The 140,070-nt window shown below is 33.2% G+C and overlaps 7 protein-coding genes, 2 long non-coding RNA genes and 4 pseudogenes across 11 annotated transcripts; 6 read left to right on the forward strand and 7 right to left on the reverse strand.

Moving 5' to 3' along the window:
• Window positions 1-14,163: 14,163 nt before the first annotated feature.
• On the reverse strand, window positions 14,164-26,284 carry LOC120177402 (annotated as a pseudogene).
• LOC120177401 (tRNA (adenine(58)-N(1))-methyltransferase catalytic subunit TRMT61A-like) lies at window positions 22,166-34,127 on the forward strand. 2 transcript variants are annotated; one of them, XM_039183563.1, is made up of 4 exons: window positions 22,166-22,171; window positions 32,073-32,522; window positions 33,504-33,748; window positions 33,814-34,127. In XM_039183563.1, the coding sequence occupies exons 2-4, from the start codon at window positions 32,074-32,076 to the stop codon at window positions 34,050-34,052; spliced, it is 933 nt and encodes a 310-aa protein (XP_039039494.1). In that variant the 5' UTR covers window positions 22,166-22,171; window position 32,073; the 3' UTR covers window positions 34,053-34,127. The 2 variants fall into 2 exon arrangements, with proteins under 2 accessions (XP_039039494.1, XP_039039493.1); XM_039183562.1 differs by lacking the exon at window positions 22,166-22,171 and adding an exon at window positions 31,647-31,733.
• Window positions 26,662-28,817, forward strand: LOC120177403 (glutaredoxin-like). Its single transcript, XM_039183564.1, has 4 exons — window positions 26,662-26,785; window positions 26,871-26,959; window positions 28,407-28,505; window positions 28,603-28,817. The coding sequence occupies exons 1-4, from the start codon at window positions 26,730-26,732 to the stop codon at window positions 28,680-28,682; spliced, it is 324 nt and encodes a 107-aa protein (XP_039039495.1). The 5' UTR covers window positions 26,662-26,729; the 3' UTR covers window positions 28,683-28,817.
• On the reverse strand, window positions 29,238-29,686 carry LOC120177405. The gene is made up of 3 exons (XR_005521410.1): window positions 29,620-29,686; window positions 29,447-29,551; window positions 29,238-29,337 (listed from the first exon to the last, which is right to left on the reverse strand). It is a non-coding gene; the product is annotated as an uncharacterized LOC120177405 (long non-coding RNA).
• Window positions 34,128-35,206: 1,079 nt separating the features above from the next.
• On the reverse strand, window positions 35,207-39,174 carry LOC120177398 (DEAD-box ATP-dependent RNA helicase 46-like). The gene is made up of 9 exons (XM_039183561.1): window positions 38,836-39,174; window positions 38,363-38,515; window positions 38,140-38,208; window positions 37,315-37,584; window positions 36,806-37,156; window positions 36,398-36,675; window positions 35,926-36,303; window positions 35,654-35,785; window positions 35,207-35,491 (listed from the first exon to the last, which is right to left on the reverse strand). The coding sequence occupies exons 1-9, from the start codon at window positions 39,157-39,159 to the stop codon at window positions 35,395-35,397; spliced, it is 2,052 nt and encodes a 683-aa protein (XP_039039492.1). The 5' UTR covers window positions 39,160-39,174; the 3' UTR covers window positions 35,207-35,394.
• Window positions 39,175-41,627: 2,453 nt separating this feature from the next.
• LOC120177404 lies at window positions 41,628-46,869 on the reverse strand (annotated as a pseudogene).
• A 21,195-nt stretch (window positions 46,870-68,064) lies between these two features.
• Window positions 68,065-76,444, forward strand: LOC120177391 (MYB-like transcription factor EOBII). 2 transcript variants are annotated; one of them, XR_005521408.1, is made up of 4 exons: window positions 68,065-68,272; window positions 68,396-68,525; window positions 69,700-70,180; window positions 76,434-76,444. XR_005521408.1 is itself a non-coding variant. In XM_039183557.1 (3 exons), exons 1-3 carry the CDS (start codon window positions 68,137-68,139, stop codon window positions 70,064-70,066), a joined length of 633 nt encoding a protein of 210 aa, XP_039039488.1. In that variant the 5' UTR covers window positions 68,065-68,136; the 3' UTR covers window positions 70,067-70,264. The 2 variants fall into 2 exon arrangements, 1 of the variants encoding a protein (XP_039039488.1); XM_039183557.1 differs by lacking the exon at window positions 76,434-76,444 and having other exon boundaries at window positions 69,700-70,264.
• On the reverse strand, window positions 68,355-83,574 carry LOC120177392. Its single transcript, XR_005521409.1, has 3 exons — window positions 83,564-83,574; window positions 68,573-68,591; window positions 68,355-68,509 (listed from the first exon to the last, which is right to left on the reverse strand). It is a non-coding gene; the product is annotated as an uncharacterized LOC120177392 (long non-coding RNA).
• An 11,097-nt stretch (window positions 83,575-94,671) lies between these two features.
• On the forward strand, window positions 94,672-95,150 carry LOC120177396 (the record flags this gene model as incomplete). Its single annotated transcript, XM_039183559.1, has 1 exon — window positions 94,672-95,150. A coding segment is annotated over one exon (444 nt), but the record flags the coding sequence as incomplete, so codon positions are not given.
• Window positions 95,151-97,278: 2,128 nt separating this feature from the next.
• LOC120177394 (serine/threonine-protein kinase BLUS1-like) lies at window positions 97,279-105,227 on the reverse strand. The gene is made up of 22 exons (XM_039183558.1): window positions 105,072-105,227; window positions 104,328-104,391; window positions 103,968-104,179; window positions 103,583-103,837; window positions 102,970-103,094; window positions 102,802-102,846; window positions 102,626-102,707; window positions 102,452-102,520; window positions 102,196-102,366; window positions 102,034-102,099; window positions 101,706-101,774; window positions 101,453-101,593; window positions 101,262-101,335; window positions 100,692-100,940; window positions 100,284-100,369; window positions 100,113-100,183; window positions 99,362-99,487; window positions 99,236-99,278; window positions 99,068-99,114; window positions 98,686-98,747; window positions 98,563-98,614; window positions 97,279-97,703 (listed from the first exon to the last, which is right to left on the reverse strand). Exons 3-22 carry the CDS (start codon window positions 104,133-104,135, stop codon window positions 97,635-97,637), a joined length of 2,070 nt encoding a protein of 689 aa, XP_039039489.1. The 5' UTR covers window positions 104,136-104,179; window positions 104,328-104,391; window positions 105,072-105,227; the 3' UTR covers window positions 97,279-97,634.
• A 2,566-nt stretch (window positions 105,228-107,793) lies between these two features.
• On the reverse strand, window positions 107,794-117,273 carry LOC120177395 (annotated as a pseudogene).
• On the forward strand, window positions 113,125-115,543 carry LOC120177393 (annotated as a pseudogene).
• A 19,274-nt stretch (window positions 117,274-136,547) lies between the features above and the next one.
• On the forward strand, window positions 136,548-137,626 carry LOC120177397 (potassium transporter 8-like). Its single transcript, XM_039183560.1, has 3 exons — window positions 136,548-136,864; window positions 136,946-137,414; window positions 137,538-137,626. Exons 1-3 carry the CDS (start codon window positions 136,823-136,825, stop codon window positions 137,624-137,626), a joined length of 600 nt encoding a protein of 199 aa, XP_039039491.1. The 5' UTR covers window positions 136,548-136,822.
• The last annotated feature ends 2,444 nt before the right edge of the window (window positions 137,627-140,070 follow it).

Genomic DNA, 140,070 nt, shown 5'->3' on the forward strand with positions numbered 1-140,070 from the left:
ATAACCGATGTTATTGATTAGTAATTGGTGAATATATGTGAGGATATTGAATCAAATTCAAAAATTTCACTGAAGATAGGTAATGAGAAAGTACAATCTTTTGGGACAAGAAAACAAGTATATACAAAGGAAAAACAATGGACAAATATAGTGAATATCAAATGCTGAGTCCTTCTATTTCTTCACCCCAAATCTTTCTCGAAAGTTGACATGTGTTTCGAAGATTCAGATCGTACAAAGATGTGTGAGCATGAGAGTTTCCCTAAACTGTTAGGCTTCCGAGGGAATCCACCATTTCAATTTCTGATTATTCGAGCCGTCCATTACGGATTTTCAACTCGAAATCCTCCTTTGGTTTCAAGATGCCCATTTTGAGTTTTCATCTTGAACCCTCCTTTATTTATTTTCTTCTTTTTCCCATTTTTCTTCTTTTTTTTTTTAAGTGTAATATCGTTTGACCGAATCTGAATTCACGGGATTAGGCAAATCTTCCCCATCCATTTCTGTTAACACCAAAGCTCCTCCTGAGAATGCCTTTTTTACAACATAGGGACCTTCCCAGTTCGGCATCCACTTCCCTCGAAAGTCTTTTGCATAGGTAAATTTTTTAGTACCAAATCGCCTTCACGAAATTCTCGAAGTCTGACTTTCTTGTCATATGCTCGTATCATCCTTTTCTGGTACATTGGCCATGGCAGATAGCTCTCAGCCTTTTCTCCTCAATCAAATTTAATTGATCAAACCTACTTTGTACCAATCAGCCTCGTCCAGCTTCAACTCCATCAATACTCTCAAAGAAGGTATTTCCACCTCAACAGGTAAAACTGCTTCCATCCCATATACCAAAGAGAATGGTGTTGCCCAGTAGATGTACGAACGGACGTGCGATAAGCAAGCAATGCAAAGGTATTTTTCATGCCAGTCCTATATGTTTCAGTTGCTTTTGTGATGATCTTCTTGATGTTTTTATTCGCTGCCTCTACTGCCCCATTCATTTTGGGCGATAAGGAGCCGAATTGTGATGTTTGATCTTTACTTTGTGCAAACTTCCTTCATTAAATCGTTGTTCAAATTCAATGCATTATCTGTGATGATCCTTTCAGGTGTTCCATATCTACAAATGATTTCTCTTTTAGAAATCTGCACACTGCTCCTTTTGTGACATTAGCATAAGAGGCAGCTTCAACCCATTTGGTGAAGTAGTCTATAGCCACTAAGATAAAACGATGTCCATTTGAGGCCTTCGGTGAAATTGCCCCAATGACATCGATGCCCCACATTGAAAATGGCCAAGGTGCGTTCATTACATGGAGTGGTGAAGGAGGAACATGTATTTGGTTATCATGAATCTGGCATTTATGACATCTTCGAGCAAATCTGACACAATCTCCTTCCATAGTGGACCAATAGTACCCAAACCTCATGATTTTTATAACCATTGTGAATCCATTAGCATGTGTTCACAAACTCCTTCATGGACTTCCTCAAGTATTTTCTTGGCCTCGATTCTATCCACACATCTCAAAAGCACCTGATCCTTGCCCTTTTTATACAATATATCTCCATCAAGGATACCCCATTGCTAATCTTCTTAAGGTCCTTTTATCATTCTCAGCGGCCTCCGCCGGGTAAGCCGATACTTCACATATTGTAGAATATCATAATACCATGGAGACTATCATCCTCTTCTTCCTCTATGTTGCAACAATGAGCTGGCATTTCTCTTATACTCATCCGAATAGGCATCATTCGAGATTGATCATCGGCCTTAAACATAGCTGCCAACGTAGCCAAGGCATCTGCCATTTGATTTTCTTCACGAGGAAGATAAGCAAAAGAAATTTCTTCAAACTCTTTGATCAACTCCATCACTAAGTTCTTGTATTCTATCAACTTGGAGTCTCGAGTCATCCATTCCCCGCGAAGCTGATAAATAACCAGAGCAGAATCGCCGAATACTTCTAGGCTTTTAACTTTGCGCTCAATTGCAGCTTGAATACCCAAGATACATGCTTCATACTCTGCCATATTGTTAGTGCATTCAAAGGCGAGCCTACTAGTAAAGGATAATGATCTCCCTCAGGTGAAACTAGTATTGCCCCAATTCCATGTCCCACAGTATTAGAAGCGCCATCGAAGTTCATTTTTCATGCTTCATTTTTCGGAGTATCTTCTTCAGTAACAAATATACTCATTAAGTCCTCATTCGAAAATCAAATTTTACTGGCTCATAGTCTCTAATGCTCTGCTTGCCAGGAAATCTGCATAGCACTCCCTTTAACTGATTTCTGTTCATGTAGACTATATCGAATTCGGACAACAACATTTGCCATCTCGCCATCCTTCCAGTTAGAGCCGTTGATTCCATCAGGTACTTTAACGGATCCAGTCTTGATATCAACCAGGTAGTATGATACAACAAATACTGTCTCAGCCTCTTAGTAGTCCATACTAAAGCACAACACAGCTTTTCGATAGAGGAGTATCGAGTCTCACAGTCAGTGAATTTCTTACTGAGATAGTAAATAGCTCGTTCTCTTCTTCCAGTTTCGTCATGTGGGCCAACACACATCCCATTGACTTCTCAAGACAGTCAAATATAAAATCAATGGTTTGTTTGGGATTGGTGGCATCAAGACAGGAGCATTAATTAAGTAACCCTTAATTCTATCGAAGCATTCTTGGCAACTATCATCCCATTCTCCTGGGTTTCGCTTTCTCAGTAATCGGAATATTGGATCACATTTCTCGTCAACTAAGAGATGAATCTGGCAATATAATTTAACCTCCCCAGAAAACCTCGTACTTCTTTTTGCGTTCTAGGGGGAGGTAATTCCAAAATTGCTTTGACTTTATCAGGATCTATTTCTATCCCATTCTCACTGACTACAAATCCCAATAACTTCCCTGAAGTAGCTCCAAATGTGCACTTGGTTGGGTTAAGCTTGAGCTGGTATCTTCTTAGTCTCAAAAACAGCTTCCTTAAGACTTTTACATGTTCTTCTTCGGTTTGTGATTTAGCAATCATATCATCCACGTACACTTCTATCTCCTTGTGCATCATATCGTGGAACAACGTAACCATTGCTCTTTGATATGTTGCCCCGGCGTTCTTAAGTCCGAAGGGCATCACCTTGTAACAAAATGTACCCCACATTGTCACAAAAGTTGTCTTTTCCATGTCTTCTGGGTCCTCTTAATTTGATTGTAACCTGAGAAACCATCCATGAAAGAGAAAAGAGCATGACCAGCCGTATTGTCAACCAAAGTATCGATATGTGGGAGTGGAAAATTATCTTTGGGGCTCGCTCGATTGAGATCCCGGTAGTCAACACACATCCGAACTTTGCCATCTTTCTTTGGAACTGACACTATGTTTGCTACCCATTCAGGGTACTTGGCCACTTTAAAAATCCAGCATCGAATTGTTTCTTCACTTCTTCCTTGATTTTTAATAGCATATCTGGTCTCATTCTTCGAAGTTTTTGCTGAACAGGCTTGCATTCCGGCTTTATTGGTAGCTTGTGCATCACGATGTCAGTCTCCAACCCCGACATATCTTGATAAGACCAAGCAAACACATCCCTATATTCCCGAAGAAGGCTTATAAGACCATCTCTTATTTTTGGTGAGAGTGAAGTGCCAATTTTAACTTCCTTTATATCCTCTTCTGTTCCCAAATTTATTGTTTCAGTTGTCTCTTTGTGGGGCAATATTTGTCTATCTTCTGCTCCATCATTCTAACAAGCTCAGAGTTTAACTCACATTCCTCTTCATCTTCATAACCTCAGATTCTTCGAGACACATGTCATTTTCAAAATCAATTTGTGGTTCAAAAGTACCGTTACTCGAACAATTGATATCTGAGACCTGCGAATCAAAAAGGAGTATATTTGGCTGCGGACAAGAATTTTATCTAATATTTACCAGAGAATAATTATCAATAAAGAATAAAGAATACTCAAGAGATGAATAAAATACTTGCTAAGATTAGAATGAAAGAAGAACACTGTTTCATTAAAGCAATGGCAAATAACAATTTGTCCTTTTACAAAAGCCATATTATATTTGGGTCAAAAGGAGACAGATTTGTTATTATGCATTACTTTGAAAAGTGCTTATAGAACACAGGGAGTTCTTCAACAGTGTAATTGTTCAAAACATAGCCAGGAGGACACGGACGGATTGATGCTAATGAGCACTCTCCAGTAGAATCATCTGTGATAACGTTGATGCTCAGGCTTCCCAATAAATCTTCAACAAATCTTGTATCTTCAATATCCCATGACTGTTTCAGCGTGTCAATCACTAATCCTCCAGACACAAAAGATTTGGAGAGAGGCGGAATGACCATGGGTCCCCAAACAAGATCATCTCCCTTTACTCTTGCCTTCCTCTTTTCCTTAAGCTTTTGTGCATCCTTGACTTTATCATGGTACGTTGGTTTGTATCCGAGACCAAATAATTTCTTTAGGAACTGCAGCCGGCCCTTCAGTGATGCCTTGCAGTTTCTTTCCCAAGCCTTTCCCTACCTTGCTCCTCTAGCTAATGTCTCTTTTAATTGCATCTTTGTATTTTTGAAAGATGAGGAATGGGAATTCTTTTGCCTTCAGAGATAAAAGTAGCATTGACAAATTCCAAGGACTGGAAGGAGGACTCTAGTGCATTTTCATCTACCCCTACATATGGTGCATCTGTAGTGATAGAGGCAATGATGTCTTCTTCCGCTTTGATGGTCACCAGAGTCCCATCAACAATGAATCGGAGCTTTTGGTGGGAGGAAGGAACTGCCCCAGCCATGTGAATCCAGGGTCCCCTAGCAAGCAACTATAAGTCGGATGAATATCCATGACAACAAAATCTACTTCAAATGTTGTAGGGCCAATTCTGAGAGGGATAATCATCTTCCCCATTATCTTGCGTTCTGTCCCATCGAATGCCCTTACAGCATTGCCACAAACCCTCATTTGTGATACATCCACAGGAAGTCTATTTAGAGTGGCGAATGGTATAACATTCAAGGCCGATCCGTTGTCAATTAACACCCCTGAGACGATGACTCCTTTGCAATGAGCCGTAATGTGTAAAGCCTTGCCCCTGCCTTTTCCTTCTTCAGGTATTTCGTCATCATAAAAATAAATAAAATTATCTGCATTAATATGATTTACCATCCTGTCCACACGTTCCACTGGTATATCCTTCCCTACAAAAGTTTCATTCAGCACTTTGATCAGAGTATTTCGATGTACTTCCGAATACAACAGTAGAGATAACATTGAAATCCGCGCTGGGGTCTTATGAAGCTGTTCCACAATATTATACTCGCTGTGTTTCAGAAACTTTAAAAATTCCTGAGCCTCCTCAATCTTAACAGGCTCATTCAATTTATCATCAGGATCTTTAATAACCACATCTCTTGCTTTATCAGCCTTTCCAGGAGCATAGCATCTTCCACTCCTGGTGAAAAATCCAACTTCAGCAACCTCTTCCTCCTTACTCTCAGGAGTATTAATTTGGCATGTGTAGTCCCAGGGAACACTCTTGTTACTCTTGTAGGCAAAAGGCGCAGGGGTTTTGATCACCACCCTAGATGTTATACTTCCACTGCTGGCCTCGTAATTTGGTTTCGATATGACCAGGACAGGCTTTTTAAATTCTTTTCTGCTTCCCTTGAATTTTCTTCAGAAGCGCAGATATATCTTTCATTCTCACTCATTCTTTCTTCATAGAACTGCAACTCATGCTTGTTCATTAATTCTTGGACTATTTGCCTGAATTCTTGACAGTCCTGAATTTGATGACCATTTTCACCATGGTATTCACAAAAGTTTTCTGTCTTTTCCGTTGAGCATTCATTCTAGGGCTCAACAACCCTCTCTCCTTTATTGAGCATATACATATTTCAGTGGTGTTCTTATTTCTTCATTCTCCTCTTAATTCTCTGATTTTTCTCAATAGCGTTCACTCCCGGATTCTGATGATTTGGAAGCGGGTTTGCAGCAACACAGGGTGCTTCAGAATCATTAAAGGACACCACCTTTCTCTTGATCAGATCTTCAACCACTCTTTTGAAAGCGAGACACTTTTCAATGTTATGCCCTCTGAGATTTGCATGATATTCGCATGTCTCATTTTCGTTGAACCATTTTGGATAAGGTGGTTTAATTGGATCAATGAATTTTGGTGACACTACGTGAGCTTGGACTAATCCATGGAAGAGCTCACTGTAAGTCATTGGTATGGGAGTGAACGTCATCCTTTCATTGTTATGCTCGCGCTTAGTCTCTCCTTGGGATGAAGAAGAATTTCCCATTTTCGGCTTACTCACAGAGAAATTTACATTATTCACCTCTCCTTCTTTCCTTTTCACATAAGGTTTCTTTGCAGGAGTTTGGCTACCGACAATCTGCCCCTTCTTTAATGCTCTCTCGATCATCTCTCCACACATCACGATATCAGAGAAGCTCTTAGTTGCCATCCTAACATATGATCAATATAAGGAGATTTTAACGTATCTATAAACATGGTTATAAACTCCCTCTCAATAAGTGGTGGGTGCACTTGAGCAGCAATATCCCTCCAGCGCTGAGCGTATTGTCGGAAGGTCTCATTATGCTTCATCTCCATATTTTGGAGAGTAACACGATCAGGCATCATATCGGTAACGTGTTGATATTGTTCTTTAAACGCATTGGCCAAATCCTTCCAAGACCTTATTTTAGCTCGGGTTAATTGGTTATACCATCTGACAGCTGACCCCGTCAAGCTGGCCTGGAAACAGTGAATTAATAGCCCATCATCCTTCACAAATCCTGTCATTCTTCGACAAAACATGGTCAAGTGAGCAACAGGACAAGTTTTTCCATCATACTTTTCAAATTCCGGCATTTTGAACTTTGGTGGTAATACTAGGTCTGGCACAAGGCTCAATTCCTCTGCATTCATTCCGTCTTGAGAACCCTGCTTTCCCATTTCTTTAAAAAACCCTTTGCACCAGTCCTTTAAATGCTCTGGTACTTCCATTTTAGGTTTCTCCATTTCCTCAGGATCTACATCAATATACTCATAAGGACTGTTTTGAGGGTTAGTCGTGGCCATTTGAACCTTTACAGCTGAAGACCCTGCAGGATGTTCAACTAGCTTTTCAGGTGAGATAACTAGTCTCGGGGTAGACTCCTGCCTAGAAACTTCAACAGGGGCCGTGCTTGGTTCTTTAACTGTTTCAGTACGTATCCCAGACATCTTGGTTATCATCTCATTCATCATATTAGCCTGGCTTTGCAGGATTTGATCTATAATTGACTTTTGTGACTGATCCATCTTTGCCTGCCATTCTTGTTGTATTCTTAGTAAATCTTCTTGCATTTCTTTCTTTAATTGATCAAGCTTGGCCTCCATGGCTCTACTTCGCGTGTGATAAGGATTGGAGTTCTTACTTGCCAGAATCGTCTGTCACATAACCTTCGTAAATTAATTTTATTGTTCTTTTAAATTCGAATGCATATTATTGGTAATGTGCTATAAATGATACATTTTATTGGTGATGCATTATAAATGATGAATTTACTTATGCATAATGAATGATGCAAGTATGAAATGCAAATAAAAGGCGTTGACCCAAGCAGTAACCATTCGGAAATACTTTCATTGGATAAAAAGTTTCACTCATTACAAAGGAGTTCTATTACATATAAGGCCTAGCCCTCAGACTCAGCTCTACAATTTCATTCATAATGGCGATGATCTCCCTTGTATATTCAGAAACCGGATTTGTGCGCAGTTGGATGATCTCCGCTCTATTGGCTAATTCGTTCATGTACCGAGCCACTTCACCCATTTGAGCAATAGCTTCCCCCATCATGCGCTCGCGTTCTTCTACCAAGGATCGATAATGCTCATATGTATTTTCCCATCCTTTATTGATGCGCTTGATTTCTTTTTCTAGACTGGTAATATGAATTCGACATTTCTGGAGTTCACCTTTCAATTCTCTGATTTCCTTCTGGAAGGATTTGTTTTCTTCGAGAGCAGCTCTTAGGTCCACTGAAGCGGGAGGAACTTGCACTTGCAGAAGGGATTGCTCAAGGTTCAATACATGACTTTTGAGCTCATCATTCATAGCTCGAGATTGGTTCATCTTATGTTCGAATCTCATCTGTAATTCTCCCATTTCTCCCGTGAGCTCATCTACTTGCTGACTTTTTGTCGAGAATCTCTGCATCCACGATCCAATCTCTGCTGCTTTCTATCGAGGAATCGATTCCATCCCTGTCTCTCAGACCACATCTCTTCTTTCTTTCGCTTTCTTTCTTCTTCGAGCTCTAAAATTCTTCGATCTTTGTCCTCAAAGTCCTCAACTATACTGTTCATCTCAGTTTTTAACCCCTGGACTTGATTCTTTTGTTCTTCTAATTCTTTCAGGCTGACTTCTTTCCTTCATGGAGTTTTTGAGCTCTACGAGCCTCAGCTTTATACTGCTTGATCAATTCCTTTTTATCAGCCTCTAGCTCGCATACTTTTACTTTTCCAGCTTCTATCTTCTTGATCTGACACTTGTTCTTAATTTCCAAACTTTTGATTCGCCGTCTTGCAGCCGCTAATTCTCTGGATCCAAGTCTCTTTCTCGCTTGCTGCACCCTTTGATAATCTTTTTTTAAGTCTTCTAAATCAGCTTCCACCTCCTCTTTCCGTTCTCTCATCATTATAAACTGTCTGGCATGAAATTTAGCCTCGATAGTCAACATGAAGTTTTCCCTCTTCATCTCTTCTATTTTCTTGGAATCTTTAGCCTTTTCCATTTCAAACTCAATTCTTTGGATTTCCAAATTCGAAGGGATATTTCTGATTTGTTCTTCTATCGACCTTGATCCCTCTCCAGATGTTAAAGGTATCTTATCATTTACCCTCCTGATTCTCCAGGCTTCATAATCAGGCGTCAAGATAACATCCGCTCCAATTACTTTAGTCCTAAAAGTCATCCTCCAGGAATCAGCCACATCTTTGATTTTCTTTCTATAATTGCCTTCTTTATAATCAAATTCAGCACCAGTCAACCCATGAGTCACGGGAACAACTGTCGGGCACCGTACTGTCTCAATATCAACAAAGGAGCGTATCCCACTCCTCCCCACAGTCCCAGTAATATGATCCAATCCAAATCTCCACACTTGAACAAGATTTGTGTATGCATCAGCCATGGTGTTCGCCATGCTATGTTTTGATTTTGTAGATTCCGGAAGAAATCAATCCATTGATCTTTCTGAGATACTTCAGGCCACTCCTTCGTAAGGTACTCAGCAATAGGAGAATAATCTTTCAAAAAACGATTATAGTTGACTTTTTCTTCCTTCCAGAAATGGCTTCTGATCCACACAGTAAGCAATTGAGCACAACCCATAAAACGACCTCCCCCCAACCTTCTACATATATTCAAAGATTGGAAAGTTTCAGCAAGAATCGCATGGACTGGATTCACCTCTCTTCCTAACTTCTCAACCAATCGACTACTGCTAGCTCGATCAACCCCAAACATTTTGGAAAGATTACCAAACCATATATACCCAAAGCAAATACATCTCTACGCACGTTTTCATCTACGTGTGCTTCAGCTATCTTTTGTAAGTGAGACCACGGCACTCCCTCACTTTCTCCCTTGCGTTGCAAGCGATCATTTACCCATTTGTCGCTTGTGCCCGAGATCTTTGCAAGCTTTGACTTAAAAGAAGGCCCTTTTATCGATCGGGAGTAAACTTTATCTACTTTAACGCTTGGCAAATTCAACAGAAATTGGTATTCCTCGAGGGTTGGAGTCATGTCCTCTCGGTTGAATGTGAAACAACTATAGGCCGGATTCCAAAACTGTATTATGCTTCGTATGAGAACCGGGTCTACCTTCACATATATCAGATGAAATATATCCCCATAAGTCTGCTGAAAAGCTTGCCTCTCAATAAGATTCCAACTTTCCCAAATGGTTTTCAATCCCTGAAGCTCATTCTGTTTTAAAGAAGCTGGTGTATAATCAGACAGATCCGACACGTAGTTCTCTGATAGACTATCTCCCTGCTCTTTCTGCTTGGCTTCGGACCAGTTCCTTACATCTGCTGGATTCACTTCTTTGTTTAGGAAACTCCTTTCCATCGTGAAAGTCTTTCCACTTTATCGATACTCACAGATCAATCGCCTTTTCTAATGATATGTCTATGCAGTATGAAAAAAAAATAAATAAATAAACAAAACAAACAAAACAGTTAGTCAAACAATTGCATAAATTTAACATAAAAAGATAAGTAAAACGGGAAATAAATCTATTCTATTTATGTATTATCTACCCGAAAATATTCCTCAAAAAGGGTCCTACCCGAACATGCTCTCTACCCTCCTAAATTAATTAAATTCTAACTGCAGCTAAATTCTATTTCACATGCTTTAACAGAATAAATCTATTCTACACACTCAAAAATAAATAAATAAAATAAAATAAAAAGGTTAGAGGGTTTCTCCATTGTGTACGCCTATTTTGGGTACCTATTGACGGACAGAGGTTCAGTATGACTCTACCTAGTGTGATCGTTCTATGGTTCACTATATGCATGGTTTCAGCTCTAACAGGAAAAAAGGAACTCGAACTGTCCTTGATGTCAGTGCCCCCTTGGGCTACCAAACCCTCAATCCTCACCCATTACAGGTTTCAAACGGACCGAGTTCAATTCGAGGGGATTCACTGCCTTATACCCATACGAGGAATAAATTCCTACGAAGGTATAAGGTATGTATCCCATGGGTTATTTGCTAAAACTCATACGAAGAATAAATTCTTACGAGAGTAAAGCAATCACCCTAACTAATTTGGATCGAAACTCATGTCTAGAGCTCATGTTATGCTAATGAAAGTGATGTGTGTGAGGAGAAACAAACAAACCTTTGACTCAAAAACAGGGAAAATAAAAATAAAAAAAATAACACCCAACGAGAACTAAGAAATATCTGAAAAAATGAAAACAATTAAAATGTTAGTATATAAAATAAAGAGATAAAATAATACATAAAAATTCAATAATAAATCATAGTTTTACTAAAGATTCGAACTTATAATTTCCACCATAACGACCATATATAAGCGACCGACAGCCTGACTCTCTAAGTCCCCAGCAGAGTCGCCAAGCTGTCATAACCATTTTTTGTAAAACAATTAAATATTATTTTTAAAACAATTATGACTTTAATTTGGAAAATTTGGTGATTTTGAACGGATTTGAATAAAATTGAAAAGAGTCGCCATCGACCTTTGGATTAGGTAGGTCAAATACCTAAAAACGTCTTTTAAAAACAATTTTAAGAAAAATAATTTTATAAGACAAAATTTGGTCTACGTTACCAAAGATTCATTTAAAACAGGTTCGGGAGTCGGTTACGTGGGGGAAGGGTAAACACCCCCACAACGCCCAAAATTGGTACTGTGTAGCTTACACATCGTCGTAAATGGTGGAAATTACAATTTGAATATAAAACTAAAATATGATTCGATTATTGAGATTTAATTAATTTACTTCGAATTTTTATCAGAGAAAATTCTTTAATTTGAAAAGAAATCTTGAAATTAACAATCCTCCGTCGGGAAAGTTAACTCGTCTATTTCTTATCTTTTAAAGAACATTCCCTCCTCAATAATATTTAAAACGTGAATCGAACATAAAATGAAAATCGATCTTCGCGTAAAGTACGTCGCTATTTAGTAACACACATTGCATTGTTCAACTTAAAATAAAAGGAATTAATTAGCAAAAAAACAAATCAATTTTATTTCGAGTTCACGTTTGTTCGAATGTCGTATCGGATTGTATCACTTCGATCAAGTGGTACTTTCCACGCCCATTCTACGCTACGTGTTCTTGAAAATATAATCAAATATTTCATACATAAAAATATAATGAAAATAAATGTAATTGTAATATAAATAAAATCTTTACATTAATGAAACTAAAACATTATTTACATAATACAAATAACCATGTAATAATAAAATACTTTCATACATAAATAACTAGCATAATAAGTAAACATTACAAACCTAAATGAAATCATTAAAATGCAAATATTTACAAGAATAAAATAACATAAATTTGAAGGACAAAAAAATAGCACAAATTTAAACATAAAGGATTAAAATAATAAAAATAGAAATTAAAGGGATCAAAATGGATGAAATAAAAACTAAAGGGATTAAAATAGTAAAAATAGAAACTTATGAGTCTAAATAATAGTTACAATAAAATAGAACCCATATCACAAATGTTTAATAATATAGGCATTGGAAATAAAATAAAACTATAACTACCATTAAGGACTAAAATAAAATAACCATATACACAGAAGACTAAACAATAACTAAACCAAATATCCAGCAGTGACTAAAATAAAGGAATTACAAATGTCATGGCCAAATCAGGATATCAATGAAAATGAACAATACACTAAAATAGTGACTAAAATGGAATAACTAAAAATATCATTACCATATTCAAGTAATCACCGAAATATAAGATAAGTGACTAAAATAAAAGTATTACAAATATGATGACCCAATTCGAATATCGCAAAGATAATAATATACATGGAAACAATGATCAAATTGAAATATCTGAAAATATTGAAGCCGGAATCAAATATAGACGAAAATGATATAAAACATGAATAGTGACCAATATATAACAGTGAAAAGATAAAAGCTCAAACTCAAATAAAATGAAACTTCATTTAATGACTAAATAATATGGTTACAAAGCATCAAGGACCAAAGTGACATTAGACCCTAAAATTTAAAAACACGGGGGAGAACTATCAGAAGATAAGGGACTGAAACCAACAATATCCATTTTTTCTCAAAACACGCAGTCCCAACCCTGTTCAGAACGACGTCGCTCGGCGTTTGTATCATAACCCGCTTAAAGGGTTATTTGAAAACCCTAACCCATTTCAACCCTCAGCCGATCTCCCTTTCTCCTCACTCAAAACAGAGAGCCGAAAAGGCTCTCAACCTTTCTCCTTTATCCTCCGCCGTGGAGAAAAAACAGAGGTCACAAACGCCGTAAATCGGCGGTGAAAACCCTAGAGAACCCTAAACCCTTTAGTCTTCCTTCTCCTTCCAGAGACAGAGAGAAAAAAATGGTTCTCGACCCTCCTTTTCGCCTTCCTTCTCTCATCCTCAACTGAGGATTTAAACCCTAAACTCCCCGGCCACCGTAGATCGGTGGCCATGGGGAGTAACCTCATCTCTCTCTCACCTAAAAAAACCTAAAACCACTGCACTCCCATCCTAACTAACCTAGAAGAGGAAAAGGCTTTACCTTCAGATATGGGGCTAGCTGGGATCGGAGAAGGTCACAACGAGATTCACGGTGGTGGCTCGAGAAGGTAAAACTTTTCTTTCTTCTCCTCTTTTTTCTGTTTCGTATCTCTCTTTTTTTATTCTCTGTTTTTTTTTTTCACCCACCGTCCTCCATTTTCTCTTTTGTTGGTCTTTTATATTTGCTTGCATGTGGATTTCTGGTGAGATGATGATGATATCTAGGTAGAGCCTGGCTTTTTCTGATTTGGTGGGATAGAAATCCCGAATATTTAGGGATTTATTGGTATTTTAATTTGGAGTTTAGATTTGTGAGATTCGAACTGTATATGATATTTTCTTGATTGGTTTTGCTGTAGATGACAATAGTGAAACAGTTGGGGTCAGACCGGAACAGTGATGGTGGCGGCGTCTGGGAAGCTGAGAAGTCACACGGCGGCTGGAAGTCCAAACAGAAGCGGCGACTGAGTAGGGGATTAGGGTTTGAAACCCTAATATGTTTTAGGGTTTGAAACCCTAATCTGCTAGGTTGGGTCTGGGTTAGCAGTGGGCTTCTGGTCTCTGGGCCAATTGGGCTTCGGGTTGTTGTAATGGGTCAGCTGGGTCACTTTGTAATCAGGCCTTAATTTGGCCTGCAAAAATATATGTAATTAATTAATAATAATAACGATAATAATAATATAATAATAATAAAAAACCCGGACAAAAGCGGGTGTCTACAATATAAATATATTTTAAACTGAATAATAATTAATTTAATTGGTAAAGAAATCAAATATTAATAAAGAAATCATGTTTATTATTAGGGTAAACTACGATGAATGATGTTTGGTTAAGGCATCACGAACTCTGTTTTGTGGGCAGCGCGAGAATTGCACCTCGCTCTGTTAAGACTGTTATCGCAGGGCTCCACAGGCATTTGCAAAAGCTAAGGCTTCTCTTAACCGCATCTCGTCCTTTCAGAAAGATGAATTCTTTTATATGTTGCTCATGAAACAATGGTGTTATAGATTAGAACAATGAACCTCGAATCCCAGTTTTGAAGATCATTTACTCTACTTTATGTGAGAAATATGAGTAACTCAAACCAGGGATTTAAATAGCGGTTCACGACCGTGATAGTGCCCGTGATATAGCGTAGAGGTACCCTATGCGACCGTTATTATATGACTGCGACACCCGCAATCACCGCAATAACGCTCGCTATTCCCGCAATCGTGATAAACGCGACCGTGACCCCGATTTAAATCCCTGCCTCAAACAGATTTAAATCAGAAGCTAGGCTGCTCAGTAAGCCACCAACAAAAGCATCGCCAGCACCCGTAGTGTCAAAAGGTTTAATTTTGATGCCGGGAACCCTCCCCTTGAAAGTCTGCGGTGGATATAGGTCGATTGTTTATGAAAATTACATGTTAAGAACTATAAATGAAATTCTTAATAACCTTAAGATCTAGCTTACTTTGGTGTAATACCTACAACCTGCTGGCCCCTCGGTTAGGATTAAAAGCTTAAGATTAGGATGAAACAGGTTCTTCATCACCACGTTACATCGTAGGGGTCGCCACCTTCGGTTAATAAAGTAATCTCATCCTCACTTACCTGAATTGTCATAGATTAGCCTGTATTTTAATGGAGTAGTGAGATTCATTTACAAGTCTTATAATCAAATTCATACCTTAATAAGGTCTGCTTGATCCCATATGCTCATTATTCCTTTACGAGCTGCCTCTGGCCACAGTGGAAATCTTAAATTTGGATCATGAGAGAGGATGCTGCTGGACTTCTCGGAAATGTTTATTGCTCCAAGTTGAGCTGACTTGCATGGTTCCTCGATCAAACTAATCGAACCAAAATGAAAGATCTTCGCTTGTGAAGACACTAGTTTTTATTTCATTTGTTTTATTTATTATTATTATTTTGTTTTATTATTATATTATATTATTATTAAATAATTAATTAATTTTAATACATTGCAGGCCCAAAACCCGGAGCCCAATTACAAATCAATTCGGCCCAGTTTACATGCCCAGAATCGAGATTGATCCAGATAAAGTAAAAGTCATTCAAGATCTTCCACAACCCAATACAAAAAAAGAAGTTTGAGGCTTTTTGGGAAGATTAAATTATATATCTCGGTTCATTTCTCAATTAACTGACAAATGTGATCCAGTGTTCAAATTACTTCGAAAGAACAATCTTGAAGTCTGGAATGATGAATGTCAAGAAACTTTGGATATTATTAAGAAATATTTATCCAATGCCCCCATTTTAGTATCACCAATGCCTGATAGACCGTTAATTCTCTACTTGACAGTCTTTGAAAATTCGATGGGATGTGTACTGGGACAGCATGATGAATCTGGAAGAAAAGAAAAAGCCATTTATTATCTGAGCAAGAAATTTACTAATTGTGAAATTCGATATCCACCAATACAAAAATTATGTTATGCCTTGGTGTGGGCTACTCGAAGACTCAGACAATACATGTTATATCATACTACTTGGTTGATATCCAAACTTGATCCTTTGAAATTCTTAATGGAATCACCAGCTTTGACAGGCAGAATGGCTAGATGGCAGATGTTATTATCCAAGTTTGATATTGTATATGTCAACCAAAAAGCGATAAAAGGAAGTGTCATAGCTGATTTTCTGGCCAGTCGTGTATCAGATGATTATCAGCCTTTGAGTTTTAATTTTCCAGATGAAGATTTGTTATGCATATCCATGAATGAAGAAGTCATAACAAATGATGAATCTTGGAAGCTTTACTTTGATGAAGCATCCAACGCCTTGGGACGAGGAATCGGGGCAGTGTTAATTTCTCCAGAAAATATTTATTATCCCTTTACAAGCAGACTGGAGTTCTTTTGCACCAATAACATGGCGGAATATGAAGCTTGTGTCATGGGATTGAAAGCAGCCATGGAAAGAAAAATTAAATGTCTCAAGATATATGGAGATTCATCGTTAGTGGTGTATCAATTACGAGGTGATTGGGAAACAAAAGATCCCAAATTGTTGGAATACCGAAATTTTACCCTCGAATTAGTGAAAGAATTTGAGAGAGTCACATTCAATTATCTCCCTTGAGAAGAAAATCAAATGGCAGATGCTTTGGCTACATTAGCTGCTATGTTTCAGGCAACTAAGAAAGTTGATATAATGTCAATCGAAATGCAAGTATATGAAGTTCCTGCAAATTGCTACAGTGTGGAAGAAGAGGCAGATAACAAACCATGGTATTATGATATCTTGTAATATATCAAGTATCAAAGTTATCCACAAAATGCATCTGCAATTGATAAAAGAACATTGAGAAGAATGGCTGCTGGATACTTTCTTGATGGTGAGATTTTGTACAGAAGAAGCAATGATCAAATGCTATTGAGATGTGTAAATAACAACGAAGCCAGAAGCATCATTGAGGAAGTACACAGTGGAATAGTGGAACATGCAAATGGTCTTTCCATGGCTAGAAAAATAATGAGATATGGATATTATTGGGCTACCATGCACACAGATTGCATTGATTATGCAAGGAAATGTCATAAATGCCAAATATATGCAGATAAGATTCATGTACCCCCATCTCTTTACATGTAATGACAGCACCCTGGCCATTTTCTATGTGGGGAATAGACGTCATTGGGGCAATCACACCAAAAGCATCGAATGGACATTGTTTCATCCTTGTGGAAATTGACTATTTTACCAAGTGGGTTGAAGCTGCTTCATATGCCAATATTAAGAGGTCCACAGTCTGCAAATTCATAAAGAAAGAAATAATTTGCCGGTATGGCCTACCAGAAAGGATCATTACAGATAATGCTCTGAACCTGAACAACAAAATGATGACCAAACTTTGTGCACAATTTAAGATCAAACATGCAAACTTAGTGGCATATCGTCCAAAGATGAATGGGGCAGTTGAAGCAGCAAATAAGAACATCAAGAGAATCATTACAAAGACCACTGAAACTTACAAAGATTGGCACGAGAAGTTACCTTTTGCTTTATATACATACCGAACTACTGTTCGAACATCTACTGGGCAACGCCTTTTTCTTTAGTCTATGGGATGGAAGCAGTCTTACCAATTGAAGTCGAGATTCCATCGCTTCGAATTTTGAGAGAAGTAAAATTGGATGAATCTGAATGGATCCAAGCTCGATTTGATCAATTGAACCTTATTGAGGAGAAAAGATTGAAAGCTATTTGTCATGGACATATGTATCAAAAACGGATGATGAAGTCTCATGACAAGAAAGTACATCCAAGAGAATTCCAAGAGGGTGATCTAGTACTAAAAAAGATCTTGCCTATACATAAAGATTTCCGTGGGAAATGGATGCCTGAAGGGCCATACGTTGTAAAAAAGGCCTTTTCCGGAAGAGCGTTTATCTTGGCAGAAATGGATGGAAAAATTCTGAGAAACCCAATAAACTCAGATTCTGTCAAGAAATATTATGCTTAAAAAAATGAACAAAAGAAAATAAAAAAAGATGGTCAAGATGAAAACCTGCAAAGGGCGTCTTGCAACCAAAAGAAGGATTTGAGTTGAAAACCTGAAAGGGCATCTCAAATGCATGTTGATATTAGGCATCTGGCAATTGAACCCTTTTAAGATTTTGATAGTTTGGGAGGAACTTCACATCTACAAGCATTCTGACAACGTTTGAGATCTTCCAGACAAAAGCTTACATCACTCTAAATTATATCAATTTGATTAATTAGAAATACTTATACTAATAATTTGTTGAGTCATTTGAATTTTTATCATTCATATGCTTGCATAACTTTGAATACAATTCTATTTATTTATTAATAAATTCTAAGTTTAGTTTCTCTAAATTCAATTTTTTTTTTTAAGATTCAATTTATTTTCGAAATTCAATTTATTATTTTATTTTGTAAATGGATTAACATAATTTTGAAATAAGCTAAAGATTTCTGAATATCACTTTATGTTAATACTTTTAAGTGCATGGAATACAAAGTAAGTCTTATCAACGTTTGCAATCATTGTTGAAAAGCAAACAAATCATTACCATCATAGAGTTATTTGGAAGAAGAAATCTGTTCTCAATTGGCAGATTATGAATATAGCCCTTTTCCATACAGCAGTACAAAAATGCTTCAAATTTACAAATTCTAGCTCTACATCGTATAAGTACTATGATGTTTTGGTCCAAACACCAACTGAAGCAACCACCATGTTATCATAGTAGAAATAAGGAGACCCAATAGCATCTTCTGGAAGTGTTCTTTGAGTTATCTGATCTGGTTCGGTAGGAAATCCAAAACCAATCATCGGATTTAGAAGATGAATCGCATGATCGTTTTCATTAAGAAGCTTCTTTTTAAGCTTCTTCTGCTTCTTCCTTTTCCAAAAATCATAGCTCGAGTTTAGCCTTTTCTTGTAATTGGGATCATTGCATAATGGCTTCCTATATTCTACCAGAAGAAGTGTGTCAGCAGCCTTAGCCATTTGAGCAGCATATATGAAATCTGTCAACTTTGTAATTGATGAATTCAGACCACATCTCTCCATGGCTATTGAAGCCTCAACCTCTGAATATCCTATTTTGTCAAGTATAACAGTTTATTCTCCTCATCAGAATCAGAATTCAGGATTTCCTCGGTATCAGAAAGAACTATCAATATCTGTGAAATCATCCTGAAAGATCGCTTCATAATCAGATGAGTTGTTATGAGAATCAACATGTTGCATGGGTGTGGATTTTTGATGAGCATGTACCACTCTATATGTAATCTTGTTATTTCATCAGATTACTGTTCTCATAAATTGGTTTCTCTCCCACATAAAAGTATATTTCAGAGATGGCCTTCGCTGAAAGATGATAAGCCACTGTGTCAGCATGGAACGGATTACCAAGCTATTTTACTGCTCTGTTTGACTAAATCCCTCCAGATACAGAAAATGGTCACCTCATTCAGAAGACACATATCTCAGACGTTCTGTCAGAATGATTGAGTACTTCTTAAGTTTTGTGACAACATGAAGAGAATTCTCCAGTTACTTGACAGTACTACTGATTAGTGACACCAGAATAAGAGTATTCAAGATAAACAGATTTGGGGCATGAATAAAGCCACAAGTACCTACAACAGTTCATTGTCAAAATTGGACCTCGTGGGGATCATGACATTTCAGTCAAACAGACATTGAGAGTAAATCAGACAGATCTAGAGGGACATCTTGAGGGCCAATTTCAACCAAAAATATAATATTGGGGCATTTGAATGCTCACAACAATGATATTTGGGCATTCTTGGGGCTCATCTCAACAAGAAATAATGTTGAGCACTTTTAACATCTGTCAGCAAATGTTGGGGCATTTTAAAAGTTCTTTCAGACAGATCCTGTGGGACATTTTGAAGGCTCAAATTAACAAGAAGCGAATGTTGTGGCATGCTGAAAACCCTTTTCAATCAGAATCAGGAATATTAAAGTATTCTGAATATTTATATCAGCAAAATGTTGGGCATGTTGAAAGCCCCTTTCAATCAGAATCAGGACTGTTGATGCTTTTGAACACTTGTATTAGCCAATGTTAGGGCATGCTAAGGCCCATATCATCATGTGTCAAGATTATTGCCTTGAACAATATTTCCAATGAGACATAAAGATATGAAGAATGAAAATGCTGAAACAGTGACAGTCGAGCTGACTATACATAATTGCTTCGTTCATCAAGCAATTACATATTGATCATATTGTTGAACAAACATATACTCAGCAAGTATGGTTTCAAAAACCCAATCTTCTTAAACCATTTGTCACATGACAGTGTGTTAAACTACATCATGGATAAAGAGGTCCCTAGGCAGACTACTCGATCCAGGGTTCATTTCCTTAAGATCTCAGCTTTGAATTTTGTATTCTGTGTGTCAGTGATGATTGGAAATATTTCTTTGATTCCTGGCAGTTAGTTACAACCATACTGTTGGGATTACGAAGCTGTTTTTCACAATAGTTTTTCGATGACATTGGAAGGAGACTCGACTCACTTACATTACTGTTATTCCCGCTATTATTGGGTTATCATTGCCAGCCAGGCTGAACTGAATTTTTATCTATTTTGGGTTTTATCATGTGCGTTTCATCCCCAGCAGCAAGAATTCCACATATATCTTTCTGTACATGGATCCTATAGCTGAAGTGTTTCTACTCTCTACAATGCTCATTATAGAAGAAAACGTGATCAGTATTACACGTGCCCTTGCCCGAGATGATATCGAGATCAATTAATGTCTCTTATTCAGTTCGACACTAGCATATTTTGTGAATTTGATCAAGTTTTGGTCATGAAACACACCAACATCTCACTTGTATTCCCATTAAGTTTTGTTCTCAAGTGATCTTGTGACATCATACAAAAGCTTTGAACAATATGCAAAGAGTTTCAATGATTGAGAAATCTGGCAGAAACCACAAGAAAGGATGAATGTGTTGTCAAATGTTTTACATCTGAGTAGAAACCACAAGAATGATGAATGTGTTGTCAAATGTTTTTACGAACCAGTTATTCCGATGCTAAACCAATGTTGTTATCATATGGTTTTCCTTTATTGATATAAGATGAAGTCTGTCTTCTTCACCCCAAGATTAAAAGTGAGATATAATGAGATTCTTTCCACAGAAGGAGAGCTGAAATTTTAACAACAAGAAACTAGTGGCGCCAACTAAGGTTGAACGACAGGTTGTTGTTAAGCATCTCGACATGATATGGTCCAAGTTGCCTTATTCGAGATCTGATTATATGTGGAGACATGAAAGGAATTGGAATAAATCTTCCTTGTGATGTGTTTCAAGAGTTAAATTAGAACAGACTCTACTCTCCTAATTAATCCCTGCGGAGTCAGGCATATCTACATCTACCTTCAAAGATGATAGATTCTCTTTTCAAAGATGATAGATTCTCTTTTTAAAGATGATAGATTCTCTTTTCAAAGATGAAAGCTTTATTGGATTTCTACACAAGTCCAGACAAAGAAAGCCGGTGTTACCAAAGACAAAATGGGGCATCAGGGTAATAATTTTGACTACAGCAAGAGTTCCGCAAATGAAACATTTCTTCTGAGACTTTCATGAAGCAAAGAAAATGCAAAGATACAAGTTGAGCAAATGATTCTGCAGAAATGCAGCTTGATAGCATAATTTTCTACACTGATATCCAGAGGTAACCCTGGCAATAAATGATGAAGTGAAGAAGACCAAGTTCACCACTTTGAAGTCAAATAAAGATTGCATCAACATTCATGCATTCATAAGAATATCATTTACACAATAGACAATGCATTACATTGATACATATGATTGCATTCAAACATAAGGTTTTGCAGATCTTCATATGAAAAAGAAGATTCATGATGAACAATACCTTACAAAAAAATGTAGAATTCAAAACCTCGAATGCAAGAATCACCCAACATCTGAAGAATAATGGACGCAATCCACAAGAATGAACATTATCTTGAGATTGGGGCATGTTACCCAATCAACATGTTATTTCCAAAAAATAATAATGAGAAAATGATTTCCATAGCTTCTCATTTTATCTTTTCTAAAATGAAATTGTTAAAAAGTAAGAAAACGATTTCCTTAGTTTTTTACTTAGTAAACTATTTCCAACAGCCTTATCTTGAGATTGGGGCATGTTACCCATCACATGTTATTTTGAAAATAATGAGAAAATGATTTCATAGTTTCTCATACATCTTTTCTAAAAATGAAATTTTGAATAGTAAGAAAACGATTTTCATAGTTTCTTACTTAGTAACTATTTCTCACATTTGTAAGTCCTACAGTGCATGATGTTTCCAAAAAGCCTTCGGGAGCTTTTTGATGTTTTCAAGCCTTAGGGTCATCTGTAAGTCCTACAGTGCATGATGTTTCCAAAAAGCCTTCGGGAGCTTTTTGAGGGTCATCAGCATTTCCAGAAGAGTTCATAATGAGAAGAACTCATCTGAAGAAGGAAGAAGAAGTTCATAATGAGAAGAACTTGTTTAACCTTTTGCTTGAATTCATCATTCGATGGATCAGCATTACCAGGTAGAGTTCATAATGAGAAGAACTCATCTGAAGAAGGAATAAGAAGTTCATAATGAGAAGAACTTATTCAACCTTTCGCTTGAATTCATCATTCGATGGATCAGCATTACCGGTAGAGTTCATAATAAGAAGAACTCATCTGAGAGAAGAAGTTCATATGAGAAGAATTTATTCAACTTTTTGCTCGATTTCATCATTCGATGGATCAGTATTGCCAGGAAGAGTTCATAATAAGAAGAACTCATCTGAAGGAAGAAGAAGTTCATAATGAGAAGAGCTTGTTCAACCTTTGTTTGATGCTATCATAGAATGAGATAGATCAGTATCAATATTTCCAGAAGGAGTTCATAATGAGAAGAACTCATATGAAAAAGGAGGAGAATTTGTTCAACTTTTTGCTAGATTACATCACAAAAGGAGATAAATTGTCATCCCCAGTGGAAAAGTTCATAATGAGAAGAACTAATCCCAAAGAAGAAGAACTTGTTCAATATTTCCATCATAATAAAATGAAGTCAAATGAAAAAAAACTTATTGTCTTTTCGTCTTTGCCCTATTCTCGTTAGCACGAGAATGAACAAAGAGGGGCAATTGAAGACACTAGTTTTTATTTCATTTATTTTTTTTATTATTATTATTGTTTTATTATTTATATATTATTATTAAATAATTAATTAATTTTAATACATTGCAGGCCCAAAACTCGAGCCCAATTACAAAATTCGGCCCAGTTATGCCCAGGCCCATCAGATACAGCCCAACCCGGATCTAGCTAAACCTAAACCAAATTTAGTGTTTGTAACATCCCAGTCGCCTCGTGATTCCAGAAGGCCACACTGCTGTGCCGATGCTTCAACTGCTAGGCGTTGCTCCAACCGTTGCTGTAATGCCACGCCGCCCCCATCGAGCCTCCAGAAACGCCTCGTCATCGCCCCACGTCGAGTTCTATGGTGAGTCACCACCATAGCTATGGTGACTCACCGAGAAACCCTTCTGTGACCGGTCCGAGGAGTATTTCGTCGAGGCTATAAAAGCCTCGACTCACCTGCAAATAAAAGGAAAGAACTGAGAGGAAGAATCGGAGACGCCACGGAGAGCAAGAACAACGAGAGCTACGGCAGAGAAAAACAGAGAGCACCACCAAACAAGCAAAAACAACAACCAAATAAAAGAGGAGAGAGAAAATGAGACTTACCGAGGAAATCGCCGTCTTGAGAGCCTCCACGAGTCACCGGAGAATCGAAACGACGAAGGAAATTATCTCAGATCTACGACGTTTGGTAAGCTTTTAGGTTAAAATAACCTTAGATTGGGCTTTATGGTAAATAAAGCGTCGATTTGAGGGTATTTTATAATTTCCGACCACCAGATGTGGTGGCCGGTGGCGGATTTGGTGATGGCCGACCAGAGATCGTTTCCCTCCGGTGAGGGAAATTAAGAGAGAAGGGAGAGAGCTCTTCTTCTCTCATTTTTTAGAGAGAAGAAGAAGAGAAAATGAGGATGTTGGCCCTTCGGGCCAGCCGTTTAGGGTATTTATAATCCTTCCCAAACGACGCTGTTTTGGGAGGGGTATATCTATAATTTCGTGCATGGACAAACCCTTTCCGCAGCCATCCTAGTTTGTAATCCTTGCAATTTAGTCACTGAAAGCAATTTTTGATTATTTTAATTTAGTCTTCTAAATTATTTAATTTTATTTTAGTCCTTAACTGCATATATACTTAGGATAAATAATATTTAGTCCTCAATAATTTTAATATTTTTGTTTTAGTCCCGTATTATGAATTATGGTTAAATTACACTTTTAATGCCCATCTTTTATATATTTCGAATTAGTACTCTAGTTTTATAATTTTACATTTTAATCATTAAATTTTCATTTTTGACTATGATTTTTTAATATTTTACATTTTAATACTATATTTTTAATTCCTTTTATTTTAATCATTAATTGCAATATTATTTTATTATTATTATTATTATTTATTGCTTTAATTATTATTTCATTATTATTATTTTTTATTATTTATATATATAATAAATAATATTTGTTTATTTATTCTATTTGTTTTCTATTAAAATCCTATATTTCATAAATTACTTTTAATAATCATATTTTAATATATATTTATTTTTCAATATTAAGAAAATGACTATCTTAAAGCACCTAGAAGTCCGTTTTCTGATATTTTTACTAAATATCTTATTTTTATAAATCATATATTAACTTTTAATAAATGTTTTATTTATTATATCAAAGAAAAGAGCTGTCTTAAAGTACCTAGAAGCCATTTTCTGATATTTCTAAATAAATAAATATCTTATTTATATTAATATATTTTCATAAAATCATAAATTTGAAATAAAAAATATTATAAGTTAAATACATCTTTGAATTCTTAAATTCTATTATTAGAGACAATCTATAATTAAAAAAGTACCAATTTTGGGCGTTGTAGGGGTGCTAATCCTTCCCTAAACGTAACCGACCACGAATCCCTTTTTATTTCTAAAAAGAATGAATTTTTGGTTAAACACAGATCAATTTATCTTTTAACTGATGTTTTCTTAAAAAAACTCTTTTAAAAGGTAATTTTTAGGTATTCGACCTACCTGACCCAAAAGGCCGATGGCGACTCCCGAACCATTTTTTTTAATTATTTTTTTATCTACATTATTTTTCCCACCAAGTAAAAAATTCGTGCCCGGACGAAAACCGATTACGACAGCTTGACGACTCCGCTGGAGATTTTTCCATCATCTGGATCCCTCTAGACTGCCAATTTTTTTTTGTTGGGTCCATTCCCATTTTCTCATATCTTCAACATTTTTTGCTCTTCTTGCCGAATATGAATCTTTGAACTAATTGTACTTGATCAATTTTGTAACTTGAGGCTCTATGAATCACCCATCTTGGTTCAAATTTTTTCTTTTTTCTGATATTTTTAAATAAATAAATATCATATTTTATAAATTATATATTAATTGTTTTAATTATTTATTTATTTTTTAATATCAAAGAAAAGAGTTGTCTTAAGGCACCTAGAAGTCCTTTTCTGATATTTCTAAATAAATAAATATTTTATTTATAAATATATATAAATTAATATTTTTTTCATAATTATAATTTGAAATAATAGGATTATAAATTAAATATATTTTGAATTTTTAAATTTCTAATAATAGAGACAATTTATAATTAAAACCAATTTTGGGCGTTGTATGCTAATCCTTCCCTAAATATAACCGACCATCTGCAATCAAATATTGCTTGTATATTAAAAATTCTAAATTCCGCCAGTCTTTCGCGTCCACTAATTCGAACAAAGATGAAAAATGCAGAAAAAAAAAATAAAAAAAAGAAACCTGCTTGATGAGGTTTATATCGAGTTCTGATTCATGAAGACGCATACCAGCACTTGGATGACGGAAAAACAAGAATTCTCGTTCGCCGTCAGCTCTGAGCGTAACGAATGCCAATGCAGTTCTTGCACTATGGTCAAACCGCATGCCGGAATTGTCCACATTGTTTTCTTTCAAAATGTTAGCTAACATGTGGCCAAATTCATCATCCCCTACCTGATATGGAACTGCAAGGCGTCATGTACATTTACAATCTCATTGTCCAAATAATAATAATGTGATTTCACTGAGAAGAAGTATAATTTGGCCGCTATACATTTAGCGGGACGATTGTTAAGAGTCTGCAGGTAAAAAAGCGGCCCTTTTTATTTACAACATAGAATTATTCTACATGATCGATACATATAAAGATAGATGTTAAGACTTAAGTTTACCTTGCCTGTGAAAGCTGATGTTCCTCCTAATCTAGATACGCAAACGGCCACATTAGCTGATGTTCCTCCTAATTTATACATCTATTTTAAAAAGATTAAAGACGTATTTCAAAAAAATTAAAGACGCACTATACTCCATACGTCTTCCACCTAGCAATATAACAAGTGCCTTAATTCAATAAATAATTCTTAAAGGCATTGTGTAGGATATTTTTTTCCACAACATCATCCAAGTAATTTTGCCATGTTTATCCAATCAAAATAAAATTATTAGTTAATTTAAAAGAAAGCAGAAACCATTCGTGGGCTAAAATCCGAAAGGGCCCACCGATACCTAATTGGAATCATATCAACGGCCCAGATGGTTTTGGAAAACTTACCTCTTTCTTCATCACTTGCCTTGCCTTGGCTTTCCCACGGAATCCACGCCTCTGTTCTCTCTCATTCCCCCTCCCGCTATAAAACCATCAACGCTCCCTCGTTTACTCCAAAGGCTGAGAAAAGAAAAATGGCTTTGCCAAAGGCTAAGGAAATCGTTTCTGCCAGTCCAGCTGTCGTTTTCAGGTATACGTAGTTTTGTACGTACCATTATCGTTCATATCCTTTCCCCCCCTTTCTTTCGGTATTTTATACGTATGTGTTGATGCAGCAAGTCGTACTGCCCGTTCTGTGTGGATGTGAAGAAGTTGCTTCAACAACTTGGAGCTTCTTTCAAGGCCATCGAGCTAGACAAAGAAAGTTAGTTTTCCTTCTTCTTTTATTCGTTTCCAGAAACTGTGTGATCTGAAATGAAGTTTTGATTGCTTGAATTTTGTTGTTATTAATCTGATTGGCGACGTGGAGTTGGTCGCTTCACTATAATCAAGCTATGTTTTTGCTCCTTTTGTTTGCGATGGATTATATCGAATGTAGAAATCAAACGGGATTCGTGATTTAAGATTTGAAATGAAATTTTAACTGATGTAATTCTTGTTAGTATTAATTTGATTGGATTCTGCATGGTGTCTTGAAATTGATTTCTTTCTCTACAATCAAACAAGGTTTTCTGGGGCTTTGTTTTCGTGGATTATATCATATGAAAAAAGTTATTGGTTTTTAGGAAACATATATAAAAGTACACCAGAGGTCATTGAATTGTGCTTAAATGATTGTTTTGGTCACAAATTTTCAAAAGTTACAAAATGGTAATAATTCTAACAGTTCTATAAATTTAATGATCATTTTATTTAGTTATCACTTTATAACTTTTAAAAAATTCAGTATCCAAAACGATCATTTGAACATAGTTAAGTAACCTCTGGTTCCTTTCAGATGTATTTTACTTTTTTTTTTGGATTTCTGCAGGTAGAATTTATTCTACTGTTTGACTGAGTCTTTTAAAACAATTAGATTTTTTGGTTGACCGAACTTTGCTTTCTGGTTGAAGTCATGATTTGCTGATTATTAATTGTGTTCTTACGTCTGAGGGACGGTTTGAATTGTAGAAAATAGGAGAATTTTTAGTGCTCTTATCAAACTCCATGGCTCCGTTAGTGTTTTCTTTTTCTCTTTTGGGTGGTACATGATCTCGAGTTTGTGGGATGGTTCTACAGTACTATACGAGAATCTGTAATGTTTTTCTAATCAAATTCCATGGCTCCATCAGTTGGGTTTTTATGTGGGATGTAACCTCAGAGTTCGAGGGGCAATTTGAATGGTAATATAGGAGAATCTGTAGTATTCGTTATCAAATTCTATGGTTCCATTGTGTCTACCTAATGGGTTTGAAGCCTTCTCTCTGGAATTCCTAGTTTAGCTTTGAAAGATGACATAATTCAGTTCTGCACAGTTGTCTTCGTTGTCAGTTTTGGGTTCAAGATGTTGATTTGGACGACAAGAGTGTATGGTTTTGGTTATAAAATATTAAAAATAATGGAATCCAAGTCCATTACCTATAATAAAGTCTTCTAAAGAATGCCTCTAAAGCGATTGAATGTCTTCTGGCATTGTGAATGATTGGGTACATTATCTTGAATCAGTACAAAACAACCCATTATTACACTGAACAATTTGCTTCCGATGGGATTGTAGCTGTAGATGCTCCCTGCAAAAATTTCTATTTGTCGATACAAGTTGAGGCCGGATTTGCAACTCTTTCTTGTTCAACTTTAACTAATATTGGCTTTTGTGTTTTCCTTTTTTCAAGGTGATGGAAGTGAAATTCAAGCAGCTCTGTTTGAATGGACCGGACAACGAACTGTGCCCAATGTTTTCATTGCCGGGAAACACATCGGTGGCTGTGACAGTGTCCTTTAAACTCTGTTACCATATTTTATTCATATAGGAATCAAAATCCCCATACCATCCCTGTTAATTAATTACCGTATTTGCATATCCTGCAGCTACAACAGCCATGCACAAGGCAGGTAAACTTGTTCCTCTGCTAACCGAAGCTGGTGCTATTGCAAAATCATCCGTTTAGAGTATAGTTAAGCTTCCTATCTACCCTTTAACTAATAAACAAATGCCGAGTTCGGTTTCATGTCGATTCTGTCCTTAACGTCAAATCGTTAATACAGCGCTGTGGTATCGAATATGAATTGTGGTTTAATTTCTAGTACTATTTCTGTTTGAGTGTCCTTTAATAGAGATATGAAATTTAGCTGAATCAGATACCAGACATGTCTTGTTTGTTCCATTGCTGTGATTTTTAATGAATTCTTCCTTATATGCCATAATGTTCAGGTTGGACCGATATTGTTTTCTTCTTCTTTTGGTCCAAGTTTTGAACCCGTAATCAACTCGAAAAACTCAAAAATTGTCTTTGGATGTGTACTAAATCTGTATTGGTGATGGCCGGTTAGTTTCTTTTATCACGGAAAAATTGATCATAAACACAGAACATGAGCCAAACATGCTTCTATTTGACACACACATTCATTGGTCAGGCTTTTGGTGACCATTTTTATTATTTGAATCAACGATTCTGAAATCAGACAGTGTTGTAAAAATGTGGACGAAATACATTAATCATTAGAATGCAAAGTTGGGTTGGCTTCATTGCTAAACTTCGTCGGCTGAAGCCTGGAAATACTCTCGAAAGAAGACATTGTTCTCTTTAATCAATTCTTCCCAAACTGCAAAATAAAAACGAAACATCTTAAACAAGATGATGGTATCGTATAATATACAAACAAGATCATGAATACAATGAGAGGGGTGCTAAAACAACAAGAAGAGGTGTACCTGTTAGGGTGATGGTGGGTTGAATATTGGCATGCTTGGTAAGTGCTTTGACACACTCGTCTCTGCTCATCCGACAAACCAGACAGCTCTCTATCATGTGTGAACCTACAAACCAAAGATTTTTTATCTGTTCAAGGAAAATGATTGTAAAAGTAGGGAGATAGTGTTAATACCATCCTAATGTAGTCATGTGGGTGGCAATGCAAACAAGGGAATTGATGCTTTTGGCACATCTTTTAGGGGATATGATTTTGGGTAGATATTTAGAGTGGGTTTTTATAGGCATGAAGACCAAAGTGGGGTTGGAAAGAGAGAAAGCAAAGAAAAGGATTGTTATCCACAACCATATCCAAGTGAAGGGCTGCAAGAGCATGAGAAATCTTTACCCTTTTGCCTCACTCGCCTTCAACAGATAAGACCTCCCCTTCCTCCCTCGTGTATTTATTAATAGGATCCGGTATTATTTGATTTGGGTAAGCTAAATAAATTATCACTAAAATTTGAGTAAGTTTTCATTTTTCACACTAAACTTTTATAAGTTATAAATTGGTCACTAACTATATTAATTTGTAATAAAATGATCATTCGATGCCACTTAACGTTAACAAACGTTACTAAGATAACAAAATGCTGATGTCGAGTGTTAAGTCAGTTTACTTAACTGTCTAACGATCAAAATAGCAGGTCAAAGCCCATCAACATTATCTTCTTCTTCACCGCTTCATCCAACTAACCCTCGTTTGATTCATTCCCTTGTCAAAATGAAAAATGATGTTTAAATATTATTTATAAATGATTCAATATCATACTTATACTCATGCACATACATGCATCAAAACATACGTACATATATGGACTAATAATTTATTTTAAATTTTGCTAGTTTCATAAATTTAATATATATTTTTTAAATTTTATATTCTAATACTATCGTAAAATCGTGTTTAAATATTTATATATATTAAACTCTTAAGTTAAATTATTAATAAATTATTATATCATAATAATGACTTTAAGTGTATTGATATTTTAAAATTATTTTATATAATATAATGAAGTTAATAATCAATATATGAATCATTTAATAAAATTAATTTAATAATCATAATAAAATTTATTAATCTAATAGTTATAATTAAAATTTTCAATCTAGAGCATAATTAATAATTTACTTTAAATTATGAAGTATTACTTTTATTAATTTTATCAATCATAAATTATTAATTTAATAGAACTTTAAGTCAAGTAAATATCAAGTTGAGTCAATATCAGATCAGTCGATAACAATTCAGATCATTTATAGGTTGAGCCTATTACAGACCAGGCTCATAACAGGCCAGGTTGATAATAGGTCGAGTAATATCAGTTGTTTATCAAGTTAGTCTCAGGTTCGAGTTCATATTAGGTCGGGCGTAAGTCATATTTAGTTATTACATTATTAGGTTCAATTTGTGTTCAAGTCATTCTCAGGTCAACACTTATCCAGACTCAAATCGATTTTAGGTCATCATTATCTTGGGTCACAAACAATTTTGTCTCAAGTCGGTTTGATTCAATTTTACATGTCAAATCGATTTTTTTACATCTTATAAGATCAATATTTACTTACACGTAAAATTTTTAAATTTTATATTTTTAAGATTATTAGATGAGTGAAAATGAGTTAAAATTTTAAATTGATGATAATCTAATTTTTGTTCGTAGAAATCTCTTCATTTCTTAATATTAACCTCAGTCATTCATTTTTCTTCATTAAACGATTCTATAAATGTGTGAAACTTAAAAATTTTACATTATGTCAATAAATTTCAACGTTCTTTTTCTATTTACATATGAGGTAGAATCTAGTTATATTATATAAAATTCTCTAACTTTACATTGATTTAAGTTTATTGAATAAATATCAATAAATGATAAGATATACAATTAAAAAATATATTTTTACAGAAGAAAATAGATAATATAATCCAATAATCATAAATAAGGGTAAAATAAAAAAAATAATGTAAATGGATATTTTCATATATATATATATATATATATATATATAATACTCCAATGAAACTACACTGAGGCCCAAACCTGGTTAGGCTGAAAACCTTATTGGGTCTTGATCTGATGGGTTCATCTCTGATGGAGTTTCAAGTCTCCATTAAAATTTATAATAAAAAAGCCCTACTTGGTTCACGATGGAAGTTGAAAAAAAACCCCCAGGGTTTTAGCTTGCTTTAATGACCGTTCTTCTTCATCTGCCAAATATTACTTCCTGATTCAAAAGTGCTTTAGGGTAAGCCCTTTTTTCTCAACTTTCAAGCTTAACTATCTAGCTTGAACATGTATATATGTATATGTATATGTATGTATATTTTCATGAATTTGGGGATTTCTGGTAATTTATGTGATTCTTTATTCTTGACGAAACTTTGTGTATGTGGTAAAATTTCCTCTATCTGGATTGAACACACACACACACATACGTGTATATGTATGTTATTTTCATTAATTTGGGGATTTCTGGTACTTTATGTGATTCTTTGTTCTTGATGAAACTTTGAGTATGTGGTAAAACATCCTGATAACAATGTACATAGTTGCTTAATTTGAATGTGTTTTTCATTCTTTTAAGGATGTTGCTTATGGATTCCTCAAAGAAGATATCTTTCAATCGTTGCATTAGAGATGGAGATTTAGTTATTATTTATGAGAGGCATGATACTATGAAAGCTGTTAAAGTGTGTGAGAATTCGGTTCTTCAAAATCGTTTTGGCATATTTAAGCATTCGGATTGGATTGGGAAGCCATTCGGTTCCAAAGTGTTCAGCAACAAAGGTGGATTCGTGTACATATTGGCTCCGACGCCTGAGTTATGGACTTTGGTTCTAAGTCACAGGACTCAGATTCTTTATATTGCTGATATTAGCTTTGTGGTTATGTACTTGGAAGTAGTTCCTGGTTGTTTGGTTCTTGAATCCGGGACCGGTAGTGGGTCGTTAACGACCTCGCTTGCAAGGGCTGTGGCTCCTACTGGACATGTGTATACCTTTGATTTCCATGAACAGAGGGCTGCCTCAGCTAGGTAAGCCTTATGCTTTTCATTTGTGAAAGTGCATTGAGATGAAAATCTCGGTTTCGGAGATTTGAGTTTCAAAATATGATATAACTGCTTAGGTGAACTTGAATTCTAGGTCATTTTCTGATGTCTATTCGGGTTGATATATTTTTAGCTCTATGTTCCATTTGTTTTGATGCTTCATTGTCTCAAATTTATCTCGGTCTATGGATATTAGTTAGTTTCGTTTGTAAGAGTGCGTTCTGATGAAATCTTGAGTTCAAAAGATTTTTGTAATGATATCTGATCTAATATCTGCTTAGCTTGAGCTTTAATTCTATGTCGATTTCTGAAGTCTATTCGTGTTTTGATGTATTCTTGCTGTAATGCTTCGTAGTCTCGTAATTTTCTCGGTTTACAGATATTAGCTAGTTTCGTTTGTGAGAGTGCAAACTGCAATGTGATGAAATATGATTTAATTAGCTGCATGGATTTTTTGGGTTTTGATGTATGCCTAGATCCGCATTTTGTTGGCGTGATGCTTCATAGTTTCAAAATTAGCTTTTTACTGATCTTTTCTAGTTACATTTGTGAGAGAACCTGTTCCGAAGAATTTCGGTTTCAAAGATTTGAGTTGTACATTCCGTTGCTGAGATGCTTCATAGTCTTAAAATTATTTAGGTTTACGGATCTTTACCAGTTTATGTAACTGAAAGATTAAGAATGAACCTTGCCAAAGACTTTTTTTTTATAAGAAAGGGAGGCCTCGTTAAAACCCCTTTCATAACCGTCAAAAACACTAGGAGGCCTCGTTAAAACCCCCTTCATAACCGTCAAAAACACTAAGGTATCTTGACGGACATTGGAAGGAGGAAAGAGTGTCTCAAAATTTTATTACCAACCAAGAAAACAGTATAATATAACCATTACAACAACACCTAACATCGGAAGAAACCTTGCCAAAGACTCATTTGCTAATCGGTTTATGGTTTTTCTCTCCTTTAACAGAGAGGACTTTGAAAGGACCGGAATAAGCAATTTAGTCACTGTGGGAGTTCGAGATATCCAGAGTGAGGGATTTCCCGATGAGTTTTCCGGGTTGGCTGATTCTGTATTTCTGGACCTACCTCAACCTTGGCTTGCCATCCCTTCCGCTCGAAACATGCTGAAACAAGATGGAACTTTGTGTTCCTTCTCACCGTGCATCGAACAAGTGCAACGCTCATGCGAAACTCTTAGATCAGACTTTACAGGTAATGTGTTCGAATTTTGAGCAGTCTTTCTGTTAAAAGTATCGTTAACTTTTCTTACAACACAGATATAAGGACCTTTGAAATACTGCTCCGTATGTACGAACTCCGCGAATGGAAAATTGATCACTCGAAATTCGAAGATGGTAGTTCCATCGCATACCCTCCGTGCAAGAGGAGACAGCCTTCAAGTGAAGTAAGTGTGGGGGAAAACACAAGTTCTCCGGCAGTCGTGGCTCGGCCATCAGCTGAAACCCGAGGGCATACCGGATATCTGACATTCGCAAGACGAAAGTGTGACTCATGAAAAACATCATAAAACTATATCGAGAAATTCGATCCTTGTCTGGAAAATTTATCATTTTGCGGCGGAAAATGATTGGAAATCAAACGCTGTCGTTTTTAACGAAGTCGCTGGGTTTGTCCAACTTTAGAGAATGTTAAATATAAGGGTTAATGCAAAAATAAATTAGATCTTAAGTTAATTTTTAGGTGTCTAAAGAATTTTTTTGCTTGAAATAAATATTTAATGTTTTCAATCTTATATTTTTAGCAGCCTATGCCGTAAAGATTGATAAAAATCATTATCTGATGTGTTGTGTTTATAATTTTTAAAAATGTTTTGAAAAATAAAAATATTTAAATATATATATATATATATATATATATTTAAAAAATTACAAAATCCTAGCTTATACCCTTCTCTCCCAAATCCCTCGCGCTAGCTGCTAAATCCTCCCTTTCCCGTTCAACTTGGGGCCACCTAAAAACCCGTTTATAGACCCCTACTTTCGCAGTTTCGTGTATGAATACCGACAAACATATTTTTCAGCCGAATTCGAATTTTTAGATTTAGGGATTTGAGTATAATGATTTAGGATTTTTGACAGCATCATTGGGGGTAGGAGTTTTTTCGACCGATGGGGTTTTGGTCAACGGTGTTAGATCGATCAAAGAAGTTTTGAAGGCCGACAAAAGTAAAGAGTATCGAAATTAGAGATTTTAAGATTTTCTTAATAATTTTATAAAATCAAGTTTTTTTTTTAAAAGTACATAATATAAAGTTTTTTAATTTGAATAATATATGTCAGATGACGATTTCAGCATAAGAACAAATCTAAAAAGTTGAAAATCTTATAAATTTATTAAGTAATTTCAGAGATAAAAATAATAATATTATCAGGTAATCTCAAAGATAAAAAAAAATAATCTCTCTTATCAAAGATTCTACATAACTAACGTGAATGATCAATTGACTAAGAACAATTAATACTTATAATCATTATTCAACTGTTATTTAATTTGTCTAGTTTTAAAACTAACAGATTAGATATCTACAGAAAGGGGTTGGAAAAAACAAATCAGATAACTAATTAGAATTGTGGGACAGAGATAAAATTACATAAATATTAAGCTTAGTCTTGTGTTGGTCACATTACATTACATAAAATTACAACTTAACCCACTTGCCTTCTTTCACTCCCCACTAAATAAAATTCCATGGTTCATTATAAAATCAACAATGAATGAATTCCACTACAAATGTCAATTTGTGGAGCTTTCAAGCTTTTGCCGATGCACTGCCCCGACTTGGACTTTAAGACACGAAGAGATACCAAGTGCCTAAATTTCAGAGTTGACGAACGAGATCAATGATCATCCTCTGCATTGCCGGAACCTATACGAGTCCCATTCGTAAATCCCGATCTTGCCTGCTCATGCTGAGAATCACCATACGATCTTCCAAAATTGTCCCTCTCATGAGAAGGTTTCTGTGGATCCATAAAATGTCTCGGCTCCCTCAAATTTTCATTATTGTTAGGGGGCACACGATGTTGCGGTGGGGATGATCTATCACGTTTTCCCATCACCTCATGGAAACTCCGAGGTGGGGAACGTCCATGAACATTATCATACCTGTCAGCACTACGACTCCGGCTGCGATCACGGCCAATGTTTTTATGCCGATCACCCAACCCAGCAGGACTTCGACTGTGACTATGTCCCTTATCGTAACTATCATGGAAACCACGATTATACCTGTTCATGCATTATAAGGGTTCTATAAATAAGGGTGAACTTAAAACAAGTTGTTTTCAACAATTGAAATCCAAATACTGCAAAAAGCCTGTTGTGAGAACTGACACAAATCCAGAATAAAGAACAGATCATTTTATTACCTATCACGAGACTCGTGATCATATCCGCGTCCACCACTTCTATCATGCCAGCTAGAAGATGAGGTAGAAATTCCATAACCACCCCTTCCACCAAACCCCGAATCAGTACGTCCACCATGCCTCCCATTAAAGCCCCCAGAACTGGGAGCCCAACGCCTAGGCCTTCCCATCCCTCCACCACGTGAAGCCATATCACGAAGTTCTGCAGGCACCAGCTGGTTTGCTCCTTCTAAAACTTTGATGAGATCTGATGCATGCTTCGCATCCTGATCAGCAAAAAATGTATATGCCAATCCGGTTGCACCTGCCCTTCCAGTCCTTCCAATCCTATGAACATAATCTTCAACTCCAGTAGGGAAGTCATAGTTGATTACCACCCTACGAAAAATGTTGAATAATGCAATCAATATCATGATATAAGAACTAACACAGCAGATGTAGTTAAGTCACCGAGAAAACATTAAAGACCTACTTGATATCTTTAATGTCCAATCCCCGAGCAGCAACATCAGTAGCGACAAGAACTGGTGTCCTCCCGGTTCGAAACTGATTCAGCACATAGTCCCTGTCAGCCTGAGATTTGTCTCCATGTATAGCAGCAGCTCCAAAATGTCGACTGAGGTTACGAGCCAGTTGATCACACATCTTCTTGGTTGAACAAAAAACAATAATTTTCGATCCTGGTTCTTGGGAACGCAGTATCTGCTCCAATCTTCTGTGTTTCTCCATTGGTGATAATACTTCAACATACTGCAAGATAAGAAAATTTTAATTCTATCAGCAACAATATAATATAAGCAGTCATTCCTTCACAACTGAAACTACTAAATAACAGTCAGATTCTGCTTTAAAATAGGATTCACAGCACTAGAGTAGAAACCTGTGTAATAGACCTGTTTGCCACAAGTTCATCGATATTGCCAATGTTGACCTGAACGGGGTTTACCAGTAGATCTGCTGCAATTTTTCGAACTTCCTTTGGCCATGTTGCCGTGTACATCAGAGTCTGCCTGCGAGTAGGGATCTCTTTCACAATCTTCCGAATTTGAGGTTCAAAACCCATGTCCAACATGCGATCAGCCTCATCTAACACAAGATAAGAAACTTGATGAAGACTGATTCTCCTCATTTCTAGAATATCATTTAACCGGCCAGGAGTGGCAACTACAATATCTACTCCTCTCTCAATATCTCTCAATTGAGGAGCCTTCAGTGCTCCTCCATACAAACACTGCAAAGAAAAATATGGCAACGCAAATAAGATATAATGATTGGTGGATCCTCCCGAATAAAAATTATAAACATCACCATTGAAATTGGATGATGATAAAAATACACAACAGAAAGATGAGCAAACTTGAAGTACAGAATCAAAGAATGGTAACAGACCGTGGAACTAATTCTTGAGGACTTCCCAAACTTAAGAGCTTCATCTTGTATCTGAGTAGCCAACTCCCTTGTAGGTGACAACACTAATACAGTAGGACCCATTCGAGGATCTTTACCGCACCGCTTGAGATGCATAAATCCAGGAATTAGGTAACCCAAAGTTTTCCCAGAACCAGTTTTAGCAATGGCTACTATGTCTCTACCTTGCAATGCAATTGGCCACGACTGAGCCTGAATTGGTGTCGGAGCAGAAAACCCAGCACTGTATACCTGTTAAAAGCAACAGAATGAAAATTCCAGGATCCCCTGTGAGCAGATGTATTGCCCTCAAGACTTATGGTTGGTTTGTCAGTCATAAAGGAGTAATTTATGCCACAAGAAGCATCACCCCCATATGCAGGCAGCCAATGCTTGCTGAAGCAAGGTGGAACAGGATGAGGCCTCTTCTTCCGTTCGGACCGAGTGGCAGACTGAATCATCAGCAACAGCAGTCCCAGCTCCGAACGTGGATCATTCAGAAAGCCCTTCCCAAAATTGGTCCACCATAGAGGCCACCCAAAATTATAAGCAAGGCCCCCCACAGAGGGCACCACAGAGTACGACATTAACTCCTCCAAGGAGCAAATATCGCACCTGCGACAAAGCATAAAGATGGCAAAAGAATTAACACGAGTCTGATGCTCAACATTGGAACTTTAAACAATCACAGAACTTTGGACAAGAAATGTTCAACTTGTATCGTTAGATTTAACTTACATGATTGGACTTTCAAATCCACCAATGTTATACAGACCAAAAGGATATGGGAGAAGCAGAATAGAATACCTCTCTAAGTATCTCAGAAGGAAAGCCAGTTGCTTCAAATGAAGAATAGGGCAGGGGCACTTCATCTCCCTTACAAAATTTAGGAAAAATAAGTGTCATAAAAATATAAATATTGGAGTCATGAAATATAACAAGGCATCAAGCACAATAAGATTTTCAGAAGCCAATGTCCCCGATTAAACATGGAAAACTAAGATGGTTATATTGCAACTATCATACTCACTGTTACAGTTATCTCATGCTGATGGCGATAAGCATCACCAGACAAATAACTTCCCCCAGCCACCAATCCATGTCCCCTAGCAGATCCTCCAATCACAGAGCCATAAGTCCCATTAGGTGTATTATGGGAATGAACAAGTCCACCGCCTGCACTCTATAGCAAATTAAGAAAATTAAATTAACCCCAGGTAGAAAAAAATACAAATATTTATAAATTCAAACTTAATATGCTCTACTTTTCATTATTATTTTTTTTAATTTTGGAAAATCCAAGCATCAGGAATTTTGATGGTCTAATACAATATGTTACTGACAAGAATAAGAATCGAAGTCTCAAAATCAAATGAGACAGACACTGAACCTTTTAGACACCAGAAAGAAAAAGGGGCATATTTCATTACTTAGAGTTAAGGCATATGTATTAGTTTTGAATTTCTAAGTGCAAGACGTAGACGAAACTAGAGAAAATTTTACCTGGTTATACCGTGATACTGGCTCAAGTTTTGATACATCATTGCTGCCTCTTCCATGCCGATCATTTTCTTTGTCAGGATTATATCCATTATGTCCTTCAGAAGATTGCTGAACTTGAATTTGAGAACTTATAGGCACAAAATAAGACTTTGGAACATATTCTACGCTTGTAGGTCTTTCATATTGAGTAACATTGGTTACCGGATTCCAAAAGTAGAGATAACCAGTTTTACCATCAACTAAACCTTTCCATGGTTCGGGAAGAGTGGGATCTGGCGGTGCGTATCTTGGAGCAGCAGAAGAGGCAGTCGCTGTAGCAGCCATTGCAAGTAAAGGCACCAACAAAAATCTACAACCACCAAAAACTCCAAAAGGCACAAATGAGAAACTAATATAAGAATCATAACCACAAATTCAAAAGGTAAATAGCTTGGATAACCAAAACCATGAATTGAACTTCCAATTTAATCATTTTTTCATTTATAATAGATCATTCTTTTTGCCTCTTAAGGTCTTACCTTCTACATTTGGATTTGTAATATCTTAACAAATTCTGTAGTTAATGCCAAGGGAAAATCAATTCCCGGAATCTGCCATTTTTTAAAAATTAAATGGACCTCACCTCTGCCACCAAGGGATGGCAAAGTCCAATCAAATTTTAAGCCTCGGCCTTGCCATGAGTTGATGACAAGGCCACTTTAACCGCTTAACTAAAGCTGACCTCCCCACCGATGAGTGGCAAGGTCAGGATTACGTCCAGGAACTGACGGATACCTGATTGAATTTAAAATAAAACTGAGATAACTAATTGAATTTAAACGGCCTATTCCAATAATCAATACGCGAGTACAAAATTTAAGGCTAAAACTTCAAATATTTGAACACCAAGATCTGCCAATAAAAAAGCTCAATGAATATTGAAATTCAAAAGAAAAGAAACCAAATCCGTCAACTACATACTTAACAATCAATCAGTTCCCAGATTCAAGATCAAAACTAGAAAACTCCAGTTTTCCTCATCAGATTCTATCAATAATCAATCAAACCCTTTCTCAACCTAATCTACATAGAATTTGGAACTCTTAACTTTACAAAATTTTAGGGGATAGAGATTAGAATCTAAAGTATAAGAACGAAATTCAGATCTGAGAAAATCAAACAGAATTTATGAAAATCTAAATACCTGATGGTATCGGTTCGAGGAAGATGACGCGATAATCGTTTTCGAATAGAAATCAAAATTTTGCTATTTTTAGGGTCTTCTCTCTCTTTCTCCTCGATATGTCTTCGCAGGAAAGAGAGAAATTCAAAAGAGGCTGCTGTTCGAAGGAATATACAAATTTATAGGCCTTTCAATACACGCATTCGGACAGCTAGCATTTTTCTGAAATAAAATTTTGAAGTGTGAGGAAATATATTTATTTAGTTTTTTTTTAAATATCTATTCTTATTTTAATTTTAATATTGTATTTTTTCATAATTTTATGATTGAATTAGTGATATTGAATTGCAACATCAAATTTAATTAAAAATTAAAAATTAATAAGTATAAACATTGTCAAAAAAAAAATCATATTGTTTGACGTGTTTTGATCCGATTTAATTTTATATTATAAATTTTAGGTTTAAATCAGGTTAAATTTTGTGAATGACGATGTTGAGTTAGGTTATGTTTGAATTTAAAATAAAAAATCTTCGACTTATAATAATATAATTATCTTTTATATTTTTAGAATCATCTCTATATTTTTTTCAGTTAATTTTTTGTTTTATTGAATAAAAAAGATAAAATATTTTTGTGTCATGTGCAAATTTTAACTTTAAAATTCAAATCGAGTTTCGGGTCGAATTGAGTCTCCTTAAAACCTAGTCAAACTAGATGGAGGGCAAAAGAATTTGATACTCAAATCGAGTTCAATTCAACCAAAAGGTTGACCCAACACGACCTATTATAATTGATACATATTTAGGTATAATGTCAAAAAATACTCTTAATATTTGATTAAATAATCATTTTGGCTCATATTCTTTTTTTAAAGTATTTGACATCTAAATGTTTCATTTTAAGGGAAAACCCCTATCACTTAACTAACTAGTCATTTTAGCTCTTATTTTTGGGAACATTTTTACAACATTTCATTTTAAGATAAAAAGATCATTATTTTGGAGTGTTGACCATTTATTGCCTAATTATTCCCCCCAAAATGAAACATTGAAGAAAAATACTCCAAAGATAACGTGTCAAATTGACTATTTAGAACTTTAGAAGCATTTTTTTCATTATACTCTCTTTTAATTAGATCCCTATTTTACCCAATAAAATTAAAAAAATTATATATATTTGTGTCCGATAGAGTGCAGATTTTTACTTAAAAAATTAAGTTGAGTTTTGGGTCAAATGAAACTTCTTTAAATTCATATTAAATCAAGTTATAGATGTAAGAGTATAATAATAAGGTTATCCAAAAATCCGACTAAAATATCATATTTATACTAAAATCATAAATATATGAATATTTCATGTACACTTCATATAAATATACATTTGAAATATACTAAATGAATTGTATGCATAAATATATATATCAAAATTATATTCATAAATAAATAATATTAAATTTTTAAAAAATCGTTAGTAAAGAAGTGTGTTAATACATCCAATTATCTAACTTAAATATTTGATTCCTTGGAATTTTAAGTATGTATCAGATACGAACATGGTCCAATACAATTATGTTCAACTTTAAACATTTCATTTTCAGTTCTCATAAGTCGTAAAGAATGTAATGTTCAGACAATAACAAAGATGCAAGACAAATTCTATTTGAAGCAAAGTATGCACAAATAACCTTTCACATGAAATCATTGATCCCTTTGCATAAGTCTAACCAAGTCTAATATACGACAATAATCGTAGAAGAGAGAAGATTCTTTACCCTCGAGTCCATCCCGATGATGTCTATTACTTCCGATAAGGTTGTTACACGGACTGCCACCGACAACAAGGTCGAATCCACCAAATCTACTCATCAATTGCTCCAACCGATCACCATTCAGTTCTTGCACATCTGGTATATCAATTAGAGTCCCCCGCTGATTTGTTTGCTCCCACCAACTCCTAACAATGTTTCTACTCAATTTCCGACTTTTCATCTGATACAACAGCCTTCAAAGGTATGCTGAGCTGATAGAGGGCAACCTATGCACCACCGATCCAGAGAAAAGAGACAAGATATTGATATCACCGGGGAACATGTCTCTTAAGACCAAAAGATGATAAGCCACTGTGTCGACCTGAAATAAGTTATTCTATAAGCATAGCACTGTAAGCACGGATTCATATACCTCTAAACCAAAGAGTCATATAAGAAGAGTAAAATTAATAACGGAACCATTATGACATTCATGTACCATAACCATTATTACTTGGGAATTTGGCAATTACAAGAGAAAAAAACAGTAAAAATCACACACCTGGAATGAATTACCAAGCGATTTAGACCTCTCTGTCCGACTAGATCCTCCTCCTCGTGTATGGTTTTTGGGGAAACCAAGAAGCATTTCCACCTCATCAGGTTCAAGTGGAACAACTTCATTCCTTCCAACCCATACCAGATTCCATTATCTGCACTCATCAAAAAAATACTTCTAGACACTCAAAGGTGGTTCATCGTCATAAGCTTCAAGAGCCTTTCGGATTCTTTCTGTCAATTTGGCACTTGTTGTACATGTTTGTAAACAGTTCAACTTTGTTCTTGGATCCTAGGAAGGCCACTTCTTTGTCAATGGAAAAGCTTCATGTATGATGCGTGGAGGAAACGGAACAAGAGGACATCTGTTCTCAATTGGCAGATTATGAATATAGCCTTTTTCCGTGCAGCAACACAAAAATACTTCGAATCTACAAACTCTGGCGCTACATCGTAAACGTACCGTGACATTTAAGTCCAAACTCCTACCGGAGCAAGTGCCACGTTCTCACAGTAGAAATAAGGAGGCGAATAGCATCTTCTGGAAGTGTTCTTTGAGTTATCAGATCTGGTTCGGTAGGAACCCAAAACCAATTATTGGATTTGGAAGACTGCATGATCATCTTCATTGAGAAGCTTCTTTTCAAACTTCATATGCTTCTTCTTTTTCCACAAATCATAGCCTGAGTTTCGTCTTTCCTTGTAATTGCGGTCATTGCAGAACGGCTTCTATTTAATTGGATGGAAGGTGTGAGTTTAACCAAAATAATATGCGTAAAACTACATCAAATTGGCAGATACTGCAACTTAAATGCAAAATTGCAAGGAAAAGCTACAAAGATTTACAAAGAGAATTTCAAGTTTGAATTCATAGAAAGGGGAAAGAAACTACCCTATCTTCTACTGGAAGAAGTGCGTCAGCAGCCTTAGCCATTTGAGCAGCACATATAAAATCTATCAACTCTGCAATTAATGAATCCGGACCTGCATTATTTAAAGAGTTAATTTAAAGGTACAATCTGAGTGTAATAACTACATCCCCTCTTAAAAGGCCCATGATACCACCTCAAAAGTTTCACAAACATCTCTTATAAAGATTGAAGCCAAAGTGGCATTGAAAGTTCATTGTTGAAAACTAGAGTTAAAAAGTACACTTGGGTTTCCCTACAAGTACAGAACTTTGTGTCTGTAATCTATGAGTTATTGGGAGTTCCATTTTGGATACATTATGTTCCGTGGTGATATCTCACATCTATTAAGTATTCTCTTTCATGTGGTCTTATATTCGAGTTAGGTCCTTCGCATTTTACCAATTGATTATAGTATAGGTTGGATACTTTACAAGGAATTGAAGCTTAGGTTGTGTTATGTAGTTCCTCATTCGAAAAAAAGAAACCACTCACCACATCTCTCCATGGCTACTGAAGCCTCAGCCTCTGAGTACCCCATTTTTGTCAAGTATAACAGTTTACTCTCCTCATCAGAATCAGGATTCAGATTTCCTAGAACATAGAAATATGAAAAACAAAAACTCAAATAAATGATCTACAAGTAAAATGAGATAAAATATTCTGTTAATAATTAGTCAGTAGCTAAATTATAGCATCTATAGAAAATGCAAATCAGTGACTAAAGGTCAATTTGTAGCATTCACGTGGCTATAAAAATTAAAGCACAACTTCAATTTTTAGAATTAAATTTTCTCATAGTATTAACGGATGGTGATTTTGAAAATGTTTGCAAAGTGAACAGATAAAATAATGGATATAACATTAAAAGTTATATACCTCAGTCTCAGAAGAACTATTGATATCTGTGAAATAATCCAGAAAACTCCCTTCATAATCAGATGAGTAGTTATCAGAATCAACATGTTGCTTGGGAGCAGACTTTTCAAGAGCTTGCAAATTTTAAACTAATCATTAAATGATATAACAAGAGGAGAGTAAACGACTAATTTGCATGTATAATCCAACAACTCGGAAAGACAATTCTATTTGGGAAGGATTGGCAAATATCACCTGAAGCACTGTATGTGTAGTCTTGCTATTGCATCAAAATCAAGATTACTGTTCATATAAATTGATTTCTCTCCCACAGAAAAGTATGTTTCAGAAATAGCATTCACTAAAAACAAGGTACAGGTGTACAACTTACTGAATACGTCAACAGAGTCTCTAATATTATATCTGTATTTCCCTCTCCTGAAAATGGACAAGATTATAGATAAAGAAGTTGAGATGAATATTGATGTCTAATGAAACAAGAAAGGACCATACTATTTTATTTAATTGCTTTGATAAACATTTCTTCAGAGAACCCCATCCCTACAAAATGGTCAATCAACTTGGAATTGGAAGAACTGGCCAATGAGCTTGCCTTCAAACCAAAACGGGAAATCAAGGATTAATAAATTTATGAAATCAACAAGCTAACGAATCAATGATTTAACAGTGAAAATTCAGCCAAGAGAATATGCAGCAACTTTCTAGCATCAGAGTATATGCAACTAATAAGCATCATTAGAATACGGCATATGCAGTAACTCACAGAATACTGAAGTAGAGCTTCGAGTATCAAGTTTGAGTTCTCCTCCCCTGGACAATAGTAAAGCAGAATTATAAATGGGCTTAAGATTTAAATTTATTCTCCAAGTAGAAAAGACCTATAAGCTTTACCATTTTCCTCAATTGCTTTTGCAACAAGTTCCTCAGAGAACCCCATTCCAACAAAATGATCAATTAACTTGGAATTGGGAGAATCTGCAGACGAGCTCACCTTGACAAGATAAAAGTTAATCATGAGTTAGTTATGACATTACTTTGCCCCTTAACCATAATATTCCTAGAGAAGTTACAAGTAAAGCATGGGAGAGAAGATAATCTGCAAAAACAGGTATTCGAAGAATAATTGGGGTAGACACCAAAGTCAAAAGACCTGAACTAAGTGAATGGAACATTTTCATTGCTAAGGAGGCAGAGGATGACATTTCAGAATGCCAAAGAAAAATTCAAGCTTCTAATGTAAAAAAGAGTTTAGACTTCAGACTAAAGCAGTACATGAGATGAAGATGCAGAATTACAGAAACCTCTAGTAACAAATGTCTGAATGGTCAATGCACCATTTTCTCATCTAGTTCACATAAGATCTCATCAATTAATATCTCAAACCAAATGTGCATTGTTTCTTTGAAAATTGCAAATGAAACATAATTCAATCATAGACAATCCTTATAATCACAAAAAAAATCCTCTTAAAATCTAAACTAATACAGAAACTGCAATACTATTCTAGAATGCTGCATAAAGTAATTACTTATGAGCATGTACCTCCGTTGTGCTCAAAACAGCTGACACTCCTGAGCTAGAGGAGATGGCATAATTATCTATTTCCAGTTCATCTTCAGTATCCGAGTCAAAATTATCAGCATCACCACCAGAACTATTTCGATCCTACAAAAATTACATATAACATCATGATATCAAATATATATAAGATTGAATAATAATAGAACACTAGTTTCCCTTTGTTTTAACCAGCCAAATAATGCAACTGAACCTAGTTCATAACCGAGGATTTGTCAAGAAATACCACAAGAATAAGAATGAAACAAAAAATTAAATATAAATGATAAAACTAAAAGAGTACCATTATTTCCCTTGAGCTTTAGTACAGCCCAAGAGCAGGTTCTTAACCTGTAAAAGAGACACATGAAAACATATCAGAGCCTATGTTTTAAACAATATATCAACAACCAATCTATGCTTAAGTTAATTCATGCCGCATATATGGAATTTACCATAAGGGAATGAAACTCAAATACTCTGTACAACAGTAACAGCAACGAAAAGCTACCCAAGGTTTTTTTTTAATTGACATAGAAACAACCACATCCTTAGTAACATATGAAGTTCAAGGTACATTTCCACCAATCTTCACAACCAACAACTAAAAATGCAAGATGCTCAAGTTTCAATCACTGGATCAAGTTAAAAAGAAAGAGAAAAAAAGAGGCTTAAAACCATCAGCATCATCAATAGCTTAAGCATTTCCCTGAAAAGGGCATTATCCACCACAACAAAGTAAAAGTTTCTGTTCATTAACCCTAACTTCTAGATTCAGGTTATAATTTACAACCATAATACTCTCTTCTTGCATCTTAAGAAACATGGCAAATCATTTCCATCCGAAAAGAACTAATAAATTTATTAGAATATATTCATAAAAAGGGGAAAACATAACAAGTACTCATAAATCACATTTTTATTTAAAATATATCGTTATTATTAGAGTTAAAAACAACAAAATTAGCATGAAATTCAACGGATAAATAAATTGTTCTGAAAAAAGATACTATGCTTAAATTTAATCTACTCTTTCCGGAGAAAACTGAATAAGAAAAAAAACGCTGACAAAAAAATTTGTTTCTCGGCAGCCAAACAGAAAGCACGAAAAGAAACGCATCAGATAAACGCCTAACCAGTACAGAAATCAACGGAAACAAACAAACAGTAATTTCAACTATAATCAATTAGTTTCACGCAAAATAAAAAATTAAAACGAAAACAAAAACATCACAGATTCAAAGACGATTATGTTAATATGATACTGAATCCATGTAAAAAATTAAATTAGATAGAGCCTTATTCTCATATGTATAGAGAGGTAGTATAATTCAATATCAGATTAAGAGCAATTTTCGTGGAGATTTTTGAATTATGAAATATCTTTCGTTTCGTTAGATTCAATATTACGACCACAAGATTAAAAAATAAACAATTAACAAGAACAGCAAAGTTAAAGCATGATATATATATATATATATATATTATCAAACAATGTAGATTTTCGTAAATGGCAGTGATTTGACAGTAAAATAAAATGAAAACGAGGAGACGAATATAGAGGGAATATAGAGGGTTTGAGGGCGATTTTCCAAAAAATCATTCTTACTTACTCATTTTTTTTGTCTGACACCGTTTAGATTATATTTTTTGATTTAACATCTTTTTGTAATAAGAAGCATATTATGTTGATCAGTCACGTAGAGTAAAGCGCGTTCGGTGTCAATTTTGTAAATATTTTTAAAATAATTTCTAAAACATAATTAATTTCTTTTAGGGTGTTATTTGTGTAAAAATATCAACTTTATTTATTTATTTTTTGTGTGTAAAAAAATATTATACATTAAAATCTTTAAATATTCTTTTACAAATTATTTTATAACTCGATAAATTTTGATTTTTGCATGAAATTAAATAATACGTATAATCTAGTATAAAAAATTTTTGATGGTAAGTATTTTAAAATATGAATAATTTTATCAAAGTTTTATAACTATTATTTCTTTTTCAAAATGATGATGATAATAAATATTTTATAATTAAAAAAATTATAAATTTTATATATTTTTGAAAAAAAAATTAACATTATATTTTTTTGTATTGAATTTTATTTATTTTTAATTCTTTTTTTATTACATTTTTATACTTTTAATTACAATTGATAGATCAAATAAATTATTATTCATTTTTTAAAAAATCAACAAAATGCAATAAAAAATAATTAAATGTGAATACAATTCAATAAAAAAGAATATAAAGCTAAAAAATCACCTCTTTATTTAAAATATTCTTTCTAATATTAATTTTAAAAAATATATAATAAATATTAAATTCTAATTTTATTAAAAATGAATAAACATTATTAATTTTAAAATTTTATTTTAATATTTTTTATATTTTAAAATAATTAATTTTAAAAGTCAAATTTTTCCCAAAAATATATAAAATTTATAATCCTTTTAAATTATAAAATATTTATTATCATCATCATCATTTTGAAAAAGAAATACTAGTTATAAAACTTTTATAAAATTATTCATATATTAAAATACTTACCCTCAAAGTTTTTCTATAGAGAAAATAACATCAGTGACCGAAAATACCTTATAATATACGATTTAACCAACTTTTTTTGGATTTGCCAAAATGACCAACAAAATCGCAACGCGAGCTCTAATTTTTCAACTCAGTTTTCAAATTCGCAACGCGATTTTGAAAAATGTGTTGCGATAGTTAAAATGTGTTGTGATAGTTAAAATGTGTTGCAAGAGTTTGAAAAACGTGTTGTTGCGATAGTGAAAAAGTGTTGCGATAGTGAAAAATCCAAAATAAGTTTACATTTTAACTATTTCAAATTCACGTGGAGTTTGAAACAATAAAGAATGTGTTGCGATAGTGTATAAGATTCCCAAGCCATTTGTAAGATCTTAGTTTGAAACAATAAAGAATGTGTTGCGATTGTATAAAAGATTCCGAAGTGTTGACAATGCTCAATCCCACATGGTATTGGAAACACTATTAGGAATGGGTATTTAAGGCTTGGATTTCCCCTTCCTTGTTGAGTGGAAGAGAACAAGGGGACTCTCGTGCACCGCCGCCGTCCCGTCTCGGGTCGGGTCGGGTAGGATTGTGGTTGTGGTTGTAGTAATACGTGTTTTCGACACGTCCGCGAGGATATTATATTTTTAGAGAAAATTATTAAGAAACAAATGCAATACCACCAGTTGTTGCGATTATGGAAAATCGCAACGCGAACTTGGACTATCGCAACGTGAACTTGGACTATCGCAACGAATTTGGAAAATCGCAACGCGAACTTGGACTATCACAACGTGAACTTGGACTATCGCAACGAATTTGGAAAATCGCAACGCGAACTTCGACTATCGCAACGAATTTGGAAAATCGCAACGCGAACTTCGACTATCGCAACAAATTTGGAAAATCGCAACGCGAACTTCGACTATCGCAACGAATTTGGAAAATCGCAACGCGAACTTCGACTATCGCAACGAATTTGGACTATCGCAACGTAAACTTGGACTATCGCAACGAATTTGGAAAATCGCAACGCGAACTTCGACTATCGCAACGTGAACTTGGACTATCGTAACGAATTTGGACTAACGTAAATTTGGAAAATCGCAACGAATTTGGAAAATCGCAACACGAACTTGAACTATCGCAAAATCGCGTTGCGAATTTGGAAATTGAGTTGAAAAATTAGAGTTCGCATTACGAATTTAAGATCGCATTACGATTTTGTTGGTCATTTTAGCAAATCCAAAAAAAGTTGGTTAAAATCGTATATTATAAGATATTTTCGGTCAATGAGGTTATTTTCTCTTTTCTATACTAGATTATATGTATTGTGTAATTTCATGCAAAAATCTTACAATTGATATATCAAATAAATTATTATTCATTTTTTTAAAAAACAATAAAAATACAAAAAATAAATTAAAAATGAATAAAATTCAATACAAAAAGAATATAAATTCACTTTCTTTTCAAAATATATAAAATTTATAATTTTTTAAATTATAAAATATTTATTATCATCATCATTATCATCATTTTGAAAAAAAATACTAGTTATAAAACTTTTATAAAATTATTTATATTTTAAAAATATTTACTCTTAAAGTTTTTCTATACTAAATTATACATATTGTGTAATTTCATGCAAAAATTAAAATGTGTCGAGTTATAAAATAAATTGCAAAAGAATGTTTAAAGATTTTAATGAAGAATTTTTTTTTTACACACAATAAATAAATAAATAAAGTTGACGTTTTGATGCAAATATCACCCCTAACAGAAATTAATTACATATTAAACACCATTTTAAAAATATTTACAAAATTAATATTTGAGTGTTTTACACGTTTAGCAAGGCGAGCTTCAGGGGACGCGCCTTACCCCACATAACGTAAGGCGTGCCTCTTGCAAAAGGCGTTAGATCAAAAAACATAATCTGAACAGTGACTGACAGTGAAAATTAATTGGTAAGAGTGATTTTTTTTTTTTTTGGAAAATCGCCGGGTTTGAGTATGTTTGGTGTGCGGGAATGGGATTTTTCTCGAGGGACAGTGAAAATAAATTAACTTTTTGTTTGAATAATTAGTGAAAATAAATTAAAATAAAATATGACACGTCATACTTTCCGTTTTATCGGTAGATAGCACGGAATCGTCGTGCTGCTCGTGGTAGTTGACGTTTGGTTTTGTAAACAAACCGGCCAATGGCTATCCTTTATATTTGAATTAATTTTTTATTATAATAGTTATTATTTTATAAAAAATTTATTGTATACCGATTTAATTAGTAAAATATTAAAAAATGGTTATGTTAAGTAAATGATATCAAATGGAATTAAAATAAGTTAAACATGTTTTTGATAATTTTGATATATAAATAATATTTAATACTTTAAATAAATTTTAAAATTATATTTGAATTAAATATTTGAATACATAAAAATTTTCTAATCTTAACAACTTGATATTTCTCTTCAAATACTTAAAAGTTTTTGTCAAGCATTAGAAATAATTTTAGAATAATTTTTTTTTAAATATATTGAACTTTAATCGAGTTAAAAGTGATTTTTCAACATTGAAGTATGATACTTCAAGAATAGTATTGACATTATTCATTCAATATCGATGCCATAACGTTTCCCTAACAGCTCAACGATGAGTGAGAGCGGTTCGACTTAAAAATTTAAGTTTGAATGGGGTGTAATTTGATTTTGGAACATTTTGATTTGGAGTCGTCATCGACCTTTGTGTAAGGTATATCGAATACTTAAAAATATCATTTTTAACAAAATTTTAGAAAAATAATTTTAAAGATAAAAATTGGTCTGCGTTTAACGAAAGATTCATTTTTAAGAGTTCAAGAGTCGATTATATGTGGGGAAGGATGAGGACCCCCACAACGTCCAAAATTAGTACCTTAGCGATTATGTAACGTTGCCTAAATATTAGAAATTACAAAGTCGAACACATATTTAAATTATGATCCTTTTGTTTATTCAAATTTATTTTGAAATGAGTGAATTTTATTAAAATGTTTTTGACTTAGAAAATGACTTAATTCACATGAATTTATTTTTAAGAGGATGCCCTTTTAATTTGAAAAAACAACAAAGATCGTCATTCTTTAGAGTTAGGATACTATCTCGTCAATTCGTCAAACTAAAATAATATTGCCTTAAAATTTATTGAAACCAAAGTATGATAACATATAACAAATGCAATAGAAGCAACAGTTAAAGAGTAAGAATTACATATGAGTTACCGTCAGATCTAAATTCTATGGTTCAGTTCATGATGGGTTCTAAAATAATACTCTTAACTCAAAATTAAGGGAAAAGAAATTACAGGTGAAAAGTGAATAAAGAAAGTGTTTGATGAAATATGTAGTGTATGATAAATGTTTTTGTTTTGTTTTGTTTTGTTTTGTTTTGTTTTGTTTTGTTTTGTGCATGTAGATTTAAGCATATCACTTGACTTGATGGTTGGGTTTTGGGATTCCATTCTAACAACCTAAGTTCAAGTCATCACAAAAGTAAATTTTGTTTTCTTACATTTAAACCAATGGGATAATGACATATGTCATTATTTCATTGGAAAAAAATATTAAATAAAAATATTTTAAAATTTTTTAAAAAAGTTAATGACATGTCATTTTGTCACGTCAATACTTTTATTTATGACTAACTGTTTCTATCCACGGATGAGTCTTTTTGGTCGAAATTGAAATGTTAGGGGTTAAAGTGATCCCAAAAAAAAGAATAGGGACCAAAACAAATGTTTTGTTAAACGTTAGGAGCAATTGTTAGTATTATGCCAAAATAAAATTAAAGAAAATGGCAATTAATGTATTTTAGAGTTTTATTAGAGTGAATTTTTGAGTTGTTTAATGAGAGTTGCACAATCATAACCTCTAATATTATTTCAACCTCGTAAGAATTTTTTTTTTCTTTTATGTTTGTAATTTTTTCATCAAAGACAATTTACATAAAATCTTAATATCTTCTTTTATTGTGCTATTATTATCTTACTGTTATCTTATAATAAATAATGTCACGATAACAAATGTATATTTTTATTGACGGTTTACTCAGGATTATTTTAAAAAGATTAAAGCTCATTGAACACCCATATTCGACTCCTATCATATGTATATTATGTTTGAATTGACTCAAGATTTTATCCTAATTTAAATCTCTCATAAGAATGATTATTTTAGTTTGACTCTAGGCACATTTCATTTTAATTATTAGTTTAATTATGATTTGTAATAATTAATATTAATTTAATATATTTGAATCATATGAGATATATTAATTGGTTGATTGTCAATGATGCTTATATTGTTTCACTTTGTGTAAGTTCGAATTCTAAGATTTAGCTTACAAATGTGATACCTATCTACTTAACCAAAAAATATATTTGTATTATATTATTTCTAATTGTGATTGTATTTTGTACTTGTAACTTAAGAAGTAATTATGAGTAATTTTGTTGTTTAAAGGAGGGAATAGAGGTGTATCCATGTGACAGAAAGTTGGGTTTACTTTGCAAACAAACATCATTAACCCAATAGGCTGTGTTGTTTTGCATCTACTTTTTCATCCTAATCCAAATATTAGCCACAAATTTCATATGTGGCTGAGATTTAATCATTTTTTATTCAATTTAAGCAATTTGGTTGGCCACTAAAGCAGGCCAAAGTTCCCATATAATTCTACAGGTAATGTTTAATTCCTAAATTAAAGTGTTCATCCGATTAATTTTTAAATGGGATTTCTACAGTAAATTTGAGATTTCTCGACGTCTTCAAGGTTAACCAGATTTTTGGATTGTTTATTGGGATATCTAGGCGCCTTTGGAATCCATGAAAAAATTTGGTTTTTTTACACAAATATTACCTTAACATAAATTAATTACTTGTTAAGCACTGTTTAAAAATATTTTACGGATCTAGTAAATTTTTAAATACTTTCTATAAATTTAATCATATTTTGTTAGTATTTTTTTAATTATTTTATTATTTTATTTTATTTTTTTACATTTATAAAATGGAAAGTGGTCCTTGAATAATTATATTCGTATTTCTCGGCTTTTAAACTTTTCTACAGTAAATTTGGGATCTTCGGCGTCTTCAGGGTTAATCAGATATTTTGGTAGATCTCCCGGCGTCTTCAGGGTGTTGGATTGTTTGTGTTTTCTACGGTAGATTTGGGATCTCTCGACTGTAAAAACTCGACCCGATCTAAACATAACCTCTAAAAAAATCTAAACCTGAATTATTTTTAAATAATCCGACCCATATGACTAGGTCGGGTTGAGACCCCTTGGATTCGAGTCCCGTATCCATCCCTAGTGTAGAACTACTTATGGGTCAAACGGTTCGTATAGTTAGGGACGAATCTACGTGAGCCCCTCTCCAACTTCGATGATTTAATTGATTTTAGGTCATTGATATTTTTGAAATAATTACAATTAAGCTCTTGTCCCATCTCAAAATTACTGATTTAACTATATTTTAGTTTCCTTTCAGTTTTAATTTTTTTTTGATTTAATTACTCTTTAACACCCTTCAATTTTAAAATTAGTGAAATCAAACTATAACTCCTTAAATTTTAACCTCCTCATAGTTTAATCATGATTTCGTCCCTGTGTATAGCTCAATTGGTTTGATCAGTTTAAATTAGACTTTTTAGCATGTGAGCTAACTCGACCAGAATAAAATTTAATTGATTAAAATATATATTTTTATTAATCTAGAAATTGAAAATATAAGTTAATACAAAATATTAATTTATTCATGTTCATATTCAATTAAACAATGTGCATTGCACATGTAGTAAACTAATTTAATTACAAAATCATGTGAATATTAATATAAAATACCTTTAAAGTTTAATTATAAATAGTAAATCAAGCTGTCAAAATGAATCAACAAGTTATCAAATTGATAAATATCCAAACAACTTTTCTGTTTTGAAAATAAAATAAAATCACAAGAGAGTAAGAGAGTTTTTTTTATATAAATTAATCAGATTAATGAGTGGCTAAAACTTCTTTGAATAATTAATTCAGTTAGGGATGTGTCCTTTTAATTGAAAAAGTTTTTAATGCTTCATTAATATATGTTTCCCCCAATTTCTTTAGCCTTTAATTTGAGATGTGGATCACATATTTAACCAGTTTTTTTAAAAAAATTATATTTTGTACCTAATTTGAGTTATGGTATTGGCTATTTTAAGCATGAGAATTAGTAGTTGTTGAAAGCTTAAATTCATAATTAATGTTAATGTATGTATAGAACATGCACATGATTTTATGTTTGGAATGTAATTTTTTTAAATATATATTAGAGATTTAGAAGACATGAAATTACAAGATTTTAAAGACATAAAATTAAATCATTAATAAAAAATTAAAAAAATATATCTAAACTATTAAAATTACAAAATTATCGCATACATATCACACAAATGATTTTTTATTTATTTTAAATTTCATTATAGTAAAACATCATAAAATACATAATAGGCATAATGTCAAAAATATTCCTCATTGTTTATCAAAATGGTGCAAAAAGTTCCCTCCGTTGATGAAAACTATTAGATAAATGCTCCAAAATAAGAGTTTTTTTACCTAAAATGAAATGTTGAGGGCTAAAAAGCCCCATAAAAAGATTAAGAGACAAAGAAATTATTCTGTCAAATGTTATGAGCTTTTTTATCCTAAAATAAATTTATTTAAATAATTAAGATATAAAGATAACTTTATAATTTCAAATATTCAATAAAATAATTTTAAATCTCAATTAAAGGCTTTTTATACTATTAAGAAAGTGGATATATCGATAAATTGACATAATCATAATCAATGTGAATATATATAATTCAATTGGGATATGAAGAGTTTGTACGTATAATAAACAAATTGAGTTAATTGCATCATATGTCTTCAAAGTATGACCCTAATTTTAAATTAGCTCCTAAACTTTTCAATGATTCATTTTCATTCCTAGAATATGACTATCATTTTAAATTAATCCTCAAACTTTTGAACATATCAATTTCATCCACAAACTATGATATTCATTCTAAACTAGTCCTCAAACTTTTTTAAAAATTCCAATTTCATCCTAAAGTATATTATCACGCCCTTGGAGCCTTAAACTCAGGAACGTGCGGCCTTAGATGCTTCGGAACCACTCTTGGGCATTTTGCACCTAAGTCAGCTTGAAAAACACTAAGCTAGAAGGCTTAGTACAACACAGAAGCACAAAAGAACTTGGAAAGGAGATAACTCACACGAACAAGAGAGAGTTGGGTGAATGCTCTTTATATTCCACCAAATGAAATGAAAAGTGAAGTGAGTACAAATGAGGTGGGGAAGGCATCTATTTATAGTTGAATCCCCTTACAATGGACGACTAAGATCAATCTAAATCAATGGATGAGATAAGCCCTATTAATTACAAATCTTTGTATCTAAGGAAACTCTATCAATCACCATCTAATCAAATCCCCTATTTAAAGGGAAAACACCCAAACCACCATCTCATCACATCAATTAGTCTGATTCTTTCCTTGGATGGCTTATCACACTTGATATGGTCAGATTCCCCCACAATCTCTTCTGATTTATTGTTTCTTGTCATATCTACGCTACCTATGTGGACACAATCTGATAAGGTGTCACTTTCCTTGTTTGTACGGTCAGTGTGAACAGGCTCGAGCCCTTTTGCACTCTCCATGTTTTGGGCCAAGTCTGATGGACTAGTCACGCCCAACACCTTCTTGAGAACCTCTGTCCCGATCTCAAGCGCACATGTCTCGGCCTAATCTCTAGGGGCGTGACAACATGCATATACTAATCAGATCCCTTGTTAATAAAATTATTAGGCCAAGTTATATTATTATATGTTTGAAAAAAATTAGGTTAAACTAATTACATATTTGGATGAATTTGGGTATGAAATTGGAATATTCAAGAGCTTGAGGACTAATTTAAAAAGAGGGTCATAGTTTAGGGATAAAATTAGAATGTTTAAGAGTTTAAGGACTGATTTAAAATGAGAGTTATAGCTTGGGGGCATATGATGCAATTAACTCAAAATAATTCTTATTAATAACTAATTAAATTTTGATTTGATTTTTTTACGTAACATCAGTTAAACATGTAATTGTTTTTTGAAAAATATTTGGATAATTAATTTATTCTAAATCATTTTAATTCATTTAATGCTTAAATCATATTCCACTAAGTTTATTTAAATAATGTTTTCCTCATATTTTTAGTAAATACATAATCCATGTTTATATATATTTAAGGTGTTAAAAATTTACTTTGTTGGTTCACCAGAGGTTGGTTTAAGTGTTAAGCAATTTGATATTGCTTAAGCAGGTCTTGAGTATAAGTCCTTATGTATGCAGAAAATTCATTATATAAGATTCACTCACCAAATCCAGGTGTGCGACGCAGGTCAACCAAATTAGTCAAGGCAAAGATTTGAAACTAGGAGGTCAAAAAATTACTTTGTCTGCATTACACCTTGCTGCTATAATTTTTTCTCTTTTTCGTCAGCTGATGTTAATCTCATTTCTATTTTTTTTTCACTTTGCGACGGTAATAGTTTTGATACTGATTATCAATATTCATTATTTTTCTTTTCTTTTATTATATTATATCTTTATTTTTTTTCTTGTTTCTATTTTTTAACAACTCTGACTTTATAACATATTTTCCTCTACTATTTGGTATTTTTTCGGTCGGTTGACTGTTGTTTTCATTTATCACTTTTCTCAGGGTTAGACTTGATATTACCACGACTGATTAAGATGATGCTTATTTGTTATTCATGTTGATCTTGTTTTGAACCCTAGGGTTGAATTTGGATTACGCAACTTGCATTCATGGATACTTTTTTCATGTCGCTCAACTTTGATTTGCGATTTATCGGTGGTCTCTCAATAGTTTGATCTCATTTTATGACTCGTTTGTCGATGCAAGCAAATTTGTTCATATCTACCTTTTGTTCGAGTTTATTTGGTTATGTTTTTAATATTTTCCTGGTATGGTTCTTTTATGATCTTAAGTGGCTAGTTTCTTATGTTAATAATTATAAGAAAATATTCTTATTATGTATTTAGTTTACGATTGTGACTATAAATTTTTATTATATTTTGAGTGTTTTATATTTTTTTAATAAAATTAACAGATTTTATAAATAAAAAAAAAACAAATACATAATGCATCATTTATAAAAATATTATCTTTATTTTTCGTATAAATTCCTCATATTCCTATTAAATAGACTTAATTCATTTAAAATCATGTCAACGAATCAATATATTTAACTTCTAAGTTGTACCATTATTTTAATTGAGATTGGAATTATTTTTTATTATATTTGAATTAACAAAAAGTATATTTGTAACATCCCAAACTATGAGTTAGTGATTAAATTGTAAAATTTCATAATTTGGTGATTAAAGTGGAAAAGTTGAAAGGTTCATGATTTATTTGAAAGTATTTTCTGAAAGTTTTTAGTAATTATCAAAGGAATTAAAGGACAAAATAGTTATTTGGCAAGAAAGATATTTTTTTTCTATTTATATCAATGATTCACGTGGGGAGAGTAAGATGAAAACATTTCATCTTCTTCTTCTTTCATCTTCTTTCTCCCGTGAAGGCTCCAAGGCAAATGTGAGTTTTATATTTTGCTGATTATTTGTTGAATTAAAGGTTGTGTTTTGATCATTAGATGATAACTAAGCTTAAGGAAAGCTTAAGTTATCTTAAAATCAAAAGATAAAAGAGTTAGAGAAGATTAAAGATTTGGAGTTTTTGCGTGGAATCTTGAAATAGAGTTGATAAGTTGAATTTGAAGTTAAATTCGACTTGTCATCAGCTTAATTAAGAGATATGAAGTGATAGAATTGAAATTAGAACATGTTGAAAATTTGGTATGATTATTGATTTCTATATGGAGAATAGAATTTTGAGGTTTAAGATGAAATAGATGGATATAAATTAGTTTAAGTATGTATATTTGAGTTAAGAATAGAAAAGGGAATGAACCATGAAGAATTTAAGTTGATATAGTGAATTTTCGTGCATGAACAGTGATTTTCTGGGTTTGAACAAAAATTCCATATTGTGCAGGGGATACAGATTCCCCCTGGGGGGTATCGATTCCCCCTAAAGAAAATAAATATGGAATTTTGGGCTTAAGTTATTAACATCAAGTGTAATGTTTAGGCTTCTGATAATTGTTTTGAAATGATATATTTATGTAGATATTGAGCCTAAACAAGTTTTGGAATAATCAAAGGATTATGATCGAATCAAAGCAAGGCTAAGATTAGTGCAATTTAATTGTACTTGTGCTATCGAAAAACAGTGGCTTGCGATGAGCCAGTGACGGAGTTACTATAGTAAGAAGTGACTCCTAAAAATGTTATATGATTGATATGATTCTTATGAGTGCATTTTAGTTTATAGGATTATAAGGAATTGGACTTGTGATAAGTCTATTTCCAATAGTTATAGTGTATGGAGTATTGATTATAAGGATATAATGACATGAAAACATATGTATGCTTGATTATATGATGTTATACTGTATTATGTGAATTATATGATGTTAAGTGTATTTCTTTATGAAATAATATATGATGGGTATAAATGATAAGTATATGATGATATGAACAAAAAGTATTAATGATAATAATAGGATAATGAAGTGACCATCCAACTCAGTTGGTAGAGCACAAGGCTCTTAACCTTGGGGTCGTGGGATCGAGTCCCACGGAGGGCATTTCATAATTCGGAGGTCTCCTACGGAAGCTGCTTTCAACCTGGAGTTGGGGGCAGCCTACTATCTTACCTCCCCCTTACCCCATTACATATGGGAATGAGGGTCAACAAATTTTTTTAATAAGATAATGATAAGGAAGAAGATAATCATATATGCACATGTGTGGATTTGATATATGAATAGAAATATGATGGTATATGTGAATGTATGCCTTTTGTTTATATAAAATGGTATATAGTTATATATTTTATGTTTTATATGCCTCACTAAGTCATCGACTTAGCGTGTGATTGTTTTACACATAGGTTTTGAAAGCGAAAAGAGAAGTAAAGAGGAACAAGACATGTTATTTCTCCTTACCGAAGATCAGATCAGAAATGTAGTTGAATTACATGTATTTGGTTATATAGAATTTAGTTGGCATGTAATATAAAAGATTTGAATCCGATATGTTTTAATCAGTTTTGTAAAATCATATGATTGAATTTTATAATGTTTGGAATGTGTATATGTAAATGAAAATTTTATACGGATGAAACCTCATATTTTTATAAATTTATATGCATTTTACGGAAGTACTGTAGCAGGGTATCGATTCTCTGTAGCATGGGAATCGGTTCCCCTCTTTGAATCTGGAAAATTTTAACATTCAGGTACTATAGCAGGTAATGTTAATCACTGTTCATATCGTATTTTACTGTTCATAAATACGTTTTTGACTCGAAATTTTATACGAAACACAATTCAACAATATATGATCGTATTTTCTTAAAATGAGTTCAAATGTTTTGATATTTTACAAGAATATAGTTTTTAAAAGTCAATGTGATATCTTGGACTCGTATCCGGGTCGGGTACGGGTTGAGGTGTTACAGTTAATGGTATCAGAGCTACGGTTTAGCCGATTCTAGGCTAAAAACGAAGTCAAAAGTGTTTTTAAAAGTATACATGCCAACACAAAGTGAAAAATTTTCTGATCTGATTGTGTAAGGAGTATACTTTCTTGATAATAGAGTTAAAGTGTTATATTATATTAGATGTATGATCATAAGAGCTTCCAAAGTGAAATATAAGACAATAGACTGAAGGTAATAACATTCACCAGCCCTGGCCAGGCAGGGAGAAGAGCAAAAACCTTAGGGAGTGCTGTACAAGATTAGAGAATGTTTCATGATGTTGAACAATATTATAATGTGTTTTCAATTTTATACTTCTATAATTCATAGAATGAATGTATCGAAAAGAGTTAAGAGCACCCGATTTTAAGGGTGAATTTGAGGAAGGTTATGTTGTTATAGACCTTTGAGTTAAATGATATGAAGATAATGTTAGAAGGTTTTCATTTCTCCAAAGTGGAGAAGTTAAATTGAGAAGTTTCGTTATTATGTGGGCAAGTTAAAGTATGGTGGACAAATGTCACCATAAGAACGTTAAAAGATCAAGTGACATGGTTATTATTTGTAGAAGAGTTCAAAAATAAGTACATGGGTGATCAGTTCATAAAACAAATGAAGCTCGAATATATGAGCTTGAAGCAAGGGAATTACATGCATGTGTATGAAAGTAAGTTTAATAAGTTAAGCATATTTGTTACTGAGTTAATTCCGATTAAGAAAGATATGTAATTGGTTGTTTAGGGCTTGCGCCTTAAATTAAAAGAGTGTTAATGGTTTTGAATTTGTTCTCGTTTCAAGAAATGGTTAATCGCGTTAAAGCTCTAGAAAGAGCTAAGAATGAAATGATTGGAGAACAAAAATCACAGATGATTAAGAGAATTAATGCTTCATAGAGTTAAGCACTATTAAAGAAAGGTAGAGATTCTGGTTTTCAACTTTAAACCAGATATGAATTAGTTGTATTCTCCGCCAGAGAATAAAGCCAATCAGTTCAGGTGGATTGAAAATTATAGTATTAAAGGAACTTTATCGTTCTGAAATAGAATAGTTTCTTTACAACATGGACAAGATAAAGTGGAAGAGATTGATGTTAATTGGAGAATATTAAAAGACCAAGGAAGGGTTTAAGAATATGTATATCAGTGATCAGTTATAAGACAAAGGTAAATGGAATGGTTGAATTCGAACCAAAGGAATTGTATCATGGACGAGTGAGAATGAAAGTTTGATAAGTGAAGAAATATCGAATGAATTATTTTGACTGGAAAGAATATATATATATATATATATATATGTGGATAGTTTGATGAGTGTTTATGTTTTATTGAAAGAAATAAGTTGAATAATAAAGTAGTGTGATTGTGAATGTATTAAAGTTAAAGGATTTGTATATTTGACGGAAACTAAGAATTGATAGAAAAGTTAAAAAGGATAAAGAAGGAAAATTATAAATGATATGAAAGGGATGTAAAAGCATAAGGGAAAAGGTAAAGAAAGAATTAAAGTAATGAGGTGAAGTTTATGATAGCACGAAAGATTTATTGAAGATATGATATGTGAAAAGGAATATTAGAATTGTAAATAGTATTGTGTATAAGCAAGAGTGTGGACATGATAAGGGATTTGCATTATAGATGGAAAGAGTTAGCAATGACTAACAAAATTATATGATGGAAATGTATTGTAATTATAAGATATTGTTAGGTTATGATAACCAAATATGAAGTGGATTCGAATACAATGTATATTTTAATTATGTAATGTGATGTAGTGAAGGAGATAAGGATTTGAATGTTCAAGAGAAGATAAAGAGTAATAGAAAAGTTTGAGAATGAGTATGTCGGTGAATAATTTTTAAAATAAAGGAAGTTATAACATTTGATTTTGAAACAGAGGAATAATATTGTGTGTGAGTAAGATTATGAGTTTAAAAGTTGAGTAAGATACAACTGAGGAAAATTTCGATGGAAAAGAATATATATGATCAAGTTGATAAGGGTTATACCCTAGATTAAAAAGTTAAGGATTACGTTCAGAAAATTAAATGTGCAAATGAATAATGTTAGAGGATCTCCACTATCCTAAAGTGGAAAAGTTAGATGAAGTAATTTAGTTGCTATGCGGTTGAGTTAAAATATGTAAACAAATGTTATAATGGGAATAATAGAAGATGCAATTAGAAGAATATTGTTTCGGAAGAGCTTAAAGAAATAGTACATCAAGTGATTATTTTATAAGATAGAAGACGTTGAAATGTTTAGTGTGAGCAAAGAAAATTTCATGTTGCACGGGAATGAATAAGTAAGCTATTGCTGGTATAAATTCAATTGAAAGGATGTATATGATTGGATGATTAGGGCTTGTGCCCTAAATTGATATTGACTAGATGTAAGAGTAAATGTGATAGAGTAATAAGATTGGAAGAAAAGATAAAGTGAGTTAATCAAGTATAATATAGATCTGGATATAGTTATGTATTTTAATCATATAGATATGATGAAGGCAAGAGATGAATATTTACATGTTTTAAAGGGAGTTTTGAGGGAAAAATTACCAAGTACAAGAGATAGTAAAGAATGAGGTTCTATATAAGTGAAGATGCTTATTAAAGTTATAAAAATGTGGTGGAGATCGGTAATTAGAGATGAATATAAGTGAAATGAATAGAGTATGAAAACATTGGTGAAAGATATGATTTAGTTGTGGATAAGGGGATCTTGATTTTAGAAAGATAAAGTTTAAAGGATCATATATGATAAAGGTTATATGGAAGTGTAGATTATAAGTTCGATGGATAAGTAAGAAAAATGTGCAAGGTAATATGAAAGATTGTTTGATTCCGTAAAGTATATGTTTAATCATAATTGAAGAAGATGTAAGGTTATGTTCTTGGTCAAACGATAATGGAATAAAAGTTTGGTTATTGTTGCATGGTAATTAAAAATTTATAAGGAATTTGATTGATTTATGATGTTAAGTGATGAAAATGAATGTTAGTGTCTACGTGATAAGTGACATTATATGAATTTTAGAAAGATCAAAGGAAAATGCAGAATCACATGAGATAAAATAAAGAAATGGATGAGGTTACTGTTTATATGATAAACGATTGTAGATGAAGGAATAAGGGAAAAAGTTAGTTGAAGAACTAAAACAATGAAAGATTAAATAAAGGAAACAACATGAGAGTATTAAAAGATATGTTCTTATCAAAGTGTGCCATGAAAATTTGAGGAAGAATTTTCTTAAAATGATGGGAGATTTGTAACATCCCAAACTATGAGTTAGTGATTAAATTATAAAATTTCAGAATTTTGTGATTAAAGTGGAAAAGTTGAAAGGTTCAATGATTTATTTGAAAGTATTTCTTGAAAGTTTTTAGTAATTATCAAAGGAATTAAAGGGCAAAATAGTCATTTAGCAAGAAAGATATTTTTTTCTATTTATATCAATGATTCACGTGGGGAGAGTAAGATGAAAACATTTCATCTTCTTCTTCTTTCATCTTCTTCCTCCCGTGAAGGCTCCAAGGAAAAGGTGAGTTTTATATTTTGTTGATTAATTGTTGAATTAAAGGTTGGGTTTTGATCATTAGATGATAACTAAGCTTAAGGAAAGCTTAAGTTATCTTAAAATCAAAAGATAAAGGAGTTAGAGAAGATTAAAGATTTGGAGTTTTTTAGTGAAATCTTGAAATAGAGTTGATAAGTTGAATTTGAAGTTAAATTCGACTTGTCATCAACTTAATTAAGAGATATGAAGTGATAGAATTGAAATTAGAACATGTTGAAAAGTTGGTACGATTATTGATTTCTATATGGATAATAGAATTTTGAGGTTTAAGATGAAATGGATGGATATAAATTAGTTTAAGTATATATATTTGAGTTAAGAATGGAAAAGGGAATGAACCATGAAGAATTTAAGTTGATATAGTGAATTTTCGTGCATGAACAGTGATTTTCTGGTTTTCTGGGTTTGAACGAAAATTCCAGATTGTGCAGGGGGTACAGATTCCCCCCTGGGGGGTATCAATTCCCCCTAAAGAAAAAAATATAGAATTTTGGGCTTAAGTTATTAACATCAATTTTAAGGTTTAGGCTTCTGATAATTGTTTTGAAATGTTATATTTATGTAGATATTGATTATAAACAAGTTCTGGAATAATCAAAGGATTAGGATCGAATCAAAGCAATGCTAAGGTGAGTGCAATTTAATTGTACTTATGCTATCGAAAAACATTGGCTTGCGATGAGCCAGTGACGGAGTTACTATGGTTAGAAGTGACTCCTAAAAATGTTATATGATTCTTATGAGTGCATTTTAGTTTATAGGATTATAAGGAATTGAACTTGTGATAAGTCTATTTCCAATAGTTATAGTGTATGGAGTATTGATTATAAGGATATAGAGAATGAAATGAATGACATGAAAATATATGTATGCTTGATTATATGAGTGGATATGTTCTTGTAAATGTTGTGTGGCTTATGTAAATAAACATAAAGGTGAATGATATAATAAGAAGCTATGTGATAAGAAGATACATGTTTATATCATATAAAAGTGTATATGTGAAATAACATATGATAGATGATAAAACGTGAGCCTATATGAATATGTGATATGAATGTGATGTATGTGAAGCATATGAGAACAAGATATGACAATGATTTACATGTTATATGAACACAAGAAAAGTGTTGTAAGCTAAGTGAAATATGATTATGAAATCATATGAAAAGTGAAATTTACATGTGAATATGTGAAATGATATAAATGATAATGCCCATGTTATGTGATATGAGAGCTAGTGGTATAGTTGGCATGCCAAGAGTCGAGGGATAGGGGTAGGAATAGGCCAGGCCGGCCTACGGCCTGGCCTACATAAAGCCTGGCCTGGCCTGGCCTATTTAATAAAAAGATTAGGCTCGGGTTTTTTAAAAGCCTGTTAAACTAAATAGCCCGAGCTTAGGCTTATTAAAAAGTTTTATAAGCCTGATATGCCGACCTATATAGATATATATACTGTACACACCAATTTTTTACCCAAAAAATATATTACAGAAATTATTTTAAAATGTCGAAAGGCCATACCCTACTGCCCAAGCACCACCCACGAGCAGACAAAGATTCAACTCCCTATGCAGCTACCCATGCTCTCACGTGAAGAACACTGCATTGGTATTGCCAATTCCCACATGCTTATAAGGTTGTAATATATTATAAGCCTAGAAAGCTAGTATATACAACAACTAATATATATATTATAAGCCACCCATGTCCCACCCCAGCAGTTAATATATATTGTACGTAACTTTTTACCTAGAGTCGAGCTTCCATATAGAAAACATGGTGGGGCATATACAACACCGAAAATGTAGAAAGCTCTCATACTTTCTCGTTCGCAATATAAAAATCAGTGGAAGAGAGATTGGATATCATTTGCAGACAGGCTTTGAAACAGGCTATCAGGCTAAGCCAGGCTTTTAAAAAGGCCAGGCCGAGCCAAAATAAAAGCCTTTGATAGGCTATAGGCCAGGCTCAGGCCTAAAAAATTCATTGTAGGCCAGGCTCGGACCTATTAAAGTCTGGCCTATTCCCACCCCTATCGAGGGATATACAGTGGTCATTCAGGACAAATATTCAGTGCCCATAGTGGGAATTTATACGAGTTGTGGTGACAACATTAGTGCACAACCTCAATGTACTCACATACCTTCAGTTCTCAACAGTGTACATGGGCTAATAAAAAAATTAAATAAATATACCGAATATGATATGTATATGTGATTTGTTACATGGAATAAATTACAGGATTCATGTATTGGTTATATGAAACGATATATGTTTTTAGTTATATGAACTGTATTACGTGAATTATATGATGTTAAGTGTATTTCTTTATGAAATGATATATGATGGGTATAAATGATAAGTATATGATGATATGAACAAAAAGTATTAATGATAATAATAGGATAATGATAAGAAGAAAATAATCATATATGCACATGTGTGGATTTGATATATGAATAGAAATATGATGGTATATGTGTATGTATGCCTTTTGTTTATATGAAATGGTATATAGTTATATTATATGTTTTATATGACTCACTAAGTCATCGATTTAGCATGTGATTGTTTCACACGTAGGTTTTGAAAGCGAAAAGAGAAGTAAAGAGGAACAAGACATGTCAGTTCTCCTTATCGAAGATCAGATCAGAAATGTAGTTGAATTACATGTATTTGGTTATATAGAATTTAGTTGGCATGTAATATAAAGATTTGAATCCGATATGTTTTAATCGGTTTTGTAAAATCATATGATTGAATTTTATAATGTTTGGAATGTGTATATGTAAATATAAATTTTATACGGATGAAACCTTAGATTTTTATAAATTTATACGCATTTTACGGAAGTACTGTAGCGGTATTGTAGCAGGGTATCGATTCCCTGTAGCAGGAGAATCGGTTCCCCTCTTTGAATCTGGAAAATTTTAACATCCAAGTACTGTTCATCAATGTTCATCACTGTTCATACGGTACTGTTCATATTGTATTTTACTGTTCATAAATATGTTTTTGACTCGGAAATTTATATGAAACACAATTCAACAATATATGATCGTATTTTCTTAAAATGAGTTCAAATGTTTTGATATTTTGCAAGAAATCGTTTTTAAAAGTCAATGTGACATCTCGGACTCGTATCCGGGTCGGGTACGAGTTGGGGTGTTACAATATTCTAATTATTTAAATAATTTTATTTAAAAAATTTAATATATATTTTACATTAATTCATATATTTAAAGATTGAAGATTAATTTATAAAGTTTTAAATGGTTTAGGTGATTATAAGATAGTAACTGTTCAAAATTTTCTTTAGTTATTGACAATACACATACACATTGTGGAAGCATATACTTAAACTCATAACCTTTAGAGATAACAACACTCACTTTAATCACTTAATAGATTTGGTTAATTCATAATCGAAGTTATAATTTGAAGATGTTTAACATAATTAACACTTCATGTGCATAACATAATATTTTATCTAATCCAATTCATTTGACCTCTTATTTGATCATTTTTTAAAAAATCAATCCCTTATATAAGCAATCTCTAAAGACACAATATCAACATTTAATCATTCTATTATACATGTATTTTGATAAAATATCCAATGTGATACTTGTACTTTGATAAAATATTGAATATGGTACTTCAACTATCAATTTGTGCATTATTATAGTACATTTACATTATCATGGATTGATTTGACAGTTATTAATAATATTAACCCAAGTGCTATAATGATATACAAAATGATAGTTCAAATACGGTACCTAATAATGATATTAATCCAAATACCATAATAACAGATAGAATGATAGTTCAGATACCATATTGGACTGTTAGACAAAGTATAGGAACCACATCGAACATTTTAAGATATATACAAGTACTACATCAGATACAAGAATCATATTATACATTCCGTCAAAGGATAATTACCACATTATACATTTTAAAAGTACAAATGTCTCATTGAATACTATTATTAAAGTACAGGTATCAAATATGATTTATCCCAAAAATTAATCTCAACTTAATTTTCATTTATGATATTTATTAAATATTTATAAATGACTAGGTATGTAAATAAAATGTCACATGCTCAAGAAAGGAGTAATAGAGTTCTATATATATATATATTAATAGAAAAAAATTAATTTCAAAAGATATAGAGAACTAAAGTTTGTTGAATTATAATAAAGGGATTATAAATAAAAGCATAAAAGATATGGACCTTCTATCAAATTTGACCTATTTTGGACTACAATAAAGTGGGTTGAGAGTGAGTTTAAGAGTATGTATTATCTTAACAACTTTGCTAGTGGAGTCTACTAAGGATCATAAATGTGATAGTTTATTATATATTAACCCTAAAATTATCATACATGTTTATATAATATGAGGCCATGCATGCATGCATGTGTTGCAATTAACACAATAGTTAGGTCAAATAACTCATCTCTAATGACAATTAGCAACAAATATTGCTACTCAAAATCTTCTTAATTTTGCTCTATATAAACCCAATCTACCTTCTTCTCCATCACATTCTCTCCATCTCTCTTCTTTCTCTCTCTCTCTTTTAATATAAAAAATATCTTATACAAATATATATTATTGCTATCTTATTAATTTTCTATCTATTTTTTTTAAATGGATAAAAAACCATGCAAATCTCAAGATGTGGAAGTGAGGAAAGGGCCATGGACAATGGAAGAAGATTTGATTCTCATCAACTATATTGCTAATCATGGTGAAGGTGTTTGGAATAATCTTGCTAAAGCTGCTGGTAAACACACACACATATATATATATATAGTTTTAATTTAAGCTTAATTATTTACAACTCTCACGAATCATACTTAAATTTTTCATAGAAGCCCTAACAATATTAAATGAATTGTTTTATTAGGGTTGAAACGTACCGGAAAAAGTTGCCGACTCCGATGGTTGAACTATCTCCGGCCCGATGTGCGTCGAGGCAATATCACCCCCGAAGAACAACTCTTGATCATGGAGCTGCATGCTAAGTGGGGAAATAGGTTAGTTATGATAGTATATTGCTCATCTATATACATATAAATAGTACCTGTTGATCTTCTTCACTACTCGTTGGTGTGTGTTATGAGTTGAAATACAACATTTGAATTTTGATTGTGAGAACAAGAGAAGTGCACTCCTCTAAAGCCTATATATTTCTTGAGGATTTAGCAATGTGGGGTTTGATTTTTTTTCAACCACCAAAATGATTTCTCACGCATGGATTTTCTTTATTCTTTAGTTTTATTTTTATGTGGATGAAATAACTCCTTCGTAAAACTCACCTCAGTTCTTTGAATTTTCTATTGAACATATTTTAATATTATTTTATAACATATATATATAATGTAGGTTCTTGATAAAATAATTTGGTGGATATAATTAAAATTTTAAAAGCCTAAACTAACTCTTAAAAAAAAGAGATTGAATGAGAATTGTTTAAAAATATTAAAAAGAAATTAAATTTTAACAAGAATTTTAAAATTTTGAAAGGGACTAACTTAACTTTTTTTATTTTTTTTATTTTGAGGGGTTAGATACTAGTTTTTCAAAATTTTGAGAGGGACATAAACTCTTCTTATCCCTATTATTAAGGCTTCTTTAGAATACACTAGAAGGTGCGGTAATTTTGATTTTTTTTATAATTAATATAGGGTGCGTACAAGTGGTAGTATTTGTTCTAAAGATTCTTAATAATTTGACAATAAACATTAAATACCCTGCAGTCACTGGTGCTCGAACTTGGAACTTCTAGGAATAACACCAATTCATTTAATCACTGATGTCACTTGGTTCATGCAAGTATAAATTTTAATTAATTAATTTAATTTTAATTTTTTAAGGATATATGAATGTGGGATTCAATATCTCATTTATGTATATAAAATCATTAGTGTGCTAAACAACTATAAAAGTAGTACAGCTAACAGAACGGATTGGAAATTTAAAGGTTTCCATTTTAGACTGAACCTTTCTCAATTGGACACATGTTAAGGGCTTCTTTTGGGAAGATAAAGAAGCATTTAAACTTTGTTGAAGTTGATATGAACCTTATTATTTTGGACTGTTATAAGACACTGTAGGTTTACATTTCAAATTTTATCTGTATGAATGGATTGAATTAAATTATTAATTTGCATTTTAATAAAAAAAATTAATATACTTATGTACATACAGATGGTCAAAAATAGCTAAGCGTCTGCCTGGAAGGACGGATAACGAAATAAAGAATTACTGGAGGACTCGAATCCAGAAACACATCAACAAGCAAGCAGAGATGTGTTCTTCCAATACCAGTAACCCAGAATTACATGATTATCAAGCAAGCACAAGCCAGTTGCCCTGCAATAGTCCTGTCGGTTTTACGGAATCGTACTCCCCGATCTCGTCGTTTAACCACGGCAACATCGAACTGTTTCCCGGCCAACAGCAGCAGCAGATGCAACAACAACAAGAGCAACAACAAGTCATTGATCAATCGAACAATGAAAACTATTGGAGCATGGAGGATATCTGGTCCATGCAGGTGCTTAATGGTGAATAAACAAGAAGATTAATTAATCACATTTCTATGGCAAAATGTTAGGGTTGGTTATAGATGAGGCTGAGATCTGAACTTGGTATTTCTCAATATGTTAATCTGGTTTAAGTATGGCTTGTAATAGGATCTTATATAGCACTACATATATATTTTTATATATTTATATAATATCCACCTATACATACATATACATTATGTATATATACGAGAGCTTTTAGTTAAATACTTTTTTTATAACCATTGATTTCCGATTTATTAATCGATTAATTAATCTGGATCGAATACTGTAAAGGCAAGAGCGACCCTCCCAACTCAGTTTATTAATCTTTTCACGTAAATAAACCAATAAGGTTTCCGGTATTTGATATACCGGCAGTGGAACTTTTCTCTCCATAAGGGGCTTTAATCCAATTCCAGGGACGAAAAAAATGACGAAAGATTATGTGACCAAATATAACAGTAATAAATATGTTTTGTGTGTTTTTTTATCATTTTTTGTAACAAAAAAAATAAAAAGATAAAGATAATAAAGTATTAAAAATGTAAAAATATATTTAAATTTTTAAAAATGATAAAATTTATTAATTTTATATTAAAAATGAAAAGGTGTTATGCCAAAAATAGCCCCCCAACGTTTATTAAAATGATCATTTTGCCCCTATTCTATTTTTTTGAGAGCATTTTGGCCTCCAACGTTTTTTTAGGGCAAAAGCCCCTTAACATTTGACAAAATAATCACTTTGTCCCTTATTTTTTATGTGACATTTTAGCCCTCAACTTTTCATTTTAGGTTAAAAAATGCTCATATTTTGGAATGTTAATAGCTTGTTAACTAATGATTTTCATCTATATAGGGAGTTTTTTGCCCCAAAGTGAAACGTTAGGGGCTAAAATGCTTCAAAAAGAAATAAGAGCCAAAACAACCATTTTAGTAAACTTTGGAGATTATTTTTGATATCATGCCAAATTAAAATAGTTGACTTAAACTTAATAGGTCTGCTAATTTTCCGCTAATCGATTAAATTTGAAAAAAAAAATTCAAGTATAAGAAAAGCTAAAATCGCCTTTATTTTTTAATAAATTCAAATACAAAATATCATTAAATTTATAAGTAATATAAAAATCCAATACAAAAGCTAAACAAAGCATGATACTAATTCAGTTTCATTTACCTAAAAATGAATAGGTACAGACAATACTAATACCGTACTAATTAAGCTTACCAAAACACTTCACCACCCTTGAAAAAAAACCTCACATATATATTCATTATATTATTACATGACATCAACAAAATTAAATGCATGGTTGATGTATGACAATCAAACTTATAATTTACTAAATTATTGATAAAAGACATTTTAATCTTGATTGATATTAGATTACAAGTTCAATCTTAAATAATCTCTCGTGTTTCTTTAAAAATTACTCACTTGATATAATATAAGGTAAACTATACGTTTAGTAACTTAACTGTCACATTGGTTCCGTTTTAGTTATCTAACTATTTTTTTTAAATTATACCTAATGTTTAATTTTGATTTTATTTTGTTCACCCGCCGTTAAAAAATTAATGGTTATGCTGATGTGTCACCGTAAGATAATTTCACGTCATCATTGATTTTTTTTAAAATGACACGTTAACAGTTCTGTTAATTTTTTAATGATGGGTGACCAAAATGAAACCAAAACTTAACGTTAGATATGTTTTGAAAGAAATAGTTTGATGATCAAAACAGAATGAAAATGATAGTTAGAATACTAAACATGCAGTTTACCCTATAATATATGATGTTAACAAGGGATAGAGAGACAAAATCCACGAGTTTACCTAACTAGAGCCGTAGGAACTCGACTCGTCATATCGATATTCCAAGGCAATGACATAAGGAAAATAGACTTCTTCAACTTTGCCTTTTTCACATTTGTTTCCAAATTTGGTGCATTAACCATGCAAAACCCTTCGACGCTCGATGTGAGCCTAACTCTTTGTAGTGTTCGCAACCATCTCTTTCACATGCTCCTCTCCTTACTAATTACAAATTAAATCCCATTATAAGGACGAACGTAAAATTTTATGTTAGAGGTAAATTTTAATGGACGAAAACATATTTTCATAGAAAATACATTAAAAAATCTAAAATATATGATAGTTTTAAATTTTTAAGGGAGCGATTGGCCCCACCTGCCCCTTCGATCCATCCCTGCTATGATCCCACGTCCCTTTGGCTCAACAATATCACCACTTGATAATGTAGCTTCTAAACCTGAATCTTGATCCGAAAATTTTATTCTTAGCCTCTTTTAACTTGAATTTTCAAAGTTTAATTCAGTTAATTCATGCACAACATCATCATACTGTATTTTTTATATTGTTTCAAATTTAATAGATTAAACTTTTTATATGTATACGAAAATACAAGGTTAGGTGTTTGGAATGGCGTTGGATGGGGGAAATTGTACAGTGTGCCGAACTTCAAGTGTTAGCACCAAACTTCTTATCCCAAATAAGTTGGGAAGATGACTTAAGGGACACCATTAAATGGGACTTTGCTAAGGGAAAAAGATTGAAAGAGAGGCAATGAGCTTTCAATTGCTTTCCGAAAATATAAGGAGAAAACTTAAGAGTTTGAATTTGAGCCACTCATTTGATTTTGATCACATGTTTTATGTGTGCCAAATCATGAATGGAGTAAAAGGAAAATTTCCATGTGAAATTTAAGGAAAGAAATCACATGATTTGTCGGCCATGGATATTTATATGAGAATATGATTGATAAAATCAATATATTGTATCTAATTTAAGATAATTTATGTTACGAATAGTGTACGATTAAAGAAACGAGATCGCAAATAAAAGCATATGAATATTATGTAAAAAATCTCAAATGAGAAAAATTACAGGCAGAGAATAGAAATTTTACTATCTTAGCTACAAATACAAGAGAATTTCATAAAAGTACATTAAACTTTATAATCCTAATTGTATGGACACTGAGAGACTGCAAACCACCATAGATTTTACTATCTTAGCTACATATATTTGTATGGACACTGAGAGACTCTGCAACCACCGTAGGTTGTTCTCAATTTATCTTTTTATTAAGTAGATCACGACGTGTTAAATCGGTTCAAATGAAATTTGGGTGATTCGGTTGGTTTTGAGAATATTAAAATTGATATGGTGGAGTTAACGACTAGAAGTTGCAATCTTAAAGTCTAATATGTTGAAGCTTCATTCTTCTCAGGAGTTCTATGGAGTTGAGCATCCACATACCACTTCTTATCTAGGAACATTATTGAGTTTAAATTCTTGACATTAAATTATTTTATTAATTGAGTGTTTAGGCTTTCGATTTGAAAAACATTATATATCGACTCAAATTTTAATTGATAATTAAATTGAATTTTAATGTGATTCTATCAGTTGAAGATTATTTGACAATTAGGTATATTTAGATATGAATTTTTATGGAATAAATATTTCTGGTGGTCAAGTTCCCCCACCCCTATAAATATAGAGTATGTCTCAACCTTTATAATTGTGAGGAATAAATATTGTAGAGAAATGCAATCTTTTTGTGATCACTGCAATTTTTAGAATCTCAATTGCAGAGTGGAATTTTGTAGTATGTTAAAATAGGTGTTAGGATATACCAATTTTTTAGAAATACATATAGATATATATACTAGGTTATGGGAAATAAGAAATTTCATATATTTTTACTATTTACAACCACTATGTTTATAGCATATTATTATTTCTCTCATTCGTGAAGACAAATAAGAACGAACCACATTAAATCTTATTTGATGAGTAATTGATTAAATTACCGACATAAGTTAATATATCCAAATGTTTAAACAATTGCTCTTCTTATTTTCTTTTACCTTCATACTTCTAGTATATTTGTATATAATCTTATATATTGTAATTTAAAATTGAGGGTAACGTAACACCCTATATCCAACTACGTTAGATGACCCGAGTATTTTAAGTGCACGTTAAATTCTGAAGCGAAATGAACAATACAAATCCTAAATCATGTGTACTAAAAGGAAGTAAAACATTATAAAAATTCATCATGCATATCACAGCAGCAAAAAGAGAACCAACATCATTACTCCAAGCAAACAATAAACATGCGTTGTAAATTTATCGAAATTGACATAAAAGATAAAATGGTTATTTCACATAATATATAAATTCATTGAGTTATGATGCCATTAATCATGCCAATATTCATTATTAAACATTAATTCGTTACATACAAAATTTTAGAGAATTTAGACTTCATTTAGGGACCTAATTAAACATACATTTTTTAGGGACTAAAACGTAAAGAAATCAAAATATGCATTCAACCAGAAAACACCAAAATGAATTTTCCATTATGTAATTAAGTATATTAAAGGGTTATAGAACAAATCTCATCCAAATCCATTTTATATTAATTAAGGAATCATATTCTGACTAATTTGAACTTATTCTAATATTTTGGGTCATACTAGTACTTAGGGTATGTAGACACCCATATTCATCCCGGGGTCATTTTGAATTCCAAACACTCGAAATGTCTCATACTCGACTTTCTTTTGCTCCAAGCTTCTTGAAGAGTTACATTATCCAAGTTCTTTATTGACGAGCGATTGGACAAATAAACTACATAAAACAATTTCGGCCCAAAACTCTTTGGGCATATTCTTCTCCTACATCATACTCTTATCCATGTTAAGAATAGTTCTATTTTTTGTTCCACAACTCTATTCTTTTGGCGATCTGGACATCGTCAAAGGACGAATAATTCCACGTGCTTTACAAAAATCATTGAATTCATTGGAACTAAATTTGCCTCATCTATCTGACCTTAATGATTTTAGCTCATACTCACTTTTCCTTTCAACAGGAGTTTTGAAAATTTTAAAAACGGCAAAGGCTTTATATTCATACTTCAAGAAGTAAACTCAAGTCTTTCTATTATAATCATTAATGAAGAGCAAGAAGTATATTTTTATTGAATGATGGTAGAGTGATTGGTCCACATACATATGTATGTACAAGTTGAAGGGGCTCGATTGCTCTCGATGTTGCTTCTTTCGAAAAACTTAATCTTGCTTGCATGTCTAGAAGACATGCCTCACATAATTGGTTAGGGTGACTAATGGTCAAAATTCCATTTACCATATTCTTTTCTCTAAGCATTTTGAATTTAAGCGATTGAATCTCATGTTCCAACACCAAACATCATTTTTCATGCTAATCTTCAAGCACTTTGCATCAATCGTCTTGAGATTTAACAAGAACATTTTATTCTTCGAAATTGCTACTTTAGCAATCAAGTTGGCATACTGATCACTTAGCTATTGACAATAATTCTTCATGTGAATCTCATAACCCCTCAAGAAGTAGTCCCTAAGCTTAAAATATTACTGTTTAGCTTAGACACATAATAAACATCGGTGATAAGTTATGGTTATTATACTTTAGAGAAGCCAATATTATTTATTTCCTCTTAATTTTGACTTTCGAGGAATCTCTAAATGAAACACTGTCTTTAATTTTCTGATCAAGTTCCACAATGGCCTTTTTGTCTTCACACATTTGATTAGTTCCTCCATTGTCAAGGTATGAATTCTTGCATCATTAGTCTCTTTATTCTTGAGTGCTGGAAACAAGGTTAGCTTTTCAACATCTTATTGATCTTAATTGAGATTGACCCTCTCTTATTTCTACTTTTATTTTGGAATTTTCAAGAAAAATGACTGAATATTTAACAATTATAACGTTCAACAGTGGACTTTTAATCCTCATTTCATTTGATCTTTGATAATTAAATCTTCTTCTTCTTCTTCTTGATCTTCCCCAATTTCTTGATGATGAGCTTACATTATTGTTTGTACGATCGTCACAATCACTTTTTCCACATCCTTGTTGCCCATACCTAGACCTCATCCACATCTTCGACCCCTTTTGATTTGTCTTCTCAATTATTTTTCAAAGATACCTTACCTTTGAGGGCATGTTCAGTGGACTCATCTTGTCTTCTATTGAATATGTCTTCTTGAGCTTATAACTCACCCATAACTTGTTCAATAACCATAGAGTCTAAATCTTTTGACTCAACAACACAAATCACATAATCAAACTTAACTAAGAATATTTTTAATCACACAAGCATCTTCTAAAGTCTCTTTGTATCTCTTCATTTGATTGATAATAGCCACCACCCTTGAGTAATAATCCAAAATTGACTTGGATTCCTTCATCCGCAAGGTTTCAAACTCACCTCGCAATACTTGGAGTCAAACCTTCTTCACTATGTCAACTCTTTGGAGAAATTTTGTAAAATCTCTTATATTTTCTTTCTAGTATTGGCATTTGTCACTTTTACAAACATCGAAACATCCAAATATTGATGGATGAGGGTGATAGCTTGTTGGTCCTTCTTCCTTGTCTTTTTGTTAAAGCTTTATTTTATTGATGTGACAATGATGCCTCGTCTTGAGGAGATTCATCATACCATTGTGAGTGATCTGCTAAGCATTTAGTGTCCCAAGTAGAGCCTTCATACAAAGACATCAATTATATCATTTTTTGTCATCTTCTCTTACTATCGAACCAAGCTTTGAATACCACTTTGTTGGAGACATGAAAGTATAATTTGTTGGAGATAGAGGTATAATAACACAATCTTGTTGAGAGGAAGAAAGTATATTAATACACTTGGAATACAATTGCTTTGCTTCATCCTTTCAATCCTTTATATAGGGATTGTATGTAACACCCCAATTTATGGGCTAAAATTAAGAAATTATAAAGTGGTGGATTTAATTTGGTATTTTGAAAGAAACAGTGGGTTAAATTGCAAAATTTTAAAGTTGGCAGACCATTTTATGAAGTGCAGGAAGTTCAGTGGCTAAACTCTTGGTTTAGCCATTTTTAATTATGAGATGTTATAAACCCCCAATCTCATATGTTTCTGGAAATTTTTCCCTCTCTCGTCAACCCCACTTTCAACTCTGATCTACTCGCCGTCCGACCTCCGATCGAAGAGCCGAAACCACCATCGTGTTCGTTGTCAACCGAGGAACAAAACCCCTTAAACCTTTCATCGTGAATCGTCGACGTTCGTCGTTAATTTCAGTCGGAAGTACCGTCGGTAATAACTCAATTTTAGTTGGTTTTTCATCGATTCACGACGATCAGGTCATCCATTTACGACACCTCCCGCACCATCGTGTTCATTGCATCGTTTCGAGTCCGCCGATGTCATCTTTGGTCTCCGTTGAGGGCGGCGTGTGAGGAGGTGAAGCGGTCAAAGTTTACGATATCAAGGCACTGTTCACGCGCCCCCACGCGCCGCCACTGCGCGTAGGGAAGACAAAAGTGATCGGTTTGACCGGTTTTGGTGCATAGTTGACCGGTTTGACTGGTCATAACCCGACCCGACCCGTTGACCCGTTGACCGACATTGACCACTGTTGACCAAAACTTTGACTGGCTTTTACCGGGCATTAAACGACCTTTGACTTTGACCGAGTATACCTATCCTGACATTTTCCGACGTTCCAAATCCGATTCCGCTGTATGTTTTTCAAAATTCGAACCCGAAGGCCTCTAAATTGCCAGTTAAACACGTTGACTTTGATTTTGACGAAAATTCCAAATTTTTGAAAAGTCATATTTTATGCTTTCGACGTCCTAAATCCGAAGTCCGTTTCGCCAAATTTGAACCCGGTAAGCTATTTTTCACTTATTTATCACCCGATTCGATCTGTTTATCGTAATTAAGCTCCATTTTTTATATAATTTATGTTGATATGTATCTGAGGAATTATTGGAAGTTAAATTGAAGATCAAAGACGTTCGAATGGAATTTTTATGGTCGGTCAGTATTGCACGAAAATCGAGATAATACTTTACTACCTCTTTATACTTTATAGAACATGTTAGTATTGGTAAATGCATGAATGAAAATGTTTGGTCTCGTATGTATAATTAATGAAGATCTACACTAGATACGAATACGATAGAAAGTAGGTAACTGAATATGGCTCAGATTACTATTATAAGAAATTGGAGGACAGTTGGAATTAAATTACAAGTTCTTGAATTAAGTGATAAAAGAATCAACCATGGATATGTAGATTATAATTTATCTCATTAAATGTACTTAGATGATAAATTATGAGAATATTTCGATTATGTAAAATTACGAAATTAACCTTATGTTGGAAAATGACAAGAATTGTCCCTGGAAGTGGATTAATAAATCTGAAAAGAATTATTGATCTGCTAAAACTATTGATGTGCATAAGAAATGTTAGTTTTACTTGAAAATTATGGATAACCGGTTTTTAACCCCAAGAAGGTTTATACTAGATACTAGAAGTCTTTTAAGGAATCATTTCAAGATCAAATCGAGGAAGCAATTAATCATAGGATCTCTATATTATATTATTTTCATTAAGAGCTAATATCGAAATTATCTGGTTAAGAAATTACGAAAATACCCTTGAGAGGTAAAATAGTCAGAGTTGACCCTGAAGGAGAAAACACTTTGAGGATTTGTACTTAACTCGATTAAGTACAAATTTAATTATTAATATTCTGTCTTTGTAAAGAAAAATTCATAATATTGCATTTGTAAAATCCGAGAAGGCACTTGACCCGAAAATATCCGAGTTATGAGTAAATACCTGAAGAACAATTTATCGGAGGGTGCACTTTTATCAGAATTGTTCGAACGGACTGGAATAGATGATAAATTGGAATTAAATAATAAGACCGGATGGAGGAAAAAGATTGAAATACTGTGGATTTGTAAATGACCAAATTACCCCTGTAATGAAAATGACCCAAGAATATCACCAAGCTCAGGAATGATGGGATATCCTTGAGCTCTGTTATGATTGGAATAAAACTGAAAACCAAAATGACCAAAATACCCTTATGGCCTATATTAAGTAAATGTCTTGGATTAATTAAGGAAGAGAAAATAACCTCAGTGACCAAAAATGCCTTATAATATACGATTTTAACCAACTTTTTTGGATTTGCCAAAATGACCAACTAAATCGCAATACGATCGATAATTCGCAACGCAATCTCCGGCATCGCAAATCAGTTTCTAGATTCGCAACGCGATTCTGACTATCGCATTACGATTTTCCAAATTCGCGTTGCGATTTTCTGACTATCGCAACGCGATTCTGACTATCGCAACGAGATTTTGACTATCGCAACGCGATTCTGACAATCGCAACGCGATGCTGACTATCGCAATGCGATTTTCAAAGCGCCATTATTATCGCAACGCGTTTTTTTTTCAAATTCCAAACACGAATATTAATATATCGGAACACTGAATCGTCCACAGTATATCTCGTAATCGCAACTCATAACCTAAAACCCTAAATCACAACTCAGTCTCATCTACATCTCTCACTAGTTAAGGCGACATCCATCCCCATCTCCGACGAAATCAGTCCCCATCTCTGGCGAAATTCGTCTATCTCCATCTCTCAGAGCCACCCTCACAATCATTCATGGTCAGAAATGGAAAATCAACCAAATCAACCACCGAGGGTTAGTTTTTTTAATTATTTTTATTTTGAATTTTTTGCATTATTATTAGGTTTTTCATATTGAAATTGATGATAAGTTTACTGGTAATTTCAATAATAGATTAAACATTTCATTTAGATTGCTTATTAAATTCATTCGATTGCTGCCAATACTGCTAAACTGTTTAGTCTTTAAACCCTGTGAATTTAGTATTTGTCTTTGTTTTGTCTTTTGGTTGAAGTAATGCAATCCATTCAAGTTTCAATTTTAGTATTTGAAACCGAGAATCGCAACGCGAAATGAAAATTGCAACGACAGAATCGTAATGCGATTTTAATTTTGCGTTGCGATTTTCATTTCGCGTTGTGATAGTCAAATTTGTGTTGCGATAGTCATTTTCGTGTTGCAATTTTAAGTTTCAGAAACTATTCTTCTTTTGAAAATTGAAACTTGAATGAATTGAATTACTTCAACAAAAAAACAAAGACAAATACTAAATTCACAGTGTTGCAAATTTAAGTTTGAAGAATAAACTACTACTCTTTATGTTTATTGTTCTTGGTATATCTTCGCAGTGTAGTTTTTGGTATATCTAACTTGGTATGTTTATTGTTTTTATAGCACTTTTATTCGGCTCAATTTACCTTAAGAAATAAAGTAAGCCTGGCCAAAACAATTGCGTCGAAGCTTTCACCTGCACAAAGAAAAATATTTGAGGATACTTGCTTCGGGCCATGGCTGAAAGTACAACATCCGGGTGGAGATGCTATGTTGACCCATCTGTTTCTTCAAACCATGACTAGCGATCTACCAGAGACTATACAACGTTGTGATGAAGAGATATGGTTTGATTTTCTACCGGCGTATACGTGTTTTGGGCGGGAGGAGTTTTGCTTAATCACCGGTCTACGCTTCGGACACGATGATGTAGGTCGGTACACTAGACATATTACCCGCCTATCACGGTTATCCCGGGTTTTTCCTGAGCTGTCAATGGAGAAGCCAAATTTACACGTGGAAGACTTGACGAGATTATTGAATAAGAAAAATGGTTTTACTCGGATGGATGACGTCGATGTTGTCCGAGTATGCCTTCTAATACTTTTACATGCCGGCTTTTTAGGCAGAGATGCCAGACAACCTATTCCTAATGATCTAATTAAATTGGTAGAGGGCCTAAATGCATAGAACCTGTTTCCGTGGGGTTCGTATCTATGGAAAGCTACATGGAATAAGTTGTCGTCTGCCTTTGATGATCGAAAAAGTTTGTGTGGCGATGGTTCCAAATGCACTTTGTCAGGCTTTATTTGGGCCTTTAAGGTAAGAATTTTTATATAATGTTTCCAAAATTATAATTAATTATTTAACAATTACTAATGTTTGTTATTATATTGTTTGTAGATTTGGATATTTGAGGTCTTTCTCGCCATGCAGACATATGCATTAAAAACTTCTAATGATATTCCTACGGCTATTTCCTGGAAGAGGAAATGAACCTTGCAGCAATGGGAAGATTTACTACCGTATACGACAATAAATAATGTAAGTTAACACAAATACTACCATATGTTTATAAACAAGTTATTACTAGTACATGTTTAACTTTGTTTGAGCTTTTATATTGTTAGGAGGCCAACACTCCATTACAAAGACTGACACCCATGGAAGCTAAGCTTGCCACTGATTAGTGGTAAGCTAGTAAGCATTTTTTTGATGGCACGGATGATGAGCAGCCTCCACTTCGAGAGACATCACCTCACCCAGAGCCATCACCTGATCGACCCGACTATACACCTCCACAACGAGAGCCATCACCTATTCTGTCACATCATCGAGCCTCTTCTCCACCATCACCTCATGATAGGCGATCGGCAAAGATGCCACAACCTTTATCTCCCTGTTCTCCACCTCCACCTCCACGGGATGAGTTAGGGGAGTTACGTGATGAAGTCAATGCATTGCATGAGGAGGTCGGTACTTTACGCGATGACAATGGTGCATGGCATGTTGAGATGTCTACTTTACGTGGTGAGGTAGCCGCTCTACGTGAGATGGTAACATCGTTGCAGAATGAGGTTCATACTCTACGCAACGAGGTAAGTTTAATATTTTTCATATTTAACTTGATGATAAATTTACTCGTAATTTCACTTAGATTAACCATTTCACTTAGATTAACCATTTCACTTAGATTGCTTAGAAAATTCATTTGGTTGCTGCCAATACTGCTAAACTATTTATTCTTTAACCCTGTGAAGTTAGTATTTGTTTTTGGTTGTCTTTTGGTTGAAGTAATACAATCCATTCAAGTTTCAATTTGCAGAAGAAGAATAGTTTACTTTCGCAACGCGAAAAGACTATCGCAACGCAAAAATGACTATCGCAACGGGAATTTGACTATCGCAACAAAAGAATCGCAATGCGAAATGAAAATCGCATTGTGATTCTCTCGTTGCGATAGTCAAATTCGCGTTCGCAACGCGAAAATGACTATCACAACGTGAAAATGAATATCGCAACGCGAATTTGACTATCACAACGAAAGAATCACAATGCGAAATGAAAATCGCATTGCGATCCTCTCGTTGCGATAGTCAAATTCACGTTACGATAGTCATTTTCGCGTTGCAATTTTAAGTTTCAGATTCTATTCTTCTTCTGCAAATTGAAACTTGAATGAATTGCATTACTTCAACCAAAAGACAAAGACAAATACTAACTTCACAATGTTGAAAATTTAAGTTTCAAGAATAAACTACTACTCTTTATGTTGTCATTGAACCTGCACTAAACCTATATGTTGTCCTTTTAAATGTTTATATAAGTGATTACTTCTGGAATGTTATCTGATGCATTTTGTGAACAATGATAGAATAATGACTTGGGTGAATACCGTGCAAGTTTGAAATATATTGTCTTTGTTTTCACTGTTTAATATCATGTCTGTTTATTTACTGATTTATGTATTAATTTATTTTTAGCGGCCCGCTAAGGTGGATGCTCTACGTCGAGTTTTTCTTGCAAGACGGAGTTCACTATTCAGACGGCGTGCACGTGCCATTACGTCTCCGTTCACCCCAATAGTGCGAAGAATCCGTAAGAAAAAGCCCGACTCACCTGTCATCGTTCAAGAGGCCTCCCCTATCATTCAAGAGGCCCCTATCATCCCTCAAGAGTCCCCTCCCACCGTTCAAGAGGCCACTGTCATCGTTGAAGAGGTCACTCCCAATATTATAGAGCCCGATTCACATGGCGTAATATATCGAATTATTGAGAAACCCCCTCATGTGCCGGACATGATGGATAACTATTGACTTTCGTATAAGTTACCGGCCAGTACCATTCCGACAGATGAAGTGGAGAGGAAACAACTACCGAAAACAATTCTGGATAATACCCTTTGGGCTAAGACCGCAGTTGATTTTTATCTACATGAGCGGAGCCAAGGGTTTTACGCTGACATATACAAACCTAACGATGATATACATTTGTTGATTGAACAATCTTGGTGGGGTGTGTTATTAGGGGTTGAAGACAGTGGCTATTTCGATGGGGGGTAAGTCTTATATTTCTTCTTATATTTCATTTTGATTAATTTTTTTAAATTTATGTAATTCACTAATATATGTTTTTTTTTGTAAAACAACATATTGATGCATGGGTGTCACGTCTTCTAATAGTAAGGAAATTGAAGAAAAATAAAAAAAATATGCGATATACAATTATGCCGACGTCTTTTCACGTAGTTCACTTGAAGAATCAATGACATGAATCATATGTGTTGGCTAATGGACAAGCTAAACTTTATCCTGTATGGTGGGAGGTCGATAAGGTTAGTATTTATTTGTTTATATATTTTAAAGGTGTTCATAAATAAGTGCGCAATTTGAATTATTACATTTCGATGTAGGTGTTTATCCCTGTTTTGGAACGTACTCATTGGCTTCTCATCAAGCTTCAGCTCCCATCCCTAAAGACAATAGTATATGACAACATGATAAATTACATATCATTGTCTGATTTGAGAGATATTATTAAGGGATGGAGCTCTCATTTGGCTAAATTCTTGGATGCGATTAATTATTGGACTTATTCTGGAAATAAGAAGCCAAAGAAGTTCAATGTTACAGTTATCAGAGACGAGACCGCACCACAACAAACGTCGGAAGTCAGAGGGGATTGTGGTCCTCTCGTATGCATGTTCTTGGAGCGTTTGAGGACAGGAAGTACACAGTTTCTACCTCCCACCGATAGAGATAGAGGTGCAGTAGGCATGGGGTTTCGGTATTTTATGGCTAAAGCGATATATGTGAGACGCTGCCTACCTACATCCGCGTTATGGAAGTGTCCATAAACAATTTGTAAGTCAAATGCAAGTGTTGTTAAGTACCTAGAATTCAATAATAATTTGTTATTTGTTGGTTTTAGATGTGTAGAAAGTGTTATTTGAGCAAATGTTTGGTTTCTGCAGGTTAATCCTGGAGTGAACTGCGTTAAATTGATGTATGGGTGCATAAACAACTGTCTAGGGTACACTTTTTTTTTATTATTTAATTGATTCTTAAAAGTCTGATTTGTTTAATTGATGAGGAAAATAAGAATTATTATCATTTTTTGCTTGTTTAATTGATTTATAAAAATTGATTTGTAAAAGTTGATTTGTTTAATATTGATGTGTAAATAATTCTTATTTGTGCTTGTTTAATTGATTGAAATGTAAAAGTTGATTTGTTGATTTCAATATGCATCATATTGAAGGCAAAAGACCTGTTGGAGGTACACTTTCGCAACGCTAAACTCAAAATCGCAATGCGAAAGCCAAAATCGCAACGCGAAGTCAATTCGCGTTGCGATAGTCTAATACGCTTTGCGATTTTCTCGTTGCGATAGTCAAATACCCGTTGCGATAATCAAATTCGCGTTGCGATAGTCAAATTCGTGTTGCGATAGTCAAATTCGCGTTGCGATTTTCTCGTTGCGATAGTCAAATACCCGTTGCGATAATCAAATTCACGTTGCGATTTTTGAGTTGCGATAATCAAATTCGCGTTGCGATAGTCAAATTCGCGTTGCGATATTCAAATGAATGTGTAATAAGTGATAACAACTGAACATATCATAGCAATGTTCAAACTCAAGTTACTAATACATGCCTAACTAAAAATGTTAAAAGTTTACACATAAAATACACATAATAGTCAAATTCGCGTTGCGATATTCAAATGAATGTGTAATAAGTGATAACAACTGAATAGATCATAGCAATGTTCAAACTCAAGTTACTAATACATGCCTAACTGAAAATGTTAAAAGTTTACACATAATACAATGTTTGCATTTAAAAATCACCTAAGTTAATAGTCCCAAAAGGTGAAGCCGGTTGTGATTTGGATTTTGATTTTGATTGCGATTTTGATTGCCTTTTTCTTTACACCATATGAGCTTTGGATTTTGAGGAGGATCCATATTTTGGTAGAGGAAAAGATGATTGTGATAACACTGGTGATCCATATGTCAACCTTGTATGACCACTTTCCTTGCACCGACTACATGTCGATCTCTTCTTCTCTTCACCCTTAGACGGTATACGATCGTGAATTTTTGGTCGGCCAGGTAGCCTTCTGTCTATTGCTGGTGGCAAAACTATTTGTAAGTCATCTGGTATATCCCACTCAGAAGGATGTGGAATAGGGTAGATAATCTCGGCATAAGTCTGTCGATATACTTCTGTAGTGTAGCAATCCATAGCGTATGCGCTTGAATCATCTTGGTTTAAATGAAGAGCAACTTTTATAACATGCCCACACGGATAACCAGATGTTTTCCATTTCATACAACTACACGTCTTTGCATTTAGATCGACAAGCCCATTTAAGTTATTATCCAGTACTTCAAACAAAGTGTTTGAACATGGTTCAACTCTCCATGACGTTGACTTCACAACACGTTTTGTTATCTTTTTTTCAGTCCATGGTGTAACACGATTTTCCAATGTTCCTGTAAATTTAAATAAATAATACTTAGTAAAATATATGATAAGTTACGAATTTAAAGAAATAATACATGCATGGTTTCTTTTATTGTAGTACCACTGTTGAATAGAGGCTCGAAAAAACTCCATTAACATAGTAATGGGTAATTTCTGGGAATGACGACTTAGAGCATTGATTGATTCTGCACTATTAGACGTCATGAAACCATATCTTGCTCCAAGTTGATGTACTCTTGACCATCTTTCAAACCCGACATCTTCTAGTGTTTGAGCACACTGAGGCAAAACACGTCTTAAACAATTTATATGCTTATTAAAATCCACTTCCCGATAAGCTTTTACAGCATTTCAGTATGTCCATTTGTGATTTTTTATACCAGCAGACCTTGATTTTAGATTTCTATATAAATGAACACCACAATGTCCATGAAAAGCATCTGGGAAACACCTTCTAACAGCGTTGTCAATTGAGTTTGCCCTATCGGATATGATTGTCAAATTGCTAATAGGACCTATGCAATCCCTAAGATGCCCCATAAACTATGTCCATGAATCAAAGGTTTCAGATTTGCCAACCCTGTAAGCTATTGGCAGTATCCCATTGTTAGCATCCATGGCTACTGCTAATAAGTTTACTCCAAGGTATCGACCTTTTAAATGTGCTCCGTCAACTATAATAACTGGGCGTATGAAAGTAATAAATGAACGAATCTACAAAATCATATACACAAGAAATATAATCATTTAAATGTGAAATGCATGTAACTAACAAAAATGAGTCAACAAAATTATATTGATTTACTAACCGCAACACCAATGGCGATAAACAGCAACTCAAAGCGTCCATCTCTATCTGTTTTGATATGAGTTACTGACCCAGGATTGTTCAGCTTTAAATTGTAACAATAAGCCGGTAGTTGGGCAAACGATGCTTCTGGCGACCCCCTCAACAATTCCAAGGCATAACATTTGGCTCTCCAAGCTTGAGAATATGAGATACTAATCTTGAACCAAGCATTTATGTCAGTCATAATTTTATGTCCCCGATATACCCTACCATTCAAAAACATTAACTCAACCAGAAAACCACCCAACACCTTTTTGTTTGCCTGTCTATGGTGAGGAAAAACTTGGGTTCTTGAACATGTATGTTTATCAATAAAAGTCATAACTTGAAACATTTCGCAATCTTTTATCTTCTTTGCAATCATACGCCACATACAGTTTTTGTCAATCATACACCTTATTTCGAAACGATCTTTGCTTGATTTGTTAACTTTTAGTTTATAGCCATCTTCCACACATTTCGTATACAAAGCTATCTTCAAGTCTTCCTTTGTATCAAAACAATCATCTTTCTTGATACGAATAATTTTTGTGTAACAATCAACTGCTATTTTTACCAACTCTTTTTCCGGTATCTGAAGTAATTCTGGCATATTTTCAGTTATACTCCCGTGGCATTTCTTCGGGGACTTTTCTTCAGGGATTTCTTCTTCTTTTTCTTCTTCAGGGTTATATGAATTACAGAATGGATGTTCAACATGTTCATTTACAGTCGTAACTTCCTCCTCATTATCATCAACAACATCTTCCTCGGCAACGGCTGTTTCATCATCAAAATTTGGGTATTGACCAATATCAAAATCATTACACGCAGGGTCTGTTTCTTCTTCTGAAACATCATCAAAATCTGAGTATTGACCAAGATCAAAGTCCGGGTATTGACCAAGATCAAATTTCGAATACTGACTAATACTCACAATTTTTTCTGTTGGCTCATCATCGTTTAACTGGTTAATACGAAAATCGGAATTTGGTGCTGAAAGTTGATTGTGATTGGATTAGGGAAATGTTGTGGGTTTTGAGATTGTGTTTGGTATTGGAAATGTGGTGAAACAAAATTTGCTTGGTGATGAAATTGTGGTGGAACCATTAAATTTTGAGCACCATAAACTGGGGTTGAAAAACTTAGTTGATTACTACCTGCTACTGACCCAACTTCACTACTTCTAGGTTCAACAACATACAATGTAACATCATCTTGCGAAACACTAATGTAAGAAATGAATCGTTCAACATCTTCATTGTCGGTTAACAAATAAACTTTACCTTTTCTCTGATAAGATAGCCTAAATCCACTTAAGGGCTCTAAATTCAATTTATTTGCAACACGTAACATTAGAGTTTCATAAGTTAACTTTTTTAATGACAGTTTTAGTTGAAGATTCATGGGTAAAGGCATATATTGTAAAACACCATGAACATTCTCCCATGACCCTCCAAAACACAAATCTATCCAAACATGATCAACATTAGATGATTTCATTATTGTAAATTAATTTACTAAACAAACGAGCTGCGAAACTAAAACATGTTACCGGATGGGGAAGGATCTCGTTGGATATAGGAACAGATGTCGCCAGAGAGAGTGATAGATGGAGATGGAATGAGTTGCGATTTAGGGATTTAGGTTATGAGTTGCTTCTACTGCGTAGTTATATACCCAAAACATTTGTGTTGCGAAACTAAAACCTATTGCGAATTTGAAATTCAGTGTTGCGATAGTCAGAATCGCGTTGCGATAGTCAGAATCGTGTTGCGATAGTCAGAATCGCGTTGCGATAGTCATAATCGCGTTGCGATTTACATATTCGCATTGCGATAGTCAGAAAATCACAACGCGAATTTGGAAAAATCGCAATGCGATAGTCAGAATGCGTTGCGAATCTGGAAACTGATTTGCGATATCGGAGATCGCGTTGCGAATTATCGATCGCATTGCGATTTAGTTGGTCATTTTGGCAAATCCAAAAAAAGTTGGTTAAAATCGTATATTATAAGGCCATTTTTTGTCACTGAGGTTATTTTCTCATTAAGGAATCCAAGTAAGCATAGGTATTGGACTACCTTTAAAGGTAATGGAAAATAGTTTAAGTGAGTAGATCAACCCTAAAGCTATGTCAATACCTGAATGGCATAGATATTACTGGAACATGTATTCGTCTTCTCAAGTTTGGCTCGATGATAAATTTTGGAAGTATTCAGCTCAGCTCTAGATCGTATTCAGTACTAAGAATTGGACGTTTGTTCGACAAATCAACCACGAAGCCAAATTGAATGGAATGAAAGTACAACATGTATCTGAAATTCAGGAACGTTTGAATTACTCTGGAAAATCCTGAAGTAACTAGAATGGACATGACTGCTAAATGAACTAGGTAACCTCAATGACTGAGAATTTAATAAGTGATTTGGATAAGTCTGGAAACTCTGATGAGTTTACGTAGTATACAATTACAATGGGTTATGAACAAATTAATCAAGTACGTCAGCATTTCATGATATTGTGGAAGCGTGGAAATGAAATAAAGACATTGGAAGATTTATTCAGCGATGATTCCGAAAATGGTATACGACAAGAATTTGTGGTATTAAAGAGTAAATAACCTAGAAGAAAAATGAATTGACCAGCTGACATAGATTGTTAAGGTTCTGAATCTTTGTTCTCAAGTTGTTCGATTATCCGATCAATTGACATGGATGTAAAGGATTCTGAATACCCTTCTGATTACGTACAACTTCTGAAAACTGTCCGAATAAGATAATATCCTGATAATTCACATTCTGAATAACTGATGATTCTGTCAGTTAATGAACTCTTCCAATAGTGATTCTAAATTCCAACATTCTATCGACATACTGAAGAACTGTGTTTCTCTGCCTGATACAGTACCTCTAAATAATACATGTAAACTCTGGTGTGTTCCTAATTACATGAATATTTTATCTGATTTCAAATTTGAATTCTGTTATGATACCTGACCTGGATTCTGATCTGATACATAACATGGATTATGATATGATACTTGACTTGAATTATGTTTTGATTTTTTTATATATCCGTTTACTGACGGAACATGTTTTATTGGGGGATATTGTTGGAGGAAGATTACTTGGAGGTTTCTCGGCTGTGTGCTCAGGGCCTTACTTACCAGTTCCTCGGCTTTGTGCTCAGGGCCTTATATGATGTGTTGGGTTGGGTGTATGGTTCTGGGGAACCTACACATTATGATGTGTTGGGATGAGGGTATATATATATATGTTTTAAAAAGATCTGAAAAGTTACATGGTTTTTGGGAACACACTAGAAAACCTATTATGATCTCCTGAACTCAATCATCCAAAATATTTCTCTGAACTGAAAGCTCATTGTCCGTTACCACCTGAAATATCAGTAGGATCTTTGCTCAGCATAAAAATCTGTAAATGTTCGGAAACAATAAGGAAATATATGTTTATTTGTATCTGCACGTTCATCAGCATCATCTGGTAGTTCTGTATTACTGAGCTTTCCAAAGCTCACTCTATTACTCACCTTTTCAGGTTAAAAGAATTGTATCAGTGCATCTATCGACTTCAGTAAGGGAGTTTTTCGGCGTTGTTGCAGGAATGGTACATGTGATTAGGGGGCATGTAATTGTATTTGATTTATATACGAGTCTGAAATCTGTTTTATTTTTAAATAGTGACAACTGATTTTAAGTTACATGTTTCAATAAAAGTTTTAAATTTTCCGCTATTTTTACAGTGGGTCACTTCGGTGGCCCTAATGTGACTTTCTGGATCGGATCGGATCGGATCCTCTGCATCGGTCTAGGGAGTTACATTGTAAGTTACTGTGGAATAATCAAAACTATTCATTATACATTTTCATCATAGATGATTATATCTATTCATCATGAATAAGCATATTCAATGAACAGTCATTTACATCCATATAATAGGTTGATGAAAAAGTACACATATTTATGTTTAGATTATAATATTCAACAACGACTGTGTTTTAAAGGTGCGGTACATTTGCCCTTACTGCTTTCAATTATCAAACAAGAAACCTGTAAGTTACTATTAATAAAAAATCATAAACGTTATCTTTAATACAATTTTCAAAAAATACTTTCTCAAAAGATAAATAACATAGAATAAATGGAGTTTGATTTACTTTTACTCAACGCTAATGAAATCTAGAGACAGTGTTTGAAGCAGAATGTGAAGGTTGATAATTACGCTGCGGATTTTGATAGCAAATATCTTGGGGTTCGGGTCGTCCCTGCTCAACCCTAGACAAAAAGACCTTTGAATGTGCAGGTGGTTGCATGTGCGTGTACACTCCTCTCACGTGCATGCATGACTCATGCAAAAAAAATTTCCAACCAAACCCATTAATAAATTAATAAATAAATGTTTGAACATGAAAAACCAAGTTTAATCTTTTAATTTTATAAAAAAAAAGATAGATCGGACAGTATAACAGGTAAATAAAATGAACATGACACGAAAATAAATTAAATGATGAAATGATAAAAAAGGGGTACATAAACGAGTCATTAAATTTTGAGTTAAGCTTTAGTTTTCAGCTTTGAAGTTTCAAAAGTAACAAAATAGTCACTAACATTATCATTTTGTAACAAATCGATTACTCAACCGTTAACACTCGTTAGTTAAGTCACGAAAATATGATGTGGCAGTTAGGGAAGCTGAATTGGCATCTTTTTTACCATGATGGTCGTACTTTGACCTGTATTTTGACTCACTTTTAATATAAAAAAATCTAAGTTTATCTTCTTATTCTTTTAAGGATTTTTCTGGTATGTTGGTCATTCCGTTCTATCGTCTCTTTGGTTTTCTGGTATTAATATGGTTGAGAGTGTTTGAGTGCTTCATACCATGTAATAAATCAATAGGATATTTGGTTCAAAAAAAGAAGTAAAACCACACATGTTTATCAAGGAAGCTAGGTCTCGTTATTTCCTTGTTAAATTCCATCCCTTTTCCTTATTGTTTACTACCCAAAACAAGTTCTTGAGCTACTGAGACATCATAACTTTTTTGCTCAACATGTTGTAGGTTTGTTAGTGACCATTTTATCACTTTCAAAACTTTAGTGCTGAAAATGAAAACTTAATCAAATTTTAGGGACCATTTATATAATTTACCCTAAAATATGATACAAATATATAGATATTTAAAATTTATGTAATATAAATATAAGTACATTAATAAAATTTTAAATTATTAATTAAACAGATTGAGTTATATTATATTCATGTTTATCGACAGATCCATAAATATATTTTTGGTGTGAGCACTCAAAAATAGAGTGAAAGATTTGTGCGCCTTGTAAATGTTATTGCAAAATTGTAAACATATGTAGGGATGTACTGAGTAGTATTAAGGGATGTGATTATGTTTCTGAAATTTTAAATTTTTATATAATTTAAATATTTTTATATTTGTATTAATAATAAAATTTTATAATTTTACATCCTCAACCTTTCCGTAAAAATATAAAAATTTATATCTCTAATATAAAATTTTGCATAGTACATAATATACTTATGTAAAAAGAAATGAAGTTTCTCATTATATGTCTATCTATATTGATTATTTATTCAGAATCTTTTTTAACTATTAATAACTAACACATTCTGCATATATAATTGTTTAAACCCAAAATTTTAATATTCTTAAAAAGATTGATGATCATTTAATGGGTCTGTATAGCGTTAATTTTATTAAAATGTGATGCAATAATTCAATATAATTTGTATAATAAGGATTATAATTAAATATGATATAATATGTAAAAAGATGTTATAAATTATTTCTAAATTAAAAATACGACCCATACGATATTTTTGTATAAAATTTGAATCTGAAAATTCAAAATTCTAAAAAAATATAAAAGAAGGGAATAAATAAATAAATAAATAAATAAATAAATGTATAAGCAGATCTCTAATCTGACGTCACTCTGTTCTAAACAAAGCCTTTTTTTAATGCTTCCTTGTTCATTGTTTTCTGCATAAACTAATTGTTTTTACTGTCTTCAAGGAATACTTTAAAAAAATCCCAGAAGAGCTGAGATTCCTTTTCATTGGACACAACACTTTAAATCTCATTACCATTTCGAGATCAGATCAAAGGTGTTTACAGTCAAAGAAAGCAGTCAACAATCCTCCCAGATTTCACACCATTTTTTTCACAAGACTTTCCCGGGAAAATCTTCAAAGTTTCCAGAGAGAAAAGGACCAGCCAGTTCAGCCCAGGCAATAGGTAAGCAATCTTTTACGTAGTTTCTCATATATACATTTACTGAAAATGAATTACAGATTAGTGTAATTTGTTGAAAATTAGTACATTACAGTTTTCATGGATTACAATGCCTGGATCCACCGTAGCCTTTACCCCATGTACCTTTAGTCTGATGAAAGGGCTACAGATTTTAAATTCATATATAATTTATACGTTTCCTTTATATTTTACATTGATAATTTAATTTTATACTCATAAATTATTGATATAATTTTTTAAAATTTTATATCGGACACTAAAATTATAAATTCATCACTGTATTTAATGGATCCCACTTCAAAAATTTATATGTATTCACATTCTCAAATTTAAATCATATGCTCCTTTATTATTATAGAATATTTACGTAGCTTCAATTTATATTTTTAATAATAAATTTAATATATTTTTCAATTTAGATTGTCATATTTTTCATTTTATTCGATTTGGTCTTACTATAGTTTTTTACAAATTTTTTATTTCCGTCAATTTTTTGACTCATTTATACTCTCATCAATACTTTGTTCTCAAAATATATTTTTAAATTTGAATAATAACTCAAACAACTCGATTAGACTCGAAAATTTTCAAAAAGTTTGAATGATAAAATAAGATTCGTCAATTCAACTAACTCAATTTTTTTTTGAATTAACTCGATTCAATCGAATACTCACCCTACCGACCACCAACAATTTCCGCGCGTGCGTTTCACCTCATTTATTCAAGTGTTCAAATTATTGCATGGCTTAAAATGCATGCAATGCAAGTTCCCCGCTTCAATGCCTTTCCCTTTATATATATCGAAATAGAGTAACTTTTATTCTTTTAACTTTGCAACTTTTTGAATTTGGTCCCTAAGAATTTTGGTCCACATAAGTATCATTTTGATGTTATAAAACTTTAAGATTTACCACATGTCACACTCTTAAAATGTCACGTCGACAAAATAACAATAATAATAATCAAATTAGGATTAGTGTAAAAAATATTAAGTTACAATTTTTTTACCAAATTTAAGGGCTAAACTATTTTTCTTTTGAATTAGAAAATATCTGATCTTACAAATTACCGGTTGGTTTAGTGAGATAATGCACTAGATACCTTACGCAAAGTCAAAGGATGGAACTCTGGCGTTTGCGAATGGAGCAAACTGAGTTGGGAGAATTGCCCTTGCCTCTGTAGTACCTGATCTGGATTAATCGGTCAAAAGATTAGATACTAGTGATTAATTAAAAAATATAATCTTAATTGAAATATGCCTATTTTATTATTTATGTATATACTTTTTTTATTAAAATATAATTTAATATTTCATTTCGTTATATTTTTAAATTCTTCTATTACGTCCCTTAATAAGTAAACAAATTAGACACCTAATATACAAGAACGAAGCTATACGTAGTCCCGGGGGGGACTCCCTCAATTTTTTATTATTAAAAAATATATAAGGATAAATGTCTATTTTAACCTTCAAGTTTTGATTTATTTTGATTTTATTCCTCTCATTTTTTATTATTAACTATACTTTGTCTCCCTTAAATTTACTCCGTCTCCATCCCTATAATATATATATATATATATATATATATATATATATAAACAATTATTTTGCAAACTTTAAACAATTGTTTTTAACCTAAAATTTAAGAATTGAAACTAATAAAATATGAATGAAATGGTAAACAATTAATTTAATAATGTAGAGGCTTATATAATAATATTCTATTCAATCAATGTTTAAGATTTTGAGAGATGATGAAAATCAAATGGTTTATTTAATGTTTTTTTTTTGTATATTTTTTTTTAAATAAGCAAAGAGTGAAGAGATCCAATGGAGAATTCATCACGTATAGGAAGGAGACTAGTAGGAGCCACAACGTGGAAGAAGAAGGAGGAGGATGCCATTGATGAATCCGGGATTTAACCAAGTGTTCTGGCAAGTATTGTCGATCATGCACCGCCGGGGTAATTGCCGATTGTGTGGCACTCTGTTGTTGCCCTTGCGCTTTGCTTAACCTCTTGACGCTCGCATTAGTTAAAGTCCCGTGGAAGATCGGGAGGAGGTGTTTGGCGTTCGGGAAAAAGAAGAATCAGATGAGAAGAAACAAGGTGAAAACGGAGAGAAAATTCAAGAAAAAGTGTTGCGATTGTAGTGAAGTCGAAACCAGTTCGAGAGGGAAAAAGAGAGGATTCTCGATGGTGTTTGGGGAGGAAGAAAATTCCGATGACAATGATGAAGAGGAAAATCAAGAAACGGGAAATTCCAATGCGAGATTTGAAGCTGAAAAAGTTTGGTTAGAATTGTATCAAGTCGGTCATTTGGGATTCGGTAGGGTTTCTTTCACCGATACTTGAATAGTATTTTTCTGTTTGGTTCTCGAGAAAACGAAAAGCGTGAAATACATCGTTGTTTTGGACTGTAAAGTTTTCATTATTATTTTTTTAGTTGATTTAGTGTGGGAATTAAGACAAAATCTAATATGGGATTTTATCCACTTAGAGTAGTACATAGTGATTTGTAAGAAAGAAATGTGACTTCACCTTTAATTGTAATTAAAATTTTATATTTAATTCAGTGCAAATTTTAAGTATTTATAAGATTTGATGTTTCCCACCTGTCGTATAAATATGTTAACCGTAATTCAACGATAAAATAATCATACTTTAAAATTTTAACCTTGAGTCTAAACAATGAGGAGAAATATGTATATTCTTCTTTTATTAACAAATCCTCCCATTAAGGAGAAATTCATTAATTTGAGTATTAAAAGTATGAAATTTAAATTATAGATATTATCGAATCGAACCCATATAATAATAAAATTCTAATGGTAAGAAATTAGAGTTTGATGGAGTAAATCAAATTAATCGAATTCAATAAGTCTTTCTCAAATAGAATCATTCTTGGGATTAAATTAATTAATCTTTTATAGTAGTAAGTCCATCTAATCTTTCTCAATAGGATCATCTAAACTCTAAGCTATGAACTCGTTAAGGGTAGTTATTCAACCAAAATGATAAATTTATCGTCTTTTTCACTAAGGCCACCCAAACCCTCGGATATGAATTTATTAAGAGAAAAAAAAGCACATCCTTATGCGTGTACATTATTCATCATAAGGAAAGACATAAATATACTCTATGAGTCTTTTTATGATTTCGTTTCTCACATTAAACTTTGATAACTAAGTTGTGTGTCAACCATTAATTCTTCAACCAATGGACTTTAGGTTCATCTCTCTCGACGAATCTATAACCAATTTTTGATTTAATCCTTTGGTAGGCGGATTAGTTAGGTTCCTATCCGACTTCGCATACTCTAAAAAGAGTACTACATTCTTTATTAAATGTCTTATGTGAATTGTCTTTTCCTACCATTGTAAGCTTGACTATGAGCCACACATATGGTTGCTTGTGAATCGCATAATAAAGACATTAAAGGAGTCGGTTTTTCCCATAATGGAATTTCTGTTATCTAAGTCACTTGGCTTTTTTCTCGGCTAGGTCAAGAGCAATATACTCTGTCTTTGACTTCATAGAAAAATGAGCAATGCACGTTTTCTTGAAAAACTTTATGAAATTATTACTCCGCTTCTAGTAAAGATATACTCACTCGTAGAACTTACCTCATCATTATTAATAACCCAATTAACCTTGCAGTATCCATTTAAGACAACATGATAGTCAACAAACTCTGGTTTTCAATCCATTATATCTTTATGGTACTTTAGTAAGTATTTGAGCATACTTCTTATAACTACCCATAAAAGCAATCTCAAAGTCATGGAATTTCTTAATTTTTTTTGGGTGTTTGCATCATTTTTGTTATTTGTATCGTATTAATTTTTTATTTATCATTTATAAACTTGTTATTTATATTTTATTAATTTTTTAATTATTAATTTAACAAATATTTTAATGTTAGAGACCGACTTAAATTTTATTTGATCAAACCCGAAAGTCTCTGTGAAATTTGTTTTTTTTTTTAAATCCGATAGTATGCTCATAATGTGAGCCCATTAACACGTCTTCCATCGCAACCGGTTATCATCACCGGCATTATTATTCCTTTGCATAACACTATAGGCTGATGAAACAGGAAGTTTCAAGGCTGCAATGCCCACACAAGCCCCATCCCACAAGTCCTTAAACTTGGACCAATTCCATTCCCAATCATCATTTACCATTTCCCGAGTCGCAAGGCCGAAAGGTCATTCTAAATCTCCTCCCGAAACACACCAAGCCCTTGCCAAAGACGAGACAGTATCTACAATCTATGAGAATACAACCATACCATCTACAGATCAAAAGTAAATCGACCACTTACATTTTAATTTTATTCCGAGTTGGAAGAGCGAATTAAGAACATGAGAAACGGAAAGAGATTGTAATTATATTACAATATCCTGTGGCTGTGGGTGTGGGTAAATTACAACAAAGTTACATTACATGAGACTCAACCTCAACTCGAGCATTATGGCGTCACAAAATTGGGGCTCCTGTCACAAATTAAGAACATGAGAAACGGAAAGAGATTGTAATTATATTACAATATCCTGTGGCTGTGGGTGTGGGTAAATTACAACAAAGTTACATTACATGAGACTCAACCTCAACTCGAGCATTATGGCGTCACAAAATTGGGGCGTCCTGTCACAGGGCTTTTTAACACACGGCCATTTATTTATGCTACATAATATATGATAGTAAAGGTATATTATAATATATGGTACACTCGAAAATAATACAATAATAAAAGGCACTCTTAGTCGTATACCTCATCTCAAACAACTTTTAGGAACCTTTATGAACCCTAAAGTACTGACATCGAAACATAATCAGAGGCTGTTCGATCAACATCACCACCAAGCTTTTCAATTTTTTTCTGTTTGTTTCAAACCCTTCACTTTGTTGGCCAATGCTTTATTTAACTGTTTCTCTAACTACAACACGAGAAAATCAACTCAATCTCCACTCACTGATATATATATATATATATATTGCAATCAATATGTGAACCAAACACTTGTATCCGGAACATATTAGGAAATAACTAGGAGAATACGAAGGTATGATAAGCTAGAAAACATTGAGCATACCGGGGTTTGACACATACATGCATTAAATAGACTGAAACAACAGAAGTGATTGGGTATACATGTAAAATCCTTCGAGTTCATTAATTTTCTATTCCTCAGTTTGGTCTACTAAAGGTAGATTGATGCTGGAAAGTGACTGCAAAACAGCTGTGGAATGGATCCAGAAGCCTTGTCTTGCCCCTGTGTACTTTAGTAATTTAATTAAGGAGATTGAGTTTTATGTACCGTCTAGGGCGTTGTTAGTGAAGTTAATTCCTAGGGGTTGTAATTGGGAGGCTGATAAGTTAGCTAAAGAAGGGATTGGGTGATTGTTTGCTGTTTTATAGGATGTTCTTGCATCTTTTGAGGACAGCCTTTTCTGATGTTATGTAAAGGTTTACTGCTGTATTTATGAAATATCAATAAAATGAGGTACACTCTTTTCCTCCTTCCGCTAGTTGCCTCTTTCCTTTTGGAAAGGGTCAATTATGAAGGGGTTTTTTTTAATGAGACATCCTACTTCTATAAAAAAAAGTTCATTAATTTCAGAACATGAAACCTATGTAACCCAACTTAAGGGTGGATGCCGGATACAACTATGCGTTAGAAACATGTATGCTCAAAATTTTCCCATTTGGGAGATCATACTATCATAGTCTCATAACAATATCTTATGTGCAATACACATATCAGAAACAGACACTTTCAAGGAAAAAGCACAAACCTGCATGTTCTTCATTTTCTGTCTCTGCAATTCCTCAACCAGATTCCCAATACTGAAAAAAGAAATTAAGTTTTAAGTAAAATGTGAAGAAAGAAAATCCATACTGTGTGCTTCATTTCATACCTCTGTTGCAGATGAAGCACCTGAGATTGCAGCTCTCTTTCCCTTGCAGAAGAAGGCGGTATCTAGAAATACAATTAGATAACTTGATCAGTACTTAAGAAAAATAAAATCTTTAACAAATACATGCCTATACAAGAACCCGAGCAAAGCTCAGTCGGTTCATTCTATAACACTTAAGTGGTGGTATTTAGCAGCACTCAAATTAAAATCCCAGAATCCGCAATCTCCTCCCTATCCCTAGGTCGATCTTTTATATTAAAAAAAGGATGCCTGTATGAGAGAATAAATCTCTGCATGAGCAAAACCTTGCATTGGCATAACCCGGAACCCATTTCATATGAAAGGTCATATGGTTACTGAGAAGTTAGGGTTAATTAATTACCTGCAAAAGGTCATTGGTACCTACCTCTGACAAGTCCACAAGCTTACCTGTATAAGAGATTTAAAATTTAACATCGGAATTTCTTCCACAGTTAAGCAGCAGAAACACACACACTCCCCCCCACCCCACCACCACCACCACCAAAAAAATAAGGTGTAGAGGCACTACCAGAATTTTGCTCCAAATACTTGATCAGTCTAATGATTTCTTCCTGTCAACAATCATCGACAAAGGAACTTGTTTATAAGACAGGCACTCTATGACATGAGATGAGAGGTAAGAAAACAAACATACCCTTTGCATGGTGTTATGTTGCAAAATGCCTTGTAGAGATGGGAGAACTGCACTTGCTCTAAGGTTTGGAGATGTTGGACAGGCTGAACCTCCAGTGGCCGGGTTAAACGTGCAGCTAGTAGGTCCCTGAACGAGAGAAAATAATGGCAATGGTTACAAAGCCATTGCCTAAATGATAAATTGCTAAGTTTCATCCTTCTTGTTCAAAGGTATAAGCCGCAAAATTTTCAAAGGTACCAATCCAGATATTAACGGAGAGACTTAACCAAAAGCAATGAAGCCTTACACGAGAAACAGAGTTTAAAAAGATTACACATATCCACAAGGATAAGAACACGAAATGGATAAGCAACACAAGCCAACCATACATAAAGAAACAACAAAAGATAAGAAACTAACCTCTGCAGAGGAATCATTTAGAATAGCCATAGCCCTTTAGTGGAAGTATGATTTATTAACAGATAATGGCATTAGATGCATGTCAGTATGTTACATGATGACTAACAAATGGTGGTCAGTTATGTGGATAATTATCAAAACAGATAAATTTCACTCGGTAAATTATAAAAGGCACAGAGAGATATAGACTCTCCATATATGTGTAAACTGTCGACTGTGCCATATATTTCAAGTAGAGACCGTTATTAGTACAAAATTGCATGTTATTGGCTTATAGCATAAGATTGTAACCATCCGCAGCAAAGTTTCTTTACACAAAGGAGGTAAAAGTTTCAATACATAGCAAATGTACCTTGGTACTGAGATCAGCAGAAATCACCTTAAATCGTCCCCGCTGAACAACTGCTCCATCTGAAGCATCCTCTGATACACAAGAGGCAAAGATAACAAGCAGAGTTCATTTGCGTCAAATAAGTAGCATCACTTCTATGCAGAAATGAAAGGTAATAAAACCAGGAAATACCAGATGAAGTGTTATTTGCTTCTCTCCTCTGGTGGTACAATGGACTGTAGTTGCATTCAAATGGAAATTTAGGCTGCGGGAAGTCCCTACAAAACAAAGTTGATAAAATTTAATATAAATTGGCATACAAAGCTTTGCCAGTAAAGTAAATGGTAATGATGACAGACAATTGTTCCTTTTAACTACATAATATAGGAACAATAACCAAGTAGAAAAGTCCCAGTGTACCACATTATACATCTAGGATTCCTCTAGACTTGCAATCCACAAAATCCAGAAATTCATCACATATAGAGTATGATAATGGGGAAAGATCATCCTATATTTCACGAAAAGTCATTTAAAGCAATGTTTGCTTGGTGATAACAGTTTAGGGTTCAGGGTAACTTCACTTAGAAGAAAGCTTACCTGTCCCCATCTCCAGTAACCTTGTTAGGAGAAAAGGCACTATCAGGTATTAGTGAACCGCTCAAGTACTTTTTAAGCTCTGGAATAACCTGACGTGTGAAAGAGCCACTTTGCCCAGAATTCTCACCCTCATGTCTTCCAGCATCTTGGTCCATGGGTCTTGATGACTTTGTATCACTTTCCAATGGCGTTACACCTTTCCAATTTGGACCATTTGCACCCTCACCTTCACCAATGTCAAAACAGCCTCTGCACCAATTAAAAAGTAGCCAAAAAAGAAACTAATTACCCAAAAACAATTACACTGGCAACCTTTCTTTTTTCAGACAAAAAATAGTTTAGTCTAATAGATAACATACATGTTCTTAAAATATATGAGAAGGATATGACAAAAAGCAGATAATTTTAAAATTAAATGACACTTGTGACAAGAGCTTCTTTCTATTTGAGACAATTACGACTCACAGGTCTTTTAAGTGTGACAAATGTGAATAAAAATGTCCTCTTAATCATGTTATAATAATGAATTGTTTCCATTAGTAAGGACATGCAAGCATAAAAATGCCATACTTGAGTGCCTGAAGTGGCTTAATAGGAAATGAAGCAAGTGAACTCTCCAAATCATGAAGATCATTAAGCCCATCCTGAAACAAGTAAAAGAGGATGTAAATCTGAAGTACAAGCTTAACCAAAGCATCAATTAACAACGAAAGGCCAACAACTTAATTGTATAGAAAGCATTTTAGGGTTATAACTGGTACCTCCTGGCTGCTTGCAGCAATGGAATTAGTAGTTTCAGAAGACGTCTTCTCAACTGATAATCCAATGACATCATTATGTTCCCTTTGTTTTCTGCTCCCATCTTGAGCTTCTGCATTTGGTGCATCATCATAATCTTGAATCTGCAGGTAAAACAGTCAGAAATTACAATGAAATTAAGATTATACAGCAGTTCTAGGACTACATTCAGATAAATAATAACAAAAACTTGCATGGGGAACTGAAACTACTTACAAGTGCAGCCTGACTTTTTAAGTCCTCTAGGTTGAAATTCCAAGCACTGATCCCTTTTATATACTCTTGCTGCAAGGTGAAAGGAATTCATATTCAATATGGTACCATGTAACCATGTAGTTTTTAATATACCATGGGCATTCATTAGTCAAAGTAAAGCTAGCTACAATAATTTCTTTTAACCTTTAAGACCTGAGATGGATGTGGAATGACAGCAAAAGACCAGTAGACCACTCAGAATATAAAACAAAAATACTAGTAAGACATGAAGGAAAGAAGCTAGCACTATCAGCTTTTGTTGAGAAATGTGAAAAGTTCCATTATTCACCTGTGATAATTGCTCCTTGTCCTCATAGAGAGCTTTATTCTGTACAAGAAGATCAGCTTCTTTTGTCTGAAACATAGAGTACCAGATCAGGGTTCCAAATTAATTCCTCATCTTAACAGATGTCATAACTCATAAGTTAAACAAAATGGGCATGTAAGAGACCTTTAGCACCCTAAAACGTTCACCTAATGGAGGAAGGCCATCAAGAATGGTACGAGGTAGATAATCATATGAGCGTGCATGCTTAAAGAAATGGTGCTTCAGAAGCTTCTCTGAAGTTGGACGTTTCTTTGGGTCCTTCACCAAGCAAGCAGCTACCAACTCCTTGAAAGACTAGAGAAATATAAATCTCTCACAATGTTACTATCAGATACTACAAGTAATACCATTCAGTAAGAAACAATCGAAGAGCACAAACCTTTGAGAACCTCTTGTCCCTTTCATAGTCTAGACCTGGAGGAGCATTTTGCAAGGTCATCAACAAAACCTGCACAAGAAATGGGATTAAACAACCATACTAAGAACTAAAAAAGGGTAACATAATACGTACAATAATCAACAGATATAACTATCAATCAACTATGATATTTACTTTCATCGGTGGATACTTGGAAAATGGGGCATGGCCATGAGCCAGTTCAAGAGCTGTTATTCCAAAAGACCAGATGTCTGCTCTGTAAACAAGAAGAAGAGGAAACAGAGTGAAAGGGTATAACAAAGAAAAAGAATTAAAAGAAATGAAAGGTACAATCAGAGAGGTCAACTCACTTGAAGTCATAACCATGCAATTGCTGCATAACTTCTGGAGCCATCCTGACATAGAAACAAGGAGACACATTGTGGTCATCATTAACTCTTGAAAATTGAAGTTCAACAATAAAAATACATATACAAGCAAAACCTCAGACAATTGCAGGGCCAAGGGAAAACAAATACCAGCAAGGAGTTCCAACAAAAGTATTTCTGGAACGCTGTCTGTCTCCAGTATCAAACATGCATGCTGATACTCCAAAGTCTGCCAACTTGACAGTACCATTAGAATCAATTAGGATATTCCCAGCCTGCGAATAAATGAGAAAAAATTCTGAACCTGAGTAGGAAGAAAACGAACAAGAACAAAATAACAGGCACTAAGCTATTGATACATGTAGCATAATTGGCATCCTACCTGACAACGAAACAAAAAGAAGTAATATTGAACTAATAGACTACCATTGATTTTAACCTCAATGCTACATGATACAATCTAATTGGAGTGGAGCTAGCCTCACCACCCATCTAAAAGGGCCTAAGGGATTCAATAGTATGTAACAGTAGCATAAGGTTTCACTACAGAATGAAGATGCAAGTTTTCCTGCAGTTCTCATACATTCTCAATTACATTATAAGAACCACAAGTTATTCATATCGATAGTTAAAAAATATAGCTTAAGCCGTGTCTTTACAGAAGACAGTCCAAACCTAAAAGGCTTGGTGTCAAAAAACAAAATATTTGCAGAAATAAACAAGAAAAAACACAACATAAAAATAAAAAGGGGCAATTAGAAACCTTAACATCTCTGTGAATGTGCCCATGAGCGTGAAGATAAACAAGAGCTTTAAGAACTTCACGCAACAAAGTAGCAATGACAGGCTCTTCAAAACCTTCGGGATAAGAAGATTTTATTATATGCAGGCAGGAACCCCCAGCCATGTATGGCATCACAACCCAAAGGTTGTGACCGCTAGCAAATGAACAATGTGCACGTAGTAAATTTGGGTGATCAATCAAACTCATGGTCTGGACCTCTCTTCGAATGCCATCCTGCATAATTCAAGAGCAGAACTCTTATGTTGATGTTAACTCTCTATGCCATAGAGTTGCAGGGACTTGCAAGAGAAATGCATAAGTAAATAAAATCCCCAAGCAATAGATTATGAAATACCATACTTACCAGGTCATTATTGCACCTTTCCAAATCAAGAACCTTGATTGCAACAATTTCATTAAGTGGAACGCATAAAGCTCTGTGCACAGTGGCGCTGACACCTTCTCCAACTTCTTCATATAACTTATAATCATTCGCATTGACTGGAAATCGTTTCTCCAAAGGATGCTCCATGACTTCTTTTCAGAGCATACCATTAACAACCTCCCTCTTTACTCCTATATGTTCCGATTAACAAAAGCACACATTCAACTGAAGATTTGACTGTCAATCCATTGCGGAGCTTCTTCCAATCAGGTAGCATTTTTTTTCTTTAACACGCAGCAGTAGACAAGTTCACTGACTTCATCAAGGTAACAGGCTTACCAAGTCCGTTTCCATGAATGCAGAAACAATATAAACCCAATTCCCAGTTAATAGCAGAAAAGACCTTGCATATCACTCCAGGTACTCTGCCAGTGAACTATGAATGAGCAGAGGCTAGTTAGCAAAGCCTATGAGAAAAGTGACTTTCCCCAGATGGCAAATTGAAACCTAAATACTAGCAATATTTGTATGGCACGAAGCCAGTAGATGCAGTCGAAATCTAACCAAGAATCAAAATGCACGGAAGGTAGTTGGTAGAAGGGTAGTTTTAACCTGTACAAACCCCAATAAAGAATTGAATTAGTTCTTCTTTATAGGTAGACCCCCTTTTGCCCTCAAAGAATTAAAACAAATAAGCAAAAAATACCTTTCTACAGAAATCAAAACTATTAGATGCTATAGAAGAAAAAATTCCAATAAAAAACATGGAAATTTAACACCCTTCTTTACAACAATTAATTTTATGAATAAGTAAAAACAACTAGTTCCTTTTTTCAGATTTTAAACAACAATTCAAAAATAGCCTAAATTGTAACTATAACAGCAAATTCTAACTGATTAACTATAAAATAACATCGCATTAAAAAAATAAGTCTACAAAGCTTCCACATTTTCACTACAGAACAACTAATCTAATACTAAAAGCACAATCAAAGTTCATCGATTCAAAACAACTAACTAAAAGTTCATAAATATATATACATATATAAGTAAGATAAACTTATTCACAGATTTAATACAAACCTAGGGTTTCAGCATTTTCAAATCCGAGTTGAATCGGAAAACACGAATACAAAATTTGCATTAAACAAATCGAAACCCAATCCCCACCACCTCAAGTCGATTTAAGATTCCCTTCAATTCTCTTCTTCTTCTCTTTCTCCTTCTCCACTTCTTCTTCAAAGACGACTCTAACAATGACGATTTGGCAATGATAATTATTGGTCGACAAATATTATAAACTTTAATAAATAATTATATTAGTTTTTATATTTAAAAATCGGAGTAAAATAAGAGAAACTGGTTAAATGAGAGGGATATATATATATATATATTAGTAAGACCGAAGAAGGTCAAGTTCGATGCAAACTGAAGTGGAACCCGACCCGAATGAATTGAGATTTTTGTTTCAGTAGGTCAAAAAATCTCTGTTGGGCGGGTCGTGATTTTATCGGGCTTAGGGATAGCAAAAAAATTCGAATCAGATAGGGAAAATCGAAAATCGAATTTAACGGGTCGGATTCGGGATGATAAACGGGGATGGGGACGGAGACGGGGAAAATCCGTTTATGTTAAACGGGGACGGGTTTGGTAATTCCCGCCCCGATTACCCGGCCCGATACCCGACCCGATAAATATTAAAAATAATTATTTTTTATATATAATATTAATAACATATTTTAAATTAACCCTTAAATATTTTTTATTATTTTTTTCACCCCATACTGCCCCACTTTAAAACATCGTTCCCGCTTCAATTTCTAGAATTTACCTCAATTTTCGTTGTCTCATAATATTCTTTTTTTCTTTTAATAGTGAAAATAGTGTTTACACTTATTGTTTGCAATCATGTGTGAACCTTTAATATCTTTTAATAGACAAACATTGTCTAATTAAATGGGAAAAGTATGGTTGGTTGCTGGTATTGTGCCACTTCCAACGAATGTGTACTTGTTGCACGGTCCTCGTCCAGTACACCATTACACACCTGAAGCCCACCACTAGCATTGGCAAGCTGGAAATTATGTCCAGCAAAATTTAAAATCAATGCAACTTGCATATTGTCTTCGTCTCTTCGACAACAACCCTCATTTTCACCTCGCATTCAAATAACCTCATACAAGCTGTCTCTATTACTCAAGCTTTAACGTTCCTCTGACAAAGCGAAACATGTGAATTAGCCATATTAAAATCAGCCTTGGGACCTATACCAACATCACGTTCTTCCCTAGCAAATGGAACAGCAGCTGCTCTCTAGTATTAAATTCGAAAATTCTAAAAAATTTCGGTTAATTCAAAAATTAACCGAAATTTATTCGGTTCGGTTAATATTTTCGAAAAAAAAATTTGGTTCGATTAACGGTTAAAGAAAAAAAATTCGGTTAATTCGGTTAATGGTAGTTCGGTCGGTTCGGCCACCGAATTAACCGAATGAACAACCCTACCGATACTCATTTAAATAAACGTTTATGCTAAACGGGGATACCCGTTTCCCTGCGGTTTTTCCCGATTACCCGATGGGATCCCCGTTTAAATCTCCGCAGTTTTTTAAACGGGAACGGGTACCGATTTTTTAAACGGAGACGGGAGACCAATACCCGACCCGAACCCGACCCGTTACCATCCCTAATCAGGCCAATTTATCGGAGGAGACAAAAGAGGGGGAATGATTTGCCATCAACCTTCTCTTACCTCAAGAATGGCTTCAATAATTCTCTTTAAGAATGGTCAGTGATAAATTAAGAAATTTTTTTAAGAATAGAAATACATAAATTAATAATAATTTTTTTTATATAGGATGAATATAAATAAAATTTCAGAATAGATATCATTAGTAAAATGAATAATTAACAAAAAAATTTAGATTTCAAAATAAACACATATCTATCTCGAATAATCTTTACATCTACCATTGTACCTAATTGCTTAGGTTAATATTTATAACATTGAATCAAACCAAATCGGGTGAATTTAATTTAAATGAAAATTGTTAATAAAATCCTAGATTGAAAAGTAAACGCATTAAGATTTTGGTTTCATGCAAAAATAAGTGTTGAAATTAACGTTTTCGAAGTTACACTTTTAGGTGTCTGGGCTGTTATCATCATTAAATTTGACAATTAAGTGACACGTGTTAGACTTATAAAAATTTAAAAAAATATTTTAAAAAATTCAAATTTTATATGTCTGACACGTGTCACTTAACAACTGAATTTAACAATATTAATGATCTAAACATCTAAAAGTGTAACATTGAAAACGTTAGCCACCTATTTTTAACGAAAATTTTTTTAAACACCTAAAATTAACTTTAAGTATAGTTTGATCACTTATTTTTACATTAAGTCTAAGATTTTTGATGTCTCAAATTCGAGTTTTAACATTTTAAATTTATATTTCTTGTACTATAATATTAAATTATACGAATATAATTTAAATTATCATTAGAATTATAAGAATTCTAAACTGAGCCTATATTTATATGAATCAATATTATTACATTCCACTCCTGCTTTTGCTACAATATTATTGCATTCGAACCCTAAACATTGGAGGGACCAATCACGATGCATCGGTTGATTTCCGGGACTTCAGCACATCGGTCGACGACCGTACGAGAATCTTGATTATCATGGTCTAACATAACAGGAAAGAATCTTGATTTTAATAGGGGGGGGGAACATAATTATAGATGTTTCTCTTGTTTTCACAAGTTAATTGTTGATCGGATCTCTATCGTACACACCGAAACCACAAATCCCTGAAGTCAGAAGGTGTGCTTAGGATCCCGTAAAGAACTTGCGTGCTTCCCGGTAGCGATCTAATACAACATTATAGAGGGGGTGGATGGGTTCCAGAAGATTCGAATACGTACCCAACACGGCACGAGGCAAGGGCGGAGAATCCTCGCTTTCCGACCAGCTACGTTGACACACTGAAAGGCCACTTAAACAGTAACATGTGTGATAATGGTCTCTCGACTTACCGGGTTTGTCTCTCAGTCCACCATTCAGATCCTGATATCATTACAGCAGGTATATGAGGCTTAAGTTGATTCCATGTTCAAGGACTTAAGTTTTGACAAATTACTGAATTAGAAAGGAAAAGATATGGCTGAGAGTCCCTATACTACAATGAAGTTTGGAATTTAGTCCCTGCACTTAAAAAATTCCTTTGCTTTTTCAATTAGAAAAACAGAGTCCAATCACAGACAATATTAGCTTTTTTCGTAGAAAGTTGCCATCACGGATGTGTAATCATACCAGTTTCAGAAGCAAAATCATTACAAACTCAGCAAGCATATCTTAAAGCAAACAAATTTTGACAAAAAATATAATAACAGTGTCAATGGTTGGACTAGAATTTTTAAATCGAAAAAATAAACGGAGTTTAATCCTCAACTTTTTAAGTGCAGAGACTAAATCTCAAACTTTTCCAAAGTACAGGGACCGATTATATTTTGACCAATTAGAACCCCTAACTGAATCAATTATGTTTGAATGTAAAACCTGTGAGCATAAAAGAATGTACTGCTGCAAGGCCAAGCTGTTAAAAAGAGGCTCCACTTTTGCATGCCCCTTACTAGAATAGGGATGGACATTGTCAACATTTACTCGAGACGAAGTATCATGTTGATCTGCCAAAAACGAAAGAAGCTACATTAAAATACAGTTCTCATGAATTGCAAGGAAACCAAGAAAAAGAGTCGCGTAGCTCCTTTCATGGTATGGCTGCCACCTTGAGATAAATCCTCATTCAAACCTTCTTCTCTTGTAGCATCTGTTGATGCTGTAATTTGCGGGCTTTCTGGACCACTATCTTCTCCATCTCCCAATGGTATTGATTTTTCTCCTCTAGTAGAATTTAATCTTTTTAACAATGCAAATATTCCTCCCTGATCAATTCCCTCAGTTATTTTTATTTCAACTCGTTCGAAACCTGATTACCTGAATTAGATAAAAGAGAAATAGAATATCACCTGCCAGAATGAGTAACAACCATCAACCAGTTAATTAGTTCTGCCCTGAAATCCACCCTCTACTCCTTGCCGGAAAGCCACCCAATCCAATAGAAGAACTCGGATTAGAGAATGCTATCAAAGTTTGTATGAAGGTAATAAACATGAATTGATCTTACAATTAAGCTAGACAAATCCAGACGATCAACCTCGTTGATTAGAATCATCGTAGCCAACCCACAAAAGGTGTACCTGACAAAAAAATTAACAGAACTTCAGGAAGCTTTCTCATACCGGATATCGACAATTCCAAAGCAACATATTAGTATATAGTATACATGGAGAAGTAAACAATGAATCAAATTTCAAGGGATGGTATTTAATTTATAATTTGAGAGAAATAGTGAGAATAGAGCAGAACATACCCCCCATGAGCTTCAGAACCAGGTTCCCCAGAAATGCCACCTTCATAAGTCTGTCAACTTCAAAAAGATGAAAAAACAATTTCAGTCACATGGATGACACAACAGGAATCAAGACACAGCTCGGCTATACATTAAGAATATGCATTCAGACCAAGGCCGATGCATTCCATGATATTATTTTAACATATATACCGAAGACCAAGTCCAGTGATGCCATTGAAGCAGAGAGAAAATGGCGTACTAATAGCGAGTAGGGACACTAAGAGCTTTCTTTTTTCATTTTGGTATTTAATGTTGCGAGGGATGGACCCTGGTCACTGAAACAAAGTGGCTAGCACTCTATGAACAGACAACACAGCTATTGGCAACACTAAGAGAGTATGAATTTTCCTTGGATATAACAGTATATTCATCCTAAACGAAGCACATCACTCAGTCCCGATAAGCATCCAGGTTTACCACAACTTCAGAAGAATAGAAAGTGAAGAACACAATAAAAACACATTGAGGTTCTGGTCTCTCTTTGCACTATTAAAGATTATGAGACCCCAACTGATTGATTCTTTCCTGAGATGTTCAGATAAAGCAGTAGAATTGCAGAATGAGGAATATGAGTAGAGCTTCCAACCTTGAAGCACCTAAGATGACGGTTTAACAAATTTTACGAATGCCACACCCATAAATGCTCTTTCTAGAAGCAACAAAACATAGAAAATGGACATGGAAAACAATTAACCTAAAACAGATTTTAAGACGAAGAATGGGAAATAAAAATTAGCTGCCTTAAATAACTACCTCAATACAAAGTGGAAGCTAGATACTGACCTTAAGATGTAATTTCCAACATTTTGAGCAAGTTCATCATCCAAAATATTCAGAAGACTTGCAAACTGGTCAAGAAAAGATGCTGGCTTACCACAAAGAAAGATAAACGTTGAAAAAAGTGGCATATAATTTATAAACAGAAAAAGGTTATATATTGCAACCCAAAGGAAGCAAAGAGCTACAATAATTAGTGGTGTTCTCCAAAAAAACAGTGATAGTATTAACTTTTCAGCATCGATGCATACTTAATGAGATGCTGTATAACATGCTTGAACATCAGTTTCTCCACCATCATGCATTCTGCGAAAGAAATGATCAAGAATGCTTAAAATTACAATCTGAACGGTGTTTTGAGGAAAAGGATAGGAAAAAGTCGCATTTCCCTCATAGCAAGAACTTGATACCACGTACTTATAAGTAAGTAGATTCAACTATAAAGAACATTAACCTCCAAATACAAAATCATTCTTAACAAAGCAACTTCAAATACAAAAGCAAATTACAAGAAATCTGTTAGGTGGTGGTTTCAAACTTGAAAAAAGATTAAATGTGTCAAACCTAAAACCACCACTAGCATCTTTCATTTGCCGCATAAATGTGTAGAGCTTTTCTCTGAAGGACATTATAAATTTCTGTTAAATAACTTTCAATAAAAACTTCAAAATACACTTGTTGCATAAACCACCTATTAATTGATGACAACGTTTTGTCACCGCCCAAAGTAACAAGTGAATTGACTGCAGCATATGTTGTTGCAAGATGAGGCATCTGGAAAAATAAATTATAAAGTAGATTAGTTTTGTCGTATACGATTAAAATTGGCACAGCTTCAAAGGCAGTAAAAGGAAATCCAAACAAAATAAAACAGAAAGAATGTTTCATATAAATAAGAATCAGTCAAAAGTTGGACACCACCACTTATTACTGTTAACATAAAGGAAGATGGTAGGTTAGAGTTTTACAATGATAATATCCAAAATTTACTTGCCTGTCCAGGTCCACCACCATAACCACCATTAGGATCCTGTCAGAAATAAGAACAAATATGCAAAGCGTAGAAAACAAACTGTAGAAAGAAAATAGATTGTATTGTAGAAAATAAACTGTAGGAAACAGACAGTCTGTTGTTTTATTCTTGCATACTTTCAGTAGAAACATATTACATATTGATATACAAATTATGCCTCTAAACTAGGAAACTCTAAGTTAGGAAATATACTAATCCTAGGAGATGTAATCCCTTGAAATAAGGGATTGAAAACATAAAATAATTACAGAATCTCTTGACAGCTCATTTCTATAATTCCTACACCCCCCTCAAACTAGTGTATATATGTTGTATATACCCAGTTTGAATGACAGCTCATCAAAAGTCACTCGTGGAAGGGCTTTGGTGAAGATATCTGCAAGCTGTTTCTTCGTCGGAATGTACTGCAGTTGTGCAACTCCATTGTTGACCTTCTCGTAAATAAAATGTCTGTCTATCTCAATGTGTTTCGTTCTATCATGTTGTATTGGGTTTTTTGCTATACTCATAGTTGATTAATTGTCACTAAAAATCTCAAAATTCTTCTTGTCATCTAAGTCCAGTTCTGTGAGCAGTCTTTTAATCCACATTCATTCACATATTCCGAGAGCCATTGCTCTAAACTCTGACTCAGCACTACTTCGAGAGACAACGACTTGTTTCTTACTTCTCCAAGTCACTAAATTACCCCAAACGTAGGCACAATAGCCACTAACTGACCTTCTATCAGTTAATTCACCTCCCCAGCTTGCATCCGTATAAACCTTCACTGTTTTGTCTTGATTTTTTCTAAATATAAGTCCAGCTTCTGAGGTAAACTTCAAGAACCTTAGAATTCTATTAACAGCTTCCAAATGTTCTTCTCGAGGATCACTCATATGTTGGTTGATAATGCTCACTGAGTATGAAATATCAGGCCTGGTCAGTGAAAGGTAGATCAACTTCCCAACTAACCTTTGGTAGGTTTCCTTGTTTATTGGATTTCCAGTCCGGTCCTTGCAAAATTTCAAGCCTGGCTCCATTAGAGTTTTAACTGGTTTGCAGTCGAGCATCCCTATTTCTGCAAGAAGATCCAAAACATACTTACGCTGGTTTATGACCAGCCCTTCTTCGGACCTTGTAACTTCCATACCCAGGAAATACCTCATACTCCCTAAATCCTTGATTTCAAACTCCTTTGCAAGATTCATCTTTAGCTTTTCTATTTCTTCTATATCACTGCCGTTATAATCATATCATCTACATAGACAATTAGGAGGGTTATCTTACCACTCGGTGTAATTTTTCTGAATAATATGTGATCCGATTGGCTTTGTTTGAAACCATTCTGTGTCATAGCCTTAGCAAATCGATCAAATTAAGCCCTAGGAGACTGTTTTAAGCCATATAAGGATTTATTGAGCTTGCACACAGTTTTCTTAGTGACATTTCCTTCTAATCCGGGGGGACCTCTATGTATACCTCTTCTTTAAGGTTCCCATTCAGAAAAGCATTCTTTATGTCCAGCTGATGCAATTTTTAGTCCATGTTAACAGCTACTGATAACAATATTCTGATGGTATTCAATTTTACAACCGGTGCAAAAGTTTCCTGGTAGTCGATGCCATAGGACTGAGAAAAACCTTTAGCAACTAGCCTTGCCTTATATCTTTCAACACTCCCATCCGAATGATATTTGACTGTGAATATCCACCTACATCCAAAGCTCTCTTCCCTTCTGGCAAATCTGTCAAACTTCATGTCTTATACTTTTACAACGCTTTTATCTCCTCTTCCATAGCCTTTTTCCACTCAGGAGATTGAAATGCTTCTATCACATTTCTTGGGATTTTCACACTGTTAATGCTGGCATTGAAGGCCCTGAAATTAGACTGTAATTTCCCATATGCAACATACTTATTTATGGGGTGAGCATACATTTTCTTACCCCCTTCCTAATAGCAATAGGAAAGTCATCAAGATAAACAGTAGTAGCCTCTTGGTAACCATCATTACCTTCTGTTTCAGATGCAATAGGATCTGAATCTGGTTCTTGGCTTTCAGAGGCAATAGATCCGAAACTGGTTCTTGGCGAATGCTAGGCTGACTGATTTCTTCAGCAACATATTTCCTTCTTCTTGAGTAAACACTGAGTTGTTTCAGATGGGGAGTTATGGTTTCAAGGTCATTGTTAGGTGCATTTTTGTAGTGGTGGAAGGTATTTTGCACGGACTAGAGTTCTGAGATAAAGAGAAAGGTAATTCATCAGAGTTATTTAGGTTATTCTCATCACCCTCACTAGGAACTAAGACAGTGCTAGCCGACTTTGGAGAAACAGTAATAGGTAAAGAAAAGATAAGCTGTAAAGAAATATTGGTTTGAACAGGTTGAAATTCCTTGTAACTCTCCCCCTGAATTTCTGTTTCCGAAAAATAAGGTTGGTTTTCAAAAAAATGTAACATCAAAGGAGACATATGTCTTTTTTGTGGAAGGTGAGTAACAGTTGTAACCCTTCTGACTCGAAGAATAGCCCAAGAACACACACTTTATGGACCTAGGATCTAATTTCCCTCTGTTGTGGATATGAACAAAGGATGTACACCCAAACACCCGAGGAGAAAGACTTGAGTTTAAATGTTTAAAATGGGGAAAAAGTTGAAACAAAACCTTAGTAGGAATTTTGAAATCTAAAGTCTTACTTGGCATTCTATTGATGAGGTACGTGGCTGTAAGAAGAGCTTCCCCCCCAAAGATACTTAGGAGCATTAGCAGAAAATAGAAGAGACCCAGTAACCTCTAGAAGATGTCTATTTTTCCTTTCTGCTACCCTGTTTTGTTGAGGTGTGTTGACACAAGGCGTAAGGTGAACAATGTATTTTTCCTTAAAGAAATACCCAAGAGTTTTATTCAAATACTCACTCCCATTGTCACTCCTCAGAATTTTTATTTTTGTGTCAAATTGGGCTTCTACTTTTTGCAACTTTCTGATTGCCTTTATTCATTTATAGATTATTACTCAACATGGGCGAGGGCGGCGGAGTTGCTGGTAGCTGTGGGAACAACTTTTCCGAGGACATGGCGATGGAGCTTGGAGATGAACCCCATGTTTTAGCTATGGATGATAACCTTATTGACAGAAAGCTGGTGGAGAAATTGCTCAAGAACTCCTCCTGTAAAGTAACTACAACAGAAAATGCTTCGAGGGCTTTGGATTATCTGGGACTGGGAAATGAGACACTGAAAGGCACTGTTTCCAAGGTGAACCTAATCATAACAGATTACTGCATGCCAGGAATTACAGGGTATGAATTGCTCAAGAAAATTAAAGAATCATCTCTTCTCAAGGAAGTTCCTGTTGTGATCATATCGTCCGAGAACATTCTGACTCGTATCATCAGTGCTTGGAGGAAGGTGCTAAGATGTTCATGCTAAAGCCATTGAAACTGTCAGATTTGATGCAGTTGAAATGGAATCTGATAAAATGCAAGGATGGATCTTTATTTATAAATAAGTTCGGTAACATTTTGGAAAGAGAGTAAAAATTAGGATGACCTAATCTAGAGTACCATACCATAATTTTATCGATATTTAGATCAGAAAATAAAATTGGTTTCCTAAGAACACTGGATAAGGCATGATTATGAGATGCTTTACCTCCAAGGGTGTACAATCCTTTGCCCAGCCTAGCACTGCTAATCACCCTCTTCGAGTCATGTGCCTGAAAAATACAACCACCGGTACCAAACACAACATTACAACCAGAATCTTTAATTAATTTGCTGACTAACAACAGATTGCATGCAAGTCTAGGAACATAGAGGACATAATGAAATATTAGATTTTTGTTTAATGTAACAGAACCACTCCCTTTGACTGTAGTGGGAGAGCCATTTGCTATTTTGATAGAAGCTGGTAAGCTGCTTTCATTATATTCCTCCAAGAGATCAATATTTCCTGTCATATGATCTGATGCACCCGAGTCTATTATCCATTCTACCGAGAAAGCATATGGATTATTTCCATCAATAGCAGTATAAGTCACATTGGTAGGCTTGGCTGTCATACTGCTCAAAATCTGCTACAGCTCCTATCTGTTTCTTGCTAAAACTGCTTGAGGAATCATCTTGAGAGGGAATATGGTCCTCCTTTTGAAACATGGACCATATGTGCTGCCAGTCGGCTGGTTTTCCGTGCAGCTTCCAACATTGATCTATCATATGGCCTGGTTTCTTACAATGTTCACACCAGAGGCGATTTTGTCTCTGCTGCACTGAAAACCTGAAATATTAAAAACAGATTGAGAGGGGCTGGTCTGGAAAGTGATTTCGGATATTGAGGGATCCCGATTAGCCATGAAAAATAGAGTTGAACAGAAATTGATTTAAAGAGAAGCAGAAATCGGATTGATCGCTCTAACCTGATACCATGTAGAAAACAGACTGTAGAAAGAAAACAGTCTGTATTGTAGAAAACAGACTGTAGGAAACAGACAAGTCTATTATTTTATTCTTGCATACTTTCAATAGAAACATATTACATATTTATATACAAATTATGCCTCTAAACTAGGAAACTCTAAGTTAGGAAAGGTACTAATCCTATGAGATGTAATCCCTTGAAATAAGGGATTGAAAACAGAAAATAATTACAAATCTCTTGACAGTTCATTTCTATAATCCTACACAAAGTATCAGATAACCATTCAAAAAAGGAAGAAAGATAGAAACTGAATGCAGATGGTGCTCAAGCACCAAAGCTAGCTGGCTACATTTTACTCAGACTCGAGTGTGAGTGACAAATAATGCCATATGGGTATTGCTGACATGGGTATAGTCGGGTTTGTTTCTTGGAGGATCCCCAGAGGTCGTATTCTCATACCAATGCGTCAGACACCAATGTTGGTTATGAATATTTCAAGAAAAATGAAAAGCTAGAGCAAGATAACTAGTTGGTGCCTGATGGGGCTTGAGCCCCATCGACACCAGCTGGTGAGTACCAAGCTCCAAGTTAGTAAAACATGGAGTAGAGCACAAGAACAAGGGCAAATCAATTAATGTACATAAACACCAAACTTCCCTTAAATAATGCATTTCTCCCCATATAAGGAAACCATATATCCAACCAAGAGCAGTATCATGTAGTAACATATAGGAATAGAAATAAATCAACTAAACTATAAAGCAGAATAAATGCAACCATCTACACTCTTGCAATACTAGCTTTAATCTACCAACTAATAACTACAACATACTAAGCATTTCCTGATTCATTGAGCTCAGTCATGTGAATCATAGTGAATATATGTGACGTTTAAGACTATATCCTACTAACTCAGTAACATCAATCATTCTTCCCAACAAAAAAAGATCGCTAAAGTGATTATTTCACATAAAATGAAGTTTTATTCAAATTGATATAATCATACATATGTATAATTCAAACTTTTATAAACTTTACTACCTGACAAATGCTAAGAAAATCTATAGTATTATCTTCCAATTCAGGATCTACAAACTCGTCCATTAAAGCAATCGAATGAAGTATCCACTAACAAATCCAAGGGCGACTGCAAATTAAACAATTAAAAGGTCAAAAGTTTCTTCTAATTTTAATTAGCTAAAGTACTGCTTTAAAAAAAGCTAAAATCTTTTTTTACTTTGCATCCAGTACGCAGAAAGAAAGACCGAGCTGTTTTAATACATTCGTTAAGTACTCCACATGATCTTCTCGTTGAAGCTCCAACCTACAAAAACAAGTTGAATTTAAATCCAAACAAGAAAAAAAGTTACTACTCTTTAGAGTTTTAGGGATTTACATGAAGGATGGGAACTGGGAAGCATGTTGTAGAACGTTTTGAATATGTTGAAGACTTGGTGCTCAACCAAAATCTGATCACGCTGAGTTACGGTTGGACTCGAGTACGATTCCATAGTTTCAAAATTGTCGCCGGTGAACGGTGGAATGAAACTCTGAGTTGGCAACTCGCTTCGGTTGCAGATAAAAATGGGGGAAAGAAAAAAAAAGTAAAAGGCTTAATACTCAAATAAGTGCCTAAACTATATCTTCTTATCCAAATAGATGTTTATAGTATTTTTTAAAATCATCAAGTGTTTAACTTACAAACGTGGTTACTTTAGGTGTCGAGTACATAACGACCATTAGTTTTCTCCATTAAGTAATCTATGTCATAATCTTGTAATTTTAATTTTTTAAAATATATATATATATTAAAGATATTATTATATTTATAAAAACAAATCATAATTTCTTTATATTTATAAAACAAATCATAATTTCTTTATATTTATAAAACAAACCATAATTTCTTTTAAATTACAAAAAAATCTCAAAAGCCCTAAAATCTTCAAATCCTAATATTAACCCACCGCCGATGTAGTCTTGTCATCATCTTAGTTATAAGTTGCGATAGTTGTCCTCGATTGGTCGTTAGAATCATATCGTATCGTGATTGTCATCCTAGGTTTTTAGGGGTATAAAACGTCGATTCGTCGTCGATCGATCACGATTTCATAGGGGTTTTGGTCGTCGGTGGGATGTGAGGTCGGGCGGAGCTTCACCGACGATAAAGGGACGAAGGTTGGTGTGGGTTTATGGGTTGAAATGAAGATTTTCAAAGTTTTGGGATTATTTCAAAATTTATGTGTTTTCTTTTTTAAAATATATAATTTTTCATTTTTTATTTTATATAAATTTTTAAAATTATTATATTGTGACATGTGTCACTTAACGGAGTAAATTAACATCGTTGACAGCCTGGACACCTAAAGTGATAACGCTTGTAAAGTTAGGCACCTAGATGGTCTAAAAATATTGTAGGCACCAATTCGAGAATAAGAGTATAGTTTGGGCACTTATTTGGATATTAAGCCAAAGTAAAAGCGAGAGAAAAATCAATTGTTTAGTAACAAAGATAATGTGGTTAAGGGTGAGAATATATTTATCCATAATAGATAGTGCATATCTTTTTAATAATTTTACGATTATACGAGTGGTACTTTTTTATGAGTTTCAATTGAATTACTCAAGAAGCATAAGATTGCTACAAAATTACAAAGTAAATGGGGTCGTTAACAAAAAGTTAGGGAATACGCCATGTTATACAAAGCCTATTATTTACAACGTCCGAGCAACTAACCAATTGTTGTTGACTTTCACTTTAGCAACCTGCTTTATAGCCTCTACAATCTCCTTTACGGCCTTACATCTACCCTTGAATAGGCAAAAATTCCTCTATTCCCAAACATAATATATATGAGCACACCAAGCAAGTTTCAAAATGAAAACCAACAAGGAATTCCCCTTTAAACAATAAATAGTCCAGGCAAGTTCCCATTCCCAATATGTAACAGCTCTTCTCAAACCACAAAGTCTTAAAACCTCCCTCCAAACACAACATAAAAATGAACAATTAAAAAATAAATGATCTTTAGTCTCTAAAGCAACACTACAAATCACACAATTATGATAAACCAAAATGTTCATTCTCAAAAGCTTATCTCTCATGCTAAGCCTATCTAGAATTGTTAACCAGACAATGATTAAATGCCTATGAACATGTAAAGGGAACCAAATTACCTTTTTTCAGGGGAAATGAGGCTCCCTTCTCCTTATCTCATCCCACAACCAAGCAATTTTAACCTGATGCATTCCTAAAGCTGAAGTAAAAATAGGAGCAACTTCCTTTCTCTTTTTGAAAATCTTCCTTAAGCTCCAACTAACATTGTTGCTACAATTTACATGTAAAAAATATACCTCCTTGAGCACATAAGAGTGCACCTAGGCCACCCAAAGAAAACTATCCTGGGCAAGCAAACTTCGCATCCAATAATGAAGGTCTTTAGGTCTAGACCACCTTCATATTTTAAAGTATCAATTTTCTGCCATCCCACCTTAGCCCCATCAGTAGTATCATCTTGGTCTTTCTAGAAGAATCTCATGCACTGTTGATTAAGTCTCTTAATCACAATCATGGGAAGTATAAGTTGATGACACCAAAAATTATCAATACTCATCAAAATAGATCTGATAAGTTGGAGTCTCCCTGCATAACTCAACAAACGCCCAGTCCACTGCCCCAACCTATCCTTGATCTTTTCTAAAAGAGGAAGGATATCCTTCTTAGTGAGCTTACGGGTCACGAGAGGAACCCAAAAGTAATGGTCATGGAAGCATCCAAGCTTGAAACCTTTAGTATTTTGGATAATCTATAAATGACTATCAAGAACCCCAAAAGAGAAAATTTCACTCTTAACAACATTTAACTTCAATCTAGACATTTTATAGAATTCAACCAAAACACATTGGACTCTCAGAACAGAATCTAAGGTGTCATTGTAAAAAATTAATAGATCATCTGCAAAGCACAAATGAGTGAGGCTTATCCTCTCACACTTAGGATGAAATAGAAACACCACCTTCACAACAGTCAATCTAAAGTCCTAGAGAGCACATTCATGACTAGGACAAATAGATACGGGAAAGGGGATCCCCTTGCCTAATGCCCCTAGCCCCCTTAAAGTACCTAACCAAACTATAATTCAAATTGATAAAAAATTAGAAAAGGTAATGCAAGAAGCAATCCAATCCCGAAAGACACTAGGAAGTCTCATAGCTTCAAGAACACTAAGGATGAAACTCCAATCCAAAGAGTCAAATACTTTCTAAAGAACCATTTTAAGAACAATCCTAAGAGACAACAATTTTCTAGCATAGTCTTTTACCACTTCCTAAGTTAAAAGGTTATTATTCATAATACACCTACCATTAAGGCTATCTGATTAAGGGAAATTATGCTAGGTGAAATACAAGTAAGCCTCTCAACCAAAATTATTATGACAATCTTATAGACAACTGGGTAACACAATATAGGCCGAAAATCCTTAACCATACTAATATTAAGAGATTATTTATATGGATAATGTATATTAATATACTTAAAACTTTATAACATAAAGAGATCAACTTCTCAAAATTTTATTATATTTTTTATTATATTTTTATACTAACCTATTAGGTTCTTCAACAATATTAATATATGTTTTATCATAAAATTTATATCATAAATCAGTTGTAAATCATACTAAGTGATCTTATGTTTCTGAATAATATACACATCAAATCTTATTTATATCATTCCCATCAAATACAAAATAATCATTTTATCTTAAGATTTTCAAGAATATCAAAAATAATAAATATTTCAATATTTTTTAATCTACCATCTTAGGTAATTTTCACCCGAAGTTTAGAGTTCAACTTTGAAGCTCGTGAACAATTTTTTATATACTCCCATAAGAGTTGTTATGAATAGAGATAAACAATATCCGACTCGATTAAAAATTTAATTTGGAGTTATTCGAGTCAATTTGAATTATTGTGTAACACCCCTAATTCGTACCCGACCCGAATACAAGTCCGTGGGTGTCACATTAACTTTTCAACTCATTGACACTTAAAAATAGTGGAAATTAAACTTTTATTTGTAATAAAATGGTGGAACCCTTGAATAAAGTAAATAATAAAACTCACATTCAGATTTAAATACAACACTTAATAAATTACATAAATTCAAAAAGTATAGTTTTACAAAATAAATCAGAGCATTACAATTTAAAAACTTGTAGTACATGCCAACAATTAAAAAATAAAAAGAAACCTGCATTTTAAATTGTTCTGATCTGATCTTTTGCTGGAGTATGTTGTCCTCGACTATCTTAACCTTCTGATATCTTCAAACCTACGTATGAAACAATCACCCGCTAAGTCGTCGAATTAGTGAGGCAAGTACGAGTCAAAGAAAGCATTATAAAATAATTTCTTATTCACTTCGTAGAATACATTTCATAAAGATTTGATTCTCAACTCATAATAAGACAATATACATTTATATCTTGTTTGGTTTATATAGCTTTGTTTTAAATTAGTCCAATGCATATTACTGAGAACTCTAGGTATTTAAGTACATTGAGGTTGTACACTAATGCTATCACCATAGCTCACATAATTTGCACCGAATGACCATACAGGATTGTCCCGAAGGACCACATAGACCCCTCGACTCTTGGCATGCCAACTATACCTCTAATTCTCATACATATACCCTAGGCTTTTTAACCAATTAATTATTTATCATTTCATTATTCAGAGTGTATCTTGTTCACATAGGAACTTTCATATCGAATATTTTTGTATAAGCATATTCACATATCACATTTTCATAATCATATACAAATAAGTATCAGAACATAGCTTAAGGAATATAACTTGAATAAAACATTGTAAAAATATAACATAAAAGAAATTGAAAGGTTTTCGATCGAAAACTCTGAGGTTGGTTTATCGCAAGCCGACCTCGAATCTAATATAAAACAAATGTTTCACTCACCTTTGCCTCACTGAAGTCCTAAACAAAATCCTTAATATAAAACAAATGTGTTGCACTCACCTTTGCCTCACTGGAGTCCTAAACAAAATCCTTTTATCTTTCGCTAAACCACTTTGGCAAATCGCATTGATTGATTCACTTCTGATCCAAATCTATACGTAGATATATCTAATATCAATTCACTTTACATTAACGTATAATCAAATAATCTTTCACAAAAACGAAACAAAAGCTCTCACTTTAAATTTTAGATGCAATAGTATCGATACCCATTCATTAATATCGATACTTCTATATTGTGGTAACGATACTCTCCTTCAGTACTGATACCATTTTGGCATTATGGAATTTCAAACCTAATAATAGTATCGATACATTACTCTTGGTATCGATACCCCACTCTCAGTATCGATACTAATTCAATCAGTACCAATATTGTTCATCATATTCAACCTATTTCCTTCGATTTAACACTATAATATCAGTATTGTTCTTCCAGTACCGATACCCCTAGCCCATATTTCATATCTTTCACTTCGAATTTATACACCATTTCACCTAGGTATCCTACTCTTAGCTTCATTCAACTCCTCAAACTCAAAAACACTTATCCTAATCAACCTACCTCCTTAAATCCCTTTGAAATATCTTAATTTCTATAGTGAATTCTTAAAACTAAAAATCATGTCATTTAATCAAACATATTCTAAATCATTTTTGACACTTCTAACTTCTTAATTAAACCCTTGACAAGTCAATTTTATCAATAGAAATCCAAAAACTAAACCATATCAACATATCCTTTAAAAACCTATTTTACAAATTTATCTATAATTCATCAATCTCTTGATTTTACTCAACCATAACATTTCCTTAAGCTTATACATTACCCAACGAACAAGAACCAACTTAAAAATTCAAGGAAAAAACAACTTAAAATCAATTCACCTTTAAAATGGAGCTCACGGCAACGAGGAAGAAGATAACAATGGTTTCTAGATTTCTTTCTTTTCCACGTGTTTTATATCCTTAAAAGGGAAATATAAAAATCCTTCTTTGAAAAGACCCTAATACTCTTCCAATATTCCAACTTTAATATCAAATCCTAAACAAAATTTCTAAAATAAATCCTTGAACTTTTCAATTTATTTTAATTTATTTCAATTAAACCACTAAATTTTTAAATCTTTACATTTTGGTCACTGACCCGATATTTGGGGTATTACAATTCTCCCCCTTAAGAAAATTTGTCCTCGAATTTTCACTGTACAAAGAGGTGGGGAAATTGTTTGCGCATATCATCCTCACGCTCCCATGTTGTTTCCTCTACCTTATGATTCCTCCAGATAACTTTAACCAATGAGATCATCTTATTACTTAACAGTTTAACTTCATGTGCCAAAATTTGTACTGGTTTTTCCTTATAAGTAAGGTCAGATTGGACTTTTATCTTATCGGGTGCTAAGATGTGTGAAGGATCTGGTCGATATCTCCTGAGCATAGACACGTGAAAGACATTGTAGATCTTTTCTAACTCTGGTGGTAGGATTAACTGATACGCAACTGATCCAACTAGCTTCAAAACTTCAAGGTCCAATGAATCTAGAACCGAGCTTTCCTTTAAGCCCAAAACGAAGTACTTTCTTCCAAGTTGATACTTTGAGGAAAACTTTGTCGCCTACTTGAAATTCAATTTCTTTCCTCTTCAAATCCGCGCATGACTTTTGCCTGTCTGATGTCACTTTAAGGTTATGTTGGATTACCTGAACCTTTTCCTTTACTTCTTTAATCAAGTCTGGGCCATGAACTTCTCAATCTTTTAATTCATATCAATTAAGTGGTGTTCTACATTTTCTTCCATACAATGCTTCATAAGGTGCCATTTTAATGCTTGATTGATAGCTATTGTTATATGCAAATTCCGCAAGCGGCAAATATTTTTCCCACGATCCATGAAATTCAAGAGCATACTCTTAACATATCTTCCAACATCTGAATCATCGCTCTGATTGACCATCGATTTTGAGGATGAAAAAAATATTAAATTTCAATCGAGTACCTAAATCTCCATGTAAAGACTTCCAAAATCTTGAAGTAAATCTTGGATCTCTATCAGATAATATTGAAATTGGTACACCATGCAGTTGAACTATCTCTTTGAGGTATAATTCAACATACTTGTCTATCGAATAATCCGTTCGAACATGAACGAAATAAGTTGTCTTAGTCAATCTATTCACAATAACCCAATTGAATCCTTTTTGTTGGGTGACAAATGTAATCCAGTTACGAAATCCATCGTAACTATTTCCCATTTCTATTGAGGAATAGAGATCAGTTGCAATAGTATTGAAGGCACTTTATGTTCAGCTTTCACTTGTTGACAAGTAAGACACTTTGAGACAAACTTATAATGACTCTTTTCATGCCTGGCCACCAAAAATGCCCTTTCAAATCTTGGTACATCTTGTTCCCTTCTGGATGCATAGTTAGTGGACTACAATGTGCTTCAGAAAGTATATCTCGTTTCAACCCATCATCATTGGGAACACAAACTCAATCTCTATAGTATAAACATCCATTTGACTTAACTTCAAAGTTCTTAATTTCATTTTTTCTATTTACTCCAACCAGGTTAAACACTTATCATCCCTCCTTTGTAAATAATGTATTCGCTCCAATAATAACGATTTTAACTTTAATTCGGCCATCAGAGTACCATTTTTCTTTAACACAATTCGGGCATTTAACATACGCAAAAGCGGAAAAAGTCTTCCGACTAAGAGTATCAACTACTATGTTGGGTTTCCCAGGATAATAATCTATGATCGCATCGTAGTCTTTGAGTAACTCGATCTATTTCTTTTGTCTCAAATTAAGCTCCTTTTGCTACAAATACTTCACATTTTTTTATCTGTGAAAATGTAGCAACGCTCACCATATAAATAGTGGCGCCAAAATTTCAATACAAAGACCACCACCGCTAATTCAAGATCATGCGTCGGATAGTTCTTCTCATGGGGCTTAAGTTATCTTGGAGAATAGGCGACTACTTTTCCATCTTGCATTAATGCACATCCCAAACCATTAAGGGAAGCGTCACTATTAATTGTATAATCCTTGGGTGATTCTGGTTGCACTAGCACAAGAGCCTCTGTAAGAACTTTCTTTAAAGTTTTAAAACTCTTTTGACATTTATCCGTCCATACGAAAGGCACATATTTCTTTAACATATTGGTCAAAGGGGAGGAAATCATCGAAAAGTCCTTTATGAACCTTCGATAATATCCTGTCAAACCTAAGAAACTCCGCACTTCAGAAACATTTCTTGGAACTTCCCAATCCAATATAGCTTTATTTTCTGAGGATCTACCCGAATCCCTTCTGCAGAAACCACATGTTCAAGAAAAACCACTTCAGTTAGCCAAAACTCGCATTTAGAGAACTTAGCATAAAGCTTTTTGTCTCGTAATATTTGAAGAATCACACGAAGATGGGCATCATGCTCCTCCATTGTCTTTGAATACACTAAGATGTCATCAATGAAAACGACCACGAATTGATCATATATTACTGAAAAACTCTATTCATAAGGTACATAAACGTTTCAGGTGCGTTAGTTAACCCAAATGGAATTACTACAAATTCGTAATGGTCATACCGTTTTTGGAACATCTTTTTCTTGCATATTCAATTGATGATAACTGGAGCATAAATCAATTTTAGAAAACACCAAAGCTCCCTTGAGTTGACCAAATAAATCGTCGATTAGTGGGAGATGATACTTGTTCTTTATTGTTACCTTGTTGAGTTGTCGATAATCAATACAAAGGCGCATCGAACCGTTTTCTTCTTTACGAATAATATTGGAGCACCCCAAGGTGACACACTGGGTCAGATAAATCCTTTATCCAAAATCTCTTGTAACTGAATCTTTAACTCTTTTAATTCCTTTGGGGCCATCCTATAAGGAGTCATTGAAATCGGTGTTGTTCCCGACATAACTTCAATTTGAAACTCAACCTCCCTATCTGGAGGTAATCATGGTAATTCCTCAGGAAATACTTCTGGGAACTCTCGGACGATCGAAATATCTTCAAAATTTTCTTTCTTTGACTCGAGTATAAATCACATTGGCGATATAAGCTTGACATCCTTGTAGCATTAACTTCTGAGACGTCATCACCGATATCATATTAACTAATGGATTGATTCACTTACTGACCACACTAACTTTCGATCCATCGATACTTCTTGTAACACCCCCAAACCGTATCCGACCCAGATCCGAGTCTGAGGTGTCACATTGACTTTTAAAAATGTTTTCCTTTGCAGATTGGTTAAAAATGTAAATTCACCATTCAAGAAAATGAATATTTTATATTAATTAAAGTCAATTGGTTTACAAAACATATCAGAGCTTATACAATTTAGACCTTTAGACTACATGCCAACAACTATATTCTATGTAACAAACTACATATATTCAAATAATTTATGATATGATCTGTGGAAAGGAGAAGCTGACCTGGATTGCCTATCTTCACTTCATTTTCTCTTGTCGAACCCTACATGTGAAACATACACACGCTAAGTCTATGAATTAGTGAGGCATAGAAAAACTTATAATGGAAACTCTAATTCCTAAAAATACATGAACATATCAGACAATAATATCATACAAAACAATATAACATTTCATATAATCACATGCATACACATATATAAATCTTATCCTGATTATTAATAACCTCATTTCATAATCAATATTACATTCATTTATGTATTTTAGTTATCTATTCTTATACTTAGACTTCTTAACAATCATATAATTCATTTAAACAAGTAATATATTCAACATTACATATAACTTATATTACATCTCACATAACAAAGCATATACATTACATATCATGTATTCGTTTTTATTTCTTTATTAACCCATATACACGTGTGAGAACTAAATATATGTGAGTACTTAGAGGTTGTGCACTAATGTTGTCACAACAACTCGTATAATTCCCACTAGGGGTACTTAGACTTTATCCCGAAGGACCGCGTAGAAATGTCCTGAAGGACCACATATAACACATATATCCCGAAGGACCACTCATTAAGAATCATATACATATTCCAATAGACCAAATAAGTGTACCGAAGTACCGCATATATGTTCCAAAGGATTACATATATGTCCCGAAGGACTACGTAGAACCCTCGACTCTTGGCATGCCAACTATATCCCTAGCTCTCATGACATATAACATGGGCATTATTATTTATGTCATTTCACATATTCACATAGTCATATGGTTTACTTCACATAGAACGTATTCATATGATCCATATTCACATATCACATATACATGTATTCTTTTTCATATAATTACGTAGTCATATAATATTTCATATGACCTCATATATCACATCACATAGATACATATTCAAGTACTTATAGTCACATAACACTTAAATCATTCATATCATGGTTATCTAGCTTCTATCAAAAATCACTTATCTTATCTCTTGCTCTTATATGTTCATATTTATCATATAACACATAACTTCTTATTGCATATTTATATCACATTCCTACGTCAATAATTCATAATATAGTTTATACCAACATCACTTAGCTTATTTTAATCTTTTACTTATTAATATAATTTTACTATATCAATTCCTAAAATCTATTACACATCATGTACTCATTTTCATATAACTCTATAGATCTTTAGCATATAACTTTCTTATATGTTTATATCATCACTTTATATTCAAGTTTCCTAATTGATATACTATTACCATTTCATTCTATAATCTAATCTTATTTAGTTTCCTCAATTCTTATTAAATCGTATAACTCTATTATACTAGTTATCATAATTGATCATACCATTATGTATTGGCCCAACTCATATTTTTATTATTCATATAAACATATCTTTTATACTCATCCTCAATTACACTAACCTATGCTCACTTATATCATATAACATAGACTCATCGCAAGTCTTATTCCCTTAAACATCATATATCAACTAATATGCACTCACATGGCCTCACTAGTCAATACCGATCTCTTATCTCTTCTCGATGATGATTATTTGTCAACTTGTTCGGACGTTGCTCTCGATCGCTATATACACAATCATACATTTATACATATCAGTATTCCACTTGGCATACTCTAATATTTCATTTCTTAGACTAAAGGAAAGGCAAATTTCATTTTCTATTTAAAGTAGGTATCGATACACTCTAAAGGGTATCGGTGCATCGCTTAACTGGTGTATCGATACACTCCCTAGGTATCGATACTCAAATTACATTTGAAATTTTCCGTTTCAAGGGGGTATCGATACACTCCTTAATGTATCGATACACTATGAAGATGTTCTTCAAAATTGGTCTTAGTGTATCGGTACCTGTTCATAGGGTATTGATACACCTTGCCCATAACAGACTTTTTCACCCAAAAATTCACTCAATTCAGTGCAATTGTTTCATATTTCATCCCCTTACATATTCCTAACTTACATACACATATTTAAACTCATTAATACTCATATACCTCCTCTTAAACCTCAAAATCTTATAATCCATATGAAATTCAAGAATTAAACTCAATTTTCAATATGTTCCAAATTCAATTCTATTACTTCATATCTCTTAATTAGGTTGATGACAAGTCAAATTTGGCTTCCAATTCTACTTATCAACTCTATTCCAAGTTTTCATTCAAAAACTCCAAATCTTTAATCTCTTCTAACTCCTTCATACTTTGATTTTAAGATAACTTAAGCTTTCCTTAAGCTTTCTTAATACCTTAAGAATCAAAACTCACTTAAACATAAAAGAAATAATCCACAGAAATCATACTCACCTTAACCAATGAGCTCATGGGAAGAAGAAAGCAAGAAGAAAAATAAGCTTCCAGACTTCTCTCCTAAATCCCACGTGTTTATCCTTAAATAAAGGAGAGAAAAATATCCTTAATATTGAAAAGACCATAATAACATTCATTCTTTCCATCCTTGCTATTTAATCCACTACCAAAATATTCCTATTTAAATCCTTATACTTTTCAATCTTTAAAAATCAAACCTCAAAGTTTCAAAATTTTCATTTTAGTCACTAACTCCGATTTTGGGATGTTACACTTCTCAACAGAACTCGCTTAAGTCGAAATCCACATTGATTAATTTTTTAAAAAAATTAAGGTTAAAATCCCTCCAATTCTCGTTATTTTATTAACTAAACTCAATATTTAATGAGTTTTAAGAACTGCATAAATAAAGTCCCAATTGATGAATTTTAAATGAATTTTAACCTTGAAGATCAATTAATTAATGATCAACATTTTTTATTAATTAAATAGATTTATGAGAATTGAAATATTGACATCTCATGTTACGTCAAAAAAATATTTTTTATTAAATTTACATCAACCAAATAATATCATATTATTGGTGTATGGTTCAAAAGGAAAAACTTTATAATAAACTTCAAAAGGAAAAAGTTTAGAATAAACTAAGTAGTTTAAATATATTTTTTTCTAACTTTTAATTATTTTTAAGTTTTAATATAAAAAATAATATTTTAAAATATAACATTATGAATTAATTGAGCATAGACTTGTCTTATGACTGCTAGGCATAAGATTCATTCCCCCGAAAACCTTGTTTTAGTACTAAAAGAACCACTTAAAATTCATCGTTTGGATATGATTTTATCAAGGTTAAATTATATGGATGGTCCCTTAAATTTTTGATTTGATCGATTTTAGTCACTAATTTAAAAAAATGGAGTTTGGTCTCTACTTTATTGATTTGTTCAGTTTTAGTCCTTCAATCGTTAACTTCTATAAACTCATTAACGGAAGTTTCACGTGATAATTAAAATTATTAAAAAACTTCCACTTGTAAATTAAAAATATTAAAAAATTCCAAGTGTTGTCTTCTTCTTATTCTTCTTCATAGTGGACACCCTTTGAAGTTTCTCCAAAATTCTAAAAACATTTGTCGGGTGAGTTTGAATCTTTATAAAATCATTTTCCAACTATTGAAAATCATCTAAATTTACTTTAAGTAGTTAAATTTTAACTACTCAAATTTATTAATATCTTACTAAATCTAACCTTTTATATATTATTATTATTATTATTATTATTATTATTATGTTTATAATTTTGAGTAAAGCACGAAAAATAAAATTGAGAAACATTCATATAAAAAAATTCATTATTATAAGGATATTATTATCTAAAGTGACCGAAATTATGTAATACATAAGAATTTGGAGATAATGACAATCCCATCATTTTAACCAAAAACTACTACTATTGGTAATAAGTTATTATCCGATAATGATATTTTCTGTGAACCAAACGTGAGAATATAATTCCGGAAAAGATTATTGCTCTCCGTAATGATTATTTCCACGAACCAAACATTCCTTTAAAGAAAATAAAAAAAATCATCATCGAGGTCACTTAATAAATTTAATTTTAGTCGATATTTTTTTAGAAAAATATAACATTATTATATCGGTTATTAATACAAATTTGTTAAAATTAATAACTGATATATAACTTTTTTATTGAAACGAATGTCTCGTACATCATGAGTTTAAAATTAGTATAGTAATTATTTTAGTTTTATAAAAATATAATTTAAATATATAAATATAAAATATTTTAAACAATTGAATAGTTTTAATTTATTATTGGAGTAATTGCTGTGAATCAAACATAAAATTAATATTTTATTAAGAATTGATGAACTAATTGGGTCGAGTGATAAAACCTGACGCATCAAGCCCAATACATGGCCTATTATATATGTCTGTAACAGGTTAAATGAATCAAATTTCATTGACAGGTACATGAATTTTACAATCTTGATATGAAATAAATGTTTATCCAACGGATTGGGTTAGGTCAACTTTAGAATGAGTATATATATATATATATAATTTAGTGTGAACCAAGTTATCTTAGTAGTTAAATGAATAATTGTTATTTCTAGATGTTTCAAGTTTGAACATGATGTTTACAATGTTGTTTGAACATTTATTGTCAAAGATACTTTTAGGTGATCGACCTACTTAACCTAAAAGTCAATGACGGCTCTAAATCAATTTATTTTCTAAACCTTGTCTTTTAAAATTAAATTGGATCATTTCCGTCCTTAAAAGCTTGAGGACCGTTTTGATAGTTACAAATACTACAAAAAGATTATATCTCTCCAAAGTAATTATCTTTCATAATTCTAAAAGTTAAGACATGCTCTCTATTTACAAAGTCAAATACTTAGTCAACAAAAATCCTTAATCCCTAAGATTTTTAACTAAATAAACTTAGTCATCAAGTAATCTTCAATCAGTAGAATTTCAACAAATCTAATTTAATTTCTAATTAAAATTTGAGTCAATATCTAAAAATCTCTTCATTGACACATATTCCATTAGAAATTTGGTCTTCGAATCATCAATATTTTTTATTCTTATGTAAACCTAATATTCGTTGAATCTTCATTGTCAAGTCTTCAAAAACTCCAATCTTAGATAATATCCGTTTTAAATACCGATAGATCAATTGAGAATTATTTCCCTATAATTAAAAATTAATTGCAGCCAAACTCTTATTTCATGTATCCAAATCCAATATTGCTAACAAAATATACAACAACAATTTTTTTTTTTTTTGAAACAACATAACTTGAACTATATCTTTAATACCACTTGTTAGAATTTTGTGTGTAAAATAACTAAAGCGATATCAACATATAACAGATCACACACAAGAGACGACTACAAAATTCGAAATATCCAAAATCACTCTCTAAATATTCTTACAAAACTCATCCATGCAACGTAAACTCCAAAAGTTACAATGACTATAAAATGATTACATCTCTCCCAAATAATTCTCTCTCGTAACTAAAAATTTTAATCACCAAGTAATTTTCAACCAATAGAATTACAACAAAAACTAATTAAATTTTTAATTAAATTTTGAATCAATATCTAATATATATTTTTATATAGGGTTAGGATCCACTTACACAATATAAAACTCTTTAATTTTACGCAGATTTAAGATCGTTGGATGAGTGAAAATAGATGTTTGAGATTAACAGTAAGAAATGAGAAGACCCACTTAAAATCTATTTTCACTCATCCAACAATCTTAAATCTGTGTAAAATTAAAAGAGTTATATGTACTATAACATGATCCTATCCCTTTTATATAATTTGATCAAATTTATGATTCAACTAATTTATTAAAACAAAACCTAAAACTTTGTTTTCACCGTCAGCCACACTTGCAAGTTTTGAGGGCAACTTCCAATTGATGGGAGCAAAGCAAATAAATTAAAGAGTTTTTTTTTTTAATACGATTATCTTAATGCAATTATTATTATTATTATATTGCTTTAATACACACCACTTATTTTGTCAAAAAAGGTTTGACTTTGAGTTGGACCATTTGGCAGTTAATATGGTTATTAATTGCCAGTAATTACTTCTATGTTTTGCTTTTTCTTACCCAACTTGTTTCTGTCTTAATTACAGTTGGAGCTTAGACTACTATGTTATCCTATGCTATGAGTTCCAAAAAGTTACTGGTTCCAGTTCTAAGTCTATTTTTTTATAATTATTAATATTTAATTCATTAATTAGTTAATTTTGATTTAGTATTATAAAAAATCAATTATAAAAATGATTATTTTATTTTTTATTTATAAAATCAAAATTAAAACCGCTATCTTACCTTAATAGTTCACGAAATTATATTACTCAAATATGAGTGAATTTTAAAATATCAATAAAATAAATAATTATATTAATTTTTTTATATATATAATTTTTTTGATAAATATGAGGTAAATTTAAGATAGTATTATTTAAAGATGATCATTTGAACACAATACCTCAAGAGATTACAATAATCTCTTAACCACTAAAGTCACTTAATTCGTACATATACACTCACGTATTTATATTTAAACACGTGTATAAAATATGAATATTTCAAAGGAAAAAGTTTCGTGATTCATAATGCTATCATAGACATGTCATCACTCCTACTTAGGGGGGCAACATATAATTGTTATCTAAATTCACGTTATTACTAAAGATAACATATTATGATTTGGATATTTATTATTGTTTTACTTTCACAGATAATGGATTCTGATATCCTCTTTGTATATAATTTGTTTTTATTTTTTTTATCGCGTTAAATTTTAAAATATCTTACAGACAATTTTTTTTCCATCAGAATAAAAATATATGAATTTGGTACAAATTTTAATATTACAAAAAATCATAAAATATATGATTCCTTAAGGTCACATCCTAATAAATTTTCTTTTGCAAAAGCATCAAAAAGAATCATGTATGATGAAATACAAGAACAGCGTAAATGGGATCCAACTAGGTTATCATAAAAACTGGTTTAATTACGTTTGAGTGTCTTTATTATATTGAAGTTTGAGATTCAATCAATTTATTTTGTTTAGCATAATTTGATCACTCCATTTTTATATTGTATTAATCAGGGACAGAGCCATTCATAGGTTTAAATGTATAGCATAGTATGATTTTTATTCCTCTCAATTTTAGTCAACTATATTCAACCGATAATAAATTTATATACTAAAGATTTAAAATTGTTTTTTAAATACAGTAACATGACTTTAACAGCATCACCTGCACAAACAAAACTACTTCAGTGATTAAAGAGATGATTATTGTCTCTAAAGCTTTTAGGTTCGAGACCAGAGACTGGAAGAGTGTTTAAACTTTTATTGTTAAATGATTTAGAATCTTTAGAACAAATATTATTATGTAATCATCTTAAGTTAATAAAAAAAATGTATCACCTAATAATGTTGTTAATTGGACTTGCTAATTAAAAAAAAAATTGAATATCAAATTTTAAGATAATAAAGCGACTAAATCCGTCATTAAGCCTCACAAATCCAAACCTCAAATCAAAATATAGAAAAAGCTAAAGAAAACAAAAGGAAAGGTAGGGTTCTTACAAGAAACAGAACGGGTAGTGGAAAGTGATCTCACCCACTAATAAAATATTGAAATGACAAATACCTGCTTGCGCACCTCGTTGGACCAACGTGTTTCTTTAATGGGTAAACTAAACATTTAGTTACTAAACTATTACTTTTGTTCCATTTTGGTACCTAAACTTTATTTTTTCAAAAATCATACCTAATGTTTAGTTTTAAGTTTTAATTTGGTACCCACTGTTAAAAAATAATAGAATTGCTGACATGATATTTTTTAATATTTTTCAATGATGATGTAACATTTTATTATGGTGAGACGTAACATCACCGTTAAGTTTTTAACAGTAGGGTATCAAAATAAAACATAAACTAAACGTTGTGTATGATTTTGAAAAAAAAAGTTTGGGCCCAGAACAGATCAGAAAAAAATGATAATTTAGATACTAAACATATAATTTATCTTTGTTTTATTGCATATATATGTACGAATGTAAACATTTTTTTAACACTGACGAGTGAATTTCATCAATAAAGTCAATGGAATGAATTAAAATTATAATGCACCTAAATATAGAGAGAAAATTAGGGACAATAATCACCAAAAAAAACTTGTACATAAAACAAAAATATTAAATCCAAAGATATAAAAGAAAACGAAACATTCCATTTAGAATGACATCAAACATTAAAAGAACTTAGTAACCTTAATAAAAATCTTTGTCTTTGTCAAAAGAGACGTTTTACAAAGTGATAATGGAGTGTTGAGCGAACCAAACAATTTGGCAGACTGCTTTGCTACACAATTTTGATTGTATCAACAAACAACCTTTTACTAAAGAGTGAATTTGACAATACGTGACCACATACAAACCAATCATAAAACAAATGTCTTGAGGATTTTTGTGCGAGTACAAACACGATCACAGAGGTATGCAAAAAATGTACCAAAAGCCATAAGGAACGTGTTATAAGAGCAGAGAAAAAACGTGCCACAAGAGCATAGAAATGCGTGTCAAAGAATAAAGATTCTTATTTAAAATTAAAAAAAATTAAGAAAAAAAATGACATAATAGGAAAAAGAACAAGAAAAATAATAATCACTGACGGTTAACAACCAATATTAAGATTGGTGTCGTCGCCAACTAAATAAAAATCAAAGAAAAAAAAAGCTTCACAAAAATATTGAGAGAAAAATTAAATTGTATAAACATTTTTTTATCCTTCATTTATTATTATTTATGTTGTCATTTTATATTTGTATCATCTTAGGTTTGAATCACTTAAGTTGATCATTTATATTTATTTAAGTCAGTTGACTCATTTTAAATTTAACATTTAAATTTATATGGTTTTAAATTATTTATTTAGATATATATATATATACATTATGAATAAGAAATTATTATCATGTAGTTAAAGAAAAAGAGTACACATGATGATAATAAGAAAAAAAAACACAGGCAAACCTATACAAGAGTCTACAACCTCATAATAAAACAAAACAAAGACCGCAATGAACTTCCAACAAGCACTTAAAGGACCTTGTCGGAGTACATGTTGAACCCGAACCTCCCATTTTCTACCAAGCAGACCATGAATATGTGCTAATATAGTCAAAGTTTCATAGCTATTTTTACGATCTTTAAGCAGTTTAATAGCATGCAAGCTGTCCGTTTCAACTATTACTTTCCGAATGCCAAAATCCCAAGCGTAGTGGAGTCCGACCACCCCCCACAGCTCCGCCTCAAGGACCGAACAAATGCCAAGGAATTTTTTAAATCCCATCAACCACACGCCATTACGGTCATGAATAACACCCCCACAAGAAGCTTTCCCATCACTTTCCCGACGTGAACCAACAGAATTAACCTTGAACCAGCTTTCCAACGGTGGCGTCCAAGCAATAGCTCCACCAATCGCAACATTCTGCGTCAATCGATCCCCAGCATCTTGCTTCAGAGCCTTGCATGTCGTGGACAGAGGTCTTCTGCTTCTTTCGAGTGTGAATTTTATCAGAACTAGTGTTGATCAATAACTTTAAAGATCAGATTTTAATATTTCAATAATTTTATTTTTATTAAAATAAATAATTTTTATATAATATTTAAACAAGATTTTTTTTTAATTTCTAAATTAAAAGTAATCATGCTTGAATCCATTTGAATTTATAATTTTTAGGACTTGTTAATAGAGTTAAGCTTGATTTACGAGAAATGAAAATTTGGTTTACCAGAAATGAAGGGAGAAACTAGGTTTTCATGAATCACACGATTTGATGGTCCCATTTTAATTTTGACTATTCAAATAAAAAAGAGTTAAGTGTATCACAGGTCCACAAAGTATAATCTTCATTTTAAATTGGACCCTGAACTTTAAAATGTTTAATTTCATCCCTAAACCATGACTATCATCCTAAATTAGTCCTCAAACTTTTGAATATTTCAATTTCATCCCCAAACTATGACCTTCATTTTAAATTGGTTCTCAAAATTTTTGAACATTCCAATTTCATCCCAAACTATACGCATATACCTTGTTAATAAAATCGTTAGGCCAAGTTATACAATTATATGTTTGAATTTTTTTTTAGGTTAAACTATGGTTGAAAGTAATTACATATTTGGATGAATTTGGAGATATAATTGGAATATTCAAAAGTTTGGGGACCAATTTAGAAAAAGTGTCATAGTTTAGTGATGAAATTAGAATGTTAAAAAATTTACGGACTAATTTATAATGAGAGTCATAGTTTAGGGATGAAATTGAGATATTCAAAAGTTTAAGGATCAATTTAAAATAAAAGTTATAGTTTGGGGACATATGATTCAATTAACCTAAAAAAAAGTTGTAAATCCCAAGTTTTTAATCTTCAAAGCTCACCATTTCTGTCTTTAAAACCAAACTTTCCCCCATAATATTCTTTGATTCTTGCAACTCAAAATACCATCCTCTCTGTCAACATATATTTTTACGCCCATAAGGTGTTTGATGTTTGGTCTTGGCTTTGTCCACATTGCCTGGTTCTTCACCTACTTAATTTCCAAGCACCCTTTTGTGTGTTTCACTTGTTGGTTCTTGTCATACTCTGTTTTCAATGAAGTTTTAAGAACTGGGTAGTTTCATGATGGATCTTGGAGGTGTAATCCGCACCAGACCAATCAAGGTAAGGCATGTGGCAGTGTTTGTGAAGAAAGAATCTTCATTTCAAAACTCTCAGCTTCATTTGTTGTTGGTTTTTTTGCAGAAGGAATCATGGAAGACCGTGTTAACTTTGGCATATCAAAGCTTAGGCGTTGTGTATGGAGATTTAAGCACTTCTCCTCTGTACGTGTACAAGAGTGCATTTGCAGAGGATATTCACCATTCTGACACAAACGAAGAGATTTATGGGGTTTTGTCATTTGTGTTCTGGACATTAACACTGATGCCATTACTGAAATATGTTTTCATTGTGCTGAGAGCTGATGATAATGGAGAGGGTGGGACTTTTGCCTTGTATTCTTTGCTCTGCAGACATGCAAGGCTGTGTTCATTGCCGAATTGCCAGCTTGCAGATGAGGAGTTATCAGAATACAAAAGAGATGGAAATGGTAAGAGCTTTCTGAAATCAACTCTGGAGAAACACAAAGTGCTGCAAACGCTTTTGCTTGTTTTGGCTTTGATTGGGACTTGCATGGTCATTGGAGATGGTGTCCTAACACCTGCAATTTCTGGTACATTCAATCTGCTTCTCTTTCCTATTTATAATCGGAAAATTTTAGTCTGGGATTTAAATTAAGATCGCGGAGTTGTTTTTGGAGGGTTAACTGGTGAATGAGATGTTTTGGTATGTGCAGTTTTCTCAGCAGTGTCTGGATTGGAGCTTTCTATGGCTAAAGAGCAACATCGTTGTAAGTTCCTAAATTTGAAGCCAAATTTTTTTTAGTATTTTCTTAAGTCCTCTTGCACCCCTTTGAATGCATTGTTTGCTGAACATTACTATTCATATGCATATGTATAATTGTAGGGTAAACTACGTTTTTCATCACTCAATTTTGTCCGTATTCTTGAATTGGTCATTTAACTTTTAAACTATTCATGTTTTGGTCATCATATCGATAAATAATTAACGGTGTTATGATATGACATCTATTTTTAAAATATTGAAAAGCCCTGAAATTTTCTTCATTTTCTGTGAAAAAAAACCATGAAATCTCTCAAACATAATTTTTCATATTCCTTTTGATTTTTTTTTGACACTGAAGCATCTTATTTCAAATCCCAACGAGGTGAAGGAGGAGGAGATGAGTTTTATATTCTGATTCCTCCACGCTAATTGAATGATAGAGATTATAAATTCGAGTCGTTTTTCTATGCATTTTAGGTTGAGTTTCACTAGTTTTAAAGAGATTGTGAAAAAAAAAATCTAAATTGATAGAGTGATAGGAGATGATGTGAGAAGTTTGTCGGTATCTGAGTAGTCGAAGAAGACATCATAGAACATAAATTTCAGCACCGACATGGCATAAGAATGAAATATGAAACTTTTAAAATTTCATCTTGGGGAAGAAGATGAAATCAAAAAGAAAAAATGAGATAAACAACACTGGCTTTTACGTCAGGAAAAAATAGTTCATATCAGTATAAAACCGTCCATACCACTCTATCATTTTTATTTAACCACGAGTGATCAAAATAGGAATAATTTAAAAGTTTAATGATTAAATTATTTTTTAAATTAAATAACCAAATAAAAACATAGACAAAGTTGAATGATGAAAGACATAATTTACCTATTATTATAACACGAAGGCATTTCATATGCATAACGTTAATTAGTTAAACTAACTCAAGCATGAATATATATGTCTTAATAAAAAAATTGCTCAAACTATACTTCTTTTTCATTTAGGTGCATAATTTTTTTCCGATTAGTTTTGGTGTCTAATATTTCTAACATTATAATTTAATTGTCCACGCCAAAACGACTGCTAAAAAAACCCATTAAAAATCAGTCAATCAATCAATATTTGATTCGTGACTTGATTTTTTATTTTCTTTAATTTTTTTAAAAAATAAAATTATATTTTCTTTAGAAAATCCCAAACTTTTCATATTTTCATTAATGCCTCAAGACCTTCAATTTCTACGTTGTTCACCACCACCGCCGATGATCACTGACCGATCCACCAACTACTTACCCAACGATTGAAATGGACGTGTGTTGAGATTTAAGGATTTGGGGGTTTGAAGCTACGCGGTCAAGGAGGGGTGGATAGGCGATCGGTGAGGGCTGCAAAGACGGTAGATGATTGACGGGTGGAGTGAATACTTTGAGATTAAAGATTTTGAGATTTTTCTTGACATTTTATATTTGGATTTTTTTTTGATGAGTAATAATAATGATTTTAATTTTTTAAAAATTATAAACATATCATAAGTCGCTTTTTGAATGGTTGGCGGAATTCTTTTAGTGTCTATTACGGCTAAGACACTTAATTAATAACATTAAAAAAAATATTAAACACGTAAACTGACTGAAAAAGTTTATGCATAAAGAAAATAGGTATAATTTATAAACTAAGCTTATATATAATGATAAGTAGATGTTATCAAAATGGCGATAAGCTTGTGAAATGGAGTGGGCCTCCACAAATTATAATTATGTTGAAGATAATGTGGAGGGTCAAGTTGATAGCTTTTTATATATACAAATAAAAATAATAAAGTAAAAAGAGGAGCATGCGGCTGAGAGAAGTTTAATTTCATATTCATAAGAAGGTGCATAAATGAAGTGATCTCGATGATAAAATAATAATAATTATTTTTTTAATTTTTGAGTTTGAGTATCATGAATGTTAGAAATGTGAGCATTTAACGTCAAGTAATTAAGAATTATTTTTAAACAAATACTATCTTATATTTACTATAGATTAATAAAATAAATAAATAAATGAGAAGAAGTTATAGAAAGTGTCAATTTTCATAGCTATCGTTATAGTTCAAGAAAAATGTTAAGTTGGGTAGAGGATAAGAATAGGAAAAAAACAAAAGTGTAAGATATTTTCATATTTGTGTTAATCGGATTTAAACCCCCAACATAATAGAATTTCAGTTTATACCCTTTAAAAATTATATAATTATAAAATAAAGCATTGACAGGTTTGAAAAATTAGTATCTTAATTATGTTTTTTTTTTTTAGATTTTTAGTAGATAATTTTGTTAAGGGACATAATAGAATAGCCTTAAATGAAAACTGATAAAACATAGCACATACTTTAACAAATAAAAAATCTAAGCACTAAATGAAAAATAATAATAATTTAGACACTTGTTTTTTTAATTAAGCCTTCTTTTTATTAATTGGATTTCAGATGCTTTTTTCTATT

The sequence above is a fragment of the Hibiscus syriacus genome, unplaced genomic scaffold, assembly GCF_006381635.1.
Source record: "Hibiscus syriacus cultivar Baekdansim isolate YM2019G1 unplaced genomic scaffold, ASM638163v2 tig00112287_pilon, whole genome shotgun sequence".
In the NCBI taxonomy this organism is placed as follows: Eukaryota; Viridiplantae; Streptophyta; class Magnoliopsida; order Malvales; family Malvaceae; genus Hibiscus; species Hibiscus syriacus.

Bases quoted from the DNA above. Each gene is read 5' to 3' on its own strand.
- LOC120177398 (XM_039183561.1), bottom strand. From the start codon at position 39,159: ATGGCTGCTACAGCGACTGCCTCTTCTGCTGCTCCAAGATACGCACCG. The intron at 38,516-38,835 runs GTAAAATTTTCT...AATTTGCTATAG, and splicing joins CAGTATCACGGTATAACCAG to AGTGCAGGCGGTGGACTTGT. The intron at 36,304-36,397 runs GTAGGTCTTTAA...CATTTTTCGTAG, and splicing joins TTGGACATTAAAGATATCAA to GGTGGTAATCAACTATGACT.
- LOC120177401 (XM_039183563.1), top strand. From the start codon at position 32,074: ATGTTGCTTATGGATTCCTCAAAGAAGATATCTTTCAATCGTTGCATT. The intron at 32,523-33,503 runs GTAAGCCTTATG...CTCCTTTAACAG, and splicing joins CAGAGGGCTGCCTCAGCTAG to AGAGGACTTTGAAAGGACCG. The intron at 33,749-33,813 runs GTAATGTGTTCG...CTTACAACACAG, and splicing joins TCTTAGATCAGACTTTACAG to ATATAAGGACCTTTGAAATA.
- LOC120177391 (XM_039183557.1), top strand. From the start codon at position 68,137: ATGGATAAAAAACCATGCAAATCTCAAGATGTGGAAGTGAGGAAAGGG. The intron at 68,273-68,395 runs GTAAACACACAC...TTGTTTTATTAG, and splicing joins TAATCTTGCTAAAGCTGCTG to GGTTGAAACGTACCGGAAAA. The intron at 68,526-69,699 runs GTTAGTTATGAT...ATGTACATACAG, and splicing joins CATGCTAAGTGGGGAAATAG to ATGGTCAAAAATAGCTAAGC.
- LOC120177403 (XM_039183564.1), top strand. From the start codon at position 26,730: ATGGCTTTGCCAAAGGCTAAGGAAATCGTTTCTGCCAGTCCAGCTGTC. The intron at 26,786-26,870 runs GTATACGTAGTT...GTGTTGATGCAG, and splicing joins AGTCCAGCTGTCGTTTTCAG to CAAGTCGTACTGCCCGTTCT. The intron at 26,960-28,406 runs GTTAGTTTTCCT...CCTTTTTTCAAG, and splicing joins CATCGAGCTAGACAAAGAAA to GTGATGGAAGTGAAATTCAA.
- LOC120177394 (XM_039183558.1), bottom strand. From the start codon at position 104,135: ATGGAGCATCCTTTGGAGAAACGATTTCCAGTCAATGCGAATGATTAT. The intron at 98,748-99,067 runs GTAATTAATTAA...TTGTATTTCTAG, and splicing joins GTACCAATGACCTTTTGCAG to ATACCGCCTTCTTCTGCAAG. The intron at 97,704-98,562 runs GTTTGTGCTTTT...CTCGTGTTGTAG, and splicing joins AGAAAATGAAGAACATGCAG to TTAGAGAAACAGTTAAATAA.
- LOC120177397 (XM_039183560.1), top strand. From the start codon at position 136,823: ATGATGGATCTTGGAGGTGTAATCCGCACCAGACCAATCAAG. The intron at 136,865-136,945 runs GTAAGGCATGTG...GTTTTTTTGCAG, and splicing joins TCCGCACCAGACCAATCAAG to AAGGAATCATGGAAGACCGT. The intron at 137,415-137,537 runs GTACATTCAATC...TGGTATGTGCAG, and splicing joins CCTAACACCTGCAATTTCTG to TTTTCTCAGCAGTGTCTGGA.